General features: G+C 53.6%; 9 non-coding genes across 9 annotated transcripts; 5 read left to right on the top strand and 4 right to left on the bottom strand.

The window, feature by feature from the left end:
- Positions 1 to 23,809: 23,809 nt before the first annotated feature.
- Positions 23,810 to 23,882, bottom strand: TRNAR-CCU (transfer RNA arginine (anticodon CCU)). The gene has a single exon. It is a non-coding gene; the product is annotated as a tRNA-Arg (tRNA).
- A 3,451-nt stretch (positions 23,883 to 27,333) lies between these two features.
- Positions 27,334 to 27,523, top strand: LOC135889684 (U2 spliceosomal RNA). Its single transcript, XR_010562021.1, has one exon. It is a non-coding gene; the product is annotated as a U2 spliceosomal RNA (small nuclear RNA).
- Positions 27,524 to 28,174: 651 nt separating this feature from the next.
- TRNAM-CAU (transfer RNA methionine (anticodon CAU)) lies at positions 28,175 to 28,246 on the top strand. Its single transcript has one exon. It is a non-coding gene; the product is annotated as a tRNA-Met (tRNA).
- A 774-nt stretch (positions 28,247 to 29,020) lies between these two features.
- Positions 29,021 to 29,094, bottom strand: TRNAN-GUU (transfer RNA asparagine (anticodon GUU)). The gene has a single exon. It is a non-coding gene; the product is annotated as a tRNA-Asn (tRNA).
- A 15,403-nt stretch (positions 29,095 to 44,497) lies between these two features.
- On the bottom strand, positions 44,498 to 44,570 carry TRNAF-GAA (transfer RNA phenylalanine (anticodon GAA)). The gene has a single exon. It is a non-coding gene; the product is annotated as a tRNA-Phe (tRNA).
- A 1,773-nt stretch (positions 44,571 to 46,343) lies between these two features.
- Positions 46,344 to 46,425, bottom strand: TRNAS-UGA (transfer RNA serine (anticodon UGA)). Its single transcript has one exon. It is a non-coding gene; the product is annotated as a tRNA-Ser (tRNA).
- A 3,644-nt stretch (positions 46,426 to 50,069) lies between these two features.
- TRNAF-GAA (transfer RNA phenylalanine (anticodon GAA)) lies at positions 50,070 to 50,142 on the top strand. The gene has a single exon. It is a non-coding gene; the product is annotated as a tRNA-Phe (tRNA).
- A 4,581-nt stretch (positions 50,143 to 54,723) lies between these two features.
- Positions 54,724 to 54,795, top strand: TRNAQ-CUG (transfer RNA glutamine (anticodon CUG)). Its single transcript has one exon. It is a non-coding gene; the product is annotated as a tRNA-Gln (tRNA).
- An 8,219-nt stretch (positions 54,796 to 63,014) lies between these two features.
- On the top strand, positions 63,015 to 63,108 carry TRNAI-UAU (transfer RNA isoleucine (anticodon UAU)). The gene is made up of 2 exons: positions 63,015 to 63,052; positions 63,073 to 63,108. It is a non-coding gene; the product is annotated as a tRNA-Ile (tRNA).
- Positions 63,109 to 110,022: the final 46,914 nt, after the last annotated feature.

Below are 110,022 nucleotides of genomic sequence, written 5' to 3'. Positions count from 1 at the left end.
GAGCCTCTCCTGTCACCCGAGCCACCACCCAGTGTTGTTCCCATCACTGGCAGCCTGGGAGGCCAAGGACTGACAGGTGATGGCGACTGACCAGGCACTTCTGAAGCACATGGGCAGGGGAAGCTGGTCCTGCTGCCGGCAGGGCTGGACCCGCTCTAGAGAGAATTGGAGGATTCAGTCAGCAGGGGCTGCTGATATGCCCCATTCACCAGGGCTGCCATCCCGCGGCTTCAGCATCAGTGGCTGGGATGACTTGGGGAAAGGTCTCAACCTCCCCACATCCCACTTCACTGCTGCCAGAATCCCTCCTGCCCCCCCCGCTAGAGCCCCCTCCTTGCCCAACCTGGGTGGGAGTGGAGGAGGGGGATCTGAGAACTTGAGCTGTGGATTGGAGGTGGAACAGCTGTCAGGGGCACTGGGGGGAGGTGGCAGGCGCTCACCCTACAAGCAGGGGGTTTGGCACTGGAGGTCACTAGAAAGGACAACAAGACTCCATTCTGGGGGTCAGGAGGGGTCTCCATCCCTCAGAGGTGGGCGAGTGCTGGGTGGAATTGCTGCTGGTCCCAGGTGCCCTTAATTCCCCCTGATTCCACGGGGGCGTCTGAGTCTCTGACAGGTCCTCATTCTCTTGCAGCAGGAGGACATCACAGCCAATGTGATGGAACAACTTTACATCATCCGGCACTTGCGCAAAGTGCCGGAGGCGCTGCAGGAGTTCTGCCTCCGAGGCCACCAGCAACTCCCGCTCCCTGTAAACGGGGAGTGCAGTGAGACTGAGTGGCCTCCCTCTGAGCGGGAGAGCGAGGGATCCCCTACACGCCCCTTGGAGGGCGGAGCCTATATCGCCCCCTATATCACCCCCCCTCACCGGAAGTATAAAAGGCTGGCCCTGCAGCACAGTTGGGGGGAGCCTGCAATAGGGTAGGAGGCTTGGCCTGTTCTCCAGAGGCCCCGAGAAGAACCCGCGCCTGGCTGTTCCCAATCCCCAGGCGTGGATGAGGACTGGCCCAGAGTACCCGCTGCGGTTTACCCCGAGGAGCCAGAAGAGGCCTGGAGGCCGCAGGTACCAAACCCCAGGAGGCAGGAAGTAGCCCAGGGGCAGCCCGGGAGCTGCTGGCTGCACAGCCCGGCGCGGCTCAGTCGGCGTGTTGCGGCTGGATCCCCGCTGACGCAGGGGCAGCCAATCCTGCCCCTGCCAGGGCTCTGGGCTGGGACGCGGTGGAGTAGGGTGGGCCTGCGTCCCCCTGCCACCCCACCCCGGGTGGCTGACCCCTTACATGGTGCAAGGAGGCTCTAGCCCAGGACAGGAGCTCCCTTCTCACTCACCTGGAGGGCTGTTTGTTGGCTGACCAGCGGGGCCCCGCCCAGGCTAGAGTCAGCCCTGTCAAGGCTGTTTGCTCGCTGGCTGCCAGGGTTCCACCCAGGCCAGGGCCCGCCCTTGAAGTCTGGTTGTTTGTGGGGCTGACCACTTGAGCCCAGCAGGGCCGGCTCTACCATTTTTGCCGCCCAAACTGCCGAAGGGGAAAAATGGAAAAAAAAAAAAACGATTGGACTGCCGCCACCCGAACTGCCGAAGCAGGAAAAAAAATGCTCAGATTGCTGAAGTTAAAAAAAAAAAAAAAAAACCTGCCCGGACTCTGCCGCGAATGGACGGAATGCTGCCCCTTAGCATGTGCTGCCCCTTAGAATATGCCGTCTCGCTGGTGCCTGGAGCCGGCCCTGCAGCCCAGGCCGCAGCCTGGTAGCGACAGTTGATGCCTGTGGTGGGGTGGCTGCCCCACCCCCATGCGAGAGGGCACTTGAGTAGGCCAGAGTGGCTGCGCAGGCCGGCAGCCAATCAGGGAAGGGCCTACTGAGAGCCAATCAGGGCAGAGATTAGAGCCAGCCAATCAGGGCTAGGCTAGGCTCTATATAAAGGCTGCCCAGAAGCGCAGCAGGCAGTCTGTCCCAGATCTTCATGGGGGATGGTCTGTCTCCAGAGCAAGAGACCAGCACCTTAGACAGAGCAGAGCTGAGCAGTACTGCACCTGGCCATGTGGTGGCCGAGACAAATTGCAACCGGTGCTTGAGACACGGGGCTAGACTTTGGGGGTTGTGGTTGGCCACTGAGGCAGGTGCAAGGACTGTTGCTAACACCCCCAACCCCTGGAAGGGGGTGAGGATAGACTAGTGGGCACTGCTGGAGGGGCAGTGGCCTGAAGAAGGACACTGTCAAGCGGGGAGTAACGCGGGTCCAGGTGCCAACGGAGGACAAGAGACGGATGGGACACTGCCAGCAGAGGGCGCTCCCCATGGATCTAATTCCTGGAGCGACCAGCGGGAGGCGCCATGGTGGTGAGTCCCAACCCGGTCACAACTGCCCAGCCCTATTGTGGACCCCCGGCTACCCTGCAGACTCTGGTCAGGACCAGACTGGGCCAGCTGGAGTGGCCTCCCTCCGAGCGGGAGAGCGAGGGACCCCTACAGGGAGCTAGTGGAAGGGGAAATGGAACCTCCTGGCACTCACAGAAACTCGTCCCAGCAAAGCAAGCAATGCTGGCTCTGAAAGAGGCTTAGATAGAAGACCCCTGTCCCTCTTGGAGGTAAGAGCCACTTACTCCTTGGGGCATGTGGGTCTCTTGGGGGAGAAATGGCATCCCCGATGCATAGCCAGTCTGGGAGCTTCCCCTGTCCCTGGCTTCCAGCTCTGGGACAGAGACATCTCCATCATCGTACCACCCTGGTTTCCTTCCTAGGAAGGGGCTCTCCAGAGACGTCCTCGAACCTGGACTCCTGAGAGCATTTCTGGAAGGAGACTCCAGCCCCTTGGGCATGAAGAGAGCATCGGGTAGTCTTGATCACCTGGCATCTCTGGTCTCCAGCTCCACTTCCCGCAGCAGTGGGGTTTCTCCAGCCCCCTCACCACACCTGTCAGCCTCTGAATGTCAGAGTCACCAGAAAGAACAGGAGTACTTGTGGCACCTTAGAGACCAGAACAAGCAAACTCCAGTTCCAGCAGTGGGGCCTGTGTATCCTCAGCCCCTCTGGAAACCAGGTCTGAAATGGGGAGCAAGGACCCCAGGCCAAGAACAGTCGGAGTGGGCAGAGCAGGCCTGTAACAGGGTGCTTTCCCCTGGGCTGTACAGCCTGGGGCCTAGCCAAGCTGATTATAGAATGAGCCCTAACTGAGAGGCAAAAGGAGAGGCCAGCCCCTCCCCCTTCCCCTCCCCCTGGAGCGTCGCTAAACTATCAAAAATGAATACAGTGGAGTCACATCTTACGCGGGGGTTAGGTTCTAAGGTCCGCGCATGTCAGGGTTCCTTCCCCACTCTGAATTTTAGGGGACAGATGTGGGGACCCGCATGAAAGATCCCCTAAGGTTAGATCTACCAGCTTAGGTTAAAAACTTCCCCAAGGCTCAAATTCCTTCCTTGCCTTAGTAGCGCTGCCACCACCAAGTGATTTAAACAGACGTTCAGGGAGGGCCACTTGGAGCCCCACCTTCCCCAAATATCCCCCCAAGTCCCCACACCCCCTTTCCTGGGGAGGCTTGAGAATAATATCCTCACCAATTGGTACAGGTGAACACAGACCCAAACCCTTGGCTCTTAAGAACAATGAAAAATCAATCGGGTTCTTAAAAGAATTTTTTAATTAAAGAAAAGGTAAAAGAATCACCTCTGTAAAATCAGGATGGTAAGTACTTTACAGAATAACAGAAGACTCAGAAAACACAGACGATTTCCCCTCTAGGCAAAACTTTAAAGCTACAAAAACAGGGATAAGCTGGCAGGAGGCTGAGCAGGGCGTCGGCTGGGACTCTGGCTGGCAAGGGGCCTGCAGCCGGAACCCTAGACCGTCAGCATGCTGAGCGGGGCCAGCGGCCGGGACCTCAGACCGGCAGCAGGCTGAGTTGCTCAGCCCGCTGCCAGCCGGGGTCCCAACCGCCGGCTCTGCTCAGCCTCCTCCCGGCCTCAGTGAATGGAACCCCCGGCCGGCAAAGGGCTGAGCAGCTCAGCCCGTTACCGATCTGGGGTCCTGGCCGCCAGCCCCACTCAGCCCGCTGACGGTTTGGGGTTCTGTTCACCAAGGCCAGCAGGAGGCTGAGCGGGGCTAGCGGCCAAGACCCTGGCTGGCAAGGGGCCGGCAGCCAGAACCCTAGACCGTCAGCGGACTGAGCGGGGCCGGCAGCCAGGACCCCAGATCGGTAGCGGGCTGAGTTGCTCAGCCTGCTGCCAGTCTAGGGTTCTGTCCACCAGCCCGCTGCCAGCCAGGGTCCCAGCCACCAGCCCCGCTCAGCCCATTGCCAGCCGGGGTGAACGGAATCCCAAACCGTTCACCCAGGCCGGCAGGAGGCTGAGAAGAGCTACCGCTGGCAGCGGGCTGAGCAGGGCAGGCGGGGGGAACTGGCAGACGGAACCCCAGACCGGCAGCAGGCTGAGTCCACTGCCGGTCTGGGGTTCTGTCTGCTGGCTCCTGCCAGCTGGGGTCCCGGCCACAGGCCCTGCTCAGCCCCCACTGCTGGCAGGGCTGGCTCCAGGCACCAGCATTCCAAGCAGGTGCTTGGGGCAGCAATCTGCAAGGGGTGGCAGTTTTGCCGCTCCAAGCAGCATGCCAAATTGCCACCGCGGATGGCGGGGGCAGTCCATGTGCCATTAGGGGAGTGTAGTGTATACAGTGTACACTGTGTGTACTGTACTTTATGATTTTCACTATACGCGATTTTCCTGTTACACGCTGACGTTAGAACCTAACCCCCACGTAAGATGTGACTCCACTGTAGTGGGGGGGAAAAAATTGGGGCACCACTTTTTGGTGTCTCTAAATCTTGGTGCCCTAGGTGGCCACCTAGTTCACCTAGTGGTTACAACGGCCCTGGAGGCCAGGGCCCCAAGAAGTTGGAAAGAAAGGAGAAGGTGTCCTCTGACACAAACCCACATGAGGCAGGCAACGTGGAGGTGGCAGGGATGGCCATGGCCTTTGCAGACCCTCCAGCAACACACCTGTTGGGTGCTGCAGGGAGGTGAAGGACGAAATGGTTGGCCCAGAGATGAAGCAGACCGAAGTAGGGACAAACACAAGGGTGGAGCAGTCCATGGTGGGCTCTCCAACCCTGATGGAAAAGGTTTTGGGGGATGCAGCGGCAGTAGCAAAAAGGCTACAGAAGAAGCTAAAGGCTTTAGAACAGGCTCTGCAAGCAGCTGTTAACGAGATTGAGCGGCTGCAGGAAGAGCGTTGGGATACTGCAGAAGAGGAGGATTGCCTCTTAATTCTGGGGAGCAAGCTGGCAGTGGAGCTGGAGACACTGTGGGCGCAGCCGTTGACAGCGACGAGATGCCGAGGGATGAAGCTTGGACAAGAATAGAACTCGCCCCTCATGTGGGCCAGTTTCTAAGGAGGAGCGTATATGACGGGGGGGGCTTGGCCTGTAGGCAATAAAGCCTGGAGCTAGGCCCAATGGATTACAGAGTGAGCTCCACCTGAGGGGAAAGCCAGGGGAAACCGCAGCAAAGGTACAGGAGCAGGCCTAGCTGTTCGGTACAGGGCCTTGGGGCAGAACCTAGAATCCAGGGTAGGACTGGTTCTCCCATGGTCTCTAAGGAAGGGGACGTACAAGGCCAGAGAAAGGGCTACCAAGGCCAGCAAGGGCAAGGCCGAGCCGAAGTCAGGCTGAAGAAAAGCCCTCAAGGGACGGAGGACCTTGTTTCATAGATTCTAGGACTGGAAGGGACCTTGAGAGGTCATCGAGTCCAGTCCCCTGCCCGCATGGCAGGACCAAATACTGTCTAGACCATCCCTGATAGACATTTATCTAACCTACTCTTAAATATCTCCAGAGATGGAGATTCCACACCTCCCTAGGCAATTTATTCCAGTGTTTAACCACCCTGACAGTTAGGAACTTTTTCCTAATGTCCAACCTAGACCTCCCTTGCTGCAGTTTAAGCCCATTTTGCTTCTTGCTCTATCCTTAGAGGCTAAGGTGAACAAGTTTTCTCCCTCCTCCTTATGACACCCTTTTAGATACCTGAAAACTGCTATCATGTCCCCCTCAGTCTTCTCTTTTCCAAACTAAACAAACCCAATTCTTTCAGCCTCCCTTCATAGGTCATGTTCTCAAGACCTTTAATCATTCTTGTTGCTCTTCTCTGGACCCTCTCCAATTTCTCCACATCTTTCTTGAAATGCGGTGCCCAGAACTGGACACAATACTCCAGCTGAGGCCTAACCAGAGCAGAGTAGAGCGGAAGAATGACTTCTCGTGTATTGCTCACAACACACCTGTTAATACATCCCAGAATCACGTTTGCTTTTTTTGCAACAGCATCACACTGTTGACTCATATTTAGCTTGTGGTCCACTATAACCCCTAGATCCCTTTCTGCCGTACTCCTTCCTAGACAGTCTCTTCCCATTCTGTATGTGTGAAACTGATTTTTCCTTCCTAAGTGGAGCACTTTGCATTTGTCTTTGTTAAACTTCATCCTGTTTACCTCAGACCATTTCTCCAATTTGTCCAGATCATTTTGAATTATGACCCTGTCCTCCAAAGCAGTTGCAATCCCTCCCAGTTTGGTATCATCCGCAAACTTAATAAGCGTACTTTCTGTGCCAATATCTAAGTCGTTGATGAAGATATTGAGCAGAGCCGGTCCCAAAACAGACCCCTGCGGAACCCCACTTGTTATGCCTTTCCAGCAGGATTGGGAACCATTAACAACAACTCTCTGAGTACAGTTATCCAGCCAGTTATGCACCCACCTTATAGTAGCCCCATCTAAATTGTATTTGCCTAGTTTATCGATAAGAATATCATGCAAGACCGTGTCAAATGCCTTACTAAAGTCTAGGTATACCACATCCACAGCTTCTCCCTTATCCACAAGACTCGTTATCCTATCAAAGAAAGTTATCAGATTGGTTTGACACGATTTGTTCTTTACAAATCCATGCTGGTTATTCCCTATCACCTTACCACCTTCCAAGTGTTTGCAGATGATTTCCTTAATTACTTGCTCCATTATCTTCCCTGGCACAGAAGTTAAACTAACTGGTCTGTAGTTTCCTGGGTTGTTTTTATTTCCCTTTTTATATGTAAGCGGGGGAATGGTCCCGCTATTGTGGGGAACATTCCTGGCTTCTGCACTACCCCGGTGAAGTGGGCTAACGAAAGGATCCGAGTCCTCGCTCCCACTTCCTTTACCCAGAGGCCTCCCTGCCCTTGAGGACTCCCCTTCCACTCTCCTGTCTGGCAGAGTCCTCGTAAACCCCGACAAGGCTGGGCCCAGGATTCCTGGGGGGCTTGACCCCCAACCCTGCTGTGGTCACCTAGGACAGGGGCTAGGGTGTCCCCACTCCGGGGTACTCTCTTTGCATTGGGCACCTCCCTGACCCACTGATCATTTTATACAATTTAAAGCAAATACAAGTTATTTAATTAACAATTACTTTTAAAAAAGAATAAGGAAAAATGGAAAAGGTTAAAGGAAACATCACCCTGCTCTGAGGCAGGGAATATCACAAGCAGTGTCTCTGGAACGTCAGGGCAGTTCACAGTCTGTTCCTTGTAGGTCCCGGGCCTCCTTCTCAGGCCCTGGCTGTGCTGCAGGGACGCTGTGGGTTGGACACTTGCTCTGGCGGTGGCCACACGCTCTCAGGCTCTAGGTGGCAGGACCCTTCTTCCCAGCGTCGCCCCCGCCCTGTCAGGGTTACGATCCCCCTCCAAGTCTGGCCTGCAAGGCCTCTTGGCTGAGGCGTCTCCCTGCGCTGGGCCCACTGCCAGGGTCCCCCTCACTCTCCCCAGCTGCTCACCGCACCCAGCTCCGGACTGCTCCAGCCCCAGCTCCAGCTCCACTCTGCCTCAGCACGGCTGCTGCTGCTGCTCTGCCTCCAGCTCCCTGGGCTGCTTCTCTGGCCCCTCTGGCTCTGGTTGCTGCAGCTCTCCTCCCAGGACAGGTCTGCTCTGCAGGCTGCTTCTGTAACTCTGCTTTGGGGCTGCAGCTCTGCTCCCAGCAACTTAGCTCAGGCCCCTGCTTTCTCCTGGCTGTGCTCTGGCTTTGGGGCTGCAGCTCTGCTCCCAGCAACTTAGCTCAGGCCCCTCTCTGTCCTGGCTGTGCTCTGGCTTTGGGGCTGCAGCTCTGCTCCCAGCAACTTAGCTCAGGCCCCTCTCTGTCCTGGCTGTGCTCTGGCTTTGGGGCTGCAGCTCTGCTCCCAGCTCAGGATCTGCTCTCCCTGGGCTTTGTCTCTGGCTCTGTGGCTGCGCCTCTGGCCCCTCTGGATCTGGCACGGTTCTGCTCTCCAGCTCAGCTTGGGCCCCTGCTTTCTCCTTAGCTCGGCCCCACTCAGTCTGACCCAGGCAATTCCAGCTCACACGGAGGACGGGACCTCCCTGGCCTCCTGACCCTCTGATTAGCCTGGCCGCCCTGTCAATCAGGCTGATCTGGAGCATTGGCCTCTCCCCATTGTTCCTGGGGACTGTCAGTCTCAGGCTCCTGATTTGCCATCGACCCTTCCCCTTTTAGTACTGGGAGCAAGCCAATCAAAACACCCCCACTGAATGTTAGTAAGGGGGCAACAGTCCCCTTACATATAGATGGGCACTATATTTGCCCATTTCCAGTCTTCTGGAATCTCTCCCATCTCCCATGATTTTCCAAAGATAATAGCTAGAGGCTCAGATACCTCCTCTATTAGCTCCTTGAGTATTCTAGGATGCATTTCATCAGGCCCTGGTGACCTGAAGGCATCTAACTTTTCTAAGTGATTTTTAACTTGTTCTTTTTTTATTTTATCTGCTAAACCTACCCCCTTCCCATTAGCATTCACTATGTTAGGCATTCCTTCAGACTTCTCGGTGAAGACCGAAACACAGAAGTCATTAAGCATCTCTGCCATTTCCAAGTTTCCTGTTACTGTTTCTCCCTCTTCACTGAGCAGTGGGCCTACCCTGTCTTTGGTCTTCCTCTTGCTTCTAATATATTGATAAAAAGTCTTCTTGTTTCCCTTTATTCCCGTAGCTAGTTTGAGCTCATTTTGTGCCTTTGCCTTTCTAATCTTGCGTCTGCATTCCTGTGTTGTTTGCCTAAATTCATCCTTTGTAATCCGTCCTAGTTTCCATTTTTTATATGACTCCTTTTTATTTTTTAGATCATGCAAGATCTCATGGTTAAAGACGTGTTTGGACTTTTCGTTTGGGATGAGCGACCCAGGAAGGAGTGGACTAAAAGACAGTCACCTGGCTGAAGGGCTGAGTTCCCAGGCAAAAAACTGCCCGAGTGCCCTAGCGACTCTCGGCGGGGGTGCTAGCCCAGCAGGAAAGCTGTGACCCCAGGCCTGGCCAGGAAGGGGTACCTATCGGTGAGTGAACTCTGTTACAAGCCTGCTTCCATTATGGAAACAGCCTGGTATTGGAGAGGGGTGGGGATGGCCTATGGGAGAGGATGGCTGGAGGGGTCCTACAGAAGGGGCAGCAGGGTCTAGTGATGAGAGCAGGGAACAGATTCTACTGCAGCCCTGCCACTGAGTGGGAACGTGATCCTGGCCAGGTCACTCTCCCACCTGGTGCCTCGGTTTCTCTATCTTTGAAATGGGGATCATCCTGTCCCACATTAAGAAAGTGTTTGATCCTCTGCTCTTGCTTCCCAAATCCCTGCCCTCCTTGCCCCATACAGGCCTCTGCCCTGTTCCTCAAACTTCCGTGCCCATGTTAGTGCCTGGGTCACACCGCAACTGCAAGGTCTCATGTACAGTCTCCTGCCAGCAAACTGAAACCGCCCCTAGATCCAGAATAGGAATCGCAGTTCCTGTGCGCTCCCCTGAATGGATCTGCTCTCCCTGGGCTTTGTCTCTGGCTCTGTGGCTGCGCCTCTGGCCCCTCTGGATCTGGCACGGTTCTGCTCTCCAGCTCAGCTTGGGCCCCTGCTTTCTCCTTAGCTCGGCCCCACTCAGTCTGACCCAGGCAATTCCAGCTCACACGGAGGACGGGACCTCCCTGGCCTCCTGACCCTCTGATTAGCCTGGCCGCCCTGTCAATCAGGCTGATCTGGAGCATTGGCCTCTCCCCATTGTTCCTGGGGACTGTCAGTCTCAGGCTCCTGATTTGCCATCGACCCTTCCCCTTTTAGTACTGGGAGCAAGCCAATCAAAACACCCCCACTGAATGTTAGTAAGGGGGCAACAGTCCCCTTACATTCCCCCTTGCTAAAATACTGCCACATTCACAATATTTACACCGGTACATTCGGGCCCCATAGTAACAACATATACCCACATCATTTTATATTAACAACCCATTAACAATTATTAAAAGAACATTTAACATATTTAACATTCCACATCTACTTCTTAATACCATACATAACAATATTTATTAAAACACTACATAGAACCAATAACATAATTATCTTTAAGTCTAACAGGAAGTACACCCTTATTAGCCCTCTGCGACCTTCTTAAGACTGGTGGTTCGTTACCCATATTTTTTATTTCCCTATCCTCAGGTAATACTGGGTCAGTTTGAAGGATCTGGCCATTCTCGTTAGGGTTTGGGTTTGCCCCACTCTGTCCCCCTCTGTATTCGGTTTGTGGGACTAGAACCATTTCCCAATTGGTTTCAGCCTCCTCGGGGTGTACTGATCTACGCCTCCTATGGTCCCTATCTGGACTAAGAGTGCAATGTTTCAACTGGTCCCTATGTACTACTCTCTCAGGACCTCCTCGTTCAGGCCGGATGGTGTAAACTGGTAGCTCGGGATTGTTGTGAGCGACTACAATGTGGGGATTTGACTCCCATTTGTCCTGTATTTTATTACGCCCCCGGTGTCTATGGTTACGAACTAGTACACGGTCACCAGGCCTGATGAGAGCCCCACTGGACTTGCGATCATAAGTCCTTTTCCTACTTCGGGCTGTGTCTTTAGTTGTATTGAGAGCAACGTCACAGGCTATCTTCAGCCTGTCATGGTGACCTTTGACCCAGTCATCCAAATTGGTCACCTCCTCCTCCTCAGGGCCCTCTCTGTCCAGAATATCCAATGGCAACCTGGGATCCCTCCCAAACATGAGATAAAAAGGAGCGTAACCTGTCGACGAATGGACATGGCTGTTATAGGCCAACACCAGCTCAGGGAGATGTTCCTGCCAGGCTCGCTTCTTTTCTGGCGGGAGCGTTCTTAGCATGTCATGCATTGTCCGGTTAAATCTCTCGCACTGAGCGTTTCCTTGCGGGTGATAGGGTGTTGTTCGGCTTTTGGCTATGCCATACAGTTTACACAATTCAGATATCACCTCTGATTCAAAATTCCTCCCCTGATCCGAGTGTAACCGTGCCGGACAACCATAGTACACAAACCAGTGTTTTATGAGGGCTTCAGCCGTTGTCCGCGCTGTCTGGTTTCTAGTTGGAACTGCAACAGTGAATCGGGTGAACATGTCCGTGAGAACCAGTATGTTCTCATACCCCTCCGAAGATCTCTCTAGCCGTGTGTAATCCATCGCTAGGACCTCCATTGGGGCAGTCACATTAGTACAGGTCAAAGGGGCTCGGTTGGGAGGAAACACATCCTTGGCTAAGGCACACCGTTTGCACTGACGGATCCACACTTGCACGTCGCTACCCATCGTGGGCCAGTAATAGTTTCTCCTCATTACCTCCAGAGTGCTCCTGTCTCCAAAATGCCCCCCATGATCATGCCTGGCTTCATAAACTTGATGGCGGAGTGACACAGGCACCACTAACTGCCACACTTCTTCACCATCTCGGGGATGATATGTTACCCGGAACAGCACTCCACGATGTAATCTAAGTCGTTCCCACTGTCTGGCTAGCTTCTTAGACTGGGGGTATCTGGCCCCAAATCTCCGGTCTGGCCTCGTTCGGCTCATGACTGCCACTAAGACAGGTCCAACATCACCTTCTCGTTGCAGAGTTTGAATCTCCTCCCATGAGTACCCCGAGATTATTGCGCTCTCCCCTTTTACCAGGTTTTGTACTGCATCCTTTACCGTCACTTCGTCTTCGGGCTTTGGATTCTCTAGCCACAAACACGTACGCACGACATCTGCAGGAATGACTAGGAAGTCTTTCTCCAGATCCTCGCCCTCTTCTGATTCCTCCTCCAGAGGCAATCTAGACAGGGTGTCAGCATTGATGTTCTGCCTTCCAGGTTTATACTGTACTTCAAAAGTGAACTCAGCGAGTTGGGCCACCCAGCGGTGTTCAATTGCACCTAAATTAGCCGTTGCGAGGTATCGGAGTGGATTGTGGTCTGAGATTACCGTGAATTTAGAGTACACTAAATAATCCTTAAATTTTTCAGTGATAGCCCACTTCAAGGCCAACAGTTCTAGTTTAAAAGCACTGTAGTTTTTGTCATTTCTTTCTGACCTCCTCAGCCCTCGGCTCGCATATGCGATCACACGCTCGGCCCCCTCTTGCTTCTGGCTGAGCACCGCACCTAGGCCGTGCAGGCTCCCGTCCGTTGTCACTATAAATGGCAGGCTAAAGTCAGGATATGCAAGCACAGGTGGTGACATCAGCCGATGTCTTAGTTTGTCAAAAGCTGTCTGACAGGCATCATCCCACACAAAACATTGGTCCCTTCCCTTCCTTTGGGCAGGTTGGCCCACTAGTCCATATAGCGGTGCAGCAATGTGCGCGAACTTTGGAACAAATCGTCTGTAATAGCTCATGAAACCTAGAGCCTGCCGCACTTGCTTGGCATTCTTGGGGACCGGCCAATTTTCCAGCGCCCTGGTCTTCTCTTCATCTACCTGGATTCCATCCTTTGAAATCACATGGCCCAAGAATTTGACTTTTTCACGTAGGAGGCAGCACTTACTCGGCTTCAGCTTCAATCCATGTTCCTTCAATCGTGTGAAAACCAAGTCCAATTTTTCCATATGACTCTCAAAATCCTTGGAAAACACAATAACATCGTCCAGGTATATCAGAAAAATGTCTAAGATATAGTCTCCTAACACCCCCTCCATTAGTCTCTGGAACGTAGCAGGTGCATTACACAAGCCGAATGGCATACGTGTCCATTCAAACAGCCCAAACGGAGTCGTCACTGCTGTCTTTTCCCGGTCTCGTTCTTCCACTGCAACCTGGAAATAACCAGAAGTTAAATCGAGGGTTGAAAACACTCTTGCACTTCCTAATGCATCCAGTGACTCTTCCACCCGGGGTAGTGGGTAGGCATCCTTGTGCGTTACCTCATTCAGTTTCCTGTAGTCACAGCAAAATCGCACCCCACCATCTTTTTTTATTACAATCACTGCGGGTGATGCCCACGGACTGTGGCTTTCTTTAAGGACACCTTGAGTCACTAGGTCCAGAATGTGTTTTTTTACCTCCTGGAACACTCGTGGTGAGATCCGCCGGTGTCTCTGTTTTATCGGGACAGCATCTCCAGTGGCTATTTGGTGTGTCACTGTGGTGGTGTAACCAAAGTCCCGCTCATCCCTGGAAAAGACCTCTTGATGTCTCTCCAGTAGCGCCCGCAAATGGCCAACCTGTGTAGGGGTTAGCTGTTGGAGGTCCACTTGGACTGGAATGGGTAGCTCTCCATCAGGTGCCGCTTGCGATGTGATAACCTGTTTGCCTTTTTTTACTTCTGTCACCCGCAGCTCATCCCCATTTTCTTCCAAGGCCACCCCCACTGGGGGTACCACTCCTTCAGGACGGTGTACCTCTGCCACCCTGGTTCGGGGGCACAACTTTATGGCCTTGTTACTTGAGTTTAACAGCCTGACTGGCACTTTTCCTTTGCTGGCATTAGCAAGTACATTTGCAACCAGGAGCCCATTAGGGAGACTGGCCCCAGGTGTTGGCTCAACAAGCACTGTGTATCCGTCAAAGTCGCTTGGCACCCGGCAGCGCCCATCAATAATCTTCTCACTCCAGGGAGGTATAACCACCTTCTGTCTCCCTGCCACCTTAACATAGCCAATTTGTCCCGTTGGACCCGGGAAACGTCCATGTCTCTCCACTTGGGCTAGTACCCGCTTCAGTGTAGCGTCCTTCCTAGGCTGCCCGTGACGGTTCATCTCCTGGGTTCCTTCTCCTACCAACAGTAATTCTTTCAGCTCTCTTATAATATTCATCCCGAGAATTCCCGGTACTCTGTTCTCCATTAAAGTCTTTCCTGAAGCTGTGTCCTTTAGGATAAAGATGCATTTCCCAGGGATTGTTCGACCCATGTACCCTACATCAGCTTCAAGACACCCCACCACAGGGATGGCAAGTCCATTAGCTGCCGTTAGCTGTACAAATCGGGTATTATGCATGGTCAGATCTCTCTCTTTTAAGCAGTTTCGGAAATATGATTCAGAAATAGTGGTGACTTCTGAGCCAGTGTCTATCAAACAGCGGGTTCTCACCCCTGCTATGGTTATATCCACTGTCAAGCAGTCCCCGAAAGCTCGGCCACAGAAGTCACTGAATATACTAACATCATCAGGGTCCTTTTCCTCGCTGCTGACACACTGCCCTTTTCCTAGGGACAGCCGTAGAAACCCTTCAGTCCCCACTTGGCCTTCTGATGGTTGGCTGCTTGCTCCCGGTGCCTCTTGAATTTCAGGCGCCTGGGACTCCAGTCTCCTTCTCAGTGTACAATCTCGGCTAGTATGTCCTGGCCTTTCGCAAGTATAACAAATGTATCTTCCCAGCTCGTCCTTCAGTGGGGCTCTTCGGGATCCCGGTGCCCTTGGATACTTTGGCATACTAATGGGATTTTTTTCTTTCATCAACTCAGTCATCACTTTCAGCATCTCCCCCTGTTGGACCGCCAGTTTTTGGACAGCTTCACTTAAGCTTTCCAATGTTAGCTCTGTTTGAGGCAGGGCCTTTTCCCCAGCAGCTGCATTCACTAGGCCCCCACTTCATGTATGGGGGTTAGGCTTGGCCGTCTCTGCCACAGGAACTTCCTCTTCTTCTGACCACATAATGGCAGCCTGCTTGAGTTCATGGAACTTCTTACTGGGCTCTTCTTTAAACCTCCTTTTCATTTCACGTCGGAGGGAGTCGTCACGGAGCCCCAGCACCAACTGCTCTTTCAGAACCGTATCTGGGTCTGGAACTCGCTGAGGGTCTCGCCGCTCCACTTTGCTCATTCTCTCCTGGAGGTCATATGCGTATGCCCGGACAGTTTCACCAGGCTCCTGCTTTTTCTCAAACTCCTTTAGTCGGGTTCCAACAGGTACCTTGTCTCCATACACTTCTAGGAGGAGTTCAAATACCTTTTTCACATCTTTCTTGTCTGCCACTGCCATGAACTTTACTGTGGCCTTGGCCTGGCCCTTGAGGTGCTCCTCTATGAAGTCCACATGATCTTCTTCAGGTACTCTTAGCACACGCAGAGCTGCCTTCACAGACTTGACCCACTCCTCTACTGTAATGTCTCCTGGTCTAGTCGGGAAGCCACCAAACTCCGTGACCTTCCGCTCCCGTGGGACATAAATAGTAGGGGGTTTCTTAGCTTCTGCTGTCTGTTGGTCTATTACTGCCTTGGCCAGCGATAAGGCTTCTCTCTGTTCAGTTCTAGCTTGCTGTAATGCCTCCGCTTGGTCTGATAATCTGCGCTGAAGTTCAGCAAACTGGGTTCGTAGTTCTTCAATTCCAGCCATGGTAGGGTGCTCAACCAGGCCCGGACCGTGCTACTAGAACTTAACCAGAAAACCAATGGGATGGACCCTGTGGATAGGATCCTGTTCGTGACGCCAATTATGTAAGCGGGGGAATGGTCCCGCTATTGTGGGGAACTTTCCTGGCTTCTGCACTACCCCGGTGAAGTGGGCTAACGAAAGGATCCGAGTCCTCGCTCCCACTTCCTTTACCCAGAGGCCTCCCTGCCCTTGAGGACTCCCCTTCCACTCTCCTGTCTGGCAGAGTCCTCGTAAACCCCGACAAGGCTGGGCCCAGGATTCCTGGGGGGCTTGACCCCCAACCCTGCTGTGGTCACCTAGGACAGGGGCTAGGGTGTCCCCACTCCGGGGTACTCTCTTTGCACTGGGCACCTCCCTGACCCACTGATCATTTTATACAATTTAAAGCAAATACAAGTTATTTAATTAACAATTACTTTTAAAAAAGAATAAGGAAAAATGGAAAAGGTTAAAGGAAACATCACCCTGCTCTGAGGCAGGGAATATCACAAGCAGTGTCTCTGGAACGTCAGGGCAGTTCACAGTCTGTTCCTTGTAGGTCCCGGGCCTCCTTCTCAGGCCCTGGCTGTGCTGCAGGGACGCTGTGGGTTGGACACTTGCTCTGGCGGTGGCCACACGCTCTCAGGCTCTAGGTGGCAGGACCCTTCTTCCCAGCGTCGCCCCCACCCTGTCAGGGTTACGATCCCCCTCCAAGTCTGGCCTGCAAGGCCTCTTGGCTGAGGCGTCTCCCTGCGCTGGGCCCACTGCCAGGGTCCCCCTCACTCTCCCCAGCTGCTCACCACACCCAGCTCCGGACTGCTCCAGCCCCAGCTCCAGCTCCACTCTGCCTCAGCACGGCTGCTGCTGCTGCTCTGCCTCCAGCTCCCTGGGCTGCTTCTCTGGCCCCTCTGGCTCTGGTTGCTGCAGCTCTCCTCCCAGGGCAGGTCTGCTCTGCAGGCTGCTTCTGTAACTCTGCTTTGGGGCTGCAGCTCTGCTCCCAGCAACTTAGCTCAGGCCCCTGCTTTCTCCTGGCTGTGCTCTGGCTTTGGGGCTGCAGCTCTGCTCCCAGCAACTTAGCTCAGGCCCCTGCTCTCTCCTGGCTGTGCTCTGGCTTTGGGGCTGCAGCTCTGCTCCCAGCAACTTAGCTCAGGCCCCTCTCTGTCCTGGCTGTGCTCTGGCTTTGGGGCTGCAGCTCTGCTCCCAGCTCAGGATCTGCTCTCCCTGGGCTTTGTCTCTGGCTCTGTGGCTGCGCCTCTGGCCCCTCTGGATCTGGCACGGTTCTGCTCTCCAGCTCAGCTTGGGCCCCTGCTTTCTCCTTAGCTCGGCCCCACTCAGTCTGACCCAGGCAATTCCAGCTCACACGGAGGACGGGACCTCCCTGGCCTCCTGACCCTCTGATTAGCCTGGCCGCCCTGTCAATCAGGCTGATCTGGAGCATTGGCCTCTCCCCATTGTTCCTGGGGACTGTCAGTCTCAGGCTCCTGATTTGCCATCGACCCTTCCCCTTTTAGTACTGGGAGCAAGCCAATCAAAACACCCCCACTGAATGTTAGTAAGGGGGCAACAGTCCCCTTACATATAGATGGGCACTATATTTGCCCATTTCCAGTCTTCTGGAATCTCTCCCATCTCCCATGATTTTCCAAAGATAATAGCTAGAGGCTCAGATACCTCCTCTATTAGCTCCTTGAGTATTCTAGGATGCATTTCATCAGGCCCTGGTGACCTGAAGGCATCTAACTTTTCTAAGTGATTTTTAACTTGTTCTTTTTTTATTTTATCTGCTAAACCTACCCCCTTCCCATTAGCATTCACTATGTTAGGCATTCCTTCAGACTTCTCGGTGAAGACCGAAACACAGAAGTCATTAAGCATCTCTGCCATTTCCAAGTTTCCTGTTACTGTTTCTCCCTCTTCACTGAGCAGTGGGCCTACCCTGTCTTTGGTCTTCCTCTTGCTTCTAATATATTGATAAAAAGTCTTCTTGTTTCCCTTTATTCCCGTAGCTAGTTTGAGCTCATTTTGTGCCTTTGCCTTTCTAATCTTGCGTCTGCATTCCTGTGTTGTTTGCCTAAATTCATCCTTTGTAATCCGTCCTAGTTTCCATTTTTTATATGACTCCTTTTTATTTTTTAGATCATGCAAGATCTCATGGTTAAAGACGTGTTTGGACTTTTCGTTTGGGATGAGCGACCCAGGAAGGAGTGGACTAAAAGACAGTCACCTGGCTGAAGGGCTGAGTTCCCAGGCAAAAAACTGCCCGAGTGCCCTAGCGACTCTCGGCGGGGGTGCTAGCCCAGCAGGAAAGCTGTGACCCCAGGCCTGGCCAGGAAGGGGTACCTATCGGTGAGTGAACTCTGTTACAAGCCTGCTTCCATTATGGAAACAGCCTGGTATTGGAGAGGGGTGGGGATGGCCTATGGGAGAGGATGGCTGGAGGGGTCCTACAGAAGGGGCAGCAGGGTCTAGTGATGAGAGCAGGGAACAGATTCTACTGCAGCCCTGCCACTGAGTGGGAACGTGATCCTGGCCAGGTCACTCTCCCACCTGGTGCCTCGGTTTCTCTATCTTTGAAATGGGGATCATCCTGTCCCACATTAAGAAAGTGTTTGATCCTCTGCTCTTGCTTCCCAAATCCCTGCCCTCCTTGCCCCATACAGGCCTCTGCCCTGTTCCTCAAACTTCCGTGCCCATGTTAGTGCCTGGGTCACACCGCAACTGCAAGGTCTCATGTACAGTCTCCTGCCAGCAAACTGAAACTGCCCCTAGATCCAGAATAGGAATCGCAGTTCCTGTGCGCTCCCCTGAATGGAGTATAGCCCATGGGCTTGGGGAAGGCCAACACTCACATCCAGGTAGATCCTTAACCTACTCCTCTGTCCCAGGAGCAGGGAGGCCTCTGGTTCTTGCTCTCTTGGTAACTGGAGCTGCTAAGTTGGGGGTGCGGTGGGCCATTGGGCCACCCGTGGTCAGTGCAGAGTTTAACCAGTTACCAATCCATGAGAGGACCTTATGATGTACCTTATGATTGTACAGTTGATTCAATTGCTTATTCTTTGGGGTTCAGACCCTCTGTTCTCCCCCTGAGGTGACAGAACCCTGATTGTCACATCTGTCTTTCACACTCTGTCCCAGCCTCCCACACAGATAGATCCTGCAGCCAGCCCAGCTCAGGGAGCAGTGGGGACAGGTCATCTCATCCTGTCAAACCAAGCAACATGGGTCCCACTGAAGCTCAGATAGAAGATCCCATGCACCTCCTGGAGGTAAGAACCGTTCAGTCACCCTGCCACTTGGGGCTCTTGCAACAAACAGGGGGCTCCTGCTACATATCCTGGTTGGGAGCTTTCCCTGTCCCCGGATCCCAGCCCTGGTACAGAGACCTCTTTCTCATCATGATATCCTCATTTTATTCTCAGAGGATGTGTCCAGGATCCTGGAGACTGTTTCCTGCTGCAGGAGGTTTGAGCGGGAAGAGCTTACTCACTGTCGTGAGGCAGGGGTCTGCAGGGTACATGGGAGCAGCCAAGCTCCAACCCTCCACCTGGAAGCCTGCTGAAAATTACTTACTTAGGACCCATGAAGTTCAGGCCCACTACTGAGGTCCTACTGGAGGAGTCCCAGGAAAGCTCATTGGCCCCTGGCCCTGCTTAAGACAGCAGCAGGAACAGGAGGCTGACTGAACACCAAGGCTGCTCCCTGTTCTGGACCGCGTGCTGCCTGGTTCTGCTGCCGCTTCCCTGGCTTGATTTCCTGGCATCTGATTTGTGGTAGTGATCGCAAGTTTGTCTTTTGCTGCTGATCTTCCAGTATCCTGACCCAGCTGACTCTTGACCTCCTGTCATGTGAGTGTGGACTTCGGCTCTGACCAGTAGGTCTGGCTGCCCTTGACCCAGCCGTGACATTGACTTTTGTACAATTTCTCCAATGCCCTTTTCTGCTCTCCAGAAAGATATACCAGTACCTTGGCTCCCAAAGTCCTAGTTGCCCGCTCTTCAAGGGCTGAGGGATAGTGCTTGTATTGCCCCCAGGATCAGTCCCAGCAGTAATTCCACCCACCCTGGCCTCAGCTCAGCTACTTTGTTTACCTGGGATCAGGGACCACTTTTGAAGGCCTTAACGTGTGGGTGGAGGCGGGAGCAGAGGGTGAAGCTCTAGCAGTTTCTACCAAAGAACACCACCCTATCTTTCTATGGTCTGGCTAGGGCTCACCATCCATCTTGGAGCTGAACACCAGATGGGAGCTGATAGATTGTCCTTGGTGGGCCATGTTCTTGTGTGTGATGGAGGTGTGTGCCAGAGAGGGCCAGGAGCAGATGCACCATGCCTGCCCAGGACTGGGCTAAACAGCCTGTAATGGTAGGTGAGTCAAACCATGGCCACAATACAGACACCCTGGGCATCCATGGGGACTGAATCTGGGCCCTTCACTACCAAGAGCACAACTCATTCCAACTTGAGTCATGACAGTGGTGACCCCTGCCAGCCCCTCTGAGGTGGGTCAGTGCTGGGGCATAGGGATAGAAAGCAACTGGCTGCAAGGTCACACACAATGTCACTGACAGAGGCAGGAAGGAAGCATGGGACTGATACCAGTCCAGCTCCAACCACTAGACTCCACCCACTTCCAAAGTCAGAGAACCCAGGAGCCCTGACTCTGACAGCGAGGCCTTAAATGACAAGACCAACCTCCCTCCCACTCAGGAAGCCATAGAAGGGACCATCTGCTGAGCTCCCCTTTGCAATGCCACTGTCAGAGACCATTGCTAGTGGGTGCCAAGTGACTGAGCAGGAAACTGCTTGAGAACCTCCTAGAGACTCGCAGGTGTTTGACTGTGACTCTCTGGGAGCCGTGGGAAGAGACTTTCCTGCTCTAACAAAGGATTTCTGGTCTCCTAGACAGTCAGCCAGTGAGGCCCATTTTCAGAATGTGGAAGAGTCCTTTGGCGATGGTTGGAGGATTCACCATGTAGGTGGCAGCAGCTGCAGTGCTTGGGGTCCCCATGGGACAAGTCTCCACTCCTGACACTCCAGGCTAATTTCCCACTGCTCTCCGTGGGGCTTTGCTTTAGCTGCTGGGCCTGTGTGCCTAGACAGAGGACTCAGGTATTTCCATCAGCCTACTCAATGGCAAATACAGCCACCCAAAGAAGTGAAGAAGAATGGAAGTGAAAGAGCAAAGCTGGACGATCCGCTGAGCTGCTGCAATCAAGTGAGCAGAGGGGGGGAGAGAAGAGGGAGAACTCGAAGGTGGCTGGCGGCAGTAGGGAGGAGAAGCATTTTTGGAGCCAGGAGAGTAGAAATAAATAGTTAATGACAAATACTGCCGGCTTTGTCTTGTGGTGAAGGGTTGAAAAGGGGTCTCTTTACTATCACACTAAACTTTAAAATAGCTGTGTATGATGAAAGGGCAGGTGTGACGAGTTGGATCACAGAACCCCCCTTGGGAGCTGCCACCCGATGTGCAAAGACTACCCCTGCTCCTGTTTTCCCTGCCAGCTCAGGACTCCAGCCCTCTGTCTTGCTGAGCCAGACACTCCCGTCTGCTCCAACACAGACCCAGGGTCTGAATTGCTTGCCCCAAAGCTGCAGGTTTACCTGAAAACAGCTCACAGAAGTGTGCTTGTCTTTAGCACTCAGATGCCCAACTCCCCATGGGGTCTAAACCCAAATAAATCCGTTTTACCCTGTATAAAGCTTATGCAGGGTAAACTCATAAATTGTTCCCCCTCTAACACAGAGAGAGAGATGCACAGTCATTTGCTTCCCCAGGTATTAATACATACATTGAGTTAATTAATAAGTAAAAAGTGATTTTATTAAATACAGAAAGTAGGATCTAAGTGGTTCCAAGTAGTAACAGACAGAACAAAGTAAGTCACCAAGCAAAATAAAATAAAATGTGCAAATCTATATCTAATCAAACTAAATACAGATAATCTCACCCTTAGAGATGCTTCAGTAAGTTTTGTTTTGTTTTTGTTTTTGTTTCCCCCCCCCCCCCCAGGCTGGACACCTTCCAGGCCTGGGCACAATTCTTTCCTTGGTACAGCTCTTGTTCCAGCTTAGGTGGTAGCTAGGGGATTCTTCATGATGGCTCCTCTCCCTCTTTGTTCTGTTCCACCCCTTTATATATCTTTTGCATAAGGTGGGAATATATAACTGTGAGGGCCTATTGTAATTATGCAAAGTGTGGGCCATTAATGGTGGTTTGAAATCTTGATGACTCCCATTAACCAGGACCATAGTCTGCAGATGGCTCTGTTTTACCTGCAAGACTTCATTACCCACTTGCCAGCACACACATATATAGGAAGCAGTAGTGAACTCTTGTCCTTCTTTTCTGGACTAGCCACCAGAAAAAGGACACGATACATGTGGCCAAGGAAATAGAGAGGCAGTGTTGCCTGTTAATATGGCTCTTGGGGGGGGGGGGGGCGGCTCGGCAGGTTACTCTGGACTAGGTAGGAGCCACATGTCTCCAAACCTGCCCATCCCGAGGATCCAGAGACCTCTCTCCAGATCCCAGAGCTTCCTCAGTCCTAAAGAGCCAGATAGAATCTGGCCTCTCTCCCCAACCCTCAGCAGTCCAGAAAAAGTGATTTGTAGACATGTTCTGTGTCCTCTCCTGCCACACTCACCTGTTGGTGACTAATGCAGTCACAGAGTCCAGGCTCGGTGTCATGCATTCCTCTGGGCTGTGACAAGCTGTGATGTTATTGATATAATCTGGGACCATATAGAACATGGTTGCAACCAAAGTCTGGTAGTGGCACCAAATCTTGTATAAAGGGGATCAAATGAGGTGTCTAAGACAAGGTTATGGTTTGCTGGTTATGATTTTGCTGTCTATATATGTGTATCAGTTTTATAGTTGAAGTTATGAATATTGGCTCTGTCTGTATTTCAAACTCATGCTATACTTCTGGGGAACATCCCCAACAAGTTGGTGTTAGCTCTGCCTAGCCTGCTTGATGGCCCATTAAGGACCATCAGCTATACAACTGACCCATGGAGAGAAGGCAAACACGCCTTATAACTCAGCAAAGTATGCAGGAACTTGCCCATGTGACTCCAGAGTCCATTTTGCTGTAATTTTCCACAGTAAGAACAAAGAGGTGTTCTTACACCTGAAAGAGACTATAAAAAGCCTGATGCCTCATCTCCATTTTGTCTTCAATCCTGCTTCATACCTCTGGAGGGCCTTTGCTACAAACAGAAGCTCTACACAAAGGACTGAGGACCCATCCGAGGTGGGGGTGCATGCCAGAGACTTGATTTGAACCTGCAGTTTATTCTATCTCTGCTACAAGCCTGAACCAAGAACTTTGCCATTACTGTATGTAATTGATTCCATTTAACCAATTCTAGCTCTCATCTATATCTTTTTCCTTTTATGAATAAACCTTTAGATTTTTAGATTCTAAAGGATTGGCAACAGCGTGATTTGTGGGTAAGATCTGATTTGTATATTGACCTGGGTCTGGGGCTTGGTCCTTTGGGATCGGGAGAACCTTTTTTCTTTTACTGGGGTATTGGTTTTCATAACCATTTGTCCCCATAATAAGTGGCACTGGTGGGGATACTGGGAAACTGGAGTGTCTAAGGAAATTGCTTGTGAGACTTGTGGTTAGCCAGTGGGGTGAGACTGAAGTCCTCTTAGTCTGGCTGGTTTGGTTTGCCTTAGAGGTGGAAAAACCCCAGCCTTGGGCTGTAACTGCCCTATTTTAGCAATTTGTCCTGAATTGGCACTCTCAGTTGGGTCCCGCCAGAACCGCATCGTCACACAAGCAGGAGGATGTGAGCTACAATGGATCCTCCTGTGCATGGGTTGAGTGAGCAACCTCTCTCCTGCCATCTCTGGTTTCCAGCCCACACACACTAAGGAGGAGGTGATGGACTTACCCCAAAGGTGGGGGTGGGAAGAAGCAGAACAGCCTTGCTCTTTCTGTCTGTTTTGCTCCTCATTGAGGTGTCGGAGTAAACACTCTCCTTCGCTTCTCAGACAAACATGAGTATTAACTGTTTGCTACTGATGGGTCTAGAAAGCATTTGTGGAGTGTAAGATACCATTTCTGGGGGATTGTTCCTAAGATCCAGTACTTTGTGTTCAAACATCTCCCAGCTTCCTTGGTGAAAATAAGACCAAGGTTTCCTTGCAATATACAGGAAGAAAGTAGCTTTTTACCCCAGGGGGGACTTGAACCCACAATCTCTGGTTTAGGAAACCAATGCCTTATCCATTAGGCCACTAGGGCTCTGAAGTACAACACCACTAGGGCCCATAATTGCACATTCCTCACATTAACTTGAAAGCCAAATACCCTCTTTATGCACCTTACAGAAATGTCTGCATCCCCTGGCAGCGAGGCAACTGGGCAGGTCGCTGACAGAGCTGAGCACCACCTTTCTGCCGGCCATCTTTAAAGAAGACCCCCACCCTAGAGTCAGCCCTCCCTCCATCAGCACCTTCACGTCTGTGGCTCTGAGTGGCAGTAGGATGATTAGGGGGCGAATCTGGGGCTGGAGGGGGGGGGTAACGTCAGCCTGTAAGGAGTAACCAGCTGCCTCCTGCCTCATAGGTTAGACTCTTGGCGCTGTGCCAGCCGCCCCCTCGCTTGAAGGCCCAGTGTAAGAAGAAGGAGGCCCGGTGCTGGCAGAAGAGGGTTTTGATGAATTGACCTCTGTGTTATGGGCACAGCACGCTGCCCCTGTGTCACTCTGCTGGCTTTTCGTAAGCACCAAGCGGCCCTGGCTCCAGGCTAGTGCCCTGCGAGGTCTGGCACCGTCAGGAAGTGGTGCAGGGTGCTGGGCAGCGGCCCTGGCCAACCAGCTGCTGGTTGGTGTCTCTGTGGTATCCTGGGTCAGTGAGTTCAGCTGTTAATGGAAAGGAGGGGGGTTTATGCTCCCCCAAGGATGCCACCCACTGGGCCTTCAAGTGAGGGGGCAGCTGGCACAGCGCCAAGAGTCTAACCTGTGAGGCAGGAGGCGGCTGATGCCCGCAGCCTGCTGGGGAGCTCCCAGAAGTTATTAAGGGACAGAGACTCCTCAATGCTCTTAGTAACAAGGGTCTGGGGTTCACTGAGGCCAGTAAGGGGGTCACTATGTCGGCCCTATAACCCTGGGTGTCAGGTCGCTGTGCAGCTTTGATCTAGAGCTCGGATCCCAACGACCGACCAACAGCCCACAGCCTCCCCCTGGGTCTGCCCCACATGGTTACTCCTTACAGGCTGACCTTCAGGGCCGACTTTAGGCCAATTCCACCAATTCCCCCGAATCGGGCCCCGCGCCTAAGAGGGCCCCACGCCCAGTGGCAGGGCTGCCGGGGTGGGGGCAAGTGGCCGAGAATCCCTTCCCTGGCTAGAGGCTCCTTTTTAATTTTTACTCACCCGGCGGCGCTCCGGGTCTTCGGCGGCACTTCGGCAGCGGGTCCTTCACTCGCTCCGGGTCTTCGGCGGCACTTCGGCGGCGGGTCCTTCACTCGCTCCGGGTCTTCGGCGGCACTTCGGCAGCGGGTCCTTCACTCGCTCCGGGTCTTCGGCGGCACTTCGGCGGCGGGTCCTTCACTCACTCCGGGTCTTCGGCGGCACTTCGGCGGCGGGTCCTTCACTCGCTCCGGGTCTTCGGCGGCACTTCAGCGGCGGGTCCTTCACTCGCTCCGGGTCTTCGGCGGCACTTCGGCGGCGGGTCCTTCACTCGCTCCGGGTCTTCGGCGGCACTTCGGCGGCGGGTCCTTCACTCGCTCCGGGTCTTCGGCGGCACTTCGGCGGCGGGTCCTTCACTCACTCCGGGTCTTCAGCAGCACTTTGGCAGCAGGTCCTTCAGTGCCGCCGAAGACCCGGAGCGAGTGAAGGACCCACCGCCAAAGACTAGGAGCGCCGCCCGGTGAGTACAAGCCCCACGTCTTTTTTTACGTGTTTTTTTTTTTTAGTCATCCCTGCCGGGGTCCCGTCGAAACTGTTCGAATCGGGCCCCGTACTTCCTAAAGCCGGCCCTGCTGACCTTACCCCCCTTCCAGCCCCAGATTTGCCCCCTAATCATCCTATTGCCACTCAGAGACACAGACGTGGAGGTGCTGATGGAGGGAGGGGGGACTCTAGGGTGGGGTTCTTCTCTAAAGATGGCTGGCAGAAAAGTGGTGCTCAGCTCTGTCAGCGACCTGCCCAGTTGCCTCACTGCCAGGGGATGCAGACGTTTCTGTAAGGCGATTAAAGGGGGTATTTGAATGGATCTGTCTGGAGACAAAGCAATGGTGCAATGAGGATGAGCAATGGTTTGAAAAGAACAGCTTCAAATGTGTGTTAGATGTTTGTTAAGTCGGTCTGGCAAATTTAAAGAAAATACCAATGCCCTTAGCTTGATGCAGACACTGGCTGTTTCTGATGCAGGAAGACGGTGGGACCAGGTCTCATCAACGGGGAGGTGGCCACCCCGGCATGCACAAGGCTGAGCCAGCCAGTGTGGTGTGCACTGCAGCCTGCCCCTACTCACTTTTGCTTCAGCTGTATGACATCCCCTGTATGTCATCTGTATGACAGGTCTATGGGGCTGGGGCTGTCCTCCCTAGGGTGACCAGACAGCAAGTGTGAAAAATCGGGACAGGGGGTGGGGGACAATAGGAGCCTATATAAAAAAAAGACCCAAAAATCGGGACTGTCCCTATAAAATCGGGACATCTGGTCACCCTAGTCCTCCCTCCATCCCCTCCCCTGCCCCCAATATCCCCTGTCCCCGGCTGTCTATGGGGCTGGGTCTCGTCCCACCCCCGGCCCGGGGCTCACAGACACTCCCCGCCCGGCTGCTGCTGGCCCCGGGAGATGGAATCCCACAGAAGGTTCTAACAATGGCCGCTGGCCCGGAGCCGCTTGCGCTGGGGCTGTGACGTGTGGTGATGTGAGCTGGGGCTGTGACGTGTGTACTCCCCGCAGGCAACTCAAGAGCAGAACACAAGGTGTCATGTGTCCATGGGCGGGGTTATGCAGATGAGCAGTGTCTGACGGCAGCAGGGAGAGCAGCGAGATGAACCGAAGGAGCCGGGCAGGGAGAATTCTCTGTGTGTGGACAGAATTCGGGGTGGGGAGTCCGTGCTGTGAGTGCCGGCACCGGAGTCACTTCAGGGCAGTGATTGCCACTGAGTTACGTAGTTACCAAAGGCGTTTGACTGGGGTGTGGTGCGTGGCTGGGAGCAGCTCGTCGTCATATTGAAGTTTGTGGGAGTGAGAGGGCAGCGTGATGTTGCTGTGTGAAAAGTGTTGTCTTTTGGTTGGCTGCAACCAAACTTTGCGTCCTTGTTAATCTGTATGTTATTCCTTAATAACCAGAGACTTCTATGCTTAAACTCTGTACCGTTGACTTTTTTTTTAACATCATCTTAATAGAGACATTTGTATGGAACACATTATGGGACACTGTCAATACCACATTGAGTAATCGAGACTGCGGAGCAGGGAAATAACCCATTTCCTTCTCTGACATGTACTCATTCGCTACATGGATACTGACTTGGACTCCTTATACATTCCATGGGTGGCGTACCCGAGCCCACTTATCCCCTGACACTTTAAAAACTCTTGCACCCCAAACTGGCTCTATGCTGGTTATGGGTGATATGTATGTATTTCTTCACCCTTGCAACCGATACCTGAAATGCCTCATAAATCAAGCCTGACCCCCAGAAGCACAGCACCTTCCCTCTTAACTCGTGTATATTTAATTTTAAACATTAACTTTAATAAAAATTGTAATACCTGTTCTTATCAGTTTCATATCTGATATGTCCTTTATTTGAGGACTGCATGTTAAATTGATTTTTGAAACAGGAGGCTGGAATAGGAGCTTGCTCTGTCCACCTCACGCATTGACCTGGTATTGCAGTGTCTCTGGGAACGGGGCATCTGCTTTTGGGGAGAGTCTCCTGGTTAGAAAAACAGGAAGAGTTTCACTGTGAAGATGCTGGTTTGATAAGGCGTTTTTTGTTTGTTTGTTTGTTTGTTTGTTTGTTTTTAAGACTAGCCTGGATTCATTGGCATTTTGATTTCTTTGTGACAAAATATTGCTAAAACTTCTTGGGGGTGTTTTCTGAGTCTATAGCTGTGGGTTTCTTTGTCTTGCTGGAGGATTGTTTGAAAAGCCAGGTGTGACGGGTCGGGTCGCAGAAACCCCTTTGGGGCTGCCACCTGATGTGCCTAGACTACCTCCGAGTCCGTTTTCCCTGCCAGCTTGGGATTTCGGTACCTTGCCTGTTTGAGCCAGACGCGCTTTGCCTGCTGCAAACACGGATCCAAGTCTGAACCACGTCCCCCACAAGCTGCAGGCTTAACTGAAAACTGTTTAAGAAGTGGTCCCGTCTCCGGCACTCGGATACCCAGCTCCCAGTGGGGTCCAAACCCCAAATCAATCCGTTTTACCCTGTAGAAAGCTTATCCAGGGTAAACTGTCAAATCCTGTTACCGGGGCAGCTGCCCAGCAGCCTGCGCATCTGCCTGCCAGCCCTAGAGCTCGTAACGCGCTAATCCAGATAGGGGCGGCTGGGAGGTCTGTGTGCAGAGTCAGCAGAGTGGCGCAGCGGAAGCGTGCTGGGCCCATAACCCAGAGGTCGATGGATCGAAACCATCCTCTGCTACGCCCGCGCTGGTTTCTTTTGGCTCTGGGCCTTCAAGCCAGGCGGTGACCAGCAGAGCGCCAAGAAGAGCCTAGGCCATGAGGCAAGAGGTGGCTGAGGCGGCAGCCTGCCAGGGAGCTCCCCGGCACCTCTGGCTGCCTGGGCTGAAGGCAAGAGGCAGGCCTGGGCGTACTGAGGGCCTCCTGTCCCAGAATGAGGCAGCAGTGCTTCCTTTCTGCCCCCTCCCTCCGCCCCACCGGCAGGCGGCTGCTGCGGGAGAACACGAGGGAGGCTCTCAGGACGCTAGGCAGCTCTGTGTGGCTGTCAGGGGAAAGAGCCGAGGCTCCCGACTCGACCTGCCGTTGACTCGCGTGGCTCTGCGCTCCGTCAGCCGGGGCGGGCCAGGCTGCGGACGTGACTCAGGCTTGGGCAGCATGGCCACGCTTTCCTGACGAGGCATGAGGCAGGCCAAGAGCTCTGCGCAGCCTACAGGGAAGTGGGAGGGAGGCAGTCTTTGAGCCGGCGTGTCTCGTCCGTTTCTCCCTTGCCGCTTGGGGGGAGGCGGGAAGGGAGCGAAACGTTCCCGGCTGAAGGTTTTGCGCTCGGCCTTGAGGATTAAGCCCGAACCTCCGGCATGGCTGCTGGGAGATGGGTTTCTGAATGCCATCCAGCGCGCTCTTCGGGCCAGCAGCTGAAAGCACCGAGGCCAAGAGGGACGGTTTTGAGGCGGCAAAAGGGGGCCTTTGAGGCTCCCAGCAAGTCTCGAGGAGCGAGCAAGTAGCACGGGCTTACCGCCGTCCCTGGGTGGGCTCGAACCACCATCCTTTCGGTTAACAGCCGAACGCGCTGACCCATTGCGCCACAGAGACACGGCTGGGTTGAGTGCATAAGTCGTGAATCAGCTCAGGGTAGGGTATACCATAGGTGTGCAGTGGTTAGACAAGAAACAGCAAGGAACTGGACTGGTATGGAGTGAAACTGTGTCTTATGTATGCCTGATGACTGTACGTTTGAGATAGTTCTGTGGGAAGGAGCAGAAAAGAGCATTGGGGCTGCGGTATAGCGCTTGCGTATGCTTTCTCTGACCTGTTTTGCTGTAAGAGTTAACAGGGAGAGGTTGTTAGTCGCAGGTCAGTGGGTGGGTATATGCAAATTAGGAGTGTACAGGGAAACCAGTGAGAGGAAGGAGGCTGAAAGACTTCTCTGTCTTTTGAACAGAATGGTGTGTTAACGGTTCTTGCTTTGAATTCCTCCGTTGAAGTCATTTCGGGGAAGTGACTCTCACTTAGAGTTACCTAGTTCTCAAAGTCACGTGAATGGTGTTTGGTGCGTGTCTGGGAGCTCGTCGTGGTGAGGTAGAAAGCGCTTGGGGACAGAGGGGCTGCGTAGCGTCCAAGGTCATTAGTCTTGTTTCTTTGTTTTCTGTGAGCTAAGATCTAGTGCAGCAGCAGCAGCAGCAGCAGCAGCAGCAGCTCCTCACTTCACTTCACTTCACTTCACTTCACTGACCACCCGCAGGACCAAGAAGTATAAACCAGAATGACATTGTTGTTTGACTACGAGAAAGGGACCAAGAGACTTTCTCTGTTGGATCATGTGAAGTGGAACCCTGAACGCTAAATATCACCCAATGTGGGTCAATCCATTCTCATGGTCATATCCACTTCTTTTACTCCACACCCAAACATAGGCACTTTATGAACTTGTTTTTATATCTCAAGAAAAAAGTCTCAGGGGTCTATATACTAATTCAAGTAAACCTTTTTACTTTCTCATTGAGAAGCAGAGGTATGTATAATAATTTCCTCTGGTTTCCATCAGGAGCCACTGTAATGTACAAGGGAAGCAGAGCTGTCCCTAGGGTATGGAGAGTTGGGGCGGCTGCCCTAGATCCTATGTTTTGCGCTTTCCCGTGGCAGTTTACTCAATTGCTAGACTCTAGGGATGGCTCTGTGTGTGTGTAATGTGGGGGGCGCTAGGCAGGCCCGGGAGGGTGGGATTATGGTGGGGAGGGCCAGGCTGGCCCAGGGGGATAGCGGGGGTCTTGGCGCCGACAACGGGGGTCGGAGCCACACTCACCAGCGGAAAGCGGTATCAGCAACCCCAGCCTGCCAGCTTCTGGCATCACTCGGGAGAGGGGGCGGAAGGCGGAAAGAGGCAAACCAGAGGTGGGAAGTGGCAGGGTGGGGTGGGGACAGGACCTGGGGCTCAAAGGGGGGATTTGTCCCGGGCCCAGCACCCCTCTATGGACGGCCCTGAAGGAAAGCACTGACTATTATAGTGACAATAAAACTGACCAGCATTGCGGGGGAGACTGAAGGAGATCAGCACTCATCAGGTCTCTTCTCTCCATCAAGGTGAGCCAGACACTGCTCTCTCCTGGCTCTCATTTTAGCAGCTGGATGCCAAGGAGCGATTTCCCCAGAGGAAGTGCATTGAGTGCCCCAGTGTTGCTGGGGTGGCTAGCGCTGCTGCTGGCTGTGGGGGCTGTCAGGGGGGTTGATGTCTGCACAGACTCTCAGCTGCCAAGCCGGAGGGTCACGTGGGACCTTACCAGACTGGCTTGGTGAAGACGGGGGGTTGACAGAGCAATACAGATGCTCTCCAGAGCACGGAGCAGCATCCGCCCATGCAGCCAGGCAATGAGCATTTCCCACAGCCTGGAGTCTAGGGGGAGGCGGCAGCTGCTGTTCCAGCTCCTCGGGGACAGGCCCTGTTAGCCAACAGACACTTCGCACTCATCCACAGCTAAGGGCGTCGGGTACCTTCGGTGGGAGTGTGGAGCGGCCGTTCGTTTTTCTGTTCGCACTCCTCTGCGGAATGAAAATTGGGGAGGGGAGGCAGAAGCCCCACTTCCCTCCCTAAATGACATCCAGTGGGGGAAGCCAGGACAACAGGCTCGGGCAGGAAGTGGTGGCCAGACTCTTGCCGCCAGGGTCTAGTCTAGCTCAGGGTCCAGCTCAACTTCCTCCCTGTGCCACTGGCCCCCAGTCTCCTTCCACCACCAGGTAACCCGGGAGCTAAGGCAGGAACGGGGTGAGGAAGCAAGTCAAGCTGAGCAAGGCAGGCAAAAGCGAGTCTTGTCTTCATGGGCTGATCACAATGATGTCCTTTTTGTGTGCCACGGCTGTCAAAACATCCCGGACAGAGAAGTAGGAGGCAAAGAGGTGCCACATAACTGCTGAAGTAGCTCAGTTGGGAGAGCGTTAGGCTGAAGTTTTAAAGGTACCCAGTTCAATCTTGGGCTTTGGCAGGCACTTTCATCCCTCTTTGTGTACAGGTGGCTTGTTTTCTGGGACCGCAGCAGCACCTTTTCCTCAGGCAAGTCCTTGATTTTGAGCTCCCCAGCAGGAGAGCAGAACGTGGGATTCTGCCCCTAGTTGGCCCACCTGACCTTTAACAATGAGGGACCGGAGCTGTCTTTCCCACATGACTTATTGGTCAACCCAATATGGCGGTAAGAGAGTGAGGCAGGGTGGCCCTCAGAGATGGTGCCAGAGGGCACAGGGACTGGGGACGAAAGCTCCTCTGCACAGCTGAGCGAGGGCAGTACTAGGGAAGGGGCATCTGTGAAAGTGGCCACGTGGAACGTGGCAGGGATTTGGGGGCCCAGGAGGAGGCGCTTGCACATTAATGACTTTAGGGTAGCTCAATGGGCAGAGGTGATTGGAGGAAGGGCCTGTCTTTCTGGTCCTCCAGGACAGAGAAGAATGATGGAGCTGGAGTCTTGTTCTTCACATTCACAGTGTGAGTACAGAAGGTGGTGGAGCTCCAACCACGGAAGGCATTGCTCGTGGACTGTGTGGCTCCATGGCACTGGGTATAGCTATATTAGTTTGTATGGTCCCCAGTTATGGTGTGAAAGGAAATAACAATGGAAGGAATTGGGTCCCTTCCTCTGGACTGCACGGTGTTTGGTGTTGGGGGGGATTTTAATTGTGTCAGCCAGCCTGAGGACCACTGTTCCCATTTTCCCGACCATCAGAGGAAACGTTTTTACAATGAGCACTCTCTGGCGCAGGTCTGTAGCGAGTTCGGCTTAAAGGATATGTTTCTCCATAGTGGAACCAGTGGAGGACGGGCCGTAGCCTCCTATTCTTCTGACCCGACCTCACACCAGCCACAGATGGGTTACACCTTTCTGTGGGGACAGGCCAGGAGTCACATTTTCCGGATTTACATGAAAGAGAGCACGTCGACAGCCCAGTGCAGGGTGGTGCCAATGGACGCAGCTCTCACCGTGTGCTCAATGTGGGCAATTCCCTGACCCATGGCACAGGATATTGGAAGATGAACATCCAGCGCTTGCAAGATAAAGGGGCAGGGAGTCGAGGCCTGGCGGTATTGGCAGAATGGGAAAGCATCAGAGGTTTCTATGGCAACCAGGGGGATTGGTGGGAGTCAGTGAGGGAGGAGTTGGCGGCTTTGTTCCAGCGGTCCGGCAAACACCGCAACATTAAAGAAACCAACGGTACCAAGTCCTGCAGCATCACCTGTGGGATTTCCACAAGAGCATCCAGGCAGGGGAGCCAGTCAGCATGTGACTGTACGACCGGTCAAGTGACAGCTGGCTCAGTTCTGGTAGATGAGACTGCAGCTGGCCGATATGAACAGGACCACCGAGTGAAGGGAGGGGCGGCCTCCCCTCACATTTTTGCGGCTTGCAGGGAATGGAGACAAGGCAGGGGGATGCGGGGACTCACGGCAGGACCCGTGGATCTGGTAGAGCAGGACTATAGTCAATGGACGAGGAGAGAGAGTCCTGCGAGAGGAAGCCCCTGGTGGGAAGCACTAAATGCAGAGAGGAAGCCAATCAGCTGAGAGTCACGGAGTCTAGACAAAGAAATGCTAGTAGGTCCCATGGTGTAATGGTCAGCACTCAGGACTTTGAATCCTGGAATCTGAGTTTAAACCTCAGTAGGATCTCCTGGTGATATGTTGATTTGCTGAGATGCCTTGGAGATCAATGTGCTCAGTTTCCCTGTCTGAGTGTAGAAAAAACAAACTTTAATAAAAAGGAGGAAAATAACTTTGTATTAACTTGGGAAAACACCACAATCAGGATTCACAACACTATGAGCAAAACACCCGCCCCACAATGCGCTGAGCACCCACCCCTTTTGCCTTGGGCTCTTAAATCCAGACACCAATAGCTCTTTGGCTGTGCCCCTCCCTTCACAGCACCTCACCCACAGCTGCTGTCCTGGGTCAATGAAAACCCAAAGTTCCAGCTCCGCAGCTGGATTTTCATTGACCCAGGACAGCAGCTGTGGAGTTCACTGCTCACCTCCTGGGGGGAAAGCCCCTTTCTCCCTCCGCTGTCTGGCCACATTGCCGGTCACTTGCCGTTCCACCCTGTCACCGCTCTGCGGGCCACCCTCTCTCCTCCGGGATGTCTTGTGGTCCCACCAGGAGCGGCGCAGACTCCCTAAAAGTAGCAGCCACCAGAGCCATTACAGTAACCCCATCCTTTCCACTCACGGCCACGCCCCTGCACCACCCCTTCTCCCCAAGGCCCCGCTCCTACGCTGCCTCATCCCTCCAAGACCAGGGCCGGCTTTAAGCCGATTCACTCGATTCCCTGGAATCGGGCCCCGTGCCGAAGAGGGCCCTGTGCCCGCGCCTAAAGGGGCCCCGCTCCGGGGGTTTTCGGCAGCATTTCGGCGGCGGGGGGTGGGGTCCTTCAGTGCCACGGAAAACCCGGAGCGGATCCCGCTGCCGAAGTGCTGCCGAAGCCCCGGACTGCCTCCGAGTATTCCAATTGGGCCCCGCGGGTCATAAAGCTGGCGCTGCCCAAGACCCTGCCTCCTGCTAACTGCTCTCCGCCCCCTCCCTACCCTCACTTGCCCTTATGGTCATTACAAAGTGGTAAGGCAGAGCCCTCCCACTTTAAAAGTCATGGGGTGTTGTTCCCTCCTGCTCAAGCACCCCTGGGTCCCTGCACTTTACCCAACTCTCACTGATTTCAGCTGTTAGTGAGGGAGCCTCACTGCTAGCGCAGACTGGGCAGTATCTTGCATGAGAGACACTGTCCCAAAGCAGGACTAATGCTTAGAGCTGGTTATCAGTGATTTCCGATCTGTTGGTCTGCAGCAAGACTCTACATTGAGTCTTAATCAGCTCTGTTATTACACAGAAACGAACAAAAGGGTGAAATGGTGCCTGGAAGCCTTAAGAAGAATCCACCCCACCAAGAATCAACACTTGTCGCTACCCGCTCACAACTCCACTGACAATGTTTTGGGGTCACTCCTTGCCTTTATCAACCTAGTGGCCTGGGACAATAGGTATTAAAAGGTGCTCCAGTTGTGCAATTGGTTAGTGCACAGTATTTATAGGGCAGTGCTACGAGGAGCTATGCTGAGGTTGTGTGAGTTCAAGCCTCACCTGGAGCAATGGTTTTCATTAACCAAATGGCTTCACCCACTCGTTTGGCCCTGTGGAATGTAGAATTCCAGCCCAGGGGACGCTAAGGAGTGGAGGAGTCAAAAATGCCCCCTTCAATTATTAACCAGAGAGCAGGTCAGAATCTACAATACTTTCTCCCCCACCAGCCCCTGTGCCAGGATCCCTCAAGCAGAGCCTGGAGTCCTGCCCATCCTTTGACCCCTGAGCCGGGGGAGGGAGAGGAGCAAGGCAGCCATTGTTAGAGGGCTTTCCCTTCCCCCGCCCACTTCCCTGATTCTTGTCTCGCAGACAGCAAGCAGCAAAAGACCAGAAGTCCGAAGCGCAGACAATGTGATGTTTACTGGGGTTAGTTTCCAAGCAAGCAGATTTCAAAACCCTTCACACCAGTCGGGCTTATCTCTGTACGCTGATAGAGTCTGTTCCCCAGGGTTCCCTTCCCAGCTCTGACACCGCAGAGCCTTGCCTGTGTCCCTCATCCCTGTTCCCGTCTCCCCCCTTAACAAACATGATTCCAATTTCCCCTTCCACTTCCTGTTTGACCCCAGTTTATACAGCAATATTCTCAGCTATACCTTAACGAATCATTTTACTGAAATCTAACTAACCAATTCTAACATATTGCAACATAATTCTCTAACTAATTATATCCCACTCCCCTAATTAACTTACACCTAGCAAAATTAATTCTACAGCAGACAGAAACAATTAGGAAACCAGACAGACTGACAATAGAAAAGTGGGGCCACAAAGATAAAACATACAGAAATGAGTGTTTCACAACCACAACCATTGAGATGCTCTCTTAAGATCTGTTTCTTTATCTGGTGGTGATGGGCCCTATCAGGACAGGCTCATTTTCCTAACAGCCCAATAGCACCTTACTTCAATGTGACTGGTTTGGGATGTGAGGATGTTGCCGTTTGCTTCCCAGCTTCTGGCTGCCCCTGCTGCTTAGCCAAAGGCCTTAGCCTAAGAACAAGGCCTCAGACTCTCCTAGGGAGACAAGGCCCAGACACAGGCAGACTGTGCTTTTGATTCTTTGTTTTATATCCCTGTAAGTGATAAAAATTCACCTACGTTCTTAAAGTCTAGGCCTGAATATCTCTATTCTAACAGCCCTCAGTCCCTGGGGCAGGATGATCCATGTAGCTCACTGAGTGGGTGGTGGGCTGAGCTTCCCCCTGGCTGGAGCTTTTCAGGGATGAGATTTTAAAGAATTGTAACAGGAAGAAAATCTCTCCTGTTCCGGTTTGTCACCTTTTGCCCTTCTTGTGCCCCCTCTAGGGTGACCAGATGAGAGAGAGAAAATATCGGGATACATGGGGGGGAATGGTCCGCCGGCGGAGCCAAAAAAAAAAAAAAGCCGAGTGCTGCCGGCAGAGCAAAATATCGGGACAAATTGCATCCCAACCATAGATCCGTCAGGATGCGGGACAAACACCTGAATATTGGGACGGTCCCGATTTTATCGGGACATCTGGTCACCCTAACCCCCTTAGCCTCTGTTCATAGAATCATAGAATCATAGAATATCAGGGTTGGAAGGGACCTCAAGAGGTCATCTAGTCCAACCCCCTGCTCAAAGCAGGACCAATTCCCAACTAAATCATCCCAGCCAGGGCTTTGTCAAGCCGGGCCTTAAAAACCTCCAAGGAAGGAGACTCCACCACCTCCCTAGGTAACGCATTCCAGTGCTTCACCACCCTCCTAGTGAAATAGTGTTTCCTAATATCCAACCTGGACCTCCCCCACTGCAACTTGAGACCATTGCTCCTTGTTCTGTCATCTGCCACCACTGAGAACAGCCGAGCTCCATCCTCTTTGGAACCCCCCTTCAGGTAGTTGAAGGCTGCTATCAAATCCCCCCTCATTCTTCTCTTCTGGAGACTAAACAATCCCAGTTCCCTCAGCCTCTCCTCATAAGTCATGTGCTCCAGACCCCTAATCATTTTTGTTGCCCTCCGCTGGACTCTTTCCAATTTTTCCACATCCTTCTTGTAGTGTGGGGCCCAAAATTGGACACAGTATTCCAGATGAGGCCTCACCAATGTCGAATAAAGGGGAACGATCACGTTCCTCGATCTGCTGGCAATGCCCCTACTTATACAGCCCAAAATGCCGTTAGCCTTCTTGGCAACAAGAGCACACTGTTGACTCATATCCAGCTTCTCGTCCACTGTGACCCCTAGGTCCTTTTCTGCAGAACTGCTACCTAGCCATTCGGTCCCTAGTCTGTAGCAGTGCATGGGATTCTTCCGTCCTAAGTGCAGGACGCTGCACTTATCCTTGTTGAACCTCATCAGGTTTTTTTTGGCCCAATCCTCTAATTTGTCTAGGTCCCTCTGTATCCGATCCCTACCCTCTAGTGTATCTACCACGCCTCCTAGTTTAGTGTCATCTGCAAACTTGCTGAGAGTGCAGTCCACACCATCCTCCAGATCATTAATAAAGATATTAAACAAAACTGGCCCCAGGACCGACCCTTGGGGCACTCCGCTTGAAACCGGCTGCCAACTAGACATGGAGCCATTGATCACTACCCGTTGAGCCCGACGATCTAGCCAGCTTTCTATCCACCTTACAGTCCATTCATCCAGCCCATATTTCTTTAACTTGGCGGCAAGAATACTGTGGGAGACTGTATCAAAAGCTTTGCTAAAGTCAAGGAATAACACATCCACTGCTTTCCCCTCATCCACAGAGCCAGTTATCTCATCATAGAAGGCAATTAGGTTAGTCAGGCACGACTTCCCTTTGGTGAATCCATGCTGACTGTTCCTGATCACTTTCCTCTCCTCTAAGTGTTTCATAATTGATTCCTTGAGGACCTGTTCCATGATTTTTCCAGGGACTGAGGTGAGGCTGACTGGCCTGTAGTTCCCCGGATCCTCCTTCTTCCCTTTTTTAAAGATGGGCACTACATTAGCCTTTTTCCAGTCATCCGGGACCTCCCCCGATCGCCATGAGTTTTCAAAAATAATGGCTAATGGCTCTGCAATCTCATCCGCCAACTCCTTTAGCACCCTCGGATGCAGCGCATCCGGCCCCATGGACTTGTGCACATCCAGTTTTTCTAAATAGTCCCGAACCACTTCTTTCTCCACATAGGGCTGGTCACCTTCTCCCCATATTGTGCTGCCCAGTGCAGCAGTCTGGGAGCTGACCTTGTTCGTGAAGACAGAGGCAAAAAAAGCATTGAGTACATTAGCTTTTTCCACATCCTCGGTCACTAGGTTGCCTCCCACATTCAGTAAGGGGCCCACACTTTCCTTGACTTTCTTCTTGTTGCTAACATACCTGAAGAAACCTTTCTTGTTACTCTTAACATCTCTTGCTAGCTGCAACTCCAAGTGTGATTTGGCCTTCCTGATTTCATTCCTGCATGCCTGAGCAATAGTTTTATACTCCTCCCTGGTCATTTGTCCAATCTTCCACTTCTTGTAAGCTTCTTTTTTGCGTTTAAGTTCAGCAAGGATTTCACTGTTTAGCCAAGCTGGTCGCCTGCCATATTTACTATTCTTTCTACACATCGGGATGGTTTGTTCCTGCAACCGCAATAAGGATTCTTTAAAATACAGCCAGCTCTCCTGGACCCCTTTGCCCTTCATGTTATTCTCCCAGGGGATCCTGCCCATCTGTTCCCTGAGGGAGTCAAAGTCTGCTTTTCTGAAGTCCAGGGTCCGTATTCTGCTGCTCTCCTTTCTTCCTTGTGTCAGGATCCTGAACTCAACCATCTCATGGTCACTGCCTCCCAGGTTCCCATCCACTTTTGCTTCCCCTACTAATTCTTCCCTGTTTGTGAGCAGCAGGTCAAGAAAAGCTCTGCCCCTAGTTGGTTCCTCCAGCACTTGCACCAGGAAATTGTCCCCTACACTTTCCAAAAACTTCCTGGATTGTCTGTGCACCGCTGTATTGCTCTCCCAGCAGATATCAGGGTGATTAAAGTCTCCCATGAGAACCAGGGCCTGCGATCTAGCAACTTCTGCTAGTTGCCAGAAGAAAGCCTCATCCACCTCATCCCCCTGGTCTGGTGGTCTATAGCAGACTCCAACCACGACATCACCCTTGTTGCTCACACTTCTCAACTTTATCCAGAGACTCTCAGGTTTTTCTGCAGTTTCATACCGGAGCTCTGAGCAGTCATACTCCTCTCTTACATACAACGCAACTCCCCCACCTTTTCTGCCCTGCCTGTCCTTCCTGAACAGTTTATATCCATCCATGACAGTACTCCACTCATGTGAGTTATCCCACCAAGTCTCTGTTATTCCAATCGCATCATAGTTCCCTGATTGTGCCAGGACTTCCAGTTCTCCCTGCTTGTTTCCCAGGCTTCTTGCATTTGTGTATAGGCACTTAAGATAACTCATCGATCGTCCCTCTTTCTCAGCATGAGACAGGAATCCTCCCCTCTTGCGCTCTCCTGCTTGTGCTTCCTCCCAGGATCCCATTTCCCCACTTACCTCAGGGCTTTGGTCTCCTTCCCCCGGTGAACCTAGTTTAAAGCCCTCCTCACTAGGTTAGCCAGCCTGCTGGCGAAGATGCTCTTCCCTCTCTTCGTTAGGTGGAGCCCGTCTCTGCCTAGCACTCCTCCTTCTTGGAACACCATCCCATGGTCGAAGAATCCAAAGCCTTCTCTCCGACACCACCTGCGTAGCCATTCATTGACTTCCACGATTCGACGGTCTCTACCCAGGCCTTTTCCTTGCACAGGGAGGATGGACGAGAACACCACTTGCGCCTCAAACTCCTTTATCCTTCTTCCCAGAGCCACGTAGTCTGCAGTGATCCGCTCAAGGTCATTCTTGGCAGTATCATTGGTGCCCACATGGAGAAGCAGGAAGGGGTAGCGATCCGAGGGCTTGATGAGTCTCGGCAGTCTCTCCGTCACATCATGTATCCTAGCTCCTGGCAAGCAGCAGACCTGTTCTCCCTGATAGGGGAGAGGCAGAGCCAAGCCCCAGTCTTCCTGAGTCATAGAGTCTGTATCCACCTCGGAAATATTGCCACTGGAGAGTATGGCTCCCACCTCTTCCGTAGAGGGACTGCAACAGCGTCTACCCAGTTGGGTCTGGGGGCGTCAGAGATCCAGGCTATAGGGTGCAGGTGATATAGGGCCTATAAGTCCCCTGCCTGAGGGGAGGCCAATGCATGAGGTGGGCCATAAGCACCACAGGTTTTAACCCTGTCTGCTTCCTTCCCCATGTCTCTCATTTAGATTATATTGAAGTACACCTGTGGCTGGGGATATGGATTTGTGGGCACAGCATTGTGCGGTGGGCTTCCAAGACAGCCTGTAATTCAGCCAGGGGTTTGCAGCTGGGCCTTGGGCTGGAGGTGATTTTCTCTCCACACAGCAGATGGGGGATGCGCTGGGACCAGCTCCTGCCTCTTTTTGTGAGCTGGTTCACGTGAGGACACACCAGACATCACTGCTATCTACCTAGGGGAGAAGCGCCTGGGAATGTGCTCCAGGCCCAGCTGATTTGGAAGTTAAACAGGATACTGGACAACACAGCAATGTGGGGCTAGGTCCCTGAGAAATCATCGCCATCCTCCCAAGCACATTTCAATTGCCTCCACCTCCCTTAGCCAGGCAATGTCCCTGAAGTGTGTGCTGTCTTCATAGGTCCTTTCTCTGTCTTTCTCATGTCTTGTTGGTCTCATTAACTCTCCTGTGTCTCTGCTTTCTAAGCACAGACTGACTCTGCATTTCTGGCTGCTCAGAGGAGGGGAGAACCATGCCTATGCGTGGCCAGCAGACAGCCACAAAGACTCCTGGTGGCCAGCCTGCTCCCTGCCATGCCAAACCCCCACTGAAGGCCACCCACAGACCAGCATGCAGGGCGGCTGCTGATGCTCTGTGGCCAACAATAGAAGCTGGTAGGAAAGCCGGGCCAACCCCACTGGTGGGGCCTCTGACTTTTCCCACTCAAGGTGCTCACTTTGGCAGTGGGGCAGGAGATTTTACCCCAAGAGGCTTTTCCCCAGCTGGCAAGAAGCAGAGAAACACCCAGGCTCCCAAGGCGCTATTTAGGAAGCCCCCTCAAGCACAGGGACAGGCGTACATTTGGAAGAGGGAAACTGCTCTACACACTAGCCTGGGCAGCCGCCCATTTTCTTTGGCAAGTCAGGAATTGCAAAGGCTAGACTGGAAGCCCCTGGGGCTCATGCCAAACAGACTCCAGATACCAAATAATGGTGCTAATATGCTCCCCCTGCACCCTTCCCCCATTACCCCAGGAGCCGAAAATCTTCCTAATCCACAGGGTAGTTCTCCTCCCAGGCTCGTGCGAGGGCGGGAAGTGCCACCAGCCCCATTTCCCGGACAGGAGAACTGAGAGCCAGAGAGGCTGAGTGATGTGCCCCAGGGCATCTGGGAAGTCTGTGGCAGAGCAGGAGGCTGGGACCGGAGGCTTTTCCTTAAGCATGTTTCTGTCTCCCGCTTCCGGGTCTGGCCTGCTCCTGGGTCGCTGGGCGGTGCAGGGGCGGGGCCTCAGGGCAAGGGGCAGTGTGAGGGGGGCCTCAGGTGAAGGGGTGGTGCCAGGGCGGGGCCTCGGATGAAGGGGCAATGCAGGGGCGGGGTCTTGGGGAAGGGGCAGTGTGAGGGGGGGCCTCGGGTATAGGGGCGATGCAAGGGCGAAGACTCGGGGGAAGGGGCAGAGTGAGAGTGGGGTATTTGGGAAAAGGGGCAATGCGAGGGCGATGCCTTGGAGGAAGGGGTGGGGCGGGGCAGGGCAGGACTTTAGGAAAAGGGGCAGGGATTAGGGGGAACAGGCGATGTGAGGCCGGGATCTCGGGGGAGAGGCAGCGTGAAGGCAGGACCTCAGAGGAAGGGCCAGTGCCTCAGGGAAAGGGGTGGTGCAGGGGCAGGGCTTTGGGGGAATGGGCGGGGTGAGGGTGGGGGCTCAGGGAATGATTGAGGATTCAGTTCAGTGTCAGATTTGTCTTTGGGTGACAATGTTATTGAAGTGAGGTAGGGAGGAAGGAGCTGTGTGTCTGGACACAAACAAGAGTTAGAGGAGCTGACAAGTATCCGGTTGTAAAGCTCATCAGACACACACACACACAGAAAGAAACCAGCACAGATGTAGACATTTTTTTAAAGCACCAGCAAATAAGGGATCCTGGGAATATGCAAAAATAAATAAATAAATAAATAAATAAAGTCATCAGATAGAAACAGATGTGATAATAAACTGTCCAGTACAAAACCTACCCTTCACTTCAGCCATAACGCGCTAAAACCACAACACTTTCACCCACCAACACCATGCTGCCCTCTCACTCCCACCACTTTCCTAATGCACACGAGCTGCTCCCAGCCAGGCCCCACACCCCATTCACACATCTGTGGTCACTACGTAGCTCAGTGGCAATCACTGCCCCGAAGTGACTCCGGTGCCAGCACTCACAGCACAAACTCCCCACACCGAATTCTGTTCACACACAGAGAATTCTCTCCACCCGGCTCCTTCGGTTCATCTCGCTGCTCTCCCTGCTGCCGCCAGACACTGCTCATCTGCATAACCCCGCCCACAGACACGTGACACCTTCTGTCCTTCTGGTCTCCAGTGAGTGAGTTGCCTGCGGTGAGTGAACACGTCAGCAAACGTCACAGCCCCAGCACACGTCACCGCACATCACAGCCCCAGCGCCCGCGGCTCCGCGCTACCGGCCATTGTTAGAACCTTCCATGAGATTCCATCTCCCGGCTCCCACCGGGGCCAGCAGCAGCCGGGCGGGGAGTGTCTGTGAGACCCAGCCCCATAGACCCATAGGGGCAGGGGGATATTGGGGGCAGGGGGGGATGAGGGGAGGAGAGACCCAGCCCCATAGACCCGTAGGGGCAGGGGGATATTGGGGGCAGGGGGGGGATGAGGGGAGGAGAGACCCAGCCCCATAGACCCGTAGGGGCAGGGGGATATTGGGGGCAGGGGAGGGGATGAGGGGAGGAGAGACCCAGCCCCATAGACCGGTAGGGGCAGGGGATATTGGGGGCAGGGGAGGGGATGGGGAGAGAAGGGGGGAGGGAGAGATCCAGCCCCATAGACCGGTAGGGGCAGGTGGATATTGGGGGCAGGGGGGGATGAGGGGAGGAGAGACCCAGCCCCATAGACCGGTAGGGGCAGGGGGATATTGGGGGCAGGAGGGGAGAAGGGGGTTGGCAGAGATGCAGTCCAGGATGCAGGGGAAATCGGGTGGTTTGGAGGGAACTGGGGAAGAGGAGAGACACGTGAGGGGGGCACACGTTGGGACAGGGAAACTGACTCACTCCAAGTACAGGTGGGGCGGGGTGGGGTGGAGGCAGAGCGTGCTGGTCCCAGGGTAATTTTGGGTGGTTCTGTTTCCCCACTAGGCTGGGGACGGAGCTGCCAGTGGGCTCACCTCTGGGCTGAGGAGACCTGTGGTGGGGTGGGTGCAGGGGCTGTGTGTGTGTGTGTGTCAGGCTGGGGGAGCTGCCTGGGCAGAGGTGCTGGAACTGGGGGTGCTGGGGGTGTTTCCATCACACCCAGGGGTTACGGTTGGTTCAGTGGCTCAGCACCCCCCCACACACACACACTATACAGATTGTTCTGGCACCACTGGCCGAGGGTCACCTTTGAGTGCACTTTGCCGCCCCGCTCAGGCCTGCCTTGCTCTCCTAGAGCAGGCGAGTGCCCAGCTCTCCTGTGGCAGGGCTGGCGAAAGCTCGGTACAGATACTGACAGCGCCGGGGAGCCTGGACGAATATTAGTTGGACAGAGGAGCCTGGGGCAGTTTTATCAGAGAGCAGAAATGAATCCTGAGCACAGCCCTGGAGCTGCAGTGCTCGGGGTGTGGGCCTGGGTCTCCTGTACCGTCTCCCTGACCCCCCTCGTGGCATAACAAGGTCCCTGCAGAGAAGCAGGGGTGCGGGAACGAGGGGTGCGGCGGGTGCTGCAGCACCCCCATGTCTCACTGTGAAAAACTCCAGGTGCGGTGGGAACAAAGCCGCATTATTGTGTGATTCTGGAGAACCCCGGAGCTGTGCTGCCCCATGTAGTATGAGCAGGAATTGCACATTTTCACACTGCTTGTGAACACACCTGGGTACAGTTCGCAGGCTTTCAGCTCCCCCACTATAAAAAGTGAGAGAGCCCCATGGCCTAGAAGTGCCTGCTCAGCCTGCTGCAGACACTGCCCGGCCTCTGGCCTGCTCAGGGCCGGCACCAGGCAACCAAGCACATGCTTGGGGCGGCACCTGGTAAGGGGCGGCCAATCTTGGGGTGGCGGGGGGCAGCGTGGCGCAGCGCAGCATTCCGTGGGGGGGCACTCCGGTGGCGCAGCATTCCGCGGGGGGGGGGGGCGCTCCAGCGGCGCGGCGCTCGGCGTGGGGGGCGGGCTCCGGCGGCACGGTGCTTGGCGGGGGGGCGGCACGGGGCGCGGCGCTCGGGGGGGGGCTTGGGGGACGGTGCTTTTTTTTGCTGCTTGGGGCAGTAAAAAAGTTAGAGCCGGCCCTGGGCCTGCTGCCCTTTCTGTGCCACAAACCCCAGGCACTGAAGAGATGGATCAGAGCATCGAATTCAGGACTTGCCTACAGGGGGACACGCAGCCAAATGAATTTTGATTAGCAAAAGTGGGTTAGTTAGTTAGTGACTTGAAAGTGGGTTAGTTAAATGGCATTTAACCCCTCAGTAACCCCATTACAGAACTGACCTAGGGAAGCATGGGAAAGACAGCTCCCGTCCCTCGTTGTTATGAGTCAGGTGGGCCAACTAGGGGCAGAAGCCCAAGCTATCTTTTCCTGCTGCAGAGCCCAAGATCAGGGATTCATCTTGGGTGCAGGCACCACTGTGCTCCTAGCAAACAAGCCACCACTGCACAAAGAGGGATGTAAGGGCCTGCCAAAACCTGGGATCAAACCAGGGACCTTTAGATTTTCAGTCTAATGCTCTCCCAACTGAGCTACTTTGGCAGCTATACAATACTGTTGTGGTCTGCTGCTTCTCTGTCCGGGATGTTTTTGCAGCTGTGGCACACAAAAAGGACGTCATTGTGAGCGGCCCATGAAGACCAGACTCACTTTTGCCTGCCTTGCTCAGCTTGACTTGCTTCCTCACCCCGTTCCTGCCTTAGCTCCCGGATTGACCTGGTGGTGGAAGGGGACTGGGGGCCAGTGGTGCGGGGAGGAAGTTGAGCTGGACCTTGAGCTAGACTAGACCCTGGCAGTAAGAGTCTGCAGTCCCCCCCACAATGCTGGTCAGTTTTTTGGTCACTGTAATAGTCAGTGCTTCCCTTCAGGGCCGTTCCTAGAGGGGTTCGGGGCCCAGGACAAATCCCCCCCTTTCCGCCCACACACCACACCTTCTCCCAAGCCCCCATCCCTGTCCCATTTCTCCCTGCCCTGCACCTTCCTACTGAACAGCTGGTCACTGGCAGGCGGGAGGCGCTGAAGGGGAAGAGGAGGAGCTTGTCCGCAAGGCCTGTAGCGGGTAGGGTTACCATATCTATTAAATAAAAAAAGAGGACCCTCCACGGGCCCTGGCCCCACCCATTTCCCCACCCCAGCCCCGCCCCAACTCCGCCCCTTCCCCGCCCTAACTCCGCCCCCTCCTCCCTCCCACTCCCAGCCACGGGGAAAGGGCTGCCCGAGCGCTACCGGGTTCACGGTTTGCCGGGCAGCCCCCAGACCCTGCGCCCCCGGCCGGCGCTTGCCCAGCGCAGCTGGAGCCCGGGAGGGGAAGCGCCCAGCCGGGGGCGCAGGGTCTGGAGGCTGCCCAGCAAACCATGAAGCCGGTAGCGCTTGGGCTTCGGGCAGCCCCCTTGCCTCTGGACCCTGCGCCCCAGCCGGGCACTTCCCCGCCCGGGCTCCGGCGGCGCAGGGTCCGGAGGCATGGGGGCTGCCCAAAGCCGGTAGTGCTCGGGCAGCCCGGCTCTGTTTAAGAGCCGGGCTGCCCAAGCGCTACTGGCTTCGGGCAGCCCCCGTGCCTCCGGACCCTGCGCCGCCGGAGCCCGGGCGGGGAAGTGCCCGCCCGGCGGCTGGGGTCCGGAGGCAAGGGGGCTGCCTGAAGCCCATAGCGCTCGAGCAGTTTGGCTCTTAAACAGAGCCGAAGAGTCAGGGGAGGAGCAGAGCCTCCATTTTCCCGGACATGTTCAGCTCTTTGGCAATTCCCCCCGGACGGGGGTTTGAGGGCCGAAAAGCCGGACATGTCCGGGAAAAAGAGGACGTATGGTAACCCTAGTAGCGGGGGCAGAAGCTTTTTCTGTTGGTGCTGCTGCCCCGTAGCACCCATGGAGTCACTCACTCGGCTCCTTTCACACTCTAGAGAGATTTCAGAGTAGCAGCCGTGTTAGTCTGTATCCGCAAAAAGAACAGGAGTACTTGTGGCACCTTAGAGACTAACAAATTTATTAGAGCATAAGCTTTGTGCATTCGAAGAAGTGGGTTGTAGCCCACGAAAGCTTATGCTCTAATAAATTTGTTAGTCTCTAAGGTGCCACAAGTACTCTAGAGAGAGGAGCAGCAGCCAGGGCTATTGCTGATCTATGGGTCGCTAGATGAGTAGCAGAGGCTTCAGGTGCTGAGAGTTTGCCTGACACCTCAGGGACACAGTGTGAGGTGGTGTCCCAGGGATCTCTATGAAAGGAGCAGAACAGGATTTACTTGGGGTGGGGAGAGAATTGAGAGTGTCTCAGGAGGTTGTACAGAGGTATTGCCCGAGTTAGAGACTGGCTAAAATGCAGGCCTTGCTGTGAGCAGGATTCAAACCTGCACAGGTAAACCCTATGGGATTTCAACTCCAACACCTTAACCATTTGGCCATCACAGCTGGGAGCACAATATTGCCCCAGTGCCAGAGAAACTGGTAAATAATCACAATGCCCAGGCTTGAACCCATCTGAAATCCAAAATTCACACAGTGAACCTGGCTCCCAAAGCACAGGGGGGATTTGGAGTTTGTTCTCTTTGCTTAGCCATGTGCAGTCGCACAGAGAGCGCTTTGAAAAGTCTCCCCTCCCACAGAGCGGGAATGGGAAATGATTCTGAACTGGAAGCTTGATGTGAATGAGGATGTCTGGACCCCAGGGCCAGGGACTGGCCTTTGCTAGAGAAACCAGTGACACACTGAACCAGGCTAAGGAAAATGTTTCTTGGAGTCAATAACTGGAATAGCAGCAGGATTGTGCAGCAAAATGTCTCACGAGAGGAGTTAGCGCATTGGTGGTCCGGTAGCAGAAGTCACAGATACAGCGGGGGAGGTCTAGCTTTGGTTTCTGGCCAACAGAGGGATGAGTTTTATTGTCTCCAAATTTCAGTAGAAAAATTCAGACCCAAACTGTGTGGGGTGGGGGTTTCTTTGGTTTTCATTTGTTTTGTTTTGTTTTTCTCATTTGAAATGTCCTTGATAATTTGTCTGGGAAAAGTGTTTGTACAAGGCCAAGGAAGAGTTAGACCAGTTACAAATCTCCATAGGAGTGAGGTGGTCTCTCAGCACCGGGAGAGGGGTGGAGATTTTCATAGAGGGGAGTTGAGGAGATAAATGAGGCTTTTGCTGCAGCAGAGGGAGAGGTTTGGCAGTTTCATTTTTACCAAGTGAACCCCACCCCACACACACACACTTCTCCCCTGCTGCTGCTGCTGCTCCAGCTCAAACCCCACTGTCACCCCCAACATGTGACCTACAGCTTCCGGCTGACAAAGCCCTTATCTATCAGAAACAAAATCCTTGAGTCTGCCCCTTCTCCCAGCTGAGCCCTCCCCCCACAGAGCCCAGGACAAGCCCGACCTAGCCATGCTGGGGGCTTGGGCTTAATCCTCAAGGCCAAGCACAAAACCTTCAGCCGGGCACGTTTCGCTCCCTTCCCACCTCCGCCCAAGCGGCAAGGGAGAAACGGACGAGACACGCCGGCTCGAAGACGCCTCCCTCCCACTTCTCTGTAGGCTGCACAAAGCTCTTGGCCTGCCTCATGCCTCATCAGGGAAGCGCAGCCATGCTGCCCAAGCCTGAGTCACGTCCGCAGCCTGGCCCGCCCTGGCTGACGGAGCGCAGAGCTACACGAGTCAATGGCAGGTTGAGTCGGGAGCCTCGGCTCTTTCCCCTGACAGCCACACAGAGCTGCCTAGCATCCTTAGTGCCTCCCTGGCATTCTCCCATAGCAGCCGCCTGCCGCTGTGGGGGGGAGAAAGGAAGCACTGCTGTCTCATTCTGGGACAGGAGGCCCTCACCACGCCCAGGCCTGCCTCTTGCCTTCAGACCGCTCTTGGCGCTCTGTTGGTCGCCACCTCACTTGAAAGCCCAGAGCAAAAAAGGAAAAGGAGCATACCTAGCAGAGGATGGTTTCAATCCATTGACTTCTGGGCCCAGCACGCTGCTGCTGTGCTACTCTGCTATCGCTTTGTCTCCTGCATCCAGCACCCAGTCTCCAGCATCCACACTAGCGCTTTGCGAGCTCTCACGCTGGCAGGCAGATGTGCAGGCTGCACAACCTCAGTAACTGCAGAGGTGTATCTCTGTGATGCAATGGGTTAGCGCATTTGGCTATTAACCAAAAGTACGGTAGTTGAAGCCCACCCAGGGACAGTGGGGATCCTGTGCTACTTCCTTGTTTCTGAGGACTTGCTCGGAGCCTCAAAGGCACCCTTTTGTCGCCTCAAAACCGCCCCTCTTAGCCTCAGTGGTTTCAGTTGGTGGCCTGAAGCGTGTGCTGGATGCAACTCAGAAACCCATCTCCTAGCAGCCATGCCGGGGACTCAGGCTTAATCCTCGTGGCCAAGTGCAAAACCTTTAGCCGGGCACGTTTTGCTCCCTTCCCGCCTCCGCCCAAGCAGCAAGGGAGAAACGGATGAGACATGCCGGCTCAAAGACTGCTGTAGTAAGATGAGGCCCTGAAACATAAATCATGAGGCCCTGAAGCATAAACCCTTATCAGAGGCCCGGTATGAGGCCTAAGGCCTGAACTAAAGCAATGGTCAAGACTTTGTTAACATAAAGCAAAGTTAAGCTGTGAGCCAGAGGCAGGCCCTGCTCACAGAAGCTGGCAAGGAAAGGGCTGATGTTGCAAGAATACACATACCTGAAAGGTACCAGAACACTCCGATACGTGCCCATTCCACACAGATAACAAGGAACAGGCTGACCCATCCCAAAGATGGCAAAAGGGTAATATGATGGATGGGGTTGTTTTGATCAAACCAACATGTACAAGGTGAGAGGTGGCAACTTACTACGTAGAGGGGTGGTACCTCAATACGTCAGGAGCAGGGCTGTCCCTAGCTATTCTGGGGCCCTAGGCAGCAACCCCATAGGGGGGGTTTGTGGGCGCCCAGGCCTCTGCATGGGGGTGGACTGGCCCCAGGCCTCCGTGGGAGAGGGGGCTGGCTTGGGGGTTAGGGGGGAACCACCCCCCAGCAGCGTGGCTGGGGCCAGGTCACTGCACTTCCTGCAGCTCAAAATGACGTCCTTTTTGTGTGCCATGGCTGTGTTACCCCAAGCGGAGTAAGGTAACGCTTCAGAGAGAAAATACTAGAAAAAATTGTAGGGGGAAAGATAGAAAAGGAAAGCCCCTTTTCTCAGAAGAGCAGACTCGGCTCCCTTCCATGTCCGTCACCGGTGGATTTAGCTTACCCTGTGTGATATAATAAAAATAAAGAGAGACAAGGTAATATGGTGCAAACAAGGGTAAGTATATTAAGGGCAAAGGTGGGGAAAATGGGGGGGGAGAAACACAAACTTAACCATTCAGTGATTCAGTGACTGACCTTAGGAGCTTGAAGCTCAGACCCACAAAACCTCCCTTGGCATTTAGAAAACAATAAAAGAAACCCCAGTACAGAAACCTTTCCTATGACTGAGGTGCAGTGGACACAGCGTGCAGGTGCGAAGCCTGGGACCTTTTACTCTCCGGCTGATTTAGAGCCTTCGAGGAGGACCACTGGGAGTCCCGACGACTGCTGGACTTCGTCGCAGGTGGGGAGACCCTCTGGGAAGAGGGACCCTCCACAGGTCAAATGGATTCAGTTCGCTGTGACGGGGATCGTGATGACAGGCCTCTCCTTCCTCAACCTCGCTGCGGGATAGATGGTGCTCTTCTCTCTAGCTCTGGAGCGTTAGGAAGACCCGACCGTGCACGCGCTGCCGCTGGAATGGACAGCCCCACGCAGGCACTGAGCAGGCTCTTATAAGGCCTTTTGGGCAGGAAAAACTGGTTCTGTCCGGTTTGAGCCAGAGCACTCCAATGTCTAAGATGTAAACAAGTTTGCTTACAAGGATGGAGTCCAAAGGTCATAGTTCATATACTCCATATTAAATTCTATTAAAGCTAGTGATTCACTTATCATTACTTTAGAAATACATTATTAAAACAACTAATTGAACATATTAAACAACACCAACATTTCTTACTTCTTTATACCGAACAGCTGACAAAAACCTGCCAGACAGAGAAGCAATAGGCCGAAGGGTACCATGCAGCTGCTGAAGTAGCTCAGTTGGGAGAGCGTTAGACTGAAAATCTAAAGGTCCCTGGTTCAATCCCGAGCTTCAGCAGCCTTTTCATCCCTCTTTGTGCAGGGGTGGCTTGTTTCCTGGGAGCGCAGCGGCACCTTTACCTAACACAAGTCCCTGAACTTGAGCTCCCCAGTAGGACAACAGAACGTGGGCTTCTGCCCCTAGTTGGTCCACCTGACCTTTAACAATGAGGGACAGGAGCTGTCTCTTCCACAGGACTTATTGGTCAAGCCAATATGGCAGTAAGAGAGTGAGGCAGGGCAGCCCTCGGAGATGGTGCCAGAGGGGACAGGGACTGGGGACGAAAGCTCCTCTGCACAGCTGAGCGAGGGCAGTACTGGGGAAGGGGCATCTGTGAAAGTGTCCATGTGCAGTGGGGCAGGGATTCGGGGGCCCTGGAGGAGGGGGTTGATGTTCAGTGCCTTGGAGCAGCTGGACTTGGACATGGTGGGGGTCAGGAAATGCACATTCATGACTTTAGGGCAGATTGATGGGCAAAGGGTGATTGGAGGAAGGACCCGTCTTTCTGGTCCTCCAGGCCAGGGAAGAACGATGGGGTTGGAGTCTTGTTGTTCACATTCGCGGTTCGAGTACAGAAGGTGGTGGAGCTCTGACTAAGGAAGCTAATTATTGGTGGACTTCGTGCTCCGTGTGATACCAGTCAGCTCTGTGTTCTTGGGGAACCAGGGCGCAGTATCCAGCCTGTCTGACTCATGAAAGACACCCCCGCCCCCAGCCTCTGCTTAAACCAAAACCTATCAGAGAAAAGACTTGCAGAGAGCAATGAAGGGCACTGGGAGAGACACCTAGACCCCTCCTGACAAGGGTGACATGATTAAGACATCTCCATTAGCATACAAAATGGAGAGCAGAGACAACTCCCCTAGCCTCATCTGCATGAGAGATGGGGCAGGGAGACATCTCAATTTGCATACAGATTGGAGAACAGAGAACCACACTGAACTCTGGGACCAGAAAAGCAGGGAAGCACTGCATCATGGGAATCTCTGCTCCAGATGCTAATGAACCTACGCCTGCCCACACCCAGCTCAGCAGTTATCAGACCAATTCTAGTAAGGAATCCTTGATTGATATCCAAACTACTGAAGCAGTCTAGTTGGATTGTGAGCTCCCTGGAAGAAAACACCACCCATAGCTAGGAGTGATCAGCTCCTATTATCTAGCCTAAAGAAAACCCTTGAGTGATCAGTTTACCCATAAACAAATTTAGTGTTCTCCCTTGGACCATTGTATTTTCTCTACAAAAATCCCTACTCATCCTCCAGTCAGTTTTCTGCTGCTTAGATCCAGACTATGCATCAGTTCCACTAGAACTCCATCTTCTCCTGACTGATCGTGCTGGGGGCTCTGCCTGTCTCCTACCCTCAGGATCCTGAGCTACCACCATCACCTGGGAATCCCGACCAGTTCAAACTTCAGGGAGCGGTGAGATCCCCTTCTCTCTCTCTCTCTCTCTCTCTGTTTGTTTTCCTTTCTACCTTAGGTATTAACTTTTAAGAATGTATGTTATGTTGGTTTAGCCCTCCTTGTGTAGTTATCACTATTATTCAATAAATAACGTTTATGGTTAAAATCTGGTTGCTTCTCTCTCTCATTGAACTTTACTCTTTTGTGTTTTTAGCTTCCCCCAGTCACTCTGCAGCAACGCTTCTTTTACCTAAGCTAACGATCCCTGGAGCACCCAAAATACTGTGGGGTTTGCTCATCAAGCAGGTTACTGCCAGTACAATTGTGATGTGAGAGTGGGGATAGGGACGTGTTGAATCTGGGTAACAGCTTGAAAGTGCTGCTTGACCCAGTCCATGGAGCCCAGGGGCATATAAGGGGGGGCAGCTTGAAAGTGCCGCTTCATACAGCCCAGTGAGTCCAAAGACATATAAGGAGTCAGCTTGACCGTGCTGATTGACTCGGTCCGCTCAGACTTGCTCTGTTAATGTGTGTGTGGGTGTGGGTGTGTTCATCCAGTTCTGGGGTTAGAGAAACCCAGCCCTAGAGAACCTAGGTCCTGCAGGAGAGCTCCATTGGGAGGGGACTTGCAGACAGGAGAAGTAGAGCTCCATATAAAAACACAAGTGACACAAGCAGTACATTGATAGAATTACAGAACCCCCCCCCCCCCCAAAGAGAAACCCGAATAAATGAGCATATACCAAAGTAACAGGCAAATCTGGTAACACGTGGCACTGGTTACCGCTATATAAGTGTTTATGGTCCCCAGTTAAGGTGTGAAAGGAAAGATCAATGGAAGGAACTGGCTCCCTTCCTTTGGACCTCATGATGTTTGGTGTTGGGGGGGATTTTAATTGTGTCAGCCGGCCTGAGGACCACTGGTCCCGTTTTCCCGACCGTCAGAGGAAACATTTTTACAATGAGCACTACCTGGCGCAGGTCTGTAGCAAGGTCGGCTTAGAGGACGTGTTTCTCCGTAGTGGAAGCAGTGGAGGGAGGGCTGTAGCCTCTTATTCCTCTGACCCGAGCTCACACCAGCCGCAGATGGGGTACACCTTTCTGCGAGGACAGGCCAGGAGTCGCATTGACCGGATTTACGTGAAGGAGAGCACGTCGACAGCCCAGTGCAGGGTAGTGCTAATGGACTGTTCGGATCACACAGCTCTCACCGTGTGCACAATGTGGGCAATTCCCTGACCCACGGCAGAGGATATTGGAAGATGAACATCCAGAGCTTGCAAGATAAAGGAGCGGGACGGCGAGGCCTGGCGGTGTTGGCAGAACAGGAAAGTATCAGAGGGTTCTATGGCAACTAGGGGGTTGGTGGGAGTTGGTGAGGGAGGAGTTGGCAGCTTTGTTCTGGCAGCCGGGCAAACACCACAACATTAAAGGAACCAACAGTGCCAAGTCCTGCAGTGTTGCCTGTGGGATTTCCACAAGAGCATCCAGGCAGGGGAGCCAGTCAGCGTGTGACTGTATGACCGGATCAAGCGACAGCTGGCTGAGATCCGGGAGATGAGTCTGCAGCTGGCTGATATGAATGGGACCACTGAGTGAAGGGAGGGGTGGCCTCCCCTGACATTTTTGAGGCCTGCAGGGAACGGAGACAAAGCAGGGGGGTGTGCGGACTCAGGGCAGGGCCCGCGGATCTGGTAGAGCAGGACTATAGTCACTGGAGGAGGAGAGAGAGTCCTGCAAGAGGAAGCCGCTGGTGGGAAGCAATAAGTGCAGCGTGCAAGCCAGCCAGCCGAGAGTCACAGGGGTCCAGAAAACAAAAGTCTAGTAGGTGCCAAGGTGTAATGGTCAGCACGCAGGACTTTGAATCCTGCACTCTGAGTTTAAATCTCAGTGGGACCTCCTGGAGCTATGTTGGTTTGCTGCAAAGCCTTGGATGCACCAGATTGAGTGTTTTTTCCCTCCTGCTGGGTGACTGATGCCCACTGGAGATAGGTCTTTGGTCCAGCTGGTTCAATGGATTGGCCGCTACAGGTTGGGATCCTAGAACTTAACAGTCTGGCTAGAGATTCCTGCGGTTTGACCTGATGGTTGTTTTTCTCACTGCTTCACCTCATGTCCACAACTTTGGTCCCTGTACCTGCAGCTGCCACCCTCTTCCTCTTGCCCACATGGCATTTAAAGGAAGCAGTGCCAGAGCCAGGCTTAATAGTCAGAGCTAGTCAGGAGGGAGGAAGAGTCCCAGGCTGGAGCCCAGCACACCTTTCCTCCTCTGGGCACCTAGAGCAGAGCCGGCAGATGCAGACAGCTCCAAGGGAAGGCTTAAAAGCCACAGAACAACTGAGGTCAGGACAAGAGGAGGGGAGGACCATGCTTATGTGTGGCCAATAGACAGCCACAAAGACACCCGGCCAGCCTGCTCTCTGCTCCCTGGCATGCCGAACCCCCACTGAAGGCCACCCACAGACCAGCATTCATTCTGCAGCCAGTATCACAAGGTGCTAGGAAAGCAGGGCCAGCCCCCCGGTGGGGCCTCTGACCGTTCCCACTCATGGGGCTCCTTTTGGCAGTGGGGTAGGAACCCCCCACACACAGTGCGCTGGGCAGTGGCCTTTTGCCTTGGGATCTTAAATCCAGACACCAAAAGCTCTTTGGCTGTGCCCCTCCCTTCACTGCATCTCACTCACAGCTGCTGTCCTGGGTCAGCCTGCTCCCTGCCATGCCAAACACCCACTGAAGGCCACCCGCAGACCAACATGTGGGGCAGCTGCTGATGCTCTGTGGCCATTATTGAAAATGGTAGGAAAGCAGGGCCAGCCCCCCCTGGTGGGGCCTCTGACCGTTCCCACTCAAGGTGCTGACTTTGCCAGTGGGGCAGGAGAGGCTTTTCCCCAGCTGGTGAGAAGCAGAGAAACACCCAGGCTCCAAAGGGGCTATTTAGCAAGTCCCCTCAAGCACAGGGACAAGCGCACATTTGGAAGAGGGAAACTGCTCTACCGCTGGCCTGGGCAGCCGCCCATTTTCTTTGGCAAGTCAGGAATGCCAAAGGCTAGACTGGAAGTACCTGGGGCTCATGCCCCAGCATTTGCGACGCCCAAACCACAACTCCTTCCCGGGGCTCTAGCTGAAGCCAGAGCATTGGCCTGAGCAGCCAAGAAGAGGTTTCACCAATGTCCAGAGAAGGCAGTACAAGCTGGTCCCATGGTGTAATGGTCAGCACTCAGGACTCTGAATCGTGCAATCTGAGTTCAAATCTCAGTGGGACCTTGTGTTGGCTTGTGGTAAATCCCTGGAGTTGAAAGTGCTCAACTTTCCTGTTTCCAAGTGTGCAAGAGGGAATCCTTCCTCTCCCGCTGGGTGACTCACACCCACTGGAGCCAGGCATTTGGTTGGGATGGCTGCAATGGGTTAGTGTTCTAGACCTGGCTGCTGATGCCTGTGGTTTGACCTGATGGCTGGGATTCTTGCTGCTTCATATCATGCCCACAAGTTTGGTCGTTGTGCTTTTTACCACACTTTTCCTCTTGCCCACATGGCGCTTGAAGAAGGAGTGCCAGGGCCAGGCTTCGTAGTCAGAGCTAGGCAGGAGGGAGAAAGAGTCCCAGGCCGGAGCCCAGCACACTCAGGGAGGGAATCTGGCCCAAGACTCAAAAACTGATTACAAATTCTTTTAACACTAAAGTGGGACAATACAGTGATTGGAACCTGTTGGTCTGTGGTTAACAGGAGGAGACTGATCCAGGTGTCTGGCAGGGGATTGAACTGAATAGCAGGAGCTGGTTCATGGGAACCCAACGTGCTGCTGCACCAGCCTGAGAAACTCATACTGAACCTGATCATCAGCAATGTCAGTCTAATGATTGTCTCAGAGAATAACCTGCACTAACGTCTATTTCACAGACAGCTCAGTAAGTGTGCGGTGAGCAGGGGGCTGGGACCCAGCAAATCCTGAGCCAACCAAACCGTCTAGCAGGTTCCTTGGAGTTTCTATTTCAAATTCCCAAGAAGTTCACAGCTAACGTGCTGGGATGAGGGCCCAGGACACAGCTGTACATGACCAAACAGTGGAGAATTCTCTAGTGACTCCTGGTGATCAGACTGACATTGCAGGAGATGGGCCATTGGTGCCAGGTGAGGGATAAATGACTGCACAGTTATTTGTGGGATAGAGTCAAATAGTGATGCCGAGCACATGTTCAGCTCAATGTATTTGTGTTGGGTTTATGAGCAAATGTGCATCATCCATTAGAAATGTTTTATTTTCCATTGGAAATTTGAGTTTGCTTCACATGACACTGACCCAGGGGAGTATACAGTGCAGGGGATATCACCATGGAGCTACTTTTTCCTGTCTCTCACTGCTCCAATTTTCCTCCCTGAGCCCTGAGTAGAGGCCAGGTCAGTCTCTGCCAGAAGATCCTATTATTAACCTATTTACGTTGTGCAGGAAAAGAAATTTGTAAAATCCTGTGGGATCCAGGCAAAGAATTGAGAATATCTCAGGAAGGGACCAAAGCTGTGGGTTTCACTCCCAGAGCCAGAGCTAAACTTCCCCAACGTTCAGAGTGCTGGGTGGGGTCATTATTCCAAATTGGGCCACAAAAGTGGTGGGCTTAGGGGCACACGTTGATTTTTGTTCAAGTCTTTTATTTTACACTTTTAACCACTGGGCCTGCTTTTTTTAGCAGGTACATTTCTAAAAGGGAAAGTTAAAGAAGTGATGACCAGTCTTTAGTTTGTTCCTTATAGATGTAGCCTGCAATGTGAAGAAGTACCTTTTTCATCCCATGATGTGTTTTGCTTTTGGGTTTTACTTCTGTAAGAGAACCGAATCCGACAGTATAAGGTATAGAAATAATACAGAACTAAATGTGCAACAGCGCCCATCCTCCGATGTCTTTCAATAGAAGCTTCTCCTTACTGGTCTACACTGGGGGGGGGGGGGAATCGATCTAAGATACTCAACTTCAGCTACGTGAATAGCGTAGCTGAAGTCAAAGTATCTTAGATCGACTTACCTGGGGTCCACACGGCGTGGGATTGACATTCGCGGCGCCCCCGTCGACTCCGCTACCGCCTCTCGCTCCGGTGGAGTTCTGGAGTCGACGGGGAGCGCGTTCGGGGATCGATATATCGCGTCTTAACGAGACGCGATATATCGATCCCCGATAAATCGATCGCTAACTGCTGATACAGTGGGTAGTGAAGACGTAGGGAGTGAGACCAACGGACGTCTGACACGTTAGTCCGAAACTATTGGCTAAGAGTATCAGGCAGACTGTATGAAAGGGGATGAGTCATTTAAATGGGGCTGTGGATTAAAGATGGAAGCACCTAGCAGGCTCTGGCCAACACCAGCCGTCAAGCTGCTCATGAAGAGGCGTTATAAAGGCGACGTTGTGGGACCTGTAAAAAATGGGACATTTCCCAGACTCATGGATAAAGTACTTGTGCCCCACACAGCGTCTGCCACCACACACTTAGGCCATGTCCACACTTACAAGCTTACAGCGGCACAGCTGTACCGATACAGCCGAGGTGCTGTAAACGCGCTCGTGTAGCCGGGTTACGCCGAGGGGAGAGAGCTCTGCCATTGACAGAATAAAACCAGCTCGAAGGGTGGTGGTAGCCATGTCGGCAGGAGACATGAGTCACAAAAGCACGTATGCCGGCAAAACATATGTCACTCGGGGCGGGGTGTATGTGTGTGTGTGTGTTTTCACAGCCCTGAGAAACAAAAGTTTTGCCAACATAGGTGCTAGTGTAGACATGGCCTCAGAGGATGCAATGGTCTAGTCCACCACCTGGGCGGAGCACCCCCCCATTTACAGGGTTTGCTAGCAAGCCCTTCTCTCAAGCTCAGAGTTTTACAATCCTTAGAGCACCTTCCACTTATAAAGTGTCTCTGACAGAGGCTGTTCCCTTTAACACTGTGACACAGTCTGATCCCTGGCTTAGACCTTCTTATTGAGAAACAGTCCATAATGTCATGCCTCCTCTGTGTTATTGCTAGTGTAGAAGAGAGAGTGTGATTCAGTGTATTTCCCATCTCTCCTGAGCCCAGGTCGCTCTGAATCACTCACACTGCTAAATGGAGTGAGCTGGTGGGATGGGAGAGGTGAGATTTCCCTCTGTGGTGCGTGGGGCAAGGGGCTGGATGACCAGTGGGACGTGAGCGATGCCAGCGTGGTGAGCAGCTCCAGTGCAGAGTCACTGAGAAGAGCCCAGGGTGCAGGAAATGAGACTCGTCTGACTCGCTGTGACAACTCCACGGCTGAGACAGGCCAGGCAGGAATTGCTGAGGACGTCGGTGTCGTTTGTTCAGGTGATTCATTTCCAAATCTCACAAACATTCTCTGTTCAGTAGGAAAATACACATTAAAAGCCGGGCTCTATCCCTGCAGGGAGCAGGCGGATCAGACTGGTGAATGGGGCAGGTCGCTGCGCCGGGAGAGTGGAGATTCAGTGGCAGCTGGGAGACAGTCTGTGACAATTTCGGGGACCTGCCAGACTCCAACATCATTTGCAAACTACTGGGATGTGGACATGCCAGCAATGCAACTGTCTCTGCTCGTCATGGGCAAGGAAATGGGCAGATCTGGCTGGACGACGTGAACTGTTCTGGGAATAAATCCGATCTCTGGGAGTGTCCTTCCAGGGGCTGGGGCCAGCACAAATGCAGAGACAAAGAGGACGCGGGAGTTCTCTGCTGACGTCGGTTCTGGGAATGCTCTTGTGAGCCGGGTTACCAGGGGATTTAACAGAGGGGGCAGATGTTTAAGGAGATTGCTGAGAATGATCCTCTACCTGACTGTCTCTGCCTCCCTTTCCCTTGTGTAACTACCTACCAGCGTCACCATTAGAAAGTCCTCAGTCCCACCCAGAGATATTGGAGATAGTGCAAGATTTCCCTGGTGTACGAATGCTGCATCGCAGGTGTCTGAAGGAGACTGTATCCCGGACACCAGTGACAGAAAAGGATTTAGGGTCCTAGTGAAGAAATAACTGAACATGAGCTCCCAGTGCCGGGTGTGGCAAAACGGGCTAATGCGAACCTTGGCTGTACAAATGGGAGCAGTGAGTAGGAGCAGGGACTACATTGTACTGTTGTGTATGGCACTGGTGAGACACAGACTGGAATCCTGTGTCCAGTTCTGATGGCCACAGAAATTGGAAAGGGAGCAGAGCTGAGCCACAAAAGTGATCTGATGGCTAGAATAAAAGCCTTCCGGTGAGAGATTTCAGCATGGATCTAATAACCCCTCCATTCGATTTTGTACCCGGATTTGGGGAAAAGCCAGATGGTGAAGTCGTATCATATGATGCTGCTCTTTACATTCCACTAGTATCTCTGGAGGGTGTTAAACAGCAGCAACTAAAGTTCGAGATTTTAAAATCAACAGGTCCAGATCACTTGAATCCAAGTTTTGAAAAGAGCTGGCAGAGAAGCTCACTGGGCTGTAAATGTTGATTTCTCAATAAGCCTTGGAACACTGAGGAAGTTCCGGAAGACTGGAAGAAAACTAACGTTGTGCCAGTATTTGAAAAGGGTAAATAGAAGGTTCAAGGTAACTATAGGCCGGTCAGTCTCACATCAATCCCTGGCGAGATAGTGGAGCAGCTAAGGAACTCCATTAATAAAAAATTAAAGGAGGGTAATATAATTAATGCCAGTCACCACTGAGAATAAAATTAGAATAATCAAAAATTATTTATGGAAAATAGATCCTGTCCAGTGTGGCTGATAAAGGTATTAGTGCTGATGTAAGACTTAGATTTTTGTAAGATGTTTGATGTGGTATGGCACAAAATTTGGTGAAAAAACTAGAGCGATACAAAATGAACATGGCACACATTAACTGGATTCAAAGCTGGCTAAGTGATGAGTTTCCAAATAGAATTGTAAACAGGGGATCGGCACCAAGCGGTGTGTTTCTAGAGGTGTTTATCAAAATATAAACTAACGTACAGACCAGGAGTATTCCTAATGGCACAGGTGTGCCTGCTTCTCCTTGCACTTTTTTTCCAGCTGGGGACATATGTTAGAAAGACTCAACCTGATCTCATCTTCAATTATCAGCCTTTCAGCCAGCACAGGGAGCAGGCAGGGAGTACCTAGGGGCTGTGTGCGTGGAGGGTGGTTAGAGGCTACTCCAGAGATATACCGAAGAAGCCTCGTGCTGCCCACAGTCCTTGCACCCAGGGCGCCCTGTGGGACGATGAGCCTCTGGGACACCAAACGGATCCATGTCCAGGGATTTGACAGGCTACTTCCATGAACACAAATCAGCAAACCCTGCAATGGCCCCAGCTCCACAGGACGCGGCGGGCGAGCACTGGCAGGGGAAGGCAGGGCACACAGGGTTGGCTTGGGGTGCTCTTTAGTTTCCCAGCATGACCAGCGGGGAGATGGCAGGCAGCTGGCAAAGCGGAGCCCAGAGGCAGCTGTTAGGATATGGATATTCAGGCCTGTTTGTAAAGGCCTAGACTTTAAGAATGTAGGTAGATGTTTATCATTTAGCTAGTTATCGAGGTATAAAAGAAAGAATCACAATCACTGTTTGCCTGTGTAAGGGCCTTCTCTTACTGTGACAATCTGAGGTCAATCAGGAAGTGGGGGGGAAATTGGAACCATGTTTTTCTAATGGGGGGGAAACGGGAACAGGGACACAGGCAAGGCTCTGTGGTGTCAGAGCTGGGAAGGGGGACACTGAGGAAGGAAATGGGAATCATTGCTTGCTGGAAGTTCCACCCAATAAACATCAAATTGTTTGAACCTTCGGACTTCGGGTATTGTTGCTCTCTGTTCACGCGAGAAGGCCCAGGGAATGGGAGGGTGAAGGGATAAGCCCTCGAACACTAACTAACATGTAACACACATTTGAACCTCTTCTTTTCACACCATTGCTCATTCTCAGGGTCTGCTTTGTCTCCAGACAGATCCATTCCCTTTCAGGACGGCTTTCCTCTTTCTGTCTGTTTCACTCATTGAGGTGTCGGAGTAAACACTCCCCTTCACTCTATTCTCAGACAAACACGAGTATTAACTGTTTGCTACGATGGTTCTAGAAAACATTTGTCGAGTGGAAGATGCCATTTCTGGGGGATTGTTCCCAAGATGCAGTACTTTGTGTTCCAACATATCCCAGCTTCCTTGGTGAAAATAAGACTAAGGTTTCCTTGCAATATACACATTCCTCACATTAACTTGGAAGCCAAATACTCCCTTTATGCACCTTACAGAAATGTCTGTATCCCCTGGCAGCGAGGCAACTGGGCAGGTCGCTGGCAGAGTTGAGCACCACCTATTTGGCAGCCATCTTTAAGGAAGAACCCCACCCTAGAGTCAGCCCTCCCTCCATCAGCACCTCCACGTCTGTGGCTCTGAGTGGCACTAGGGTGATTAGGAGGCGGATCCGGGGCTGGAAGGGGGTAAGGTCAGCCTGTAAGGAGTAACCAAGTGGGGCAGACCCAGGGGGAGGCTGTGGGCTGTTGGTCGGTCGTTGGGATCCGAGCTCTAGATCAAAGCTGCACAGCGACCTGACACCCAGGGTTATAGGGCCGACATAGTGACCCCCTTACTGGCCTTGGTGAACCCCAAACCCTTGTTACTAAGGGCATTGAGGAATCTCTGTCCCTTAATATCTTCTGGGAGCTCCCCAGCAGGCTGCGGGCGTCAGCTGCCTCCTGCCTCACAGGTTAGACTCTTGGAGCTGTGCCAGCCGCCCCCTCGCTTGAGGGCCCAGTGTAAGAAGAAGGAGGCCCGGTGCTGGCAGAAGAGGGTTTTGATTAATCGACCTCTGTGTTATGGGCCCAGCACGCTGCCCCTGTGTCACTCTGCTGGTTCTTCACCGACAGCATCCACCCCCCAGCCTCCAGCATCCACACTAGCGCCTTGGCAGGCAGGTGCGCAGGCTGCTAGGCAGCAGCCTTGGTAACAGCAGACTTGTATCTGTGTATCTCTGTGGTGCAATGGGGCAGCGAATTTGGCTGCTCACTGAAAGAATGGTGGTTTGAGCCCCTGCAGGGACAAGGATAACCCTGTGTTACTGCTTTGCTCCTCAAGACTTGCTGGGAGCCTGAAAAGCCCTGTTTTCCACCTCAAAAGTGTCCTTCTTGGCCTCAGTGGTTTCAGCTGGTGGCCCAAAGAGTGAGCTGGATGCAACTCAGAAACCCATCTCCCACCAGCCATGCCGGAGGCTCAGGCTTAATCCTCAAGGCCGAGTGTGAAACCTTGAGCCAGGCACGTTTCGCTCCCTTCCCGCCGCCACTGAAGGGTTAAGGGAGAAACAGATGAGACACACCGGATCAAAGATTCCTCGCTCCCACTTCCCTGTAGGCCGTGCAAAGCTCCTGGCCTGCCTCATGCCTCGTGAGGGAAGCGCGGCCATGCTGCCCAAGCCTGAGTCACGTCCGCAGCCTGGCCTGCCCCGGCTGACGGAGCGCAGAGCCACGCGAGTCAATGGCAGGTTGAGTTGGGGCCACGTAACCAACCCGGCTGGGGTGGCTGGGAGGGACGCTGTGGGTGCGATGGGGCTGGGGCACTAGCCTGCGGGGGGGGGGGGGGCCTCTGGGCTCCAGCAGGGTTTGTGGAAGGGGCAGGGCCTTGGATGAAAGGGGCGGGGCAGGGGTTAGTCTCCCCCAGCTGGTGGTTCGCGCCCCTTCACTGCACCTCACTCACAGCTGCTGTCCTGGGTCAATGAAAACCCAGAGTTCACCTCTCACCTCCTGGGGAGAAAGCTCCTTTCTCCCTCCACTGTCCGGCCACATTGCCGGTCACCTGCCGTTCCACCCTGTCACCGCTCTGCTGGCCACCCTCTCTCCTCCGGGATGTCTTGTGGTCCCACCAGGAGTGGCGCAGGCTCCTTAAAAGTAGCGACCACCAGAGCCCGAACAGTGGCCCCATCCCTTCCACTCAAAGCCACGCCCCTGCACCACCCCTTCTCCCCAAGGCCCCGCTCCTACGCTGCCTCTTCCCCCCAAGACCCCGCCTCCCGCTCACTGCTCTCCGCCCCCCTCCCACCCTCACTCGCCCTTACGGTCATTACAAAGTGGTAAGGCAGAGCCCTCCCATTTTTAAAAGTCATGGGGTGTTGTTCCCCCCTGTTCAAGCACCCCTGGGTCCCTGCACTTCACACAGCTCTCACTGATTTCAGCTGTTAGTGAGGGAGCCTCACTGCTAGCACAGACTGGGCAGTTTCTTGCATGAGAGACACTGTCCCAAAGCAGGACTAATACTTAGAGCTGGTTATCAGTGATTTCCAATCTGTTGGTCTGCAGGAAGACTCTACATTGAGTCTTAATCAGCTCTCTTATTCCACAGAGATGAACAAAAGGGTGAAATGGTGCCTGGAAGCCTTAAGAAGAATCCACCCCACCAAGTACCAACATTTGTCGCTACCTGCTCTCAATTCCACTAAGAATGTTTTGGGGTCACTCCTTGCTTTTATCAACCTAGGGGCCTGGGAAAAAAATAGTTAACAGCTGCTCCAGTGGCGCAATTGGTTAGCGCACAGTACTTATAAGGCAGTGCTGAGAGGAGCTATGCTGAGGTTGTGAGTTCAAGCCTCACCTGGAGCACTGGTTTTCATTAACCAAATGGCATCACCCACTTGTTTTGCAGTGTAGAATATAGAATTCCAGCCCAGGGGACACTGAGACAGGGGAGGAGTCAAAAATGCCCCCTTCACTTATTACCTCTTCTCCAGAGAGCAGGTGAGAATCTACAATCCTTTCTCCTCCCAGGATCCCTCAAGCAGAGCCTAGAGTCCTGCCCATCCTTTGATCCCTGAGCCTGGGGTGGGAGAGGAGCAAGGCAGCCATTGTTAGAGGCTTTCCCTTGCCCCGCCACTTCCCTGATTCTTGTCACGCAGACAGCAAGCAGCAAAAGACCACAAGTCTGAAGTGCAGACAATGTGATGTTTACCGGGGTTAGTTTCCAAGCAAGCAGATTTCAAAACCCTTCACAGCAGTCGGGCTTATCGCTATACGCCGATAGAGTCTTTTCCCCAGGGTTCCCTTCCCAGTTCTGATGCCGCAGGGCCTTGCCTGTGTCCCTATTCCCTCTTCCCATTCCCCCATTTAACAAACATGATTCCAATTTCCCCTTCCACTTCCTGTTTGACCCCAGTTTATACAGTAATATTCTCAGCTATACCTTAACCAATCATTTTCCTGAAATTTAACTAACCAATTCTAACATATTGCAACATAATTCTCTAACCAATTATATCCCACTACCCTAATTAACTTACACCTAGCAAAATTAATTCTACAGCAGACAGAAACAACTAGAGAACCAGACAGATTGATAATAGAAAAGTGGGGGCCATAAGATAAAACCTACAGAAATGAGGGTTTCACAACCATTGAGATGCTCTCTTAAGATCTGTTTCTTTATCTGGTGGTGATGGGCACTATTGGGACAGGATCGTCTTCCTAACAGCCCAATAGCACCTTATTTCAGTGTGACTGGTTTGGGATGTGAGGATGTTACTGTTCACTTCCCAGCTTATGGCTGCCCCTGCTGCTTAGCCAAAGGCGTTAGCCTAAGAACAAGGCCTCAGACTCTCCTAGTGAGACAAGGCCCAGACACAGGCAGACTGTGATTTTGATTCTTTGTTTTATACCCCTGTCACTAGCTAAGTGATAAAAATACACCTAAGATCTTCAAGTCTAGGCCTGTACAGGCAGCCTGAATATCTCTATTCTAAGAGCCCTCAGTACCTGGGGCAGGATTATCCATGTAGCTCACTGAGTGGGTGGTGGGCTGAGCTTCCCCCCGGCTGGAGCTTTTCAGGGATGAGATTTTGATGAATTGCAACAAGAAGAAAATCTCTCCTGTTCCTGTTTGTCACCTTTTCCCCTTCTTGTGCCCCCCTCAGCCTCTGTTCTCCCTGATAGGGGAGATGCAGAGCCAAGCCCCAGTCTTCCTGAGTCATAGAGTCTGTATCCACCTCAGAAATATTGCCACTGGAGAGTGTGGCGCCCACTTCTTCCGTAGAGGGACTGCAACAGCAGCTACCCAGTTGGGTCTGGGGGCACCAGAGATCCAGACTATAGGGTGCAGGTGATATAGGGCCTATAAGTCCCCTGCCTGAGGGGAGGCCAATGCATGTGGTGGGCCATAAGCGCCACAGGTTTTAACCCTGTCTGCTTCCTTCCCCATGGCTCTTATTTAGATTATATTGAAGTACCCCTATGGCTGGGGATATGGATTTGTGGGCACAGCATTGTGCAGTGGGCTTCCAAGACAGCCTGTAATTCAGCCAGGGGTTTGCAGCTGGGCCTTGGGCTGGAGGTGATTTTCTCTCTGCACAGCAGATGGGGGATGCACTGGGACCAGCTCCTGGCTCTTTTTTTGTGAGCTGGTTCCCCATGAGGACACACCAGTCATCACTGCTATCTACCCAGGGTAGAATCACCTGGGAATGTGCTCCTGGCCCAGCTGATTTGGAAGTTAAACAGGATAGTGGACAACACAGCAATGTGGGGCTAGGTCCCTGAGAAATCAAAGGCGGGGGGGTAAGAGCAGAGACAAGAACTAGAGATGGGAGAGGAGAAAGGGTCTCGAGGGAGGGAACCAAGGAGTGCAGTGGATAAGTCTGCCATGTGAATACTAGTGGTCACAGGTGCTCTAGAGAAAAGTCAGAGCCAGCTGGTCCTGTGGTGTAATGATCAGCCCTCCGGACTCTGAATCTCGCAATCCCAGTTCAGCTCTTGGTAGGATCTGCTGGAGCTGTGTCGTATTGCTACGAAACCCTGGAGGTCCTGCTGCTCAGCATCCCAATTGCACAAGAGTCTCTCTTTTCCCTCCTGCTTGGCTACTCATGCCCGCTCAAGGGAGATCTCTGTTCCAGATGGCCCCATGCTATTGAACTTGAGAGTCAGGCTAGAGATGCCTTCCAGCCTTTGGGTTGACTTATAGCTGCATTCCTGGCTGCCTCAGCTGATGACTACAGGCTCTTCTGCACATAGGCGCCGACTTCCCCTCTTTCCCTTGGGTGCCCCCGGCCCCGCCCCCACTCCACCCCTTCCATGAGGCCCCGCCCCTGTCCCACCCCCATTCCCACCCCTTCCCCAAAGTCCCCACCCAACTCTGCCCCCTTCCTGCCCCTATTCCAACTCTTTCCCCAAATCCCCGCCCCAGCCCCACCTCTCCCCTGCCTCCTCCCCTGAGCGCACCATGTTCCCACTCCTCAGCCTCACTCCCGGAGCGGCCAAACAGCTGTTTGGCAGTGGCCGGGTGGGAAGCACTGGGAGATAGGTGGAGGAGCCGGTATGCAGCGCGCTCAAGGGAGAGGGAGGGGGTGGGATGGGGGTGAGGGGAGCTTGACTGCCAGTGGGTGCAGAGCACCCACTAATTTTTCCCCATGGGTGCTCCAGCCCCGGAGCACCCACAGAGTCGGCGCCTATGCTTCTGCACCCCGGCCCCTAACCCAGAGCAGGTGGAGGGTTTGGAGCTCCCCATAGTGGCTTGGGCTCCCTAGGTGGCTTTTACCATGGCCTGGCTTCAGCTTCTGTCCTGGCTGGGGGCAGGGCCTCCAGGGGAAGAGGAGAGGTGAGGCCTTGGAGACGGGCAGGGCCTCGTGGTTCCCCCACTTCTACCGGGGTTCCGGGGCTTTTGCTCAGGAGCAGAGGCTGCATCATTGTTTAAATCTAAACCAGCCCCAGATGAGGAGGGAGACATTCCCCAGGGATCTCAGTCCTAACCTGCCTCCTGTCCTGCTGCCAATGCAGCTCAGGCCAAGCCTGCAGCCCCCAGCTGTTGCTGCTGCAGGGTGTGAAGCCCTTTCACTCGTATTGCCGAGTGTCCCTAGCTCTGCGGCCTTTCTCTCTCCTCGTGCTGAGGGACCTTCCACTCCATTCCCAGCCCACGTCCTAATGATCCAGGGGGTCTCCTCCCAGAAGAGGATCATTCGGGGCTGGATCCCTCTTTGCCTTTTCTCTGTGTCTAGCACAGTTCGAGGTGCCCATGGGGGGGTGTATGACCCCATGTAGAGCTGCCATTCAGCTTCCCTCACTTGGTCTCAGCTTTCACTGAATCTGATCTTTTTTCAATCCCTCATCACCATCTTCCCAAGCACATTTCAATTGCCTCCACGTCCCTTAACCAGGCCGTGTCCCTGTAGTGTGTGCTGTCTTCATAGGTCCTCTCTCCTTCTTTCTCGCCCTCTCGTCTTGAGTCTCCTGTGTCTCTGCTCTCTAAGCACAGACTAACTCTGCATTTCTGGCTGTTCAGAGGAGGGAAGGACCATGTCTATGTGTGGCCAGCAGACAGCCACAAAGACACCTGGCCAGCCTGCTCCCTGTCATGCCAAACACCCACTGATGGCCACCCACAGACCAGCATGCAGGGCCAACATCAGAAAACGGTAGGAAAGCAGGGCCAGCACCCTTGGTGGGGCCTCCGACTGTTCCCACTCAAGGTGCTCACTTTGGCAGTGGGGCAGGAGATTTTACCCCAAGAGGCTTTTCCCCAGCTGGCGAGAAGCAGAGAAACACGCAGGCTCCCAAGGCGCTATTTAGCAAGTCCCCTCAAGCACAGGGACAGGTGCACATTTGGAAGAGGGAAACTGCTCCACACACTAGCCCGGGCAGCCACCCATTTTCTTTGGTAAGTCAGGAATGGCAAAGGCTAGACTGGAAGCACGTGGGGCTCATGCCCCATCCTTTGTGATGCCCAAACCCCAACTACTTCCTGGGGCTGTAGGTGAAGCCAGAACATTGGCCTGAGTGGTCAAGAAGAGGTTCCAGTGCTGAAGGGAGCAGGACTTTCAGCACAATGGTAAAATGACACAAGCACAAAGGGACTCGAGCCCTCAAGCTCCTGATCCGAAATCAGATGCCTTATCCGTTAGGCCACGTGGTCCCACAGGACAAGCCTCTCCAAGTACTTCTTTAGAGAAGACGGACACTGTGTTTCTCAGACTCAGGTCACCCAATGAGGGGGGCCAAGACTCTCTATGCACAAGAGACATGTGAGACTTAATTCTATGGATCCAGGTGCAGGAGGGTTAGGCATGGGGGATTGGGGTGCAGCGGATGGACCAGCTGTCTAGGTGTGGAGATTTAGTCGCACTGAGGCACAGGAGGGAGGAGGAGGAGGAATCCTGCTGATAGGCAGTGGCTGTGGAGAAACAGAGGTGGCGATTCCCCCATCCTAAATGGCCTGACTGGCCTGACCCTTCTCCCCTCTGCGGAGCGTGGCGGGGGGGCAGCTCACCCCTGTGGGGCAGGTGGTCACAGGTGCAGGGCACTGGGTTCCGATGCACCTGGAGGGCAGCTCCGGTGGGGCAGGGCAGGGCCTGCGGTTTCCATTCTGCATTGCCTGGTGCTGGGCCCTTGCACAATCCCAAGCCACGCTGCACAGTGCGCCCCGAGAACGGGTGGGGGGCCAAGCAGATGATCCAGCACGAGGGGGGAGAGGATATGTGGTTGGATGGAGGGAAGGCCTTGGACTGCAGTGGAGGAGTGCAGAGCAGGGGTGACACCCCAAAAACCTGCAGCAAAGGGATGGACAGGTGGAGGGGGTGGATAGAAGAGGCAGTGAGCCTAAAAGGGGAGTGGGGTCTAGTGGTCAGAGTGGGTGGGGGCTGGGCACCAGGACCCCTGGGTTCTATCCCTGGCTCTGGGAGTGGAGGGGGTCTAGAGGTGAGAGCAGGGGGGCTGGGAGCCAGGACTCCTGGGTTCCATAGTGGTGGCTGTTTTTTTCCTGTGTCTCCCTCCCTAGAGATCCCAGCCCAGCCCCCTAGCGGAATCTGAGTGGGGGTGGGGGGTTGCCCTTCCGCTTCAGACTCGTGATTTGAACCCCTCCCCCCACGGGCTGTGACATCACGGAATCTCCCTCCCAAGTCACAAAGTAGGAGCCCCTCCCCGCATGCGGAGGAAGCTAGTGGGTTTCTTGGGGGTCTCTGGCAGAGGTGACAGCACCCACCAGACACCCCTTCATGGCTGCAAGGAGACCCCCCTGCACCCTCCTGGACAGCCCCCTGCTATGAGGGGCCTGGGGCACCCAGCCAGGGTCAGGAGGTGAGAAGGGGCCACAGTGGTAGGAAGGGGGCAGAGCTGGGGGCTGGTGCCAGATCGGGGGCTGGCTACACGGGAAAAAACCACACTGCTCTGTTACATATTTCCCAAGGTTATGGCTGAATACTGGGTTTGGAAAGACTTCAGGGAAATATTTTGTTTCCAAACAGACTCCAGATACCAAACGAGGGTGCTAATATGCTCCCCCTGCACCCCTCCCCCATTACCCCAGTATCTGAACATCTTCCTAATCCACAGGGTAGTTCTCCTCCCAGGCTCGTGCGAGGGTGGGAAGCGCCACCAGCCCCATTTCCCGGACGGGAGAACTGAGAGCCAGAGAGGCTGAGTGATGTGCCCAAGGGCACCTGGGAAGTCTGTGGCAGAGCAGGGGGCTGGGACCGGAGGCTTTTTCTTAAGCGTCTTTCTGTGTCCCGGATCTGCCCTGCTCCTGGGTCGCTGAGTGGTGTGGGGCGGAGCCTCGGGGGAAGGGGCAGTGTGAGGGCAGGGACTTCGAGAAAGGGGCGGTGCGAGGGCAGGGATTAGAGGGAAGGAGCAGTGCGGGGGCTGGGATTACGGGAAAGGGGCGGTGCGAGGGCGGGGATTGGGGGTAGGGGTGGTGCAGGGGCAGGGTATCGGAGAGAAAGGGAAGCTCAAGGGTGGGGTCTGGGGGGAGGGGCAGTGCAGGGCCAGGGTCTCGGGAGGCTGGGAATGCGGGGAAAGGGGCAATGCGAGGGCGGTGCCTTGGAGGAAGGGGCGGGACTTTGGGGAAAGGGGCAGGGATTAGGGGGAACAGGTAGTGCAAGTGCGGGACCTCTGGGGAAAGGTTGAGGCTGGGGCGGGGCCTCAGGGAAAGGAGAGGTGCAGGGGTGGGTATTAGAGGGAAGGGACAGTGCAGAGGTGGGGCATCGGGGAAAGGGGCGGGGACATGGGGAAAGGGGCGGGGCCTAGCGGGAAGGGGCGGTGTGAGTTCAATGAGGAAAGGCCTCTGGGGAAGGGGCGACGTGGGGATGGAGATTGGGCAAAAGGGTGGTGGAGGGGCAGGGCCTCGGGAGAAGGAACAGTCCAAGTGTGGGGAAAGTCCTGGCGCTGGCAGTACCGGGTTTACCATGGCGCTGGGCCCAGAGTCAGGAAAGCTGCCCCCACCCCTGCTCCAACCCACCCTGCCTCTTCCCGCCCCTGCTCACTGGGTACCGCCTCGCACCTCTTGGGCTGGTGGCCATGGCCTCCACCTGTGGGGGTTCAAGCTCCACTCCGGCTACAGCAGCCATCAGGTGACCCAAGGGAGCCTGGCTAGGGCTGGTGGGTGCAGTGGCAGTTTAGGGGGAGGAGAAGCCCCGACCCCAGCAGGAGATGCAGCAGTAAAGTCCCCAGCTGCCCTAGTGGCAGAAGCTGCAGGGCTGAAGTCCTGACCCCCTTCTTTGTGGAGCTGGCCTGAGCCCCTCTCTCTCCCGTGCCCCCTGTGTGGAGCTGTCTCATTCTCAGGCTGCGGAGAAATTCAGCCCCAATCTACCAACCTCGGTATGTTCATTTCCCCATCATCACACAGCCATGAATGGATTTCGCCTAGGAGGCAGGGTCAGTATTAGCCCCAGGTGGGATCTAAGGCACACAGAGGTGAAGTGACTTTCCCAAGGCTAAGCAGGGAGTCTGTGGCAGAGCAAAGAACCAAACCCAGCACACCTGGCTCCAGGCCTGTGCCTTAACCACTAGGCAACCCTTCCTACCCCAAGAAGGGGGAGACTCCTCTGCGCTTTGAGTGCATGGGTGGGCCAGGCAGTAGACCGAGCCACCAGGAGGGGGGATGGGAAAAGGGACGTGGGTGGGAAGCAAGAAGGGGAAACATCAGGAAGGGGAGCAAGGACTTGGAGAAGAAACAAGAGAGGGGGCAAGGGGCAGGGAGAGGGGAAAGACCCCACTGCTTGTCCCTCCCAGCTGCCACCTTCCCACAGCCATCACTGGCCCCCAGCTCCCAAAGAGGCCCCAAGCGGGTGTGAAGCAGAGTGAACATCATGTCTACACTGGGCTGTTAGTGAAGACAGCTTGGAGCTGAGTGCAATGATTTTGATACACTGTAACTCTCAGCCAGCCAGTGAAACGGAAGGTTTATTAGATGACAGGAACATGGTCTACAACAGAGCTTGTAGGTACAGAGACCAGGACCCCTCAGTCAGGTCCATCTTGGGGGTAGGGAGCCCAGACCCCGGTTCTGGGCCTCCCTCCTTTTCCCCAGCGAGCTCCAAACTGAAACCCCCTCCAGCCCCTCCTGTGACCTTTGTCTCTTTACCGGGCCAGGAGGTCACCTGATCTCTTTGTTCTCCAACACCTTCACTTGGCACCTTGGCAGGGGAGGGGCCCAGGCCATCAGTTGCCTGGAGACAGACCCCTGTCCCCCCCTGCCCTCTAGGGCTCTGCAACAATCACACCCCCTTATCCCACCACCGAGATCCTTAAGAAATGCATAGGGGAAACTGAGGCACCCACACAGTAGTCAGAGAAAACATTATGAACATTCCCACTTCGTCACATGTAGTTTATTACTATTTTAATGAAGACATTAAGATCCCAATGATAGACACACATTCAATAAGTAGAATATGAAAAGTGCATAAATATGCTGAAAATTGCCAGTTGGGGGGAGCTGGGTCCCCCCCCCCCCCCACATACACACCGTGCCCTTAAGGCAGGAGGGAGCAGAAAGGAGTGAGTGGGAGGCCCTCACAGGAGGGGATTTAGGGGGAGGGGGCACAACGGGGGCAGGAAGAGGTGGGGTGGGGGCAGGGTTGCGGCCTTGGGGGAGAGGGCAGAGTCGGGATGGGGCACCCACTGGCAAAACCAAAAGGCAGAACCTATGCTAGGCCTGAAGTAGGATTACCAATTTTCTGCACAAAACCGAACACCCTAGCCCCGCCCTTTCCTGTGGCCCCACCCCTTCCCCGAGGCCCCCCCCCCGGTTCACTACATTCCCCTTTCTCCGTGGCTCGCTCTCCCCCACCCTCACTCAGTGTCACTGGGCTGGGGCAGGGGGATGGGATGCGGAAGGGGGTGAAAGCCAGGAATGAGGGGTTCAGTGTGTGGGAGGGGGCTCTGGGCTGGGCAGGGGGGTGGGGTGCAGGAGGGGGTGAGGGCTCTGGCTGTGTGTGTGTGATTTTAAGGCCAGTCAAGACAATTAAATAATCCAGTCTAATCCCCATACACGTGACAGGCCACAAAGTCACCCCTGCGCTGAGCCCAACTACCAGGATTAGACCAAAATATTCCAGCCCTTAGGAGAATATCCCGTTGTGTGCCACAGGCGGAGCACAGGAGAGGCAGAGGGGCACCAGCACCTGAGGCCCCTGCACTGGCAGGGAATTGATTTGGTGAGATGTACCCAGCTGATCCGGGCAAGTGACTCGTGCCCCATGCCGCAGAGGACAGCAAAAACTCCAACCTCCCTGCCAGTCTGACCTGGGGGAAATTCCTTCCTGACCCCAGAAATGGAGATCAGTGAGACCCTGAGCATGTGAGCAAGGCACCAGCCAAGCACCGGAGAGAAAGCCCAGCATGTTTTCTATCTCACCTGAGAGCACTTGCTTCAGCACCTCCTGCCCCCTCCTGCCACCTCCATGTGGGGTGGAGAATCCATCATTGCCCTGGGTACTTTGTTCCAATGTTTATTCGCCCGATTTCAAATGTGTCCCTTATTTCTCATTTTGACTTCCTCTTTACCTCATCTCTCCATTCCTAATGTATCCTGTCCCTTGTTAGCTGGTTCACAGTAAATAGGTCCCTGGTTGTTCTCCCTCTTATCTTATCTTATTCTGTCTTTTTAGCCTACTGACCTCTTGACTTATCTTATTTAGCACAAATGTCCTGTTTCCAGCCTCATGAGTCATTTGCTGCTCTAATCCTGTCTCCCAAGGAATGAGGCCTCACGTTGGGCCAGGTCTCAGCGATAGTGGCACTGGTGGGTTACTGCAGTTCTTCCTTTAGCTCAGCCAGTTGCAGTTCAGAGGGTTAGGCCCACAGGCCATGGGTTCAAGCCCCAGAGAGAACCTGACATGGTTGTTAAAATGCCTTCCCCGCTGGCGAACGAGGGCTCGTTGCTAACCTGGTATCTCCTGCAGCTGGCTCTATCATGTTAATCCCATGTGCTGGGAGGGTGAATCCTGGAGCTGGAGCCCTCAGAGCCTGGCTGGAATCTCTCTGCACTGAGGCTGCCCTGTATGTCCCAGCTGCTAATTGCTGAAGGCTCCTTCAGTGACCCCAGTGTGAGCCCTGCTCCAGAGTGGACTCAATCAGCTTGGAAAGGAGACGACTAAGGGGAGATATGATAGAGGTGTATAAGATCATGACTGGTGTGGAGAAAGTGAATAAGGAAGTGTTATTTACTCCTTCTCATAACACAAGAACTAGGGGTCACCCAATGAAATTAATAAGCAGCAGATTTAAAACAAACAAAAGGAAGTATTTCCTCCCACACACACAGTTAACCTCTGGAACCCGTTGCCAGGGGATATGGTGAAGCCAAGACTGTAACAGGGTTCAAAAAAGAACGGGATAAGTTCCTGGAGGATAGGTCCATCAATGGCTATTAGCCAGGGTGGGCAGGGATGGTGTCCCTAGCCTCTGTTTGCCAGAAGCTGGGAATGGGCGACAGGCGATGGATCACTTGATGATTCCCTGTTCTGTTCATTCCCTCTGGGGCACCTGGCATTGGCCACTGTCGGCAGACAGGACACTGGGCTAGATGGACCTTTGGTCTGACCCAGTATGGCCGTTCTTATGTTCTTAAATATCAGTGGGAGGAAAATGAAGCTAATGTTGGAAACATGACTGAAAACCCCAGGACAAGATTCTCAGCTGAGTTACCCAGCATAGCCCCATTGATTCCAATGGCACCATGGCCGATTGACACCAGCTGGGATCTGACCCCAAAACCTCTTCTGCAGAAGGAAACCAGTATCCCTGTAAATGGTAACTGGCTCTGGCTGGTAAGACCAAGGTGGGGAGAGTTTTCTTGTGTGGGATGGACACTGTGGCTATCCCAAGTGGATCTGATCTCAGACAAATGGTAGGTGATGTCCCTCCTCAAACTTCATGGCTTAACCTCAAACTGCACAGTTTAACCTCTTGTGCTGTGTTGCTGGACAGCTGTTACCTGGCTGTTCCACCCCAGAGGTGGCTGCATCGCTGCACTGGAAGAGCAATTCCTGTGTTTGGAGCCTGTCAAGCAATTGAAGGTGAAAAACTCCAGAGACATGGGAAGTGTTTTTCCTTTCAGCATCCTACAGTGAGCCTCATCTGACCCTTGACCCCACGTTTTGGCTGGGCCTCACCCTCTTGACCTTCAGCTCAGGGGGCGGGTACCCCCGGGCAAGCATGGCGTGGAGGGATGGGAAGGGAACCAACCTGACAGAGCTCAGCAGTACCACAGAGTCCGTGGACGCCCAGGGCCTTTACACCCTGCGCAGCGAGCCGGCTGTGCCCCTGGGGCAGAGCACCAACCTCACCGTGCTCCTGGTGACAGCGCCCGGGCGGGAGACCCCCGGGCAGCACACCACAGTGGCAGCAGGAGCCGGTGAGTGGGGGAAGGAGAATGGGAATTGTCCAGCTGGCGCAGGGCTCTGCCCCACAGCAGAGTATTTAGTGAGACCCCTGTGGGGCTAGGGCCAGAGCCTCACAGGTATTTATAGAACCCCTGAGACACGGGGCTGGGAGGGACCCCAGAGAGCAGCCAGTCCAGCCCCCCGCACTGAGGTGGGGCCAAGTAACCGTAGAGCAGCACTGACAGGGGTTTGTCCAGTCTGGGCTTAGAAACCTCCAGTGGCCGGGATCCCACGACCTCCCTTGGACACTGAGTCCAGACTGAACTCCCCTGGGAGCTAGCAAGTGGGTCCTGATCTCTCCCCTCACTCTCCCTGGCTGCAGGTTAAGCCCATTGCTGCTTCTCCTGCCTCCTGCGGAGATGGGGAACAATTTGTCACCGGGGACAGGAAGGATACCAAGGGGGTGCAGGGGATTGTGGGGGGTGGGGTGGGAGATGGACTGGGGAGTATAAAATACTAAGGGCGGGATGGAGAGCAATAGGATGGCAGCTCCCCCACCCCAGGCTTAACAGAAGAACATGACTCCCCCACCACCCCCGAGCTGTCCCCACTCACCCTGGTATTACCGTGTCCTATTGATTCTCATCATTCCACCAAGTTTCTGTGATGTCTATTATATCAATATCTTCCTTTAATACCAGGCACTCAAATTCACCCGGCTTAGTGTTTAGACGTCTAGCATTTGTATTTAAGCACTTATACAATTTGTCCCTTATTAGCTGTCTGTTATTCCGTGATGTAATTGAATGAGACTCTTTTTCATTTCACTGTTTCTCATCAGATCCTACCTGTACATTATCATCTTCCATCCTCTCCTCCTTACTAGGACATAGAGAATCCCTGGTAATAGTTCCTCTCCTAACGGATGGCTCTGTCCGAACCCTGTGCTCCTCAGCACCTGTCATCTTCCCCCCAGCTCTGAGGCTGTGTCTACACTGCGCACCTTCCCACGGCGCGGCTGTGCCACTCTAACCTGCTGTTGTAAGGTGCGCTGTGTGGCCGCTCTTTATCGCTGGGAGAGAGCTCCCCTGGCAACAAAACCAAACCACCTCCAACGAGGGGCAGTAGCTTCGTCACCGGGAGCGCAGCTCCAGCCAATGAAGCGCTGTCCACACCGGCGCTTTTCATGGCTCAAATTTTGGCATTCGGGGGGTGTTTTTTCTCACCCCTAAGTGACAACATTTTTAGTGACAAAAGTGCCAGTGTAGACAAAGCCTAAGTTTAAAAACTCTGCAACCTATTTAATTTGACATGCCAGCAATCTGGTTCTGGTTTGGGTTGAGTGGAGTCCTTCCTTCCTGTATAGAACCCCAAACCAATCAAGATTCGCTCTTTTGCAAACGGATCTGCTCTGGGAAATAGTTTGGGGGCAGGTCTCTGGCCTGTGTGACAGGGGAAGTCAGACTGGATGAGCCCAATGGTCCCTTCTGGCCTTGGAATCTATTATAATAACATCCAGAGCAGAGACACATTCACGTGTGAAATGCAGCAGGGGGGGAGGGGGGCGGAAGCTGGGTCCTAGCAGATCTCGGTTTGGACAAAGCAGCTCCGCCCCCAGACCAGGCATCCTTTGTGACATCACACCCCGGCTCACTGTCTGGGGGAGAGCCTCTGGCGCAGGGAATCGCTCCAGGAGTAGGTATGAGAATTAACCCCTTGGCTAGTCAAGCTGGGATCTCCCCCTCCGCTTCCCCAATCCAGCAGCTCTGAGGAGGGGTTGCAAAGTTTATTCCCCTTCCCTGAGACTGGGAGAGAAGGAAGGAAACAGGGAGATGGCAGAGGAGGGGGGAGGATATCAGGGCTGGGGGGCTCTGGAGCTGGAAAAGTCAAGGGGGGAAATTGGCACAGGAATGGGTAATAATGTAGCCCCCCCACCCCCCTTCCCCCGTGGCAGCTCCTTCCCTGCTACGCTCTGCCCTTTCTCAGATGTCTGCTAATTCAAAACATCCTACCCCGATATTGATCTGCCAGAGGAAATGTTCCTGTTTCTCTCTGATGACTCCTCCAACTTTTCATTCACTGCCTGGATTTACTGGGCCAGATCCCAGCTGGTGTCAATGGGCTGTAGCCCCATTGGAGTCAATGGGGCCAAATCCCCCATTGACTGACTAATTAGAGACATAAAGAGTAACAAAAAAACATTCTACAAATACATTGGAAGCAAGAGGAAGACCAAGGACAGGGTAGGCGTGTTACTCCATCAGGGGAGTGGGGGGAGAAACAATAACAGAAAAGGTGCAAATGGCAGAGGTGCTTAATGACTTCTTTGTTTTGGTTTTCACCAAGAAGGTTGGTGGTGATTGGACGTCTAACATAGTGAATGCCAGTGAAAATGAGGTAGGATCAGAGGCTAAAATAGGGAAAGAACAAGTTAAAAATGACTTAGACAAGTTAAATGTCTTCAAGTCACCAGGGCCTAATGAAATTTGTCCTAGAATACTCAAGGAGCGGACTGAGGAGATATCTGAGCCATTAGCAATTATCTCTGAGAAGTCATGGAAGACGGGAGACATTCCAGAAGACCGGAAAACAGCAAATATCGTGCCAATCTATAAAAAGGGAAATAAGGACAACCCGGGGAATTACAGACCAGTCAGCTTAACTTCTGTACCTGCAAAGATAATGGAGCATGGATTTGTCAAGAACAAATCGTGTCAAACCAATCTGATAGCTTTCTTTGACAGGGTAACAAACCGTGGGGGTAGGGGGAAGCAGTAGACATGGTATATCTTGATTTTAGTAAAGCTTTTGATACTGTCTCACATGACTTTCTCATAAACAAACTGGGAAATGCAACCTAGATGGAGCTATTAGAAGGTGGGTTCATAACTGGCTGGAAAACCGTTCCCAGAGAGCAGTTATCAGTGGTTCACAGTCATGCTGGAAGGGCATAACGAGTGGGGTCCCTCAAGGGATCAGTTCTGGGTCCAGTTCTGTTCAATATCTTCATCAATGATTTAGATAATGGTATAGAGAGTACACTTATAAACTTTGCAGATGATACCCAGCTGGGAGGGGTTGCAAGTGCTTTGGAGGATAGGAAATTCAAAATGATCTGGACAAACTGGAGAAATGGTCTGAAGTAAATAGGATGAAATTCAATAAGGACAAATGCAAAGTACTCTACTTAGGAAGGAACAATCAGCTGCACACATACAAAATGGGAAATGACTGCCTAGGAAGGAGTACTGTGAAAGGGATCTGGGGGTCATAGTGGATCACAAGCTAAATATGAGTCAACAGTAGGGTGACCAGACATCTCAATAAAATCAGGACTTTCCTGATATTTAGTTGTTTGTCCCGCATCCTGACCGATGTTTTGTCGGGACGCCATTTGTCCTGATATTTTGCACTCGGGGTTTGTTTGTTTTTTTGCTTTGCCGGCAGGCCCCCCCCCCCATGTGTCCCGATATTTAGTGACTGTCATCTGGTCACCCTAAGTAGGGAGGAGAAGCAGTTTGGGAGCCAGGAGAGTAGAAATAAATAGTTAATGACAAATACTGCGGGCTTTGTCTTGTGTGGTGAAGGGTTGAAAAGGGGTCTCTTTACTATCATGCTAAACTTTACAATAGCTGTGTATGATGAAAGGGCAGGTCTATAAAGGTAAGAGGTCACTCTAGGGGCTTGAAGTCCCAGATTCTGGTGCTATTGCCTGCTTCTACCAGCTGATCTCAACCCAGCAACTCCCTCAGGTGGTAGCAGTAGTGAGCTCTTGTCCTCCTTTTGTGGACTAGCCACCAGAAAAAGGACACGATACATGTGGCCAAGGAAATAGAGAGGCAGTGTTGCCTGTTAATATGGCTCTTGGGGGGGATCACGGCAGGTTACTCTGGACTAGGTAGGAGCCACATGTCTCCAAACCTGCCCATCCCGAGGCTCCAGAGACCTCTCTCCAGATCCCAGAGCTTCCTCAGAGTCCTAAAGAGCCAGATGGAATCTGGTCTCTCTCCCCGCACCGCAGCAGTCCAGAAAAAGTTCTGTGTAGACATGTTCTGTGTCCTCTCCTGCCACACTCCCCTGTTGGCGACTAATGCAGTCCCAGAGTCCAGGCTCGGTGTCATGCATTCCTCTGGGCTGGGACAAACGGGAGGACGTGAGCTGCAATGGATCCTCCTGTGCATGGGCTGAGTGGGCAACCTCTCTCCTGCCATCTCTGCTTTCCAGCCCACATGCACTAAGGAGGAGGTGATGGACTTACCCCAAAGGTGGGAGTGGGAAGAAGCAGAGCGAAGAGGCGATCAGAGCGCCATCCCATAGCATTCCTCCTAGAGTCTCTCCAACCACCACCTGGCTCCTTCCTGCCGTAGGCCGCAGCCCCTAGGCTCCACAGGGAATTTCTGAATTAACCCTCTAGAAAGCTGCCTCTGGCTTCCTACAAGCTCTCACACGGCCCTGTCACGAGAGGTAAGGAATAAGGTCCTGCCTCCCCCAACTGCTCGGGGGAATCCTCTCCGAGAATCAGTGCAGGGCTTTATGCAGCTCTACAACCAGATCCCTTTGCGTGGTGCTGTCAAGAAGCTGCACACCCCTTGGCAGCTCTTTTTAGAGCAACATTAACTCCCACAGGGATTTCTGCTCTAAATGCTCCAGGCCTGAGGGAAGGATTCTGTGGAAAACAGGCCTTTCCCTTGCTCCAATTCAGGCTCGGCTGTTCTGATGCTGCAGAGGCTTGAGGGTTCCTGGGGAGCATGCTGCAAAGCCAGAAATTCCATGCTGCCTCAGCCCTGGGCACATGTTCCCTTTCTCCCCCAGCACCTTGCAATGGAGGGAAGAAAGGGACACGTGAGATGGAGTCTCTCCCTGGCTCCCAGATAACCCATCCTGCAGTAACACCAGTGTGGCCTCGGGGAATGCTGTGCTGCGGTGTATGTGCCCAGCAGGATATCACTCGTGAAGGGAAGCAACACTGCTCTTGGCAGCGGAATCTGCGCAATAGGAAAGAGGAGTTGGAAATTCTCCCTGGGGAGTGGAAATGGAGACCCCGGTGGGACGATGCGTATGACCGGAATGTTAGTGTCACTGGTTACAACCCATTGAGGTAGGGGAGAGAGGGTAAAAAAAAGCGGTGGGCAGGTGGCACTTCACATTAGACCGGTGGTTCTCAAACTGTGGGTCAGGATCCCAAAGTGGGTTGCACCCCTATTTTCATGGGGTCACCAGGGCTGGCTTAGGTATGCTGGGGCCTGGGGCCAAAGCTGAAGCCCGAGCCCACTGCCTGAGGCCAAAGCCAAAGCCTGAGGGCCTCAGCCCTGGGCAGTCAGGCTCAGGTTGCAGGCCCCTTGTCTGGGGCTGAAGCCCTTGGGCTTTGATTTTGGCCTCCCCACACAGGGTGATGGGGCTCGGGCTTTGGCTCCCTCCCGCACCCGGAGTGGTGGGGCTCGGGAGGGCTCAGGCTTCAGTCCCCCCTCCTGGGGTCGTGTAGTAATTTTTTTTGTCAGAAGGGGGTCAGAGTGCAGTGAAGTTTGAGAACCCCTGCATCAGACACATCATTACCTGTTTTACGTTCTTGGTTATTGAGAACCCCAGGACCTCGAATGGATAGGGATCAATCTGCTAACTAACACAGCCCAGCAGATGAACCGGTGGGGGGCTGGCACAGTTCACTGAATCTAAACCAGACAGCAGGAAACGTTTCTCCTTTTGCACCTGTCTGTGACTTGTGGGAAGAAATTAGGTTAGCACGGGGGACTTCCTATTGGGAGACAGATGGGGGGAGGTCTCATGTAGCCAGAAATAAATCGTCCTTGGAGATTTTGAAAAATTATAGATACTTTTCTAATACAAAGTTTTGTACCCAACTAGGGGTGACTATTGTGGGCCTCCTTGTGGTGGATAAAGATGAACTGATCACTGGACTGGATGTTTGTGATTGCTCTGGGGCCAGTGATCATGACTTGACTATTCAGTAAGGAGGTTTTGGAACAAATTGATAAATTAAACAGGAATAAGTCACCAGAACCAGATGGTATTCACCCAAGAGTTCTGAAGAAACTCAAATGTGAAATTGCAGAACTACTAACTAACTGTGGTATGTAACCTGTCCTTTAAATCAGCTTCCATACCAGATGCCTGGAGGAGAGCTAATATGACACCAATGCATAAAAAAGGCTCCAGAGACGCTCCCGGCAATTACAGGCCACTAAGGCTAACTTCAGTGCCAGGCAAATTGGGTGAAATTATAGTAAAGAGCACAATTATTAGACACATTTATAAACATAATTTGTTGGGGAAGAGTGAACATGGTTTTTGTAAAGGGAAATCATGCCTCACAAATCTACTAGAATTCTTCGAGGGAGTCAACAAGCATGTGGATAAAGGTGATCCCGTGGATATAGTGTACTTAGATTTTCAGAAAATCGTTGACAAGGTCCCTCCCCAAAGGCTCTGAAGCAAAATGGGATAAGATGGAAGGTCCTCTCTGGGATAGGTAACTGGTTCAAAGGCAAGAAAGAAAGGGTCTGATTAAGTGGTCAGTTTTCAGAATGGAGAGAGGTAAATAGTGGTGTCCCCCTGGGGTCTGTACTGGGACCAGTACTGTTCAACATACTCCTAAGTGATCTGGAAAAAAGGGGTAAACAGTGAGGTGGCAACATTTGCAGCTGATACAAACCAACTCAAGTTAGTTAACTCCAAAAGAGAGTGCAAAGTGTGACAAAGGGATCTCACCAAACTGAGTGACTGGGCAACAAAAAGGCAGATGAAATTCAATGTTGATAAATGCAAGTAATGCACATTGAAAAACATGATCCCAACTCTACATCTAAAATGATGGGGTCTAAATTAGCTCTTACAACTTAAGAAAGAGATCTTGGAGTCATTGTGGATAGTTCTCTGAAAACGTCCACTCAATGTGCATCGGCAGTCAAAAAAGTGAACAAAATGTTGGGAAGTCATTAGGAAAGGGATCGATAGCAAGACAGAAATGTAATATTGCCTCTCTATAAATCCATGGTACGCCCACATCTTGAATACTGGAGCTGGTCCCCCCATCTCAAAAAGATATATTGGAATTGGAAAAGGTACAGAAAAGAGCAACCGAAATGATTAGGGATATGGAACAGCTTCCATATGAGGTGAGATTAATAAGTCTGAGGGGAGTTTTCAGCTTGGAAAAGAGATGACTAAGGGGGGATAGGATAGAGGTCTATAAAATAATGACAGGTATGGGGAAAGTAAATAAGGAAGTGTTATTTACTCCTTCTCATAACACAAGAACTAGCGGTCACCAAATGAAATGAATAGGCAGCAGTATTAAAACAAACAAAAAGAAGTATTTCTTCACACAACACACAGTCAACCTGGGGAAACTCTTTGCCAGAGGATGTTGTGAGGGCCAAGACTAGAACAGGGTCCAACAAAGAACTAGATACGTTCATGGAGGACAGGTCCATCATTGGCTATTAGCCAGGGATACAAAACCATGCTCTTGAAGTGTCCCTAGCCTCTGTTTGCTGGAAGCTGGGAATGGGCGACAGGGGATGGATCGCTTGATGATTACCTGTTCTGTTCATTCCCTCTGGGGCACCTGGCATTGGCCACTGTGGGAGGATAGGATTCTGGGCTGGCTGGACCATTGGTCTGATCCGGTATGGCTGTTCTTATGACGAATAGAGGGGAGTCTCAACCAGCAATATTTATATTTGGTGCACTGAAAGGGCTAACTTTCCAAAGCTGACCAAAATGATTAGTGAAAGTGTTTTGGAGAAAAACACTAAACAGAACAATGTGAATGAAAATTGGGAGCTACTGTTTAAGGAGCTTGTTAGATGGGGCACAAGCCACATTGCATAATTAGCTGAGCTTGCCATGGCCTTCCACTCAACTCGCTGACATTTCTCCGTCTGCAAATGTGGGAACCGTTTTAAAATCAAGATCCAATCGATTACAACATGTCAGGGAAGATTCTAGGCATCAATGATCTGATCATTGGGTTGATGGCGGTAAACAAGAGATTCCCATAAGGCTCCCTCCCTCCCTCTTCCCAAGAGCCACCCTCATCCTCTCTCCCCTTTCTGCTCCCGCATCCTCTGCAAACTTTCAAAGACGGAGGCCTCGTGATGGCCTTCGCTCGTGGGGATGTTGCCCAGTGGTCAGGGTTTCGGCCCTTTGGGGGGGAAGGGCGCAGCAGGGCCCAGGGCCTCCCACTGAGCTCTGACCCAGGCCACTCTGGGGGCAATACAAGGGGGTGACACTTCCTACCACCCCGCTATTGTCCAAAGTCACAGTTTATCACAGGAAGCTCTGAAGGGTGCTTGGCACCTCTTCGCGGCTGGGCCGTGGCATGGCAGCTCTCTCCTTCTTGGGGTGGCAGCTGCCTCTGTAACACTGACAGATCCTGGTCATCGACTCGTCCGTGGGCGGGATCAAACCGGGGACCTCTGGAGATTAGTGCATGGACCTCTACAGCATGAACTAAAAGCCACCTGGCTGTTAGCTAAGGCTGTAGAGAAGACTCATTTTATCTCTCCCTCTAAGTGGTCTTGGTGCCACGAGCTGGGACTCACCACCACACCCACAAGGAGTGTGGGTTACATACTTCCCCTAGCTGAGGAAGCGCGTCCTGAGCTTCAGAGACTTCCCAGTTGTAATCCCGGACGACCCCTGTAACGATGCAGCCTCTGGCGGGACCCTACCGAGAGTATCAATTCAGGACAAACTGCTTGGAGCAGGGCAGTCACAGCCCAGGGCTGGCTGTCCTTTACTATTAAAGCACGCCACACCAGCCATACAGAGAGGACTTTGGTTTTACCCCACTGGCTAATCGGACGTCATACAAGCAATTCCTTCAGATAGTCCAGTTCCCTTGTATCACCACCAGCACCACTCCTTATGGGGATGAACGGTTATGAAAACCAATACCCCAGTAAAAGAAAAAAGGTTCTCTCAAAGGACCAAGCCCCAGACCCAGGTCAATAGACAAGTCAGATCTTACCCACAAATCACACTCTTGCAAATCCTTTAGCATCTAAAATCTAAGGTTTATTCATAAAAAGAAAGAAATAGAGAGGAGAGTTAGAATTGGTTAAATGGAATCAATTACATACAGAAATGGCAAAGTTCTTGGTTCAGGCTTGTAGCAGTGATGGAATAAACTGCAGGTTCAAATCAAGTCTCTGGATTTGGATGGGTCATTCAATGAATTGTCAGAGCTTCAGTTTGTAGCAAAGTTCCTCCCAAACGGAGGGGTTTCAAGGGCCTTTTCTATCCTCTGCCGTGTGGAAGGACCCCTTTGTTCTTACTGTGGAAAAGCACAGCAGCAAGGTGGGGTTTGGAGTCACATGGGCAAGTCAAATGTCCATGCATGACTCAGCTCTTTGCAGGTAGAGCAGCCATTGCTCACATGCTACCTTGAACGTTCCCAGGAAGGCTTCTCATACGTGGATTGGAGTCTCTCAAGGTCCATTGTGAGTTAAGTGATTCTTGATTGGGCACTTAATCTGAAAATTCCTTTCTCAAGAAAATAACAGGAGTACTTGTGGCACCTTAGAGACTAACAAATTTATTAGAGCATAAGCTTTCGTTGTAGCCCACGAAAGCTTATGCTCTAATAAATTTGTTAGTCTCTAAGGTGCCACAAGTACTCCTGTTATTTTTGCGGATACAGACTAACACGGCTGCTACTCTGAAATTTCTCAAGAAACTGACCAAATGCTTCACGAATGCTACTTAGAATCAAACACATTGAGATACAAGTGCATAGCCAATACTCATAACTTCAAATACAAAAGTGATACACACATACAGACAGCATCATCATAACCAGCAAACTACAACCTTTCCATAGGCACCTCACATGACCTCCTGCATACAAGATTTGGTGCAACTATAGGACCTTGGTTGCAGCAATGATCTATACGGTCACAGTTCATGTCAATAACATCACAACCCCCCACTTACAACACTGAGAGACCCCGGTCATCAGCGGGCAGGATCAAACCTGGGAGCTTAGTGCATGAGCCCCTACAGCATGAGCTATAAGCCAACTGGCTATTAGCTAAGGCTATAGAGCTGAGTCATTTAATTCTCTCTCTATGTGGTCTCAGCACCACTTGCTGGGACAGAACACCACACCCTGGTGCAACAGGAGCAGGTCCTCCCTTCCCTCAGGGAGACGGACCTTCAGGCAGTTGCTGAGGGAGAGATCCTGCTTCCTTCTGTGCATCTCTCCTAGGTACCAGCAGGGCTGGACGGCCTTTTCTCACTGTGCTCTGGGGAGCAGGTCCTGGGTACTAAGAGGCTGAAGAAACTCTCAAGGACGAATTTTTGATCAGTGAATTGGGAGAAAACAGAATCACTGCTGAGAAGATTGGTGGGTGACAAAATACTGCCGAGTGCTAATGACTGATGAGGAGAGCGGGGCGGCGAGTTATATTCTCTGGTGGTGCCCAGGCTCCAGCAATATTCAGAGCCCAGGAGCCCGGCTCCACCAATATTTGGGGCCGGGTCTCCCCCCCGGCCCCACCTGCCACCCCCACGTGCCTTCCCCGAGTGTCCCCGGCCTCCCCTTGCTGCCCCCACGCACCTCCCCGGGGCCCCGGAGCAGAGTGTCCCTGCTTCTCCTGTGCAGCGCCATGCTATCTTCCTGCATCAACTGCCGCCTCAGGACCCTAGTGCCCCCATTTCTCCCCTGCCAGGGAAGACTGACCCTCAGCCTGCCCTTCCCCCTCAGACCCTTCCCTTTTTTGGCGGGACCCTCCACCAGCACAGCCCTCCCCTCCCCCCGCCCGCAGTCACCACTCCTGCCCCACGCTAAAATCTAAAGGTTTATTAACAAAGGGAAAAAGATATAGACGAGAACTAGAATTGGCTTCTGTGTACAGACAGCGGCTCTCGTCTTCCACAATGTGGACTCTGCTCTAACCACTAGACCCCACTCCCCTCCCAGAACCAGGGATAGAACCCAGGAGTCCTGACTCCTAGCCCCCCGCTCTAACCACTAGACCCCACTCCCCTCCCAAGGCCAGGGATTGAACCCAGGAGTCCTGACTTCCAGGCCCCTAATGCCTGCTCCAGCTAGGGGTGCGGGGAGCTCTGATTCCTGCAGCCCCTAGCACAGGGAGCTCTGTCCCCTTCCTGTTTGCTGCCTCCCCCTTGCAATTTTGATGCCAGTAACAAATTCTGATGCTAGTTCAATTCACACCCCCTGGCACTGGAGGACCCCACTGAGCTGAGGCTGGGGGGCCGCAGGGGTGGGCTGGCTCAGCAGAGTGGAACAGCCCCTGGGGCCCTAATAGGGACCAGAACCGGGTTACATTGCAGCTCCCGTGGGCCTGGCAATTGCCAGCCACTACGTAGGCATGAGCCCCTACATACGTGGCAGAAATAGAACACCCTGGCAATGACTGACAATGGCCCCCACCCATCACAGCGCGGCAGGCGGGACTGGTGGCCTAGGAAACGTTTTCATTGATAAAAGCTCCCCTCTTCCCCCCCTCCCCACAGGAGGGAAGCCAGCTGTTCATCCCGCAGCCAGATGTTTCAGGGTGTTTTCCACTGCGCGGGGAGGGGGGAGCACAGGCAGAATGAGCGTGTGCGCGTCTGAGGTGCACGCAATCAGGCCCGCTGACGCTAACACACGCACACAGCCAAACACGAGTCCTGACGGTATCAGAGCTGGTGTTTCACCCGCGCCCCAGATTCCCGCGTGTGTGTTTTTCACCAAGATCAGGGCCCCCGTCATGCTGGGCAAAACTCCCCCGCCCTCCCCGAGTGAAATCAGTGCCTCCCTGTGTGCCCGGTACTGTATGGACCCGACTTGCCCTTCCCTGACTGAGACTGGGACCCCCGTCATGCCAGACACTGCATGGACCCCCCCAGCCAAACCCAGATCCCCCACTGCTCCAGGTGCTGCACAAATCCCCCCTCCCCAACCAAGATTAGGGCCTGCCATTGTTCCAGGCGCTGGGCAGACACACAGTGAGAGACAGTCCCTGCCCCGCAGAGCTGACAGTCTAAACAGACAAAGGAGAGTTCTCCCCATTTTACAGATGGGGAAACTGAGGCCCAGATGCAGCATCTGAGGCGGAGCGGGGAACAAACCAAGATCTCCTGGGTCCCAATCTAGTGCCTCACTACATGGCCCAGTCCCCGTTGGTTCTGTTGACAGGCCAGGATCATTCCCCTTCCACCTCTCTCTGCCAGTGATAAAGCGTTCGTCACCTCTGCCCCATCCCTGCGTTCGATCTGGCTATTTGCAGAAGACTGAGTAAACTAAACCCTGGTTCTTTCCCTCCACACACACACCCCCACCTCCATCAGGAACATTTCCCCCCTCTACTAAAAAGGACAGCAATTCACTCCAGACCCTTCAAAAACATTTTAAAAAGAAGTTTCAAGGGCCTCCAAATGAAATGAAAAGTAGTTGCAAGTGCTCCCCTGTCCTCCGACTGAAAAGTAGTGATATGAAATTATTCTACTTAACTGCCAGGGGGCAAATTTGTCACGTACACATGGGAGAAAGAAGAGGGACAAAATGCAGGGTCAGCTATAGGTAGTCAGGAAGTTCCTTCAAAAGGAAATGTAGCCAAACTCCAAACCTGGAGACAATGGACCTTTCTGTGCCTGCGTCCTGTAGATAGCTAACCGCTTAGTTTGCAAAATAAGCAAGGAGGAGGGGGCAAACAGATGAACAATAAGGGGTCACAAGAGGGGCAGATACATGTAGCTTGCTAATTATGTATGGTAATGATGGCGAATATTGGCCAATCATAGAGCGATAGATTATCATAAGCAACTGCATATAATGCTTTGGTGTAAGTGTTTTCTTTGTTCTTGCTGACTTATGAGCTCGAACCCAATTGCAATTGAAATAAACGGATCGCCCCTCCCGGGGCTCCTTGCTTGATTAGCTGTGTCCGCCTCTCCTTATTCCTCAGCTGAAACGGACAGAAATTTCTATGACAGTAGTTTCAAGTGCCCCCCTCCAATAACTTCGCCAAATGTTTGCCGTTTTATAACCACATTTCCCTATATATTTTTTTAATGTTTCTCTCCCCCCCCGCCTCAACTCCCCAGTCTCGGTATCCTTACCGTCGCTCCTAGAAGCACTAAAGAGGATCAACAGCCCACAGCACCAGACGCTGTACAAACCAGGGCCAAGATGACAAACCTTCTGAGAGCTGAGCAAGAGCTCTGAGCTCCAGCAAAACCACATTCTAGCCACTTGGCTGGTGGGTCCGGCTCTCTGAGGGTCGCCAGATTTGGGAAGAGGAATTCCCCCAGCTCAGACTGGCAGGGGCCCTGAGGCAGACTTGACCTCCCTCTGCAGCGTGGATCACCCGGGCACTTCTCAGCTAATCCATTCCCTGGCATCGTGAGGGCCTCAGGCATTGGCGCCCCCTCAGTTTTGCCTGTTCTCTGCCTGATCCCACTCAACACAGAGGTAACTGGGTGAAACTGACCAGCCTGCGCTCTCCAGGTCAGACCAGATGATCTCAGGGTCTCTCTGGATCTACCAAACAAACTGGGGGAGCTGGCAACACAGAGCACAAAGGGGACAGGCTGGAAACAGAGATGCCAGGTCATCAGCAGGGCTGAGGCAGCAGGAAAGGACTAAGCAGAGAGTGCACAACCACAGGGCTCTCCCATGGAGTGGGAAAGCACATAGGGCCTAGGAGGCTGGGGTATGCCCCGTGGGATAGGCATATAGGGCTGCAGCATGGCATAGTGGTGTGGGCACAGCACAGGGGGCAGCAGAGTGGAACACAGCGCATGGGATTGGGGCAGCAGAGCTATTGCATGGGGGGTTGGGGCAGTTGTGGGGCTATTGCACAGGGAGGGCAGGAGCAAGGATGTCACTGCACAGGGAGCCTGAGGAAAGGGGGCTATAGCACAGGGGTGTTGCAGTAGGGAGCAGGGGAGGTTCATGCAATGGGGCTGGGGCTGCAATGGGAAGCAGGGGGGTTGCAACGCGGGGAGAGTGGGTCATGCAATGGGGCCAGGCTGTTGCAGTGGGGAGCAGGGGTTGCAGTGGGGCAAGGGAGAGTCATGCAAAGTTGCCGGGGGTTGTAGTGGGGGGAGGGGAGTCATGCAATGGGGACAATGTGTTGCAGGGGGGAGCTGGGATTGCAGTGGGGCCAGGGGCTGCAATGGGAAACGGGGGTTGCAATGGGGCAAGGGGGAGTCATGCAATGGGGCCAGCAGTTGCAGTGGAGGGAGGGAAGTCATGCAGTGGGGCCGGGGGTGCAGTGGGGGGGAGGGAGGGTCATGCAATGGGGCTGGGGGTGCAGTGGGGGGAGGGAGGGTCATGCAATGGGGCTGGGGTGTTGCAGTGGGGAAAAGGGCTTGCAGTGGGGAGGGGGATTCATGCCATGTGGCGGGGATTTGCAATGGGAAGCAGGGGGGTTGCAGTGGAGCGAGGGGGAGTCATGCCATGGGGCGGGGGTTTGCAATGGGGGGGAGGGGGAGTCATGCCATGTGGCGGAGATTTGCAATGGGGAGCAGGGGGGTTGCAGTGGAGCGAGGGTGAGTCATGCCATGGGGCGGGGGGGTGCAATGGGGAGCAGGGGGTTGCAGTGGAACGAGGGGGAGGCATGCCATGGGGCCGGAGGTTGCAATGGGGGGGAGGGGGAGTCATGCCGGGGGGGCGGGGGTTGCAATGGGGCAAGGGGGAGTCATGCCGCGGGGCCGGGGGTTGCAGTGGGGCGAGGGGGCGGTCGTGCCGTGGGGCCAGTCCCCCCGCGCACCTGGGGGTGAAGACCTTGGAGCAGCTGACGGAGGGCTCAGGTCGCACGTGGCCCGGTAGCCGGGGTCCCGCTCCCACGAGCTCTCCACGTGCAGCGCGGACACGGAGAGCGCCAGCCCCAGCGCGCAGAGCCCGAGCCGCAGCGCCCGCTCCCAGCCCGGCGCCGCCATCGCCCGCTGCAACCGAGCGTCGGGCACGGGCTCGCCCCCACTGGCCCGCGCGCCAGCCAATCAGCAAACGGTACGAGCCCATTGGCTGCTCCTTCAGGAGGTGAGATGGGGAAAGCAAAGGGTTCTGGGACTTGTAGTTTTGTGTACCCAGTGGAGGAGAAGGGGGAGCTATGGGGCTTGCGGGAGCGGGGTGGGGTCTAGTGGTTGGAGGAGGGGAAGTGCCTGCGAGCCAAATGCAAGGTCCTACACCTAGCAACAAGGCATGCCCGCCACACCTACAGAATGGGGGACGTGTATCCAGGAAAGCAGTGACTCTGGAAAGGATTTAGGGGCCAGAGTGGAGAAGCCACTCAAGATGAACTCCCAGTGTGATGCTGTGGTGAACAGGGCTAAAGCCATCCTTAGACGTAGGGGCAGAGCCGGGAGTAGGATAGGGAGGTGTAACGATGCTGGTTCTGGCAGGACCCAACTGAGAGTGCCAATTCAGGACACATTGCTTCAAGCAGGGCAGTTACAGCCCAAGGCTGGGGGTTTTCCACCTCTAAGGCAAATCAAACCGGCCAAACAGAGAATACATCAGTTTTACCCCACTGGCTAACCACCAGTCACACAAACAAGTCCCTTGGACACTGCAGTTTCCCAGTATCACTGCCAGTGCCACTCGTTATGGGGATGAATGGTTATGAAAACCAATACCCCAGTAAAAGAAAAAAGGTTCTCTCAAAGGACCAAGCCCCAGACCCAGGTCAATATACAAATCAGAACTTACCCACAAATCACGCAGCTGCCAATCCTTTAGAATCTAAAATCTAAAGGTTTATTCATGAAGGGAAAAAGATAGAGATGAGAGCTAGAATTGGTTAAATGAAATCAATTACATACAGTAATGGCAAAGTTCTTGGTTCAGGCTTGTAGCAGTGATGGAATAAAATGCAGGTTCAACTCAAGTCTCTGGAGTACATCCACAGCTGGGATGGGTCATTCAGTCCTTTGTATAGAGCTTCAGTTTGTAGCAAAGTCCCTCCAGATGTATGAAGCAGGATTGAAGACAAGATGGAGACGAGGCATCAGCCTTTTATAGTCTCTTGCCATGTGGTCTTTGCTTTCTTTGTCCCAAGGACACTCTATCCAGCATGTGGCATAGAAAAACCTTAGAGTTCTGTCCAGAGGCAGGTCTCTGCATACCTTGCTGAGTCACAAGGTGTATCTACCTTTTCTCAATGGGTGGATTGTATAGCTCATGGTCCTTAATGGGTCATCAAGCAGGCTAGGCAGAGCTAACACCAACTTGTCTGGAGTGTTCCCCGGAAGCACAGCACAAGTTTGAAATACAGAAAGTATAGAGCCAATATTCATAACGTCAACTACAAAACTGATACACATATACAGATAGCATAATTATAATCAGCCAATCATAACCTCTCCATAGACCCCTTACATGACAAGCTTTATACAATATTGGCTGCAAATATAACACAGTGGTCACAGTGGTGATCTATACAGTTACAGATTATGTCAATAACGTCACAGGAGGTGACACGGCATCAGTGAGACTGATATTGGAATACTGCATCCAGTTTTGGTGTCCTCGTTTGAAAAAGATGTTGTGAAATTGGAGCTGGGGCAGCAAAGAGCCATCAAATGTTCTGAGGGCTGCAGAAAAATGCCTTCTAGTGAGCGATTGAAAGAGCTCAACCTGTTTAGCTTATCAAAAGAAGATTGAAAGGTGACTTCATGGAAGTGTTGAAGTACCGTAATGGAGAGAAAAGATTGGGTATTAAAGGGCTCTTTAATCGAGCAGAGAAAGGCAGAACAAGACCCAATGGCTGGAAGGTGAAAAGAGACAAATTCATATTACAAATAAGGCACAAATATTCAACAGCGAGGCTGATTCATCACAGGAACAAGCTACCAAGGAAAGTGGTGGGTTCTTCATCTCCTGATGTCATTTAATGGAGACTAGATGCCTTTCTGGAATGGGTTTGCCCCAAAAGTAGCTATTGTGTCATACAGAAGGCCTGTGACATGCAGGGGGTCAGATTAGATGCTCTAATGGTCTCTTCTGGCCATAAAGTCTACTAATTTCTGAAAAACTGAGTGTAGCATTGGGAGCAGCGTGTGAGGTTTTACTGTCTAGCCGGCTTGCTTCCTAGAACGAACGCTCCTTGAGTGGGGTGATCCACAGGGATTAGCTCAAACCTCCAAAGTGCCTGGCCAGTGGCAGGACATCAGCACAGCAAGGGAGGGGTGTGGCAGTGGCATCACAAAGGCCTTTTGCAGGACCTCAGACTATTGGTCAAAGGTGGTGGGGAGGTGGTGACCTCACAGAGAGATGCTGACATCAGCCAGGCAGGACAGGGATGAGGGGCCAGGGAAACCTCAGAGAGTCCTGTGGCTTTGCTTCAGCAAGTCTCCTTCTCGAGGTCTCTCTTTGAGGACTGAGAGAATATTCGGGTTCACGTACATGAGCGCCAGGAGGAACCTCTTTGAGTTTTCTCCTTCCCTTTGATTGATTTTACTAGAAAACAGACGTCCCTGTTTAGAAGGTAAGAGCCTCCTCGAGGTTTGAAACCTGTTCAGTATGATCCATCTGGTGACAGTTGAATTCTAGGCATGGAAAACATGAGCTTAAGGAGTCAGAATTTTATTCCGCACCTGGGATTTTGTCCCTTAGAATCACTGGGACATTAGGGTTTGTCCTTTTTGTTTCACCTTTTCCTCCATCCCTCCCTCCTTTCTCTTCTTCTCTTGCTTCCTTTCTCCTGTTCCCCTCCCAACACCAGGAGGGGTGTGTTTGTGTGTTGCGGGGGAGTGCTCTGCAGCTCCCGCTGTGGGAGATCCACCCAAAAATGTGGGGCTGAAATAGTGCTTCGGCAATGATCCCCACCAGTGATCTGGGCCATCCTTTGGGCTCTCTGGTGAGAACCCTCAGCCTCCTGTCCTCAGTCTCTACCCTGATTGGCTGAGCAGGGGGTTATTGACAGGGAGGAGATTCAGGTCCTTGTTCTCTTTTAAGACCAAGTAAGTAAGTCATAACCAGTCACATGTTTGATGAATTTTGCTGCTTCTCTGCATTAATTGTCTCTGAGCAGTTCATGATTCTCTCTAGCTTTCCAGTTCTCCTAAAATACTTGCTGAATAACTACTGTGCACTGTTGTTGGTCTGGAGCTCATTTGAGAGCACTTTATTCAGGTCATTCAGTGTATGAAATTCAAGATCCGATGGTTAGTTTGAAAATCAGGGCTCTTGGGTCCTATTCCCAACTCTGCCACTGACTGGCTGTGTGACCTAAGACAAGTCAATTCTCCTCTCTCAGCCTTAGCTTCTCCCTCTTTCAAGAAGGGATAATAATGATCCGCTCCTACCTACCTCACGGTGGTTGGAGGATGGGGATCCATTGGAGAGTGTCACTAGGAGGAGTGCATAATATGAGGTGTCCTATCACGTTTACTCAGATCAGATTGTGACATAATAGAATAGCTGAAATCGTCTATTTTATTTGTATTTTTTTATTTTGAAATTGTTAAGAGCAGCAACTACTTAGCTCAGACTGAGGCATCTTATCTAATTTTCGAGATCTAAGTGTCTCCTCTTTGCATGCGATGAGACAATTTAACACACTGTGACAAACAGGAGATGCTTTTCTTTTGCAACAAAATATTTTTGCAAAGAACTTTCATCCCACTTGTTCTGATTTCAAGAAACAAACTGAATGGGATTTTCTGACAGAAACGGTTTCAATGAAATTTCCCCACCATCTCGATTCCTGGGCTCTATCCCTGCCCGGGGTGAAAGTAACTTAAAGGACTTACCGTTACGCCAGAGTCCTGTGCGGGGGTGTGGCCTCAACCAGAAGAGGCGGGGCCTTTCAAGATTTAAAGGCTCTGGCTGGGAGCTCCAGGGCCTTTAAATCACCCCGGAGCTACCAGCTGCAGAGGCGACTGGGAGCCCTGGGGCTCAGGGGTGAATTAAAGGGCCCAGGGCTCTGGCCGCCGCGGAGCTCCGGGCCCATTTAATCACTGCGGGAGCCCGGCTGCCGGAGCTCTGGCGTGGATTTAAAGGGCCTGGGGCTCCCCGCAGCGGCTGGAGCCCTGGGCCCTTTAAATCACCGTCGCAGAAGCCGGTCCAGTCCTGCATGGCGTACTGGCTCTTGCTGGTACGCTGTACCGGACCGGACCGGCTTACTTTCCCCTCTGTCCGTGCCTCTGCGGGGTTTGTTGTTCATTAGAACGGGAGTCAGGACTGGTGGCTTCTCTTTCTGGCTCTGCCACCGCCTTGCTGTGTAGGCCCTTGGGTAGGTCACTTCCCTTCTCTGTAGCTCAGGCTCCTCCCCATCTGTCCAATGGGAACAGGGACAATTCTCAAACTCTGGGCCGTCATGAGCCTGAGTGAGATAAGGGGCGTGAAAGCCCTCTGTGAAGGAGAAAGGGGAATTTCTCAGTGTTTAGCACCAAGGAATTCTAAAGTTTGCTAAAATATCTAGTCTGTGGAAACAAAAAATGGTCGGGGCCAAATTCTTTAACCACTGCCTTTTTTAAAGCCCACTCAGGGTTGTGAGTCCCTGTCTTTTAGGTACCTGGGGTTCTTTGCCAGCAGGAGAAAAGAGGTTCCTGCCTCCATTTTTGAGGCCTTAACAAACCCGGTGTTGTGCCCCAGTTCTCGTGTGAGAGCCCTGAAAAAGAACATCTTCCCATCCATTAACAAGACAGGACCTATTTTTAAAAGGGGAACAAAGAGAACCCTGGGACTTACAGAATAGCCAGCCGCACTTCCATAGCTGGAAAGATACTGGAATACATCATTAAACAATCCATTTGTCAGCACCTACAGGATAATTTGGTTCTTAGGACTAGTGAGCATGGATTTGTCCAGAACAAATCACTCCAAACCAATCCTATTTCCTTCTTTGGCAGGGTTCCGGGCCTACTGGAGGTGGGTAAACAGTAGATGTGATCTCTCTTGGTGTCACTAAGACTTTTGACACAGTCCCATAGGACATTCTGACAAGCAAACTAGGGAAATGTGGTCTAGATGCAATTAGTGTCATGTGGGTGCAGAGCTGGTTGAAAGCCCAGACTCCAAGAGCCCTTCTCCATGTTTGGCTGTCCAACGGAGAGGGTGTGCCTAGTGGGTCTGGCAGGGATCAGTCCGGGGGCCGGTACTATTCAATATTTTCATTAAGGATTTGGAAAATGGAGTGGAGAGCATGCTTCTAAAATTTTCAGATGACACCAAGCACTTTGGAGCACCGGATTGGAATTCAAAACGCCCTAAACAAATTGGAGAATTGGTCTTCTTGAGCCAAACTCCATGGCTGGGCCCCTCTCTATAGACTGGGCTGAAGTGAAACCCCAGAGCCAAACACTCCTCCTCCTGGGCAGTGCGCTCCCACCTTGAATGGGCAGATGCTGCTTAGCACTGTCAGAGCAGCTTTTGCTGGGGGCTTCTCCCAGCACTTTCCAATAGTGGGAAAGTATGAAATCCCCATTTGACTGCTGGGGACAGAGCCAGAGAGGGGGGAGCAACTTGCCCAAAGTCCCACAGGGAAAGGAAAACAACCAGCAGTGGAACCAACAGGAAACCCAGCAATGGAACTCAGGAGTCCTGACTCCCAATCCCCTGGTCCAGTCACTCCAGCGGAGCACACTCCCTCTCAAAGGCAGGGGGAGCGGACGTGAGGGCCTGCTTGTAATTGCCAGCTGTGGGAGGGAGTGTGCAGCAGTGGTTAGCGAAGGGGCCTGGAAAGAAGGCCTGCTGGGTCCCATCCATTCTTCTGACACTTGGTGTGACCCTGAGCCAGTAGCTTCCCCTCCCCAGGCCTGGTTCTCATCAGTGGGGTTGGGGTCACAGTCCCGACAGCTCAGGGGGGTCGGGAGGCTCCAGGAAGGTGTGTAAAGTGCTGGGATGTCAGGATCCCGGAGGCGCTGTCACCCCCGCACTAGGGCGGTGTCCTGCACCCCCTGCTGCTGGCCGAGTTTCTCCGTCCCTTGGCAATAAGACAGACTCTTGTTTTCACAGCCAGCCGATTGCCCCATGTCATCACCCTGCCTGCTTGCTGGGCAGGGTAACTCCTGAGGTCACCACCACCCTCTCCAGCCTGCCTTGGGCTTGGGGAGTGAGGAGAAGGGCAAGGGATGACCCTGAACATCCTCCATCCATCGCTCCATCACCAGAACAAGTGTTCCTCAGTGGCGTCCCCTGTCTGTCTGGGGAGAGGCAGAAAGAGGGGGGAGAGAATCTCTCCCAAAGGAGATTGGATTTGCAAACCGCCCCCAGGAGCCCCTTGCTCTCAGACGGGGAGGGGCTTCTCCAGAGCCGTCTCCAGTGTGTTTGGCAAGGTCCCAGCAAGGGGGCTCCCAGCCCTTCCCTTGTGGGAGACTGTTCCCCAGGCTGAGAGTCTCTGAGCTGGGCCAAACCCGGTGAGCTGCCGAGCATGGAAATCAATGGGAACCGAGGGGGCCCTGGCCTTGCTCTGCCTAGGGACTTTGAAGTGGGGAATGGTTTCCCAGGAGAAGTCCGGACTCCTGGGTTCTGTTCCTTCTCTAGCCTGGGTGGGGGCTGAGGGGAGAGGTGTGAGTGTGGCCTGGGGTGGCAGGAGGGAGCTGCTTGTCCAAAGTGACCGATGGTCTTTGTGACTGACCCGAGTGATCGAAAAGGACGAGACTCCCCGGTTCTTGCAGCCCCAGGGATGATGAGGGGGAACATTGGGAGGGAGAAGATCATGCAATGAACTCCTGCCGGTGTGTGTAGCTTGCCCTCCCTGCACCCCTGTGGGGGGGAGGAGGAGCTGCTCTGGCTGGGGCAGGGATGGGGAGGGACCAAACAGGCTGGTTAGTGAGAGGCTGCCTTGACCCCAGACTCACGCCTGCTCCCCGCAGGGTTCCAGGATGGCCAGGCTCCTGAGGATGTTCAGGAAGAAGGCTCTGCAGGTGGCCCCAGAACCTGAGGGAAGCAGCTGCCATCTTCCCCAGGAGCGGAGCGGCCCCTCTGTCCCCGCTGGCGGGGAAGGAGCTCCCAGCCGAGCGAGGAGGTGGAAGTGCCCAGCCTTCTGGTGGAGAAAACCCGCTCCCGGCGCAGGCGCCCAGGTGGGAGAGGCACCAGCCAGGCCAAAATGGAGCTGGGCCAGGATGCGGCTGGGCAGGCAGGACCCAGCACAGGAGCGGAACCAGACAGGGTGGCTCTGGGGCTTGTTGTGTGGGCAGCAGCGGCCCCAGGAGCCCAGCCCCGATTTCCAACAGGGGACATCGCCCTGCCCGGTCAGTGAGGACCCAGGACAGGAGGTGGAGGATCCCTCTGCCAGCCCCAGCAGCTCAGCCCGCTCCCCCATCGGACAGCAGCAGCGCCTGCAACTCGGACAGGAGCTTGGCTGATGGACGCTTCTGCTTTGTTCAAGGTGAGGAGCCAGGCTGGGCTCAGGGAGGGGTGAGGAGGGGGCTGTGAACACCCTGGGCCCAGGCCCTCGAGCAGTGCTATGGGGGTGGGTTTCCAGCCAAGGTGTCTGGCCTGAGCCAAGTGAACCCCACTGACACTAGATGCTGCCACTTTCATAGAATCATAGAATCAGAATATCAGGGTTGGAAGGGACCTCAGGAGGTCATCTAGTCCAACCCCCTGCTCAAAGCAGGACCGATTCCCAATTAAATCATCCCAGCCAGGGCTTTGTCAAGCCGGGCCTTAAAAACCTCCAAGGAAGGAGACTCCACCACCTCCCTAGGTAACGCATTCCAGTGCTTCACCACCCTCCTAGTGAAATAGTGTTTCCTAATGTTGCTGGCACAGAGGTGCCCGAGGCAAAGCAACAGGGGTTCGTTGCCCGGCGTGCTTCGCGCCAATAAACACACCGGGGTGGAGAAACAATCAAAGGTTTATTTGAGATCTCAAAGTGGTGCAAGGAGACAGGCAAATCTCAAATCGAGCACACAGAACAAAGCAGCTTCTCTCTTCTTATACTTTACAATTAAGCCCCCCCCTCTCTCCCCCTGCACCACCCCCCCTACTCCCCCTCCCCTTTCTACCGAAGACATGTTCATACATTTAAGCCGTTAAGTCATTCTAGGGCTATAAATCTAGCTTGTTAGTAACATTCCTCTAAACAATCATCTGGGTTCTGTTTACTCTAGTTTACTATGTTTGCATGTTTCCTCCAGCTAGAAACATGCAAACCTCATTATTATTGCTTAGGACCTGGTTATAAGCAAGGTCGTAATAGGTAACTGACTATTTACACATTCCAATTCCTGTCCTTGGCTTTTGAGGCCGCTTAGAGTTAAACATGGAAGAACAGAGTTTAAACATGGAAGAACTCTGGTTCATATATAGGCCTAATGACGCCATCACTAATATCCAACCTAGACCTCCCCCACTGCAACTTGAGACCATTGCTCCTTGTTCTGTCATCTGCCACCACTGAGAACAGCCGAGCTCCATCCTCTTTGGAACCCCCCCTCAGGTAGTTGAAAGCAGCTATCAAATCCCCCCTCATTCTTCTCTTCTGGAGACTAAACAATCCCAGTTCCCTCAGCCTCTCCTCATAAGTCATGTGCTCCAGACCCCTAATCATTTTTGTTGCCCTCCGCTGGACTCTTTCCAATTTTTCCACATCCTTCTTGTAGTGTGGGGCCCAAAACTGGACACAGTACTCCAGATGAGGCCTCACCAATGTCGAATAAAGGGTAACGATCACATTCCTCGATCTGCTGGCAATGCCCCTACTTATACAGCCCAAAATGCCGTTAGCCTTCTTGGCAACAAGAGCACACTGTTGACTCATATCCAGCTTCTCGTCCACTGTGACCCCTAGGTCCTTTTCTGCAGAACTGCTACCTAGCCATTCGGTCCCTAGTCTGTAGCAGTGCATGGGATTCTTCCGTCCTAAGTGCAGGACTCTGCACTTGTCCTTGTTGAACCTCATCAGGGTTTTTTTGGCCCAATCCTCTAATTTGTCTAGGTCCCTCTGTATCCGATCCCTACCCTCTAGTGTATCTACCACGCCTCCCAGTTTAGTGTCATCTGCAAACTTGCTGAGAGTGCAGTCCACACCATCCTCCAGATCATTAATAAAGATATTAAACAAAACCGGCCCCAGGACCGACCCTTGGGGCACTCTGCTTGAAACCGGCTGCCAACTAGACATGAAGCCATTGATCACTACCCGTTGAGCCCGACGATCTAGCCAGCTTTCTATCCACCTTACAGTCCATTCATCCAGCCCATACTTCTTTAACTTGGCGGCAAGAATACTGTGGGAGACCGTATCAAAAGCTTTGCTAAAGTCAAGGAATAACACATCCACTGCTTTCCCCTCATCCACAGAGCCAGTTATCTCATCATAGAAGGCAATTAGGTTAGTCAGGCACGACTTCCCCTTGGTGAATCCATGCTGACTGTTCCTGGTCACTTTCCTCTCCTCTAAGTGTTTCATAATTGATTCCTTGAGGACCTGCTCCATGATTTTTCCAGGGACTGAGGTGAGGCTGACTGGCCTGTAGTTCCCCAGATCCTCCTTCTTCCCTTTTTTAAAGATGGGCACTACATTAGCCTTTTTCCAGTCATCCGGGACCTCCCCCGATCGCCATGAGTTTTCAAAAATAATGGCTAATGGCTCTGCAATCTCATCCGCCAACTCCTTTAGCACCCTCGGATGCAGCGCATCTGGCCCCATGGACTTGTGCACGTCCAGTTTTTCTAAATAGTCCCGAACCACTTCTTTCTCCACAGAGGGCTGGTCACCTTCTCCCCATACTGTGCTGCCCAGTGCAGCAGTCTGGGAGCTGACCTTGTTCGTGAAGACAGAGGCAAAAAAAGCATTGAGTACATTAGCTTTTTCCACATCCTCTGTCACTAGGTTGCCTCCCTCATTCAGTAAGGGGCCCACACTTTGCTTGACCTTCTTCTTGTTGCTAACATACCTGAAGAAACCCTTCTTGTTACTCTTAACATCTCTTGCTAGCTGCAACTCCAAGTGTGATTTGGCCTTCCTGATTTCACTCCTGCATGCCTGAGCAATATTTTTATACTCCTCCCTAGTCATTTGTCCAATCTTCCACTTCTTGTAATCTTCTTTTTTGCGTTTAAGATCAGCAAGGATTTCACTGTTTAGCCAAGCTGGTCGCCTGCCATATTTACTATTCTTTCTACACATCGGGATGGTTTGTTCCTGCAACGGCAATAAGGATTCTTTAAAATACAGCCGGCTCTCCTGGACCCCTTTGCCTGTCATGTTATTCTCCCAGGGGATCCTGCCCATCTGTTCCCTGAGGGAGTCAAAGTCTGCTTTTCTGAAGTCCAGGGTCCGTATTCTGCTGCTCTCCTTTCTTCCTTGTGTCAGGATCCTGAACTCGACCATCTCATGGTCACTGCCTCCCAGGTTCCCATCCACTTTTGCTTCCCCTACTCATTTTCCCCTGTTTGTGAGCAGCAGGTCAAGAAAAGCTCTGCCCCTAGTCCTTGGTGCTCCATTGGGCGGCGGGGGGAGGGGGGAGGCACCTCCCAGGGAGTCCAGGACAGTGGGGGGGTCTCTTTGCTATGGGCTCCTGAAGGAGTTGGGGGCTGACGACATCACTGAGAGGGGGGAGTGTGGGGCCCGATCTGCCCTATGTCCCGGAGGTGGGAAGGGGGCACATTGTCCCACCCTGCCCCTGTCCTTCCCCCGAGTGGCAGCAGGAGTCACCCTGTCCCCTTCTCTCCCTGGTGCAGGGTCCGCCAGAGATTCCGAGGAGGAGGAGGAGGAATGGGTAGACGTGGTAACAGAGGAGGCTGCTTTCGAAAACATCCGAGAGCAGCTCCATGGCCGAGAAAAGGTACAAATGTTCCCCAGCTGTGCTGGAACCGAGATTGTCCTGCTCCTTCCCGGCATCCCGACCCCCTGCAGAGGGTCTTGGCCCTAATGGGGACCTTTCTCCTCCATGATCTGGGACCCCCAAGATGGGGGTGTTTGTCACACACCGGCAGGGGTCTCCTCCCCCCCAAGGCACAGTCCCAGTTCCTGACCCTGCTTGTGTCGGAGTGGTGGGTGATTTGGACAATAGGCGGGTCCCCCCTATCCCCCATTCAGGCCTAAGTCCTGCAGCTGGTGTGGCTGGGGCAGGGAGGTCCCTGGCTAACTGACTCTCTCTCCCCTAACCCCACTCCTGGTGGGCACAGGACGAGGCCCAGCAGCTTGTGTTCCTGCACGCCATCCACCCCGCGTGTCTCGCTGCCCAGCAGACAGGGCAGGACACACTGGAGCCGCACTGCTGCAAGGCGGCTGTGGCGGAGAGGATTGTGGTGAGCGAGACATGGCGCCCGGCAGCTGGAGGGTGGACAGAGACATGGGAGGGGCAGGGGACTCCCCAGGCCGATGGTTGGGGAATGGCTGGTGCTGGTGGGGCAGCTGAGGGCAGGGATTGCTGGGGCTGAAGATTGGGGAGAAGAGACGGGAGAACTAGTGGGCAGGAATCGGAGGAGCGGGAGGCAGCTGGGGGGATCCTGCTGGCTGTGTGTAATCTCCTCGGGAAGTGTCAGTGAGGCCCGAATCTCACACGCTCCTTTGTCTCCTTTGAGTCTCACAGGAGCTCATTGAGGAGCTTCCTCCTGACTCTCCACCTGGCGCCATCCTGGCCAACCCCCTCATTGCTGTGGCCAACCTCAGGTACCGAGACCCTCTTGCCCGGTTCCCCTAACCCCGGTGCTGCTCAGGCCCATGGCTGGGAGTCACTGCCCCTCCCACTCCCAGGTCACCTCCCAAGCCAGGGGGGCTCCTCTGGCAGAGGTGGGGGGAAGGTTCACTCCCTCTCCTGGCTGCTCTGTTCTTTTCACTCCAGTCACATTGCAATGGCTTTGGGGAGAGGCTGACTCCCAGGATCAGATACAGGAGGGGCAGCAGGATCCAGGGAACAGGCGCCATTCCTGCCCTGCCACTGTCTGTCTGGGAAACCTTGGCCTTATCATTCCCTGGCTCGGTGCCTCAGTTTCCATTCTCGCCAGCCTCTGCCTATTTCCCTGCAGTTTCATGTCGGTGTTGGTGCTAGTCCCACCCCCGCACTGCACAGTCTAATACCGGCTCCTCTCTCTTGCCAGCACCATGACACCTGCCCTGGAGCCGGAGCTGGAGACCCACCTCCTCCGAGCCACCCTGCACGCCGTCTTCACCCTGGGCACGCAGACGGACACCAACCAAGTCCAGGTAGATCAGCTAAATCATGGATTGAGGAGCCAGCTGTCATCCTGCCTGAATCCTTGCTAATTGCCTGCAGTGGGATGAGAATGAGAGAGGCCAGGATACGTGTTTGGGGGTCTCACCAGTGCTTCCCAGAGACCCCTCTTCCCATCCTGTGGCAGGTGTAGCCCCAGTTTCCCTAAGTCTGACCCATGGCTCTCCCTTGCTTGGCAGGATCTGCATAGGGTCATGCCAGACCTCCTGGACGCCATGCTGGGGAACCTGCTGGCAAAGTCCCCAGACACCAGCACGTTCCACTACATCTTGGAGGTGAGCCCAATGAGAGGGGTGGGGGCAATTTTACCTTAACTCTTAGATCCATTTTCCAGTCTGTCCTCCTAGCTGGGTCCCCAGTGGCCGTCCTTGGTCAGGGCAGTCAGTGCAATGCAGTGTCAGCCCCTTCCTCCTTGAAGGACAGAGGAAGGAGCTGGGACTTCAAGCCAGAGCTCTGTCTGGTTCTGTTGAGTACTAACCATGGGGCCCCTGGCTGCCTTGGGGAGTGAGAGTCTGAACCCCTCCTGGGAGATCCAGAAGATGGTCCTCAGAGGAGAGTCACAGGCTCCTTCCTAGAGAAACAGGAGGGCCCCAGAGAATCAGCCCTGGTCTCTGACGGGCCCCAAGATTCCTGGGGGGATTGTGCTCACACTCAGTCCCTTCACCCAACCAAGGACTTGAGAGTCAGGGAGGAGGGAGGGGTCTGTCTCCTTCCTGGGGAGCTGTTCAGGAATCAGGAGTTCAGGGAGGATGGGACAAGCCCCGACACCGAGCATTGTCCCAATCTAGAGAGACAATGACAAGTTGTGACCTGAAGGATACAAGCATCATCCTGGGGGCAACAATCCCCTTCTAAAGCTCTGCGATCAATGAATCTGATATTCCCCCACCCCACCACATACAATGTCTCAGCCCCCTGGGGATGGGGAGGGGCTCATTAGCACAACACATGCACCCGCCCATCAATCCTGCACTGCCTCCTTTCCCCACAGCACATTAACTACTGGACCGTGTCCAGGGTGTCACAAGAGAGAGCCAGGGTCATTAGGAGCAGCGCGGCCCTGCTCACGTCCGTCATCTCCCTCCCTGACTTTGACATAAGTGGCCTCTGAGCCCAGCTTCCTGACTCCAGGCGTAGGCGGGCTGGCTCCAACGGGCTGGAGGAGCTGCTGCTGCAGGGGCTGTGGGCTAGGAGTGTTCCTCTTGGGGAGGCAGAGTCAAAGCAGAGAATGAGCCTGGCTTGAGTCAAGTTCTTCTTGTCCTGGTTAAGTGGCGACTCTCGCTTTTAAGGGGAGCATGTTCCAGGTTCATGCCTTCCTGTCATCCTGGAGCAGCTGGGGAAGCAAATTCTCATGGAGGGCCCTGCCCGCATCCCTGTTCTCCGGGCTCCCTTGCGGGCAGAGATAACTAAGGATTCAGCTCTAGCTCCTATCCTCTAGCATCTCCTGCAGAGGGGCTGAGGGGAAGGAGAGTCCTGGCCCAGGCGGGGACTGGGAGCTGACAGGAAAATGCTGATGGAGTCCCCTCTCCCTCTCCCTTCCATTAGAACTCAGCCGAATTCCCCAAGATGGGTCACCACGTGGCACAGCTGGCTCTGTCCATCAGTGACCCAGACAAGGACATCAGCCGGCAGGCCAGGGGGGGGGTTACCGGCTCTACCAGCTCCTGCTGCACCAGAGGGGTAAGGAACCCAGCTGGGAAATGGCACCCACTAGATGAATGAGACTGGGACCCCAGCCAATTTCTCTCAGAGTGACCCCGTCTGGAGGATAAGTCTCTCTCTCTCTCTCTTTCTCTGTTCTCCACCACCCCCGCAATTCTCTTGGGCCGGGCACACAGCGAGGACCCTGCCCACTGTGCAGCCACCAATGGGATTGGAAGGACACAAGCCCTGCAACCCGAATGACAAAGGTGTGTGTCTCTCTCTCTTTCCCAGACCTGACCATCCACGAAGCCGAAGACCTGTGGGTGTGTGACTGGCACCAGGACAGCAGGCTCCTGGAGTACAAGAACACAGCCAGGGTCGGGGAGGTAAGGACACTCTGCCAGGGCATGGCACAGCTCTGCAGGGCAGGTGGCTGCCTCCTGGAGCCACGCGACGGAGTGGCCGTTCTAGGCCAGGATTTGGAGCCTGGTCCTGGGCAATCTGCTGAAGCCTCACATCCGGTTGGTTTCAGGTCTTTGGCAAATTCTTCTCCGAGGGGCAGAGAAGTTTCTTCCTGCGGACGGCCGTGCTGGCCATGCACGACCCCCTGCTGCGTGTCAGCCAGGCTGGGCTGCTCCTCACTTACTCCCTCCTGGGGCAAGCCCAGCAGCTGATGGGGAACAAGGTGAGCAGCTGCATTAGACTCAGGAGATTGGGGCGGGGCCCAGGCCTCATTCCCATCCTCTGGCCATTCGCCGGCCTGGCAACAAGGCGACTGGTGGGGAATGAGAGTGAGAGCAGCTGCTCCTGGGAAGGGAGATGAATTCACCTCCATGAGCAGGAGGGAGCCAGCTTGTTCCCGGAGCAGCTCCAGCCCAGCTCGTTACCAAGGCTAATGAATGACAAGCATTGCCTCAGCATGGACTTATGTTCTTGGGAAGGGCAGCAAAGTCCTCTAAGTGCCCTCTGCGAGCCTCTCCTGTCACCCGAGCCACCACCCAGTGTTGTTCCCATCACTGGCAGCCTGGGAGGCCAAGGACTGACAGGTGATGGCGACTGACCAGGCACTTCTGAAGCACATGGGCAGGGGAAGCTGGTCCTGCTGCCGGCAGGGCTGGACCCGCTCTAGAGAGAATTGGAGGATTCAGTCAGCAGGGGCTGCTGATATGCCCCATTCACCAGGGCTGCCATCCCGCGGCTTCAGCATCAGTGGCTGGGATGACTTGGGGAAAGGTCTCAACCTCCCCACATCCCACTTCACTGCTGCCAGAATCCCTCCTGCCCCCCCCGCTAGAGCCCCCTCCTTGCCCAACCTGGGTGGGAGTGGAGGAGGGGGGTCTGAGAACTTGAGCTGTGGATTGGAGGTGGAACAGCTGTCAGGGGCACTGGGGGGAGGTGGCAGGCGCTCACCCTACAAGCAGGGGGTTTGGCACTGGAGGTCACTAGAAAGGACAACAAGACTCCATTCTGGGGGTCAGGAGGGGTCTCCATCCCTCAGAGGTGGGCGAGTGCTGGGTGGAATTGCTGCTGGTCCCAGGTGCCCTTAATTCCCCCTGATTCCACGGGGGCGTCTGAGTCTCTGACAGGTCCTCATTCCCTTGCAGCAGGAGGACATCACAGCCAATGTGATGGAACAACTTTACATCATCCGGCACTTGCGCAAAGTGCCGGAGGCGCTGCAGGAGTTCTGCCTCCGAGGCCACCAGCAACTCCCGCTCCCTGTAAACGGGGAGTGCAGTGAGACTGAGTGGCCTCCCTCTGAGCGGGAGAGCGAGGGATCCCCTACACGCCCCTTGGAGGGCGGAGCCTATATCGCCCCCTATATCACCCCCCCTCACCGGAAGTATAAAAGGCTGGCCCTGCAGCACAGTTGGGGGGAGCCTGCAATAGGGTAGGAGGCTTGGCCTGTTCTCCAGAGGCCCCGAGAAGAACCCGCGCCTGGCTGTTCCCAATCCCCAGGCGTGGATGAGGACTGGCCCAGAGTACCCGCTGCGGTTTACCCCGAGGAGCCAGAAGAGGCCTGGAGGCCGCAGGTACCAAACCCCAGGAGGCAGGAAGTAGCCCAGGGGCAGCCCGGGAGCTGCTGGCTGCACAGCCCGGCGCGGCTCAGTCGGCGTGTTGCGGCTGGATCCCCGCTGACGCAGGGGCAGCCAATCCTGCCCCTGCCAGGGCTCTGGGCTGGGACGCGGTGGAGTAGGGTGGGCCTGCGTCCCCCTGCCACCCCACCCCGGGTGGCTGACCCCTTACATGGTGCAAGGAGGCTCTAGCCCAGGACAGGAGCTCCCTTCTCACTCACCTGGAGGGCTGTTTGTTGGCTGACCAGCGGGGCCCCGCCCAGGCTAGAGTCAGCCCTGTCAAGGCTGTTTGCTCGCTGGCTGCCAGGGTTCCACCCAGGCCAGGGCCCGCCCTTGAAGTCTGGTTGTTTGTGGGGCTGACCACTTGAGCCCAGCAGGGCCGGCTCTACCATTTTTGCCGCCCAAACTGCCGAAGGGGAAAAATGGAAAAAAAAAAAAACGATTGGACTGCCGCCACCCGAACTGCCGAAGCAGGAAAAAAAATGCTCAGATTGCTGAAGTTAAAAAAAAAAAAAAAAAACCTGCCCGGACTCTGCCGCGAATGGACGGAATGCTGCCCCTTAGCATGTGCTGCCCCTTAGAATATGCCGTCTCGCTGGTGCCTGGAGCCGGCCCTGCAGCCCAGGCCGCAGCCTGGTAGCGACAGTTGATGCCTGTGGTGGGGTGGCTGCCCCACCCCCATGCGAGAGGGCACTTGAGTAGGCCAGAGTGGCTGCGCAGGCCGGCAGCCAATCAGGGAAGGGCCTACTGAGAGCCAATCAGGGCAGAGATTAGAGCCAGCCAATCAGGGCTAGGCTAGGCTCTATATAAAGGCTGCCCAGAAGCGCAGCAGGCAGTCTGTCCCAGATCTTCATGGGGGATGGTCTGTCTCCAGAGCAAGAGACCAGCACCTTAGACAGAGCAGAGCTGAGCAGTACTGCACCTGGCCATGTGGTGGCCGAGACAAATTGCAACCGGTGCTTGAGACACGGGGCTAGACTTTGGGGGTTGTGGTTGGCCACTGAGGCAGGTGCAAGGACTGTTGCTAACACCCCCAACCCCTGGAAGGGGGTGAGGATAGACTAGTGGGCACTGCTGGAGGGGCAGTGGCCTGAAGAAGGACACTGTCAAGCGGGGAGTAACGCGGGTCCAGGTGCCAACGGAGGACAAGAGACGGATGGGACACTGCCAGCAGAGGGCGCTCCCCATGGATCTAATTCCTGGAGCGACCAGCGGGAGGCGCCATGGTGGTGAGTCCCAACCCGGTCACAACTGCCCAGCCCTATTGTGGACCCCCGGCTACCCTGCAGACTCTGGTCAGGACCAGACTGGGCCAGCTGGAGTGGCCTCCCTCCGAGCGGGAGAGCGAGGGACCCCTACAGGGAGCTAGTGGAAGGGGAAATGGAACCTCCTGGCACTCACAGAAACTCGTCCCAGCAAAGCAAGCAATGCTGGCTCTGAAAGAGGCTTAGATAGAAGACCCCTGTCCCTCTTGGAGGTAAGAGCCACTTACTCCTTGGGGCATGTGGGTCTCTTGGGGGAGAAATGGCATCCCCGATGCATAGCCAGTCTGGGAGCTTCCCCTGTCCCTGGCTTCCAGCTCTGGGACAGAGACATCTCCATCATCGTACCACCCTGGTTTCCTTCCTAGGAAGGGGCTCTCCAGAGACGTCCTCGAACCTGGACTCCTGAGAGCATTTCTGGAAGGAGACTCCAGCCCCTTGGGCATGAAGAGAGCATCGGGTAGTCTTGATCACCTGGCATCTCTGGTCTCCAGCTCCACTTCCCGCAGCAGTGGGGTTTCTCCAGCCCCCTCACCACACCTGTCAGCCTCTGAATGTCAGAGTCACCAGAAAGAACAGGAGTACTTGTGGCACCTTAGAGACCAGAACAAGCAAACTCCAGTTCCAGCAGTGGGGCCTGTGTATCCTCAGCCCCTCTGGAAACCAGGTCTGAAATGGGGAGCAAGGACCCCAGGCCAAGAACAGTCGGAGTGGGCAGAGCAGGCCTGTAACAGGGTGCTTTCCCCTGGGCTGTACAGCCTGGGGCCTAGCCAAGCTGATTATAGAATGAGCCCTAACTGAGAGGCAAAAGGAGAGGCCAGCCCCTCCCCCTTCCCCTCCCCCTGGAGCGTCGCTAAACTATCAAAAATGAATACAGTGGAGTCACATCTTACGCGGGGGTTAGGTTCTAAGGTCCGCGCATGTCAGGGTTCCTTCCCCACTCTGAATTTTAGGGGACAGATGTGGGGACCCGCATGAAAGATCCCCTAAGGTTAGATCTACCAGCTTAGGTTAAAAACTTCCCCAAGGCTCAAATTCCTTCCTTGCCTTAGTAGCGCTGCCACCACCAAGTGATTTAAACAGACGTTCAGGGAGGGCCACTTGGAGCCCCACCTTCCCCAAATATCCCCCCAAGTCCCCACACCCCCTTTCCTGGGGAGGCTTGAGAATAATATCCTCACCAATTGGTACAGGTGAACACAGACCCAAACCCTTGGCTCTTAAGAACAATGAAAAATCAATCGGGTTCTTAAAAGAATTTTTTAATTAAAGAAAAGGTAAAAGAATCACCTCTGTAAAATCAGGATGGTAAGTACTTTACAGAATAACAGAAGACTCAGAAAACACAGACGATTTCCCCTCTAGGCAAAACTTTAAAGCTACAAAAACAGGGATAAGCTGGCAGGAGGCTGAGCAGGGCGTCGGCTGGGACTCTGGCTGGCAAGGGGCCTGCAGCCGGAACCCTAGACCGTCAGCATGCTGAGCGGGGCCAGCGGCCGGGACCTCAGACCGGCAGCAGGCTGAGTTGCTCAGCCCGCTGCCAGCCGGGGTCCCAACCGCCGGCTCTGCTCAGCCTCCTCCCGGCCTCAGTGAATGGAACCCCCGGCCGGCAAAGGGCTGAGCAGCTCAGCCCGTTACCGATCTGGGGTCCTGGCCGCCAGCCCCACTCAGCCCGCTGACGGTTTGGGGTTCTGTTCACCAAGGCCAGCAGGAGGCTGAGCGGGGCTAGCGGCCAAGACCCTGGCTGGCAAGGGGCCGGCAGCCAGAACCCTAGACCGTCAGCGGACTGAGCGGGGCCGGCAGCCAGGACCCCAGATCGGTAGCGGGCTGAGTTGCTCAGCCTGCTGCCAGTCTAGGGTTCTGTCCACCAGCCCGCTGCCAGCCAGGGTCCCAGCCACCAGCCCCGCTCAGCCCATTGCCAGCCGGGGTGAACGGAATCCCAAACCGTTCACCCAGGCCGGCAGGAGGCTGAGAAGAGCTACCGCTGGCAGCGGGCTGAGCAGGGCAGGCGGGGGGAACTGGCAGACGGAACCCCAGACCGGCAGCAGGCTGAGTCCACTGCCGGTCTGGGGTTCTGTCTGCTGGCTCCTGCCAGCTGGGGTCCCGGCCACAGGCCCTGCTCAGCCCCCACTGCTGGCAGGGCTGGCTCCAGGCACCAGCATTCCAAGCAGGTGCTTGGGGCAGCAATCTGCAAGGGGTGGCAGTTTTGCCGCTCCAAGCAGCATGCCAAATTGCCACCGCGGATGGCGGGGGCAGTCCATGTGCCATTAGGGGAGTGTAGTGTATACAGTGTACACTGTGTGTACTGTACTTTATGATTTTCACTATACGCGATTTTCCTGTTACACGCTGACGTTAGAACCTAACCCCCACGTAAGATGTGACTCCACTGTAGTGGGGGGGAAAAAATTGGGGCACCACTTTTTGGTGTCTCTAAATCTTGGTGCCCTAGGTGGCCACCTAGTTCACCTAGTGGTTACAACGGCCCTGGAGGCCAGGGCCCCAAGAAGTTGGAAAGAAAGGAGAAGGTGTCCTCTGACACAAACCCACATGAGGCAGGCAACGTGGAGGTGGCAGGGATGGCCATGGCCTTTGCAGACCCTCCAGCAACACACCTGTTGGGTGCTGCAGGGAGGTGAAGGACGAAATGGTTGGCCCAGAGATGAAGCAGACCGAAGTAGGGACAAACACAAGGGTGGAGCAGTCCATGGTGGGCTCTCCAACCCTGATGGAAAAGGTTTTGGGGGATGCAGCGGCAGTAGCAAAAAGGCTACAGAAGAAGCTAAAGGCTTTAGAACAGGCTCTGCAAGCAGCTGTTAACGAGATTGAGCGGCTGCAGGAAGAGCGTTGGGATACTGCAGAAGAGGAGGATTGCCTCTTAATTCTGGGGAGCAAGCTGGCAGTGGAGCTGGAGACACTGTGGGCGCAGCCGTTGACAGCGACGAGATGCCGAGGGATGAAGCTTGGACAAGAATAGAACTCGCCCCTCATGTGGGCCAGTTTCTAAGGAGGAGCGTATATGACGGGGGGGGCTTGGCCTGTAGGCAATAAAGCCTGGAGCTAGGCCCAATGGATTACAGAGTGAGCTCCACCTGAGGGGAAAGCCAGGGGAAACCGCAGCAAAGGTACAGGAGCAGGCCTAGCTGTTCGGTACAGGGCCTTGGGGCAGAACCTAGAATCCAGGGTAGGACTGGTTCTCCCATGGTCTCTAAGGAAGGGGACGTACAAGGCCAGAGAAAGGGCTACCAAGGCCAGCAAGGGCAAGGCCGAGCCGAAGTCAGGCTGAAGAAAAGCCCTCAAGGGACGGAGGACCTTGTTTCATAGATTCTAGGACTGGAAGGGACCTTGAGAGGTCATCGAGTCCAGTCCCCTGCCCGCATGGCAGGACCAAATACTGTCTAGACCATCCCTGATAGACATTTATCTAACCTACTCTTAAATATCTCCAGAGATGGAGATTCCACACCTCCCTAGGCAATTTATTCCAGTGTTTAACCACCCTGACAGTTAGGAACTTTTTCCTAATGTCCAACCTAGACCTCCCTTGCTGCAGTTTAAGCCCATTTTGCTTCTTGCTCTATCCTTAGAGGCTAAGGTGAACAAGTTTTCTCCCTCCTCCTTATGACACCCTTTTAGATACCTGAAAACTGCTATCATGTCCCCCTCAGTCTTCTCTTTTCCAAACTAAACAAACCCAATTCTTTCAGCCTCCCTTCATAGGTCATGTTCTCAAGACCTTTAATCATTCTTGTTGCTCTTCTCTGGACCCTCTCCAATTTCTCCACATCTTTCTTGAAATGCGGTGCCCAGAACTGGACACAATACTCCAGCTGAGGCCTAACCAGAGCAGAG

This window comes from Emys orbicularis, chromosome 15 (genome assembly GCF_028017835.1).
Source record: "Emys orbicularis isolate rEmyOrb1 chromosome 15, rEmyOrb1.hap1, whole genome shotgun sequence".
In the NCBI taxonomy this organism is placed as follows: Eukaryota; Metazoa; Chordata; order Testudines; family Emydidae; genus Emys; species Emys orbicularis.
This window is presented reverse-complemented; position numbering and strand designations above follow the sequence as displayed.